This window comes from Trichosurus vulpecula, chromosome 7 (genome assembly GCF_011100635.1).
Source record: "Trichosurus vulpecula isolate mTriVul1 chromosome 7, mTriVul1.pri, whole genome shotgun sequence".
Lineage (NCBI taxonomy): Eukaryota > Metazoa > Chordata > Mammalia > Diprotodontia > Phalangeridae > Trichosurus > Trichosurus vulpecula.
This window is the reverse complement of record NC_050579.1, coordinates 156,670,100-156,814,278: the sequence shown is the minus strand read 5'-3', so window position 1 is coordinate 156,814,278 and position 144,179 is coordinate 156,670,100. Positions and strand designations below refer to the sequence as shown.

The window sequence follows — 144,179 nt, the reverse complement described above, 5'->3', positions numbered from 1 at the left end:
TGAAGCATGTTATTTTTCACTTTCTTTTTTTTCTTATATTTGAGTCTTCTTGTACAAAATTATTAATATGGAAAATTTTTACATAACTGCACATGTATAACCTATATCTGATTGTTTACTGTTTCAGGGAGGGAGTGATGAAATTTGGAACTCAAAACTTTAAATAAAAATGATAAAAAATGTAAAAAAAATATTCTGAAATGGATTCTATTGGCTTCACCAAAATGCCCAGGGCACCGATGACACAGAAAAGGTTCCAAGAAGTCTACTGTAAGAGAAAATTCCATTAGCCCTATTCATCATTTCATAGTATTGCCCCCCCCCCAAAAAATAGGTTTGTTTCTAAAGGAGCAAATGACCTTCTTTCTCTTTGTCCTTTGTGCTGCACAGAAGTCTGAGAACACAGGCCTCAGCTCAGACACCCACCAATCAAACTGGTGTACAAAGAGCAGAGAAATGCTGCCATCTGTTGTTCATCCACTTTTTCTCTTTCATCTCAAACATTAGCACAACTTTGATGTGAATTCCCAGCAAAATGGCCTGGAAAAAAAAAGACACTCGAGGCTGCTGCCTTTCTGAATTATTTTAATCCTTGATACTTTTCAATTCCAATAGGTGGGGGGTTTGACCTATTGTGCTCATTTTCAGACACCCATTGAACAAATGGCTGTTGCCAGATTGCCTCAAAATCATCACTAAGTGAGCCAGTTATTGAGTCTATAAAAATCTTTCTTAAGAAAAGATTTCACCTACCATTAGAAAACAACCAATGTACCAAATGTGCACTTTCTGAGCCAAGAACATCATTAGGAAAAATCCTGATGAAAAGATTCCCTATTACAGAAGTTGTTAGAAACAGAAAAGTCCACCATTTCACCCTTAGCCAAGGGCTGTTACAGTTTAGTGGGTAAAGTGTCAGGCTTGAAGTCAGGAAGACCCATCTTGCTGGGTTCATATCTGGCCTCAGACACTTAATAGCTGTGAGACCCTGGGCAAGTCACTTAACCCTATTTGTCTCAATTTCTTCATCTGTAAAATGAGCTGGAGAAGGAAACAGCAAACCACTTCAGTATCTTTGCCCAGAAAACCTCAAATGGGGTCACAAAAGTTGGACATGACTGGATGACAACAACAACCACCATCATTTTAACAACTATAGTCACTAACACTAAAGGTCGCAGAGCAGGTGGCAATCTGCATCAGTGGAGGGAGTTTCTCCCCTAGGAACTTAGTACACTGATAATTCACTGGAAGAGAGAGGAGAAGAGAGGAAAAAGGGAAGAGGAAGGGAAGAAAGAAAGAGTGAAAGAAAAAAGACAAAGAAAAAGGAAGGATAAAGAAGGAAGGAAGGAAGGAAGGAAGGAAGGAAGGAAGGGAGGAAGGAAGGAAGGAAGGAGAAAAAGAGGGAGGGAAGAAAGAGGGAGGGGGGAAGGAGGGAAGAGAGGAAGGGAGGGAGGGAGGGAGGAAGGGAGAAAGGAAAGGAAAGGAAAGGAAAGGAAAGGAAAGGAAAGGAAAGGAAAGGAAAGGAAAGGAAAGGAAAGGAAAGGAAAGGAAAGGAAAGGAAAGGAAAGGAAAGGAAAGGAAAGGAAAGGAAAGGAAAGGAAAGGAAAGGAAAGGAAAGGAAAGGAAAGGAAAGGAGAGAGGGAGGGAGGGAGGAAGGCAGGGAAGAAGGAAAGGAGAAGAGAGGAAAGGTGCTTAAAGGCTTACGCAGTCAATTTATTCATACTTTCTGAGCCTTGGTTTCCTCATCTTTAAAGTTAGAATAACAATATATTCATTACCTACCTCACAGGAGTCCTGTGAGGTTTAAATGAGATGTAAATTGCTTTGAAAAACCTTAAAGCAATATATTCAGTTATGATGACGAGATAAAGATTACAAAATACTGTTCCCTATGACAACCTTGTGAGAAAGGTAGTCCAAGCACGATGGCTCCATTTCACAACTGAAGCTCAGGGAAATATGACTTGCCCAAAGTCACACAGCTAATAAGCAGAAGGGACAATTCCAACCCAGGCTTTCTGACTCCAAATCCAGTGGGCTTTTTTCGCACTGCATTAGTCAGTCTTTAGTCTTGGCCCTCATCAACCCCTCACTAAAGTACTGCATCTATGCAATTTGAGATTCGGCAGTTTGAAAGAGATATGATGAGGTTGATGATGGCTTGGAGGAGTGCCACAACATGACTCAAATTGGAGAGAATGAGGCTTTTAACAGAAAGGCTTGTGGATCCAACAATTTTGCTCTGGGTAAGTTTGTGAGGTGCTTCATTTTTAGTAATCTCCTCTACCTCATCTTTCATTCTCTTCAATTTTCAAAAAGCCTACAAGATTCCCTTCCCTACATGTTTGACTTTTTATAATGGACTCCTGAAGAACCAAAAACCTTCAAGGAATAAATGTCTAAAGGTAAAATGTCAGGCTTGGTTGGACAAGTAGGAGAGATAGTGTTGCTATTAGAGGTCTTCCCAGAAACTTTCAAAGGCAGTTACTTACCCTACCCACTAAGGGTAGATAGATGGACCAGCCAGACCTAGAGTCAAGAAGACCAAAATTCAAATCCAGCCTCAGACATTTTACAAGCTGTGTGACTCTGAGCAAGTCACTTAACCTTGTTTGCCTTGGTTTCCTCATCTGTAAAATGACCTGGAGAAGGAAACAGAAAACACTTTAGTATATTTATCAAGAAAACCCCAAATGGGGTCACAAAGAGTCAGACACAACGGAACAACAACTACCCACTAAAAAGTTCATACCTGGTTTTGAATAACTTAATTGCTAAAGAAAGGACTGAGGTACCACCAAAAGTGGTCCTCAAGAATATTGTCAATTATAGGGAAAGTGAAAGAATTTAGAGATCATCTAATCCAACCTTCTTATTTGACAGATGCAGAAACTGAGGCTCAGAGAAATGAATTGATTTGCCCAAAGTCACATAGCTAGTATGTGGTAGAGACTAGACATGAAATTCAGTCTTCTGTCTCTAAGTCCAGGGCTCTTTCCATTACAAGGTGAAATGATCGACTCTTCTCCCTCTGCCAAGGAAATAAGAAGGAAGGGGTTTAGATTTAAGTTAGACAAAAGGAAGTCCCTATTCACAGTAAAAATCATTAGGTTAGTGATTCCCAGCCATGTTTTTGTATTCATATAAACACTATCTTTACTTGTTTGGGGAATTTCTTTTTCCTCTCCCTACAAGTGTAGTCATGTGTTTGTATATGTATGTATGTATATATACGTGTGTGTGTGAATATATATGCATGTTTATGTGTGTATGTTGTATGTGTATATATGTAATAGTAATGTCTTCTGGCACCCATTTCCCGAGGACTGGATATGACACATTTCACCCCTCCCCCAGGGTTCTCTGGTATTCTTAAGGAGGTTCGAGGGTATCAAGTCTCTGCCATTGGTTCAATCTCTTAGTAATTGTTTTCCCCTTCAATTCTAGGGTTCCAAGCACCTCAGTTCGATTTAACCTCTTAACCCTGATCTTAGCTTCTACAAAGGAATACTTGCTTCAAAGGGATAGCATACAAACATTCCCTCCTGTACCTGGGGACATAATTCCCCCTCTCACTCCATCCATATCCATCTCTGAGGACAGGAATAATAGCTGATTTGCAGCCTAACTCAGGTAATATATAGCATCATTTCCACCAAGTTCAAGGCCAAAGCCCCCTGGGTTAGTTTCCTGAGACCCTGGCTTCTTAGGGCTTCCTTGCTAGGCTGGCAGCAACATCTGTACTGGAATCCCAGCTTCAAGGTCACCATGACTCAAGCTCCCGGGTCAAGGACTCCACTCCCTACACCTAGACCTAAAAAAGACAAACACAACAACACTAAAACCCCAAGCCTGTTTCTTGGGGCCACAGGGTCTAAAAGACAAGAGGAAGGTATCCTTCTCCAACCACTCCACTTAGTACGTGACGCTCATTTGACAGCAACCTTGGGAAGTAGGTGCTACTATTAACCCCAACTTTACAGATGAGGGAACTGAGGCAACAGACATGACTTGCCCAAGGTCCCACTAATAAATATCTGAGGTCAGATTTGAATTCAGTTCTTCCTGATTCCAGGACCAGTACTCTATCACACTGTGCTGTCTAGCTGCCTTAGGTGGGAAGTAAGAAGAACTAGGGGAACCATTTGTATGATAATATATATACATATATATAGCTATTTATATAATAATGTTATAAAGACAATCAACTGTGAAAGACTTAAGAACTCTGACCAATGCAATGACCATGATGAAATATGCTACCCATCTCCTGAGAAAGCAGTGATGGACTCAGGGTACAAAATAAGAAATATATTTTTGGACATGGCCAACACAGGAATTTGTTTGCTTGCCTATACACTACTGTTACAATGGTTTTGTTTTTATTTTTCTTTCAGTTGGGAAAGGGAGGGGAGATAGGAGGAAGATAGAAAAAGATACTCATTAATTGAAAAAAAATTAATTTGAGAAAGGAAAGAAAATACCCTAGAACAGTCTCTGTCAAACTTTCAAAATCCGGTCTACATATGCACACCTATCGAGATGGCTTCCATGGGTAGAGAGTACTAGCCTTGGAGTCAGAAAGACTGGAGTTCGTCATTCTGCGTCAGACACTATTTGACCCTGGGCAAGTCACATAATGCCTCAGCCTCAGTCTCCTCCCCTGTAACATAGGAATAATAATAACTGGTGTTTATATATGCTTTATAGTTTCTCTCCACCTTCTCTCCACCCACACAGCCACAACTTTGTCCAGGTCCTCATCACCTCTTGCCTGGACTTCTGCAATAGCCTTCCAACTTGTCTCCTTGTCTCACCTCTCCCCACTCCAATCCATCTTCCATTCAACTGCCTAGGTGATTTTTCTAAATAATAGGTGATAGGTCTGATCATATACAAAGTTCCCTCCTTCCCCTGCCCAATCATAAGCTCCAGTGCTCCCTATTACCTCCAGGATCAAATATAAAGCCTGAATTCAGAATTTAAAGGTCTTCATAACCTGGTCCCTTCCCACCTTTCCAGTCTCCTTACACTTTACTCTCCTCCACACATTCTATGTTCCAGAAACACTGGTCTATTTATTCATAATATTTCACCTCCCATTTTTGTGTCTTTGCACCATCTGTCCTATATTCCTGAAAGTTTTCCCTCCTCATCTCCAACTCTCAATTTTCCTGATTTCCTCCATCCCACCAACTCGAAAAGTCTTTGCTGGTCCTCCATCTACTCTTGCCTTCTCTCAAAGTGCCTCAGATCTATTTGTTCAGTTTTCAGTCCTGACTCTTAATGACCCCATTTGGGTATTGTTGGCAGATACTGGAGTGGTTTGCCATTTCCTTCTCCAGCTCATTTTACAGATGAGAAAACTGAGGCAAACAGGGTTAAGTGACTTGCACAGGGTCACACTGCTAGTAAGTGTCTGAGGCCAGATTTGAACTCAGGAAGATGAGTCTTCCTCATCCCAAGCCCATCACTCTATCCACTGGGCCACCCAGCTGCCCTCTGCATATACCTAGCTATTTACATGTTATCCCTTAAGGGCACAGGGCATGTATTTTGCCTTCCTTTGTATCCTCAGAGATTAGCATAGTGCCTGGTATATACAAAGTACTTGATAGAGACTTGATGTGACTGGGCTGTGATCCAAACCTATACACTGGGATGGGAGAAATAGAAGTGTCATCCTTTCCCTTTTCTCCCTACTAGCACCTCTCATCACATTCTATAATGTATATGTAGGAGCACGCGCGCGTGCGCGCGCACACACACACACACACACACACACACACACACACACACACTCTTATTTTCTCTCTCCAGCCATCCCCTCTCCTCTTGCCACCATGATTACCACCATCTTTTTGCAAAAATTTGTGAAATGATGTATAGCATCCCAGAATGCTGGGCCACCCTAATTCATTGGTTAGGTAATAGTAATAATAAAGTTTTTCTTTTTTTCCCTTGGACCTGAGTTTCATTGCTATTGGAACTCCAAGTGAGGAAACTCCTTCCAGCAATGCAGAACAGTAGCTGTTTACTAACTTAATAGTCTTAAAATAGCTTGCCTGGGGGCACTGAGTTGACCAGGTTCACATACCCACATCATCTGAAGAAGAACTTGAACCCAGATCATCCTAACTCCCAGGCCAACTCTCTCCTACCACATACTATCATTATCATTATGTTATTATAATGATATATTATTTTAATGATAATAAAAACTGACACACAGGCTCTAAAATTTTCACAGAGCTTTATAGTCATTAGCTCATTTGATTTCTCACTCACCATAGCCCCTTGAGGTGGTGATAAATTGTATTCTCCCCATCTAATCTGTGTTCCCATCCATGCTAAAGATTCTGTTCCACCCTTACTTCTCAAAGGAGATCTGCAGGAAGAGGGGTCAGTCACCATCCCACTGGCCTACAACTAGGTTCCTTGTAGTCCCTTACTTTTGCCTGCCATCTCCCCTTCCCCTTTCTTCCTGATAGCAGAGCTAGGTGGGTGAGCTTTTACTTGTATTTCCAAGGAAGAATTAGTGAAGCTGGTGCATTTGTGAAGAACAAATGCCATCTGTTTGCAGAGTACAAATATTTCTTTTTCAGACCTCCTCTCTCTCTCTCTCTCTGTCCCTCTCTCTCTCCCTCCCTCCCCTCTCCCTCCCCCACTTCCTCTCTCTTCCTTCATCACCCACACCTCCCATCCTCATATCCAAATGCTGCAAGCTGAAACATATGCAGAAATGCATTTGATCTTGGACCAATGCCTGGGAGGTTGTTGCTCAGGGAAGAATCTGCCCTTTTTAAGGCATAGCCTGAAAATCCTGCAAATTATTTGATTCTTTAAAATAAAAGAAAAAGAGACAGATGGATATATAGTCAGACAGAGACAGATGGAAAGAAGGATGGAAGGAAAGAAAGAGGAATAAAGGGAGAAAGATGGAAAGAGGGAGAAAGATAAAAAGAAATAAAAAGATGATGAGGGAGAGGAGAGGAAGAAGAAACATGCACATGGAGTTGTGTGTAAAAAAAAGAGGAGAGAAGGAAGAAAGGAAGATAAGGATGAAGAGAGGAAGGAAAAGAAAGAGAAGAGGAAGAAGGGAAAAGGAGAGGGAAGAAGGAAGAGAGAAACAAAAAAAGAAGAGATGAGAAAGGGAACAAAAAAGAAAAGAAAGAGAAAGAAGAGGGAAAGAAAGGGAGAGAGAAGAAAGGAAGAAAGGGGGAGGGATGGAAGGAAGGAGGAAGGGAAGGACAGAAGAAAAAAGGGAGGAAAGGAGAGATGGAAGAAGGGAGAAAAAGAGGGAGGGAAGAAGGGAGGAAAAGAGGGAAGAAGAAGGGAGGAAAAGAGGGAGAAGGGAGGAAAAGAGGGAGGGAAGAAGGAAGGAAAAGAGGGAGGGAAGGGAAGAAAAGAGAGAGAAAGAGGAGGAAGGAAGGAAGGAAGGAAGGAAGGAAGGAAGGAAGGAAGGAAAGAAGGAAGGAGAAAGAGAGAAAGGAAGAAAGAAAGTGAAAGGAAAGAAGGAAAGCAAGCAAGCATCTAAGCTGGAGTTGGGAAGCGCATGCCTCTGTCAGTATGTGGGTCACATACAAAATCCCTCTTCCTTGGCATAAAGCAGCGAATGCAATGAAAGCGCCATCTGCCACGGGCTTCTGGCTGCCTGGCCACGTGGCCCCAGCGCAGAAGGAAAGGAAAGAGGGAGTGTGCCGGAGCCCCCGCCTTTGCTGGAGTTGGGGAATCAAGGCCCCCAGGCAAGCCGGTGTCAGGTCGTATTATCTCCCAGCAGCTTGCCACGTGCGGGGCCCCCCCACGCAGGCCGAGGGGGTCAGGCAGCGCTTATTCTTCTGCCCACTTCCTTGGGAACGGGGGGGGGACGGGGGGCGTAGAGGCAGCGCTATGCTTGGCCTTGGCCAGAGAGTGGCTCAGGAATTGCACTGCACCCCACCCCACCCCCACGCCCCCTGGGAATGAAGCCCGTGGGTTGAGCTTTCAGGAGCGAACAATAGCCGAGCTGCACGTGGGGATGGATTTTTCTGCAGCTTGGCTGGCTCCTGCTTTCTGTGGATCTGTTAGCGAGTGTGCTACCACACCGCAAGACACCCCTTAAACAGCAGAGGGGTTTCACTTACCCTTTGGTTGAATTTTCCAAACTGAGCTAAACAAGGAACATCCAGAAAGAAATCATATGACTCATGGCTGACATTTCAAGCACTGTGTATATTCTCATTTACTCCTCATGCAACCGTCACAGATTTAATTATGTCTCATTAATGGAGGAGGAGATTGAGTCTTAGAGGTTAAATGACTGGTCCATAGCCACACAGCTAGTATGATTACAACACATGTCATAGGCTCAAAGGACCTTTGAGGTCATCTAGTCCAGCCCCTCCTACCCCCACCCCAGGCCCTTGCCCGGTGAGAAATGACTTTCCCAAGGTCACACAGTTAATAGCAGAAATGGTATTTGAATCTAGGTCCCCTGGTTCTAAACCTGATACCCTTTCCCTAACACTTGGCCCCCATTCCTGTCCCCTGGAAAGAGACCTGGCTTCTTTCCATTACACCAAGGCTGCCTCTGTGAGGGAAGTATATAAATTTCAGTGCTGTGTTTTGTTGTCTGAACTTCTATTACCAGAGGTAGAAATAAATGAAGAGGGTGAGCCATACAGTACAGTGAAAACAAGGGTCTGGAGTCAGAGGATGTAAGAGGATCTGGGTTCAAATTCTGCTCAGTAATTAACTACATGTGTGACCTTGGGTGCGTCATGACCTCTCTGGGGCTCAGTGCCTTATCTGTAAAGTGAAGGGATTGGTTCGGATTGTCCCTAAGATCCTTTCCAGTTCTAACTTTATGACCAGGAAGTTTTTACTGAGGGAAGAGAGTGCCTTTTTTCAAGTTGTGGAAGAAAAACTCTGGAATCTATTTGGTTTTAAAACCTAATCTGGAACTGAGAAGGGAAAAAAACAGCAGAAGGCCAGCCACATGCCCAGTGCCAAGGTACTCACTGTATGTGGGTCATATGAAAAATCAATTTGTCCTTGGAATAAAGCAAAATGGAGAGAGCCATCTGACACAGACTTCTGGCTGTCTGGTCTCTCCTCCTCGGAAGGGGTGGGGCTGGAGTTCTCTAGTCTTCTTGACCCCAATTTGGGGTTTTGTTGGCAAAGATATTAGAGTGGTTTTCCATTTCTTTCTCCAGCTCATTTTTACAGATGAGAAAACTGAGGCAAACAGGGTTAAGTGACTTGCCCAGGGTCACACAGCTAGTGTCTGAGGTCAAATTTGAATTCAGGTCTTCCTGACTCCAGGCCTAGCACTCTAGTCACTGCACCTCCTAGCTGCCCTTTCAGAAGGGCTGACATATATGTGTGTGCGTGTGTGTGTATAGATACGCACACACATATATACGTGTATATAATGTGTGTATACATATATGTGTGTGTATATATAGATATAGGTATCACCATAGGCTGGTCCTCAGACTAGAGATACACACACACTCAACCCACTGCTGGGATCATACTAGAAAGCTTTTCTAGAGCTCAGTCTATGCTGGCACAGCCTTCAAGATCCCATATATCATGATATATAAATATAACTTGCACGACATTGTCTCAGCCAGTATCATATCACAGCATTGTTGTTACTAGATAATAATAAATCACACCTGAAAGTGGAGAACCCCCACTGAAGAGGCAGCTAGACAGAGAATAAGCATTTAAGTAGCACCTGCTGTGTTCCAGACATAATATCTCATTAGATCCTCACAAAACCTTGGGAGGTAGGTACGATGATCCCCATTTTATCGTTGAGGAAATTTAGGCACAGAGCTTAGGTAGCCACACAGCTAATAGGTGTCTGAGGCAAGATTTGAACTCTAGTTTTCCTGATTTCAGGTCCAACGCTGCACTACCAGCTGCCTCTATGTGGTGAAGTTAGAGTTCTGAAGTTTAAGACAGGAGGTCCTGAGTTCAGATCCTGCCCAGACTCTAGTTGTGTGACCATAGGCGAGTCACTTAACCTCTGTATGCCTCAGTTTCTCATCTTTAAAACAGGGATAATAATAGCATCTACTGCACAAGCTTGTTTTAAAGATCAAGTAATAAGTAAAAGTACTTTGCAAACTTTAAAGCTATATATAAATGCCAGCTGTTATTATTGTCATGTTTGGTCCTATGGCCAAGTCTGGCCAGTCAGCTTAAATCAGACGGGCCGCTATGTCTCCTCCATATCACCCACTCCACCCGGGTCACCAGATTCCAAAACCAGCACCCTTTCTACTGCACTACGTGTCCTACAGAGTAAACCTCAGTCACAGATCTGACCCTTCACTATTGAATGCAATCGCCAATTACTGGAGAAGTCTGTCCAGCGGTGGTCATCACCATCAAAGCACGTTATTCACCAATAATAGCCACCAAAGTTTCCATAATACTTGCAAATTTACAAAATGCTTTACATACACTTTCTTTTGAGTCTCACAATCATTTCATGAGGCCACTAAATATATTATCATACCTATTTTGCTAAAGAAGAAACTGAGGCCCAGAAAAGTTAAGTGACCTGTCCACATTCACCCAGCTACTGTCAGTAATAGGATTTGAACTCAGGCTTTCTGCATTCTTAATTCAGCACCCTATTATTAAACATGACGCTTGTTTAAATATCATAAAATCAGACAATCTCACAGTTGGAAAGGACCCCAGAGGTCATCTAGTTCAACCTGTTTCTGTGTAGGAATCTCACCTAGAGCATCCCCAACAAAGGGCATTCCAGTCTTTACGTGTATACCTTTAGTGAAGGGAAAGCCAATACCTCCCAAGATAGCCCATTGCCATTTTGAATTCATTAGGGAGATTTGTCATCTATAAAACAGTGATGATGATAGCACCTAATGCAAAGGGATTGTTGTGAGGGTCAAATGAGATAGAATGGGGAAAGAGCTTTGCAAATCTTCAAGCACTATAAAAATGCTAGATGATTATCCTTGGTGTTTCTTCGTTCCCCATTCCTCTGCCCCTAGATGTTATTTCAGTCCTTGAGCTTCCTCTTACGTAAATCAAAGCATGCTATAATAAAGGCCTCTCTCATTGTGTATTACTGGTCAGTCAGATTCTTTTGGGAACCCCTCTCTAGATCCCATAACTCCTGTCAAAGATTTAGACATTGCTTCTCTGCACCTGCATCCCATTGAGTGTGCCCATCACCCTTTCCCCAAGATGTTTCAAAGGTCATTAACAGCTCTTGTTTCTATGGTTGCAATTCACTTGGGTTGCACGAGCTACTTGAGGGCAGCCTAACACCACTCTACCGTATCTTTGCTTATCAGGGGTATCATTCCCCCATGGAAGATCATTCTTCTTCGAAGAGAAGGCAGAAACAAAATGAGTTGGAGAGTTCTTTCTCTAGGTCATCTGTTTACCATCATTGCCATAATTCCAGACAGCTGTGCAAGCCCCTCTGATACCCCTGAGCTTTTGTAAACATATTCAGCTTGTTTCTCCTTTTGACTTCTGTGGGAGAAGAAGAACAAGAGAGAAAGGCTTGAAGTGACTAAAGATTAAAATGGTGGTTGGAGGACTTTGGATCTGTGAAAAGAATCAGAAGTTGGACTAAGGGAGAATTTTGGAGGAAACTGAGAAAAAGCTGAAGGAGGAACGAAGGGCTTAATCAGAAGGAGGAGCCCGGGGGGACCAGACCTGAAGGTGAAGGAAGAAGTAAAGGAGAAGTAAAAGGAAGAAAGGTAGGTGGCCAAAAAAAAGTAAAATAAGAAGTTAGAGAAAGAGAAAAGCATGGTGTGGCACCCAAGTTATTGTGAAATTAAAATAAAGGAAGCTGGGGGTAGTTGTTCAGTATTGATGAAAGACAGCAAAGGTCTTAATGTGGTGCCTTTGAGGGCCAGTGTAGACAAGCACAAGACATTCAAAAGGAGCCTGAGAATCTTAGTTAATGTTGAGAGCAGTTCATGTTGGCAGCATCTTGAACTGTGTGAGCCATATTCGGATTTCTAGCTTCCAAGAGACAACTTATCTCCCTCCTAAAAGAGAGATGAGGGGCCTCAAGGGTCACCTCACTAAATTCTAAATTATCAGGGACACTGAAGTGCTTCTGAGAAGAAGAAAAAAAGCAGAAACTGGGTTTCAAAGAAAAAGAAAGTTTTGTATTTTTTAAGGGGATTGAAAGTATGTGGGGGTCAAGGGTGGAGAATTTGACCTTTATCAGTAGGTCAGTAGAAGAATGTTCACAGAGAAGAAAGGGAAGGAAAAAAGCAATTGTAGACTTGAACGTGGGGAAAAAAAAATGCTGTCACAAAGAGGAGAGGGCCAAGTGCTCTGAGGAGGAAGTTGCTGCTTGTCCTTGAATGATAGAAGGACAGGTGAGAGATCTTTCAGGAACAGTCAGAGGGAGAGAAGATCAGTGGTAGTTGGTGACTTTCTACTCAAAGGTAGGCTCTTTGACCTGATTACAATAGATGGATCCGTTGTCTCCTTGGGGCACATACTTATGATATAACCTAAAATTTCCCAAGACTTTTCAAAATGGATAACTACTACCCACATCTAGTGATTCACACATACACCAACAACACAGCCAGAATAGCATTAGAATGCATTGCCAAAGAGATATGGATTTATATCTTAGAGAGTAGCTTCAATGAGGGGAGAAGAATAACATTTGAGTCACCTAAAAATTCATAACAGACAAAATCTAAGGAAGGAGCCATTAGTAAAAGGCATGGGCTCAGACATGAGCTCAGACCTGGGGTTGAGAAGACTTGAGTTTGAATCCTGCCTCGGATACTAACTAGCTTTGTAATCCTGGGCAAGTCACCTAATATCTCCCAATCTGTTTCCTCACCTACAAAATAGGGCTATAAATAGCACTTAACAGGATTGTGAGGAGGATGAAATGAGATATTATGTATGAAGTGCTTGGCAAACCTTAAAGCATGTAAATGTTAGCTATTATGTCTATATGCACATGTAGGAAGCAAGATGCCTACTGCAAGGAGGCCACATCAGCCTCATAGGTGTCACTGACATTGGGTGGGATGTAACCTACGAGTGGGACATGATTCTAGCTGGTTAAGCATTATTCAAAAGAAACAGGATAGGTTAAAGGCCAAGATGGGAAGAGAAAACATTGTCTTCCCACTTAATTGATGTTAAAACTCAGCCTTAGGGAGCCTCCTGCAGCCCTCTTCCCTTGAAACTAAGAATTTGTAACACTAGGGGAAAAAAAGTCCCATATCTCCTGTGTATCCTAACACCGGCTATGGTGGACTTTTCTGCTGGAAAGACTCTCTCTGAGGGATCAGGGATTTGAATTCTAGGACTCAAAGGTCCTTCATTCTTGTGCAGGAATCTGCAAACTGTGCTGCTTGCTTTGGGGTGCTGGTGGTTTTTACATTTTAAAAATACATAAATAAGATTTTATTGCATTTAAAAAGGTGGGGGAAATATTCTTGGTTTGGGGCAGGATTTGGTTTGTGGGCTGTGTTTCCACGGTCGCTTGTTAGAATATACCTCTCAGAACAAGACTCATGGAAGCAGGTAGATTGGGATTCAAACAGCAAAACAAGTGTGTTTAAAAGCTTTGTCTGAGCTTAACCTGGTCCTAACTACAAAACATTCAGGGCAGCAGAGAATAGTAATTCTCTCCAACTAAATGAGTTATTTCAGAGGAATATAAGAAGTTTAGGGTAGGCAGCTAGCAAATTGAAGTTCTGGTTGTAAAACCCAGAACCACAAAGAGTCACATATTAAGAGCATTTATTTCCACTGAATCTCCTCTGAAGAAGCGATGATGAAACATGTGACAGGAAAAAAAATAAATTTACTTAAAATAGAATGGAAGATAACAGGGTTAAATCAAGTAGCAAGCCCTCCCACTACCCATTTTCCAAAACTACCACCTCCTGAGTCTTTGGGGGAGGGAAAAAAACCCTAACCACCTATGAGCCTCTCAGGCTCTCCTTATCCTCTCCATTTGTTAGCACATCTCTGTGGGATATGGAATGGGAAACGGATGATAGGAGCTTGACCAGTGGCTGAAAGCTTGTCCTCAATGTCTGGAGTACAGTGTTTCTTGGCATTGGAACACAGATCCTAACAACTCCTCACATCTCTTCTACCAAGACGGGCAACATCAGCAAAACCTAGATATTACTGTGGAGTAGTAGTTCTCGAGCTTTTGGAGATCTCTTAAAAATCATTGATGACCCCAATGAGTTTTTGTTTATGTGGGTTATATGATCAATATTTACTATATTAGAAATGTAAATGTCTTAGTATTATTATGAAAATAGTTTTAACCTCACAACCCCCGCACCCCCACCCCGCCGAAAGACACCGTACTTTGAGAACCTCTGCTAAGAAGAAATGCCTCTAGCTTCTAATGAAGTAGTTGTAGCATCTTTTTTCTTCTCTCCTCACTTTTCTTCCCTCCCTCCCCAAACAGGTGCTTTAAAAAATAGTCTGCTTTTTAAAAAAGTTTTCCAACAGATTTACCCTTTATTAATTCTCATGTTATTACTATACAACCATTCACAATGGTTCAGGAAACATACTGAAAGAGCCAAGGGGCCCAGGGCATTAGCTACATCATCAAAGGATAGCATCTGAGGCATAACATGAACAGCAAAATTCATGCAAACCTGGGGTGAAGTGAGAGAAAGGTTGACTGACCTCCCTCCTCTCCTCTGTCCTCCTTCCTCCAGGCTCCAATAAGGCTCAAATCTGACTTGCTCTTTGAGCAAAGTCTATTATCCCCCAGCTACGCTCCTTAAATCAGGAATCGGGGTGAGGAGAAGGGCCCAAGCTTGAGAATAAATAGAAAATAGTCTGCTTTTTGTCCACTAGCCTCCTTCTGATTTACCCCAGAACTATTTTTTTTCATTCTGGCTGTGTTTGTCACCCAGTGACCATTCACTAGAACTTCTTGGGCTTCTGGGGGATAGAGTTCCCAAAGACAAATCTCCCTGACATTTTAATACTGCTCCAGGACATTAGTTGGGAAGTTTCTTGCTGATAATCTGTATGGACTCTGAGGGCAGAAACCATGTGCACTGTTTCATCTCTTTATAGGACCTTTTAACAACTGAAAGGGATTTCTTTTTTCTTCTGGTATTTCCCCCTCTCTTCCCCACCCCCAAAAAAAACCTTTCTACGGCCAGCTAGGCAGCACAGTGGATAGAGTGTCAAGCCTGAAGACCTGAGTTCAAATCCAGCCTCAGACACTTACTGACTGTGTGACCTTGGCAAGCCACTTAATCCTATTTGACTCAGTTTCCTCATCTGTAACATGAGCTGGAGAAGAAAATGGCAAACCACCCCAGTATCTTTGCCAAAAAAAACTCCTAATAAGGTTACAAAGAGTCGGACACAACTGAACAAATAACAACCTCTCCCCCACCCTCCAAAAGAAAACCTGAAAGAAAAAAAAATCTAGATTTCTCATTGCTGGAGTTGTAGCCTAGAGTTGAATTCTAACTCTGCTGTTTGCTTACTGTGTGACCTTAAGTCACTTCACCTCCCTGTGCTTCAGTTTCCTTCCCTACAGAATGAGGCAGTTGGACAAGAAAACTTCTCTGAGATCTATGAGCCTCTTATTTTTGAAATTCCCTGTTTGCAAACGCACCATTTATAAACCTATAGAAAAAATTTTATTGAAAGAAATAGGAAAAAAAATCCTTAATGCCAAAGATTTTACAATGATGTCCCCAGAGTCACTTCCAGCCCCTAATAGGAAGAAGGTTGTCATTGTTTGTCCTTCATTCTGGAAGAGGACCATGACATTAGGAAGGTGATGTCCTGGAGAATTTCTCCTGTGTGAGTCTCCTCCTGGCTGACTGTTCTTGACTTGTGGCTCCATGTGCAGTTCCCAACTACGGTCAGCTGAGGGCTCTAGATACTCTCTAAGCTTTGCAACACGAGCATCTTTGGCTAGGTCTTTTGGCATCCTCCACGAGCAAATCCAGGGAGGGGAGGATGAACAGGGAAGATTAATTTAAATGTTCTCTGAGTTTTTTATTATTATTGGCACAGTATCTGCTGACAAGGCATGGGGAAGCGAGGAGTTTTAAGTGCTCTCCATGTCTGTCGGGAATTATGGTTCTTGTGGACCGTGTAACAGCTCTATTGCTCCTGCTAGTTATAGAGACTTGCCCCAGACTAGGGGGTCTCCTGCCATGTTCCGGTACCCAAGCGTACACTCTATATCCTTAAACATCCATGTCATAAACTCTACGTTCATGTTCACAATCACAGTACTGAAAGCTGGAAGGAAAGTTGGAGATTATCTAGTCTAGGGGTCCTTAACCTTACCCCTTTGATAGTCTAAAGAAGGAGGAAAAGTGGGAAGGGAACAAACATTTATTAAGTGCCTACTATGTGCCAGGCAATAGTGCTTTAAAAATATTATTTAATGAGGTGAAACCTATAAACACTTACCCAGAGTAATGGTTTTAACTCATCAAAATAAAATACATGAGATTACAAAGAAAACAAACTACGTTTAAATAAAGGTGTCATTTATGTCCCATCCAAGTCCATGGATGCCCTGAAATCAATCCACAGACCCTTATTTTACATTTAAGGAGGAGGCCTAGAGAGAGGAGTTATTTGTAATGTGTAACTACACAGTTAATAGTAGGTAGCTAGATGGCACAGTGGATAAAATGCTGGGACTAAAGTCAGGAACACCCATCTTCCTGAGTTCACTTGTTCAGCCTTTTCTCAAATCTTAGCCTTTAGTCATTGAAGGGGCATGGCTTCCTGAGTTCAGATCTGGTCTCAAATACTTACTAGGTGTGTGACCCTGGGCAAGTCACTTAACGTTGTTTGCCTCAGTTCCTCATCTGCAAAATGAGCTGGAAGAAGGAAATGGCAAATCACTCCAGCATCTTTTCCAAGAAAACCCCAAACAGGGTCACGATGAGTCAACAACAACAAAAGTTAGTAGCAGAGCTAAATCCAGTGTTTATTATACCGCATCAGATCCCATCATGACATGCCCTTGAGATCTTTCTCCTTCTGACCCGCCAGATGAGGTACCCCCAACTACTGTACATTTTCCTCTCTTTCAGCAAATGGGTACCCATGCAGGCTCAAGTCTGAAATGTTAAAAGACCTGGAGGAATGCCTCCAGCACATTGGATAAATCCTTTATTTATAGAAAGACACTGGAAAAGAATCCCACAGGATGAGAAGGTCTGGATAAGTGGTGATCTCTTCTGCTGGTTGGAGCATTCACATGATGAGGTTACTGAAGTGCTTGGATTATTCCAATCACCAAGGTTTTCTGCTGCCTCAGCTAGTGAAAACCTTTGTTGCCATGTGTGCCCTCAGGCTGCAAATATTCTGTCCATTTGGGGTAAGGAAAGAGAGGAGAAAATACTAGCATCAGATATTTTTCTCTTTTTGCACATACTGGCTGCTGTATATACAAGGTGAGCTCAGTAAATAGGTCTGAGTTAAATAAAGGAACAGAGATATAATCACCTGTAAAATATACATAGCAACAGCATTAATAATAATAATAACTCATTTATGTTGCACCTGTTGTTTGTTGTTCAGTCATGTCCGATCCTTCTTGACCCCATTTGGGATTTTCTTGGCAAAGATAGTGGAGCGGTTTGCCATTTTCTTCTCTAGCTCATGTTACAGATGAGGAAACTGAGGCAAACAGGGTTAAGTGACTTGCCCAGGGTCACACAGCTAGTGTCTAAAACTGGATTTGAACTCACAAAGATGAGTCTCCCTGAGTGAAGGCCCAACTCTCTATCTGCTGTGCCACCTAGCTGCCCCAATATTACCCTGTGTTGGACCTCCAGTGGCCCTGTCTCTCATTTGGGGTCCCAAGAAAAGCTGTCCAGATTCAAGGTACTTTGTGAATACACACACCTACTCAAAACTCTTAGTCAGTGAACCCCAATTTATTTGCTTTTACTAGACAGCCAGAGGATGCATTTAGTTCAAAGTAAAGGAATTTAATGAAATATCATCATAGGAGAAATATCATAGCAATTGAACATTTCTCTCATAAACCTGCGCCATACTCTTCCTCCGTCAGTGTGAAGAATGAAAACTGGAGAATGTATTTGGACAAAGCACACATGGAAGAAAATTGCAAATGGTGGAAATTCATATAGCTAGGATGCGTGTTTAAAGGGCTGTACAATAGGGAATGTGTGGAGAAGCAACTTACCTGCATTTCTACAGATCTGTAATTTTGTATGGAGATAATACATTCCTCCTGGTATCTGATGGTATCTAATCTCTGCCAGGTGGTGCTTTGCTGGAAGAATGCTCGTTGATAAACATGGCTAGACTGGTTGTCTAGTTACAGAGTTTTCTTTGTTTCCAGCATTAGCACACTTCTTCAGCTGAAGTACAATTTCTTCCCTAGAAGAAGAAAAATTATCCTCACCAACACTCTTTTAACTTAGAGCTTACAGACTTAAGTTTTAGCTCTCTTGGGGAGGCAGGCCTTTCCTACATACCTGATGTGTTAGGTAGTGTTACTGAGCTGTTGTTTTCAAATCTTTGTTGTGAGGGAAGGTTTTCTAGGTAGAGAAGGGAGGGACATATTGCAAAATGGATAAGGTATAAAAGCATAAGGCATCAATTAAAACTTTTTTTTAAAAATTATATAAAGATTGCAACAACTGAAATTGTAAATAATAGGTTCAAAAAAAAACTCCAAAATGGAGCATTTGATTCATCACCATTTAAAAAAAATAAGATAAAGAACAGGTGATTAAAAAGAAAGGAACTTGGGGGACTTTCCTAGAAACATAGAAACAAACATTTCTCTGAGAAGGAAGATAATAGTTCTAAATTTATAATCCTATGATAAATATCACCAATTAAAATGCTTTGATCACTCACAAAACCAATACTCACCTGTGGAACAAGCATTAGCCTACCTTTCTTGATTAAATTATTAACTGCAGTGTACTCCTCAAGTCTCCCAGCTATTCTGTGAGATGCGGCACTTCCTTCATTCATCTCTCCTGTCAGAAGCTCCAATGGCTTATAAATCCAGGCTGACTCACTTCCTTCTACATTTCCTTAAAGTCTCAGTTCCGATGGGGGTTTCATGTGGTCTGTGAGTGAGTCTATCTCTTCTGGTGCCGTGCCACATTTATGGCTTTGTGGAGAAGGAAGAATTTCCATACTTCAGGTGGTAAAGAAATGAAAATAAAAATAAACTGAAACTCTTGTGCATAGAGAGCCCCATTATGTCTATTAACCAGTGAGAACCAGCTGTCTTAAAATCAACATCGTTAATAAATGTCTAAAAATACTCGTTTTCTTATCATAAGTACAGGTATTCAGATCAGGTACCTCAGAGACAGCCACAGTGACTGCATTTATAAATTCCAAGCCAAGTGGGGTCCCAGAGGGCTAGCACAGGAACACTAAAGCTATCATTCTTTGCTTCATAATCCGAAGGTATCTAATACTTTAAGCTTCATATTGTATAGATTCTTTCCTTATGAATGAAAAAAGTTGTCATATCAAATTATTTTAAAAATCCATTGTGCCCAGTTTTATAATCAAATATTTCCATATTGCACTAGGCAGATTTGGAAGCAAGGTGTAAATATATTTACTGAGGTGTAGGTGAAAGAATGCTGGACCCAGAGGGGGAGGCTCTGGTTGTGCTTCCTAGAACCGTGTGACCTTTGACAAGTCACTCCTCCTCTCTGGGTCTCAGGTTCCTTATCTATGAAATGAGGGAGTTGTATTAGATAAAATCTCACATATCTCTAAATCTATGGTCCTATGAACTGAATGTGTATGTATGTATGTATCTGGCATGTAAGCAATTTTTTCTTTGCTTTTTTTCCTCATGAATCCTCCTCTTGACCTCCTCTTTTGCCATGGTTTTCCTTTCTAATACTCCGGTATTTGATCACTATGTAAGATATGCAAGTAACTCAATGGTTAACCTTTCTGCCAGATTCTATTCTGGGCACCGCTCATCCTGAATGAATAGAAAGCATTGCTTTTAGCCACCATTTTCCCTCATTCCCCTCTATTGCCATGCAGTAGAGGATGAGACAAGCTGGTTCCTCGAAAAAAAAAAAAAAAGAGCCTGGATATCACCCTTATCTTTGCCTTAATCAGCCACACTTGACCATAGAGTAGAAGAGGCCATATAGTACCTCATGGGGAATGAGTAACAAAAAAAAAACTGCATTTTGTAAGTGATTCCAATATAATAATGAGTTTTCACACAGGACAGATGAGACATGTTAATGCTAATCTCTTCAGCTTTAGAAGGCACAAGGTCTATTCAGATATATAGACTTGCTGAAAAGCAAGCCTTTGGGAAAGAAATGCCACTGAGAATTTAGGTAAAATCTGAATAAACACTGAATGAATAGGTTTTTATAACTGACTCTTTAGTGCTTCTTTGTTATTTCAATGGATCTGTGATCGTATCAACAGAGATACTCCCTCCAACAGTGAGAAATGACATCCATGCTTCTTCATCCTGTGTAGCTCTTGTCTGGGTCTCCTATAAATTGCTCTACATGATCCACCCAACATTATGAGGGCTTTCTTCTAGTTCTCTTGATATCATGAGTGTGTGTTGTCAGTAGAGTCCATAGGCTATCCGTGTGTTTTCTCTATCATGGGTTCACATCCTTTTCTGTTCTTGCATCTTTAACATCATTCACATTGAGCCATTCTTCACTGGTTATAGTTTGCAACCTGCTTATTCCCACTATGTCCTCTCCTTCCCTCAGCAACTGCTTTTTGGTGGTCTGCAACCTTACCTTTCTGAGCACCATGATATTCCGTTATTTGCAACTATGTGATATCATTGAAAGAAATGATGAGGCTTGAAAAGAATGTCAATGAAACATTTTTTAAAAAAATAACCAGAAGGGAGCAGAAGGATGTTCAGAAGGGGACACAGACAATCAGGGCAGTGCTAGTACTGCCATGTAAAATTTGATGTATGCTTTAAAAAATCTGTATATGGTAGATTCATGGCTTCATATATAATCCTCTTTGTCTATGGAAATGTTCATATTTGATGACTGTCAAGTTACTCATTTAAAACTCTTACTTAGAATAAAAACAAAAAATTAAAAGTTGGACTTTAATTCTTTGTTCTCATATTGTTCATTTTGGTAAATAGTTCAAAAGGTAGAAGAGAGCCATAGTACTGTGCTATATAATTCCTTCCTTCGGGAAGAAGTTTGGGTTGATTTAAAGCACTATGCAATTTCCCAAATGTCTGTTCTTGTCCCCATACTTAATTCTTGACTCAGTTCATGCTCTAGGCACAGTTTCTGTCCAAGAGATACCAGCTCTAGGGGTTGTCCATCCAACTATATACCATAGTCATTCCTCATCCATTTGGTTTTTCCTGTGTGGATAGTCGGATCACAAAATTCCTTTGAAAGTTTATAGATCTCATTTGAGATGTTCTGCAGTATTCCAGGGCTTCATGCAATCAGCAATATGTCATCCACGAGCAGGAGCATCTGGAAGAATACCATGTGTAAGAAATCCTTCTTTCACCTGAACTCTGTGCTGGACACAGGGACCATGTCTTAAATATTTCTGCGTCTCTCACACCACATCCTTTGTGTATTCATTCACTCAAGCAGTATTTAATAAATAATAATATATAGTAAAAATAATGATAGCTAATAATAATAGCTAATGTTTATACAGAATTTTCACTTGGACAAAGTTCTTTATGTATATTATTTGCTTTAATCTTCTCAACATCCTTATGAAGTAAGTACTATCAATATCCCCATTTTACAGTTGAGGAAACTAAAGCTGAGATAATTTAATTGACTTACACAGGTTGTAAGTGCCTGAGGCAAGATTTCAAACTCAGGTCTTCCTGATGCCAAGTTCAGTGCTCTATTCCCAGTACCACCTAGCAAAGTTATGAAGTGTCTACCATGTGCCAGGTACTAAATACAAGGGTAAAATGTGACCCTTCTCTCCTTGTAGAGCTTACAGTCTGGCAGAGGACGTAAAACTCATCTTTATTTAATGATAATTTTATATTTACACATGATATTATATATATCATATATTTATAGATAAGAAGTACAAAGAGTGTTACATCAGAGAGGGAAAGTTATTGACAGTTAAGAAAGGTTTTTCAGAGGAGATAGCATTTGAGTTGTGCCCTAAGGGATAGGTAGGAATTGAAGAAATGAAGTAAAAAGAAAGGATTTTCCAGGTACGGGAAATAGCTTAAGGAAAGCCACAGAGCCAGGAAAGGAAGAAAGGAAACAGAATTTGTTAATCACCTTCTATATGCCAGGCATTGCCCCTTTATAAATATTATTTTCATTTGATTATCACCCTGTAAGGTAGGTGCCATTATAATTCCCATTTTACAGTTCAGGAAACTGAGGCAAACATAGATCAAAGGACTTGCCCAGGGTCACACAGCTAGTAAGCATTTGAAGCCGGATTTGAACTCAGGTCTTCCTGACTCCAGGCCCAGTGTTGTATCTGGATGAAACCAGAGGATGAGTTTTGGATGATAGAGAGTTGTCTTGCTTAACTAAAGCATAGAGTGAGTTTAAGTCAGTAACATAAGATAAGGCTACATTGGTAAAGTGGTGTCTTGTTGGGGAGCATCTTGAATATTAGGTGAAGGTGTTCAGAATGATTTGGTATGTAGTAAGGAGCCACTGAAGATTTTTGAGGGAAGGAGTGGCAAGGCCAGATTGATGCATGGAGAGATTACTGTGGCAGTTGTAAGAAGGAAGGTTTGGAAGGGTGAAGAGTGGAGATGGGAAAAGCTTATGACAAAGTCATTAAAGTAGAGTGAAGAGACGGCATCGAGCATCGCATGCTAGGGTGAGAACTGAAAGGACGAAATTCAAATACAAGAGATCCAGAGGTCTAATCAACAGAACTTGGCAACTGATTGGCCTCGAAACCTGAGAGAGAGAGCAGAGAATGACAAGGTTCTGAATATAGGAGACTGAGTAAATGCTGGTGGTGCTGACAGAAACAGAGTCAAAAGTAGGAACTGATAGAAGGTATTTAGTAAATGGTTATTAAAAGAAACAAATTTAAATCTTGATCAGCATCATTCAAGGAAGGAATTATAGCCTAGTGCTATTGTAGGACATCTAGGTGGTGCAGTGGGTAGACTACTGGGCCTAGTCAGGAAGACTCATCTTTGTGAGTTCAAATCTGCCCTCAGACATGTGCTAGCTATGTGGTCATAGGCATGTCACTTAATCCTATTCATTCGCCTCAGTTTCCTCATCTGTAAAATGAGCTGGAGAAGGAAATGGCAGACCACTCCAGTATTTTTGCCAAGAAAACCCAAATGGGGTCAAAAAGAGTTGGGCATGAGTGAAATGACTGAACAAAAACTATATTGTTCCTTTCTACCTTCTGAGCTGCTCACCAAATGAACAACTTGAGAACAAAGAATTAAAGTCGTAAGTAACCTAGAGACAGTTAGTAATTGCTATTGATAAAAACAAATCCCATTTGATCGAGAAGCACTTTAGGTAATGAAAATGGAGCATATTTGAAAAAACTCAAGAGAATGCAGATTCCACAGAAACACAAATCATTTCCTGCTGTGGATTCAGAGGGCTGAGTACTGATAGGTTAGTAGCCTAATAAATCTCCTTGTTGAGTTAAGGTAGCATCAAAGATAGGACCAAAATGTAACATATGCTAAGAGAATATATTAGATGAATTTACATGCATAGCGTATTTGATTTCTCTAAATCAAATCGAGTGAATGAATGAAGTATTTTACTGTAAACCAGCCAAGAATACCTCCTTCACAACCTAGCCTCCAAGGGAGAGTCAATAAATAAGAGGAAATTTCATTTCTCCAAGAAGCTGTTTATCTAGGATACATGCATTACCACAAACCCTCATTACCATGTCTAGATAAATAATGCTTGTAATTTCTGTGATTTAAGGTTGGCAATGTTTTCGCTCATGTTTCAGAAATAAAGGATTTTAAAGACATGTTTAAATTTACCTTACTTACCGGCTTGCCCTTGTAAATTTTCTCCTTCCTAATTCTTTCATGCACACTACATTGGAAAAAGGTCTGGAATTAGACTCGAGGGACGTGGGTTTGAATTCTTCTAAGGAAAACAAGCTATGTGACCTTGGGAAAATCCATTAATATTTCAGAGCTTCCATTTGCTTCATCTGTAAAATGGAGGTGCTAGTACCTGCCTCACAGAGTTGTTGTGGGGTTGAAATGAGAAAATGCATACAAAATGTTTGCAAAACTTAAAAGTCCTAGATGAGGGGTCTTTTACCTTTTTCAGTGTCAGACTCTTTTGGCAGTTCCGGTGAGGCCTAAGGAACCCTTTTCAAAGTATATTTTTTTAAAATTCATAATTGGAAGGAATACTCATTTTGGGTAGAGAGAGATTAATGAAAATAACAAAAGAAAATAAGGGGATTTTTTCCCATCTAAGTTCACAGACCTCTCCCCCACCCCACCAAAATCTATCTACTTATCCCCATGAACCCCAGGTTAAGGAACCTTGCCCTATAAAAATGTTAATAATAGCAACAACAATTATTATTATCATAGTGTAATTATTACTTTTCAGCCAATTAGATCTCAGGGTGTGCACTTTATAAGGATCTTAAAGGGCCTCATTTAGTTTCCTTCTTAATAAAAGTTTATATGTCTTAAGTACTTCAGGGAAAGAAATTGCAAAATAACTTATCTTCCCATCTCTTGAACTGCCTGGCACGTGTAGGGCCTTGCCTAAAGGAAGTGCTGCTCAGGAAATACTTGCTGAAGCAAAATTAATTGAATTGAGCTCAATCCAATTCAGCAAGCAGCTACTTTATTAAGCAGCCGCTACTATGTGCCAGGCACTGCCAGACTAGGTTGTGAGGATTCAAAGACAAGACACAGTGTCCCAGTCCTCAAGGAGCACTCATTCGGAGGAAGGACACAGTAGCAAGTGCATGAGATAAATACAAGTCATGTGCAATAGAAAGTCAAAGGAATTTGGGAGGGTGGAAGACTCTAGCAATTAAAAAGATCAGGAAAAGGCCCCTTGTAGGAGGTGGTACCTGAACTGAACCTTAAAGAGAGCTGGAGATTGGAAAGAGGAGAAGTGAGGAGAAACTGAAGTCCAGGCATTAGGATTCCATGAAAAGAATCCGTTCCTCTCTCCCTGTTCCAAGCAGGAGGGAGAGTTTGTGTCTGGGGAGCAATAAGTAAGCCAGTTTACTTGGACTCCAGAATTCATGAAGGGAAGCTGGGAAATCAGGCTAGAGAGAGAAGCTAGAGTCATATTGGCAAGGATTTGAAAGGCCAAAGAGAAGTTTGCCTTTGTTTCCCCACCTAGGAGCAATAGGAAGCCGATGAAGCTTCTGGAATTGGTGGTGACGTGGTCAGAAGTTTGCTTTAAGAATATTGATTTGACAGCTAGATGGTAGATGGATCGGAAAAGGGAAAGACTGGAGACAGGGAGACTATGGCGAGGGAAGGGGGGGGCAATTATAACAGTTAAAGCCAGAAGTAACCAGGGCCTGAACTAGTGTGGTAGCCTTGGGGATGGAGAGAATCCAGAATAAGTAGTTATACAGATAAAAAGTATGGATGTGGTAAAGAGTTATTCAGGGATACAGCAACACAGCAACATAGTCAGGTAAGCATCGGGATGATACTGCAGAAGGTTCAGTTGTCTCTTCTGTGGGTTTAGATCCTCTAGTTCATTAATTCTGTTAGTACTAAATTAACTAAATAAAATGGGTGGCACAGCAACAACCCTGACACCTCTTTCCCCCCCTTTAATTGGCTTTAGACATATTGTGATAAAAGAGGCGCTTTTTAATGCTCCTCTGCCTCAAACTGGTTGCTGAGGTACCTAAAATCCCTACTTTAAAGCTTTATTCTTCAGGCTTTTCAAATCTTGAAACACCCAGATGCAAATATCCTTCAAAGGAATAATAACAAAATATTTTAGTGGGGATTTGGTGATCTGATTACTTCCCAAATTGATGGCAAGGAAAGCAAGCCCCTTACGGATTGTGGTGGGGATAGGTTATTTATTAGCATAGAGTACGGGGCAGGCTGAGGAGGGGCACAGTGAGAGTCCCTGGGCAGCATAAAATCCCTGCACACTTGCAGGTTGAGGGATGGAAGGCCAGTGGGGATTGGGAGGGGGAGGTTGCCTTGAAGTCAGTCAGAGATGGTAAAAGGGGAAAGAGGAGAGGACCAGAAACTAATTTCCCCCTCATGATAATCTTGCCTCGGCTCTCTTCCTCCTATTCAATTCTGGGCCCAGTTCATTATCCATTTGCTATGTCTGTCTAAGATATGTAGAAGATACTAATGGGCTAATTCAGTGGGCCGCCCATCTAACTGCGTGTCAGTGTCTGGACAATAGATAATCTTCATCTATTTAATTTTTTTTCCTCCTGTGTGTACTATCAATCACAAGCAGGAGCACTGAGAAGGCTTTGTCATCCCCTGAATAGCCTTTATATTGAAATTTCCCGACTTGAATCAAAATATTTAAAATACTAAGTCACCATATTTTACCTTGAATCTGGTAAAGAAATAACGCTGGGTAGGAAACGGGCCAGCACCTGCAGATAAAACCCAGACCCAGTCTCAGCTGTTGTTTCTCTATTTTCTAGTAGGACCACCACACCCTAGAGATCTCTCTCCCCCTCTCCCCTCTCCCCCTCCCCCTTCTTCTCTCTCCCTCTCTCCCCCTCTCCCCCTCTCCATCTCCCCCTCCATCTCCCCCTCCCCCTTCTTCTCTCTCCCTCTCTTTCCCTCTCTCTCTCTGCCTCGGAATTATTGCCATGGGTCCTTGCCTGGACTCTGCTGCTCTCAGACCTGATAAGAGCTAATCCATATAACGCAGTGAAAGGCAGCATGTGGGTAGAAAGCTAGCCTCAAAGCCAAAAAGATGGGTTCAAATCCTACCTCTGACCCCTGTGGATTGTATGGCCTTGACTAGGTCATTTAACTTCTGTGCTCTAGGCAACTCTCCCAGACTAAGACTGGTAGAGAAGGTGTTGTCCTAATGGGTAGAGGGAGTTTCCCCATTTGGGAGTTCCATATACTAAGGTTCAACCCTTATCGTTTAAGGTTTGCAAAGTTATATACATATATAATATATATGAGTGTGTGCATATATATAAAATATATATGAGTGTGTGTATATATATACATACATACACATACACATACACACACACACACACGTGTATATCTGTGTATATTCCGTACAAGAAGGAAGAAGGGAGTAAGCATCTATAAAATGCCTCCTGTATACTAGGCACTGTGCTAAGCACAGTAAAGTATCATTTTGTTTGATGCTCATAACAGCCCTAAGAGGTAGGTGCCATTATTATCCCCGTTTTGGAGATGGGGAAAGTAAGAGTCAGAGAGGGTAAGTAATTTACCCAAGGTCTCATAGCTGGTAAGTGTCTGAGGAAGGACTTGAACTCAGGTCTTTCTGACTGAAGGCTCAGCTCTATATCCGCTAGGCCAAGCCACCTCTCACTGTATCTATCACATCAAGCTGTCACGTCATAGCCAGGAGATATGGGGAAATCTGGATGCCTTAGAAGGTAGACCAGAACAGGTAGCATCTGTACAGAGAAGCTGCCCTTGCAAGAATTGTGGAGGCATAGACCAGGGCAGCTAGGTGGCAAATGCCAGGCTTGGAGTCAGGAAGACTCATCTTCCTGAGTTCAAATCTGGCCTCAGATACTTCCTAGCTGTGTGACCCTGGGCAAGTCATCCAACCCTGTTTGCCTCAGTTTCCTCATCTGTAAAATAAGCTAGAGAAGAAAATGATAAACCACTCCAGTATCTCTGCCAAGAAAACCCTAATGGAGTCATGAGAAGATGGACAGAACTGAAAAGGACTAAACAACAAAACACTAAAGTCAGTAAAGAGAACCTCAGATGAGACTGGATTTGGGAGCCCGGGTTTGGAGGGCTTTCCCTCCCGCTCTGCCTCCCATTATTTCTTTACACATCCCTCTCTGCTCCTGCTTGGAGTTACCCCTCAATCAATAATCACTCTGAGTAATATTTCTTCCATAGTCATTTTTCTAGCTGTTTAGTCACAAACCTATTTCCAAGTGCTGATTCTGGAGAAAATTGCTTTTTACAAAGAGGAGAAAAGCGCTCATTTGAGACTCACTTTATTCAAGTTACCTAAAAAGTAGTCTATTTTCCAGAGGTTGTTGCCTCAAGATGGCTCAGATTATAGAATCATAAAATTTTAGCACTAGAAGGAGGCCTTAAAAATCAGCTAGTCCCAGAGCCGCAACATCAAGTCTGATGCCTGAGGCAAGTTTTACAAATCATGCTTGGGGAGAGGAACAGAAAACGGGCCCTCAAATTAAATCTTAAGACAAATTCCATTGGAGGAGTTGGGACAAAGCCTGGAACACAGTTGCCCTGGAGCAGGAGGAGCTCGTGATGACTTGGAGAGGGGGAGGGGAAGGAGGCCATCTGGTGGCTTCTGATTTTATTTTAATTAATTATTGTTGCTGGCTAGTTGCTAAGCTCTGTTTCTCTACTGCTAAAACAGGGTAAGTTCTGTTAGCATCCCCTAAATTGCAGAATTTGATCCAGTCCTACAACGCTGGTTATAGTTCTGTTAGTTTGAGACAAGGAAGCTGATATTCCATTTCCCACCTTTTTGTTGAATTTGGTTAGAGCTCACAACCCTTTCCAGTTTTCCTGCACATGTTGTAAAATGCTAGCATTCACTTTCTGGCTTGTTTTCCCCAGGAAATGACTGAGTTTCATATTATCTGGAATTAATGTGACATTTTCTTTCTCTTACAATGTCCAGTACCATGAAGAGCACTGTTGGAAACCTGGATAAAAATCACTTACCGGCCTCACCCCAACCAATTGTGAAATGAATATGAGGCTTTGAGGTGGCAATAGGTGATCTGACTATGGTTTCTACACATTACCATTTTCCTCTGATTAGGTTTCAGCACTGGGCAATGTCCTCTGGCAAGAACTATTTGTTTCTCATTCAGGCTGTTAATGCAGGGTTGCATATAAGGTAGGGTGATCAGGGTTTTTAATGGAATTGAATTCTAAAAAGGAATCGAATTCCAGAATAGAATTTTTGGTGGAATTGGATTCTACAGGATGTGAATAGCAGCTTTAGTAACATAGAAATAACTAAGCTTGGGCAGCTAGGTGGCACAGTGGATAGGGTGCTAGGCCTAGAGCCAGACAGATTCATCTTCTGGAGTTCAAATTCGGCCTCAGACACTTACAAGCTGTGTGACCCTGGGCAAGTCACTTCACCTGGTTTGCCTCAGTTTTTTCATCTGTAAAATGAGCTGGAGAAGGAAATGGCAAACCACTGCAGTATCTTTGCCAAGAAAATCCCAGATGAGGTCACAAGAGTCAGGACTGAAAATGACTGGCTTTGTGCTTAGCACTGAGAATACAAAAAAAGGGAAAAGTTCCTGTCTTCATGGAACTTACAGTGTAAGGAGGGGAGACTGTATGAAAATGACTAGGTATAGAATGAATTGGAGATGATCAGCAGATGGAAGGCACTAACATTAACCAGTAGGCATCAGCTTGATCTTACAACTTCTAGATTCTGAGGCTGACTCTATTTTAACCCTTTACTTCTCCTATAAGAAAGGTTGGTGAGACGAATTACTTTCCATTTAAGAAGGGATCATTCACTCTGACCTGGTGGGAGAGGAGGGGAAGGTTGGAAGGATTTGAATGGTTGCAGGAGGTAAATTAAGAATAGAAGGATGTCACAGTCAGGGAGACAGTATTCAAATAACTAGATACACATAAGCTATATACAGAGTTAATTGGGAGTCACCTCAGAGAAAAGTACTCACATTGAGGTGGGCTGGGAAAGACCTCTTGCAGATGGTGGGATTTTAGCTGAGACTTGAAGCAAGCCTGAGAAGCCAGGAGTCAAAGATAAGGAGGAAGAAAATTCCCGATGTGGAGGATGACCAGTTAAAATGTACACAGTAGGGAGAGGGAAGGTCTTATGTGAAGAATAGCAAGGAAGACAGTATTATATATGTGGTGAGGAGAAAGGTATAAGAAGACTGAGAAAGAATAAGAGGCCAAGATGTGAAGGTTTTTAAACATCAAACAGAGGATTGCATATTTAGATCCAGAGGCAATAGGGAGCCACTGGGGTTTGAGGAGAGGCGGTGGCATGGTTAGATCTGCTCCTTAGGAAGATTAATTTGACAGCTGAGTGGAGCCTGGACTGACATGGGCAGAGACTTCAGCCAGAGATCAACTAGCAAGCTAGATGGTTCCTTCTTGAGGTGATGAGGGCCTGGAACAGGGTGATGTGGGAGTATCATAGAAAGAAGGGGAGATAGATGAGAAATGTTACTAAGGTAGAATTGAAAGAACTTGACTGCATGTTTGATATGGGGTGGGTGGGGGAGAACTCATCACCAAGGATGAATGACCACCTTTTCATGTGAGACAGGGGTGAAGCAGAAGATAGTGATGAAGGGAATCTGAGTGATGTGGGATGGGGAGGAAGGATGGAATAGGGAGTTCTTAGTGAAGGCCTCAATTTTTTCAATGAAATATTGATTCAATTATTCAAATTATTCAATGAAATCTTCTGAGAGGGTTGAGGTTCAGGAAGGATGGAAGATGGAAGAGGGATGAAAAGGTTTGGAAAAGCCATCGTGATGAGTTGGAGAGTGAAACAATTAGGAAGGTATAAAATAAGATGATGGAAATGATCCAAGGTCAGGGCTTGGTACAGGCATGATTAGTAATAGGATAAGCATTCAAGGGACCAAAGTGAAAAATACAGTGTAGAGTTAAATAGGGAAGGGAGGGGAATGTCAGTTCAGGGGTTAGGATGTGGGAAAGAACTGAAAGTGAAGGAATTGGAAATCAAAATGTGAATGAAGAACAGGGTTAGAGGTTGTAAAGCAGAAGGGAAAATGGAATGATAAATTATGCTCATATAAAGGAATTTCAGAGTTCCTAAACATGCAAGTGGAAAACTGGTGAGTGACAGCAAGATCAAGGGTATGACTCTCTACTGAGGATGAGTAGAGGAGTATGGTTACGGAAAATGGGTAAATTGAGGAACTGGGAAGTTAGGGTGTTTGAGAGAATATCAATATGTCTAGTGTAGTCTCCTAGTATCAGTTGGGGAGGGGAGACAGAGCATGAACATCCAGGCACCGAATTCATTGAGTACTTGTGGTATTAAGACCAGAAAACAAATGTAACAGTTCCTGCCTTGAAGGAGTTTACATTTTATTGGGAGAGACAACATGCATCCATATAAGTAAATGCAAAATATATACAAAATACATATGAGGAAATTTGGGCAGGGGTGGTTGAGGCATTATATCAGGTAGGCATGTTAGAAAAGGCCTCAGTTAGGAGGTGGCATTTAAGCTGAGCTTTGAAAGAAGTTTGTGATTCAAAGAGGGAGGCAGAGAGAGATGGGATGTCTGGGATGGGGAATAGCAAGGAAGTCAAATTGGCTGAAGCATAGAATTCATGAAGGAGGGTAATGCCTAATCTATGTTGGAAGGGTAAATTGAAGCCAGGTGGTGGAGGGCTTTAAAGATTAAATTGAAGAATTTGTATTTTATTCTAAAGGCAAGAGGGAGCCATGGAAGCTTTTTGGGCAAGGGGGATGGCACGATCAGACCTATACTTTAGGAATATCAATTAGGCAGGTGTGTGGAGAATATATTGAGGAAGGGAAAGACTTGAGACAGTGAAAGTAACTATACTTTAGCAATAGACCAGGTGAGAGATGATGAGGGAGGGGAGCTTGGGCAGCTAGGGTGGTAGACATGAGGGCAGAAGTGGGCAAAGAGGCCTATTTCCAAACGCTAATCCGTTTTGAATCTGGAAAGAGAAATAGTATAGTATACAGAAATGTCATCGTGCAGTCGTGTCAACTCTTCATGACCCCCTTTGGGATTTTCTTGCAGAGATACTGGAGTGGTTTGCCTTTTCCTTCTCCAGCTCATTTTACAGATGAGGAAACTAAGGCAAACAGGGTTCAGTGACTTGCCCAAGATCACACAGCTAGTAAGTGTCTGAGGCTGACTGCAGGCCTGGTGCTCTAACCAATGAGCCACCTAGCTACCCCTCATTAATAATAAACACCATCATAATCTTACCAGCTCACATCTGTCATCCCATCCCTCCTAACTCTCCTCTCTCGGACTGAAAATCCAACTCACCAATGCCAAGACCACTGTGACAAATGCTGGCAACAGACGATACCTTGTTTGCAGACCAATGTAAGATCCAGGGGATTTTGGCAACAATTATGGAATTTTCTCAACCCTGATTAATTTCTTACCTAATCAGTGAAGCAGGAGAAAGTGGCTCCCTTTAATTATACACAAGGATCTCTTGTGTTTTTGGTCCCCTTCTGATTGTACTCAGTGGAAAATATTTCTCAAATCTCAGCTTGCAGAAGATTGATTTTATTGGGCGCCATTAGAGATTGTCAGATCCATCAAAAATAAGACCGCGTAGTCAGGCTGTCCTGCTCATAAAGAGAGATTCTGGCATCCTGCCCATGTCAGCCCAACTCCTAGTATAAAAGCTTTTAAGTAAAGGGCATGCACGGGTGTTCTCCCAGCAGGGTAGAGTACAAGCTCAGATTTAGTCAGACCATTCAACAATTAATGAATTACAAATTAATGAGCAATTAATTTAAACTTTGAAAATGTTACCTATTTTCCTTTCCTTTCCTATTACCATGTTACCTATTTTTCCCTATTTCCTTTCCTTTTTTACTTCTGATTTTTTTTAATTTCATTGAAGATTTTATTTTTTTTACAGTGATATAAATTCCCAGTGATACTTTCCTCCTAAACAGAATCAGGACCTTGCCTCTCAACAAAGAACAGTTAAGCAAAACAAAGCAACACATTGGCCGAATCTATCAACATATATGCCTCATTCTTTGGCTACGATCCATCACCTTTCTATTGAGGGGGAGGAGGCATATTTCACTATGAGTCCTTTAAAGTCAAGATTGTACACGACGTTATTAGAGTTCTGATGTCTTTCCACATTTATTTCTTTACGCCATTATTGTGACTCGAATTGTTTTCTTGGTTCTGTTTATTTCACTCTTCATTAGTGAATATGTTTGCCCAAGTTTCTCTGAATTCTTCCTATTTCTCATATTACAGCATTCTATTACATTTAAAGACTCCTCTCTCCCTTTTTTTGGCTAGTCTCCAACTAATCAGCATCCACTTTTCCTCTAGCTCTTTGCTACTACAGAAAGTGCTGCTATGAATATTTTTATATACAATGTGTTCCGAATGTCTTAGTGTAGTCTTCAGCTTTAGTAGTTTTAATAGCTTAAGACTGCACTGAAGCATTTGGGGCGTTCTGTATATGGGACCTTTCCTACCATGTATAACATCCGTGAGGTATATTCTGAGTAGTAATATTAGTAGGTCAGAGGGTGCATACAGTTTAGTGACTCTTCTGTAAGAGTCCAAATTGTTTTCTAGAATAAGCAGCCATGCATTTATATATCTGTTTTCCCCACACTTCCTCCAACATTTACCCCTTGACTTTTTGTCTTACATGACAATATGATGGGTTTTTTTTCAGTTTTCTTTATTTAATTTTCAGAATTTCAAATTTATATTTACTGGGGGGGATTATATTTATTTTCTAGGGTTTTTTTTTGTTTATTTCATGCTCAATTCATTCACCTCTTCTTTATGCTGGTTAAAGTGTTTTCAGAGATACATATTTTCCTCTAAGGACTGCTTTGGCTATATGCTACAAGTTTTATTGCATTATTTCATAATTTTTATAATGTAATTTTTGGTTTCTATGAATTGTCCCCTGACTTGGTTACCTTTTAGGATGATATTATTTAGTCCCAATTTAAACCTGAATCCTTTCTTTAAATTTCTCCCATTTATTATATTTTTTGTGGTTTGTAAAGGATGTTTAATATTTTGGGGTTTCTGCATTTATTTATATGTTCGTTGTGCCCTAGTACATTTTTGTAAAGGTGCCATACAACACTGAAAAATACACATGCTTATTGTCATTCAGTGATTGTGGAAAGTCTATCCTAAATAATTTTTCTAAAATTGTGTTTATATTCTTAGCTTCTTGTTTACTTTCCCCTTTAATTTGGCTAGTTCTGTAAGGTGTACATTTAAGTCCACCATCATTTTTGTTTTACTGTCAAATCCTCCAAGTACTTTAATTAATGTTCCTTTAAGCACTTATATGCGTGAAGTGGCAAAACCTCTATATTTGGTGTTGAAATTCTTTCATTATTTATGGTATCTTTAAGCATAATATAGTTTGTCTACTTATTTAACCACATCTATTTTTACCGTTGCCTTGGTTGAGATCATGATTGCAACCCCCTTTTTCGTTGTTGTTTTATTCAGCTGAGGCCTAATCAGTTTTACTCTGGCCTCTCATTTTAGCTCTGTATGAATCTATGTTTTAAGAGTGTAAAGACACAGAAATGAAAGGTGGAGTATTGAGCTTGAATATCGCCAAATAAGCCAGTACTGGACCATGGAGTTCAAGGTAGAAAGGAATATAAAACTAGGTTGGCATCAGGTTGTGAAGAGTTTTGAATGATAAATGTAATTTATATTCTTTTGTTGTTCAGTCATGTCCAACTCTTCATGACCCCACCCATTTGGGGTTTTCTTGGCAAAGCTCCAGCTCATTTTATATGATGAGGAACTGAGGCAAACAGGGTTAAGTGACTTGCCTAGGGTCACACACCTAGTAACCGACTAAGGGCAGGTTTGAACTTGGATCTTCCTGACTTCAGCCCCAATGTTCTTTCTTCTATACCACCTAGCTGCCCAGTTTATAATCTATCCTAGAGGAAACAGAGAGTCACTGGTTAGATCTGTGCTTTGGGGAAATCACTTTGACAACCACTTCTGTGGTTGAAATTTATTTTGCTTCTTATTCCTTCCCCCAACACTATCCCAGGATGGTGAGGCCTTGAATCTATGCCATGAATCAATTGAAGGAACTTGAGAGTGAGAGCTGTGTAACATAGTGGAAATATTACCAGCTTGAAAGTCAGAGATCCTAGGTTCAATTCTGCTCCTGTCACTTCATATCTATACAACCTTGGAAAGATAACTTCAGTTTTCTCAGATGTAAAAAGAGAAAACTGGACTGGATGGCATCTAAGATTCCTTCCAGTTCTAAATCTTTGGTTCCACATTTAATCTGGAAAAGAGAAGACTTGTGATAGTTTTTGCCCCTCCCCCCCAAGTATTTGAAGAGCTTTCATATGGAAAAGGGATTTACCATATTCTGTTTGCTCTTAGAGAGAAGGACAAGGAGCAGTGGGTGGGAGCTGCAAAGAGGCAAATTTAGACTGATTTCAGGGGGGAAAAAAACCCTCTCTGACATTTAGATATCCAAAGGTGGAATGGGCTGCCTGGGGGTTTCTTCTGATTGGAGATCTTGTGAGCCGAGGCTGGATCACTACTTGGTCAGATATGTTGTAGAGGGGATCCTTGTTCAAGAATAGGTTAGACTAGAATTGTAGCATATATTGTATGTGTATATGTGTTTTACATACACATATATAATTTATTATACATACATATGTACACACATATAAAATCCCCATATGTATATATGTACATCTCACTATTCCTTTTAAATATATAATAAAGTTATCATGTAACTTTTTTCCCTTTTTTCTCCCCCCCTCCCCAATGGCTACCATTAGGCAAAAATGTAATATATACACATTAGTATATATGATACATGCTAATATATACATATAATATATACATATATATGCTAATATATACATATTAGTGCCTAATGGTAGCCATTTCAGGGTAGGGGAAGAAAAAGAGGGAAAAAATGAAATGTACATGATAACTTTTTTACATATCTAAAAGGAATAATAAGTTATATATAATAGATTTGCAGTTCCATGGGCAATTATATTTTTTTTATTCTACTGTGTTATGGAAATGCTTGTTTTATTTCATAAATTAAAAATAAAATAGAATTAAAAAAAAGAATAGGTTAAACTAGCTAATCCTTTCCAACTTTGAAATTCTGTGATTTTGCGATTCTGTCAAGGTGAATACAGGGCAGGAGAGTTAGGCAGGAACAGGAAGAGAATGGGAGTGGTGGGGACAGCTTGAATTAGTGAGGGATTGGAGCAGCTAGGTGACACAGTTGGAGAGAGTGCTGGGCCTGGAGCCAGGAAGACTCTTATCTTCTAAGACCCTTCCCAGAGTCCATCCAGGCGGTCCTGGGCTGGAGACCTGCTTCACTCTGCTATTTCATGGGTCCCGCAGCTCCAGAATTTGTTCAGAGCCATTTTTTACAGGTGTTTGGAGGGATTTGGGGGAGAGCTTAAGCGAGTCCCTGCCTTCCATCTGCCATCTTGGCTCCACCCCCAAGACTTTCACCTTCTTGAGTTCTAATCTGGCCTCAGATACTTCCTGGCTGTGTAACTCTGGGCAAGTCACTAGCTTGCTTCAGTTTCCTCTTCTGTAAAATAAGCTGGAGAAGGAAATGGCAAACCACTCCAGTATCTTTGCCAAGAAAACCCCGTTTGGGCTCATGAAGAGTTGGACACTACTGAAAAATGACTGAACAAGAATAGAAAAGGAGAAAATCATAATTGAATTCTGACTCTACAACTTCACAGCCCTTAATGTGATCCCCCAGGTTTGGCCCATCCATGGGGATGGACCTATATCCATCAGAATGGTGGCGTATAAAAAAGAAACCCCAAAGGGCTCCGACATGAGTGTCCCAGACTACTGGCCTCTGGGAGGCTGAGTAGCTTTCATTTCTGGAGTCACCTACTAACAAGGAAGTCCCGTCCAGCTCCAGGTTAGTTTCAGGCTTTCGTGATTTCTTCTGTACTGCTCAGGTTCTCCAGAAGCTGCAGTCAAGGACAGATGTCAGAATCCTTCTGCTGGGGAATGTATGGACAAGCACATTGTGTTTAAGCAGTATGGGCAAGACTAATATGAGAGACCTGGAGCTCTTTGCTGTTGTAATACAATGGAATCACGTATTAACTCACAGCCCAAAGAAGGGATTCTTGGCCTGGTATTGAGTGAATCAGGCAGTCTCTGATAGCCCTTCTGAGATGTCTAGCATTCAGTCAAAGCTATTTAATCACCTTTTTCCTATATAAATGAAGACAGTGTAATTATACGCATACATTTATCTTTGTACATGCATGTATATAGGTGTGTCCACACACACTCTCTCTCTCTCTCTCTCTCTCCCCCCCCCTCCCCCTCTCTTAAGGCAATCAGTAAATGAGAAGATCTCCCCCACCCCCATTTGAATAGGCTTCAAGTAAGGCTCCAGGTGGGGCCCATGAAGGGAGGTCTGATTATATCTTCGTTCCCAAGTAGGCCCAAAACCCCTAGCTACTGGGTGCTGGGCAGTTGTGGGCGTGAGGCCTCCAGGGTCCTAAGGGTGTTGCTAAGACCAGAGCCAGTAGTAGGCACCTGGGTTCTGGTTGGTCTAACGACTGTATAAAAAGGCAGAACACATCTTGGAGATTGAGATGTGGTAGAGGCAGGAGAAGCAGAAGCAGTGGCAGCAGCAGCGGCAGTGGAGGAAGAAGAAGCTGAAGCAGCAGACACTACTGAGAGCAGGACTGACCGGCATGCAGACCAGAGAGTGCTGAGCAAGGGCTTGAGGCCAGGGGGTAATCATCTTACAGGAGGGCCCTAGCACTGGGGGGAAGCACAAGTATGATTTGGTTTCATGTCATCATATTTTTCTGTAACCTCCTGGTTACTATTGTGAGGCAGACTTATTGGGCCTGGAAGCTTTTGGCCAGGATATCAAATTGGGGGCATTGGTCTGTGGGTCTGCTACTTTGGAGCTTGAATAAATGCTTTAATTCTTCTGCCTTCTACTTAGAGAATTCCTTATATCCTGTGATTCTGAACCATTCAGGCATATTTATGATTTTCTTTGAAATCATGAATTCTGCCTTCATGTTATGCACACACATATATGTATGTATATATATTGATGAGGCAGAAAAGAGTGCTTGAGGCAGATGGAACAAACAAGATGCAGGATGGGAGGTATGAGATAAGTTGCAGGATGTGACCAGCCAGAAAACTGATCAAAGACTATGTATGCATTGAAGCCCCTCACTGTGGACTTATCTGTGTGCTTTCACAAAACAATACCAGTTCCAGAACAACTCCCCCCCTCTCCTTTCCTATTCTCTTTGATGATAAAGGCACCTCTGTACTACCTGATATCCCAGGCACTTTGTAGTCATGCTTACTCCTCCCATTCTCTTATCCCCTTTCCCCCATTCTATAAAATTGTATTTAAACCATACCTTTAATCTGGCTGACTACTTTTGCCTCCTACGTAAAGCAGGGCCTATGCTCTGTGTCTCCCATGTGGAAGCAGGCCTGCTTGGGCATATCACCCCAATAAATGCCTTTCTGGAGACTGTCCAAATTAATTCTTTCAGGATACTGGGACCCACATGTCTATTCCTCATCATTTCAGGTGGCACCCCAACATTCTTGGGGTGTACTATGAACTCATCATTTCTGGTAAACTGAACTCATCATACATATACATATATACATATACACATTTTATACCCACACATGTATTTGAGAATAGGACTAGATGTATGATTCCATTGATATAGGGAACCCTAAGATGAGCCTACAATCAAATAAGGAGTATGTGTGAGAATCAGCACTTGAATCCTGGGCTTTCTGATTCCAAGTCCAGGCCTATATCCACTAACCCAGGGGTGGGAATCTGCAGCCTTGAGGCCATTCGAATTCAGTCTTGTGTGAATTCACTTGGATTCAGTTAAAGGGCCCCACTTGGGGACCTAGAGGGTCTCATGTGGCCTTAAGGCCGCAGGTTCCCCACCCTTGCACTAACCCATGCTCCTCTAAATTCTAATTTTCCCTATTATTAGCAGCCATGAATAACAATTACTGAATAAGCCCAAGATTGAAAAGGCCACTGTGAAAGGAAAAAAAAACAATCATTGTTTCCAGGTCCATTCAAGATTTGGGATGATGTTGACAACCGAGAGAACAACTGCTGCTACCTGCTGGACCTGGGATGAGTCTCAGTTTCCTCGTCTACATGGAAAATGAAGGGATTGGACTACAAGATTTTTGAGATCCCTTCCAGTTCTACAGTCTTTTATTCAGAAAGGTTCTAACTGTAATAGACTGGATTTCTTAGGAACTTGTTCCCTTGGGTAGAATTGGATTAGGACTCACCCATTCATTTCATAGAAGTTGCTTTGACTATCTCTTGGTTACAGATTGGTAACCAATGCAAGAGAAAATCAGAGCTTTGCCCATGCATGAGCAATTTAGAGACCATAGTAATTCAACACGTGCCCTCCTTTAGCAGAGTATAAGGAGTGAGGAGAATCCAAGTTCAAGTATAGGCCAAAGATCAGAGAATGCAGGTTCAGAATCCAGGCAGCTAATGAGACTATATGGTCTATAGACTGTTCCTTCCCTCTCTCTCCTCCCATTTTGTAAAAAAATCTATAACCCAACCTATCCTGTTTCTTCCCCAGGGTTTCAAATTCCATTTGTCTTTTCCCAAAAGACCAATCTGTTTCCCTTCCTCTCTCCCTCTGTAAGATACAATATTTTCACCCAGCAAGAGTGAGTAATCTGTTTCCATTCTTCCCAAATGCTGTAAAAGAGAAAATTTAACTGAGGCCTCTCTGGTAGAGCAGAAAATATATTCTTTGGGTTGGTCTAGATGACCTCAAGATTCTTCCAGCTCTGAAATTCTATGCCTCTAAGTCATTATAGTAACTATTTCTACCTCCCACTCAACTGAATTTGTTTCAATGACTCCTTAATGCCAGGTTCAACTTCCATCGCCTTTTGTGCCCTTTCCTGCAAGGGAAAGAGGAATAGTGAAGTGGGCGCTCCCAAACAATCATCAGACCATGTGCCTACTACCTCAAGATGTACTTGCCTCCAGCCCTGATCTCCAGCCTCCATTGGGAAGAAGATTGGTGCCTTCTACTCAATGATGAACATTCTCACATCCAGTCATACCCTTCACATCCTGCTATTCTGAACCCCTGTAGGTCATCATCCAAACTCCATTCTTTACCCCTCCCCTCCCATTTCCTTATTCCCATCCCCCCCAAACCTCCCACCCTAAAGTTTCAACCAAAAACTACCCGCTCCTTCCACTGTGCCCTTTGGAATACCTATTCCATGGGCAACAAATTGTCCTTTACCCTAAAGCTTTTTATCTCCCATTCCTTCCATCTATTAGGTATTACTGAAAACTTCACCATAGTACAACCTCCCTGACTGTCCTTTCCCATTCTGGATGCACCTTCACTCATTCCCCTCAACTCACTGGTTGAGGTAGAATAATTGGAATACTCTTTCTTCCCATACCACTCCCAGGTTCTTCTCCTCCTCCATCACTCAGTAACCTCTTCTCCTCTGAGGTTCATGCTATTCATATCTACAACCCAATCGAAATCCTAGTAGATTTTGTCTACAGACTGTGCTTCATTTCCTTCCTCAATGAATTCAGTACATGACTCAGAAATTTTCTTTCCTCCCTATTGCCTTCATATTAGGGGACTTTAACATACTAATGCCTCAAACACTTTAACCACTCAGTTCCTCAAACCACTTACTTCCCATGACCTATCTCCACCCTACCTCAGCCACACACAAAGATGGTTGTACCCTTGATCTTGCCATCTCCCACAAATATGTCCCCTCTGTGTTCAAGAATTCTGAAATCCCCTTATCTGGCTTTTACCCTCTCCCTCTGCCTTCCCTTATAAAACCCTACTCTTGGTCTACACCATAATCTCTAATCCCTTTACTTGAATCCCAATTCTCTCCCAGGCCATCTACCCTGCACTAGCCATTCTCTCCTCTCTTCCTCATCTTCACCCCTTGGTGAACTAGTTCAGCTCTACACTGTCTTCCTCTCTTGAATCACTACACCCCTTATCATGTCACCAATTATATGATCACAGTCCCAAGCCTCACTCTTGTGTCACTCCAACCACTGCCATTTTTGCTCCTACACACATGCTGCTGAACAAAGGTAGAGAAAATTTTGCAACCATTCTCATGGGATTCACTGCAAATTTATAGTGCACAACCTCAACTGGACCCTTACTGCTGCTAGGCTGCCTTATCAACTCATCCCACTCTCCATGGCAGCTCTTCCAAACCTTTTCATTCCTCCTCAAATCTTCCATGGCTCCCCCTCCCCTTCCTCTCTCAGCTAAGAACCTTGCCTCATATTTTACAGAAAAAAATTGAGGTCATTTGCTATGTACTCTCTCTTTTCCCCTTTTGCTTATCTCCTATTACTTATAATCCTTTTGCCACTATCTCCTCTTTCACCCCCAACTCACATGTTGAGGTGGCCATATTCCTTACCAAGGCTAACTCATTGACCTGCTCAAGTGATCCTATTCTATTGCATCTCTTCCAACAGATTGCCTTTATTGTTATCCCTGCTCTATCACTATTTTAAATCTCTCCCCATCTATTGGCTCATTTTCTACAGCCTACAAATGTGTCCAAGTCTACCCTGTACAGAAAAAAATAACTCATCTTGATCCTTCCAACCTCACTACCTATTGTCCTATATATTTTCTGCCATTTATACCTAAACTCCTTGAAAAGGCCATCTACAACAGGTGCTGCTATGTTCTCTCTTATTCTCTCCTTAACTCCTTACAATCCAGTTTCCAAACTTATCATTCTGCTGAAACGGCTTTCTCCAAAGTTATCAGTGTTCTCTAGCTGCCAAATCCAATGGCCTTTTTTGATGCTCATTTTCCTCAACATCTTTGCACTCTTTGACACCAGTGATCACCCTCTCAACTACTCATTCTCATTCATTCTACATATCCAATAAGTTGCCAAAGATTTCTGTCTTTCCAAAATCATTCCTATATGTCCCCTTTCTTTCCTCTCACGCTCTTCTTAATCTCTTACAATCTAACTTCTGACTTTATCATTCCACCAAAATGGTTCTCTCCAAAGTTACCAATGATCTCTTAAATTCAATGACCTTTTCTCAATCCTTATTCTTCTTGATCTCTCAGGAGTTTTTGACACTGTTCATCACCCTTTTCTCTTTGATAACTCTCTTCTCTCTAGGTTTTCAGGACACCACCCTTCTCCAGTTCTCCATTTAGACCACTCCAGGGCATATGGGGTGCTCAGGGAGGACTGGCACCTCTGGTGTAAGGACTTGCTGAGCCCATATCAAGGATGTTCATCCAGCACTGATGTTCACCTGTCACCAACTCTCACCTATGGCTCCAAGAAGCTGTAGCATGCACAGCAGCCACACCCTGGTAAAACTGTCTCAGAGGATGGACTAAACCAGGTTGAGGGGTAAACGACAGGTCTCAAACCCATCGGTGAGTTAGGGAAATGACTACACACCAAACATGTGAAGACTATCCCCCAGCAGAATGGGGGTGGGGATGAGAACAATTTGTTCCAATAGCCATGAAGGTGACTGAAGTGGATGCCATGGAGTATTAGAGCTTGGCCAGACATGGAAAACACCAAGATCATCCACTGCATCCTGGGCTATTGCCTTGTCTTGACTTTTGTCCTGCCACTTGACTGGAAGGACTCTGAAAGAGAGAGTGGGGCTGATAACTTTGCACAATCCTGCCTCATTTAAATCCAATTCACCAGCAAGTCAAGACATAACTCACCACAACGTGATGCCATTGGTCCTCTTTGAAAAATGAAAAGTGAACAACAAACCCCTCCTACTCATTCTCCTTTACTGGATCTTCATTCAGATCATGTCCTTTATCTGTAGATGTCCTTCAGGGTTCTGTCCTGGGCCCTCTCCTCTTTTCCCTCTATACTCCCTCACTTGGAGTTCTTATTAGCTACTATGGATTTAATTTCCATTTCTTTGCTCATGATTCTCAAGTCTATCTGTTCCAACCTCTCTGCTGACCTCCAAACTCACATCTCCAACTGTCTTTTAGACAGCTTGAACAGTAGACATTTTAAACTAAACATGTCAAAAATGGAATTCATTATCTTTCCCCTAAACCCTCTACCACCTTCCCTATTACTGCAGAGGACAACACCATCTCCCCAATCCTTCAGGCTAGGAACCTATGAGTCATACTCAACTTCTCACTATATCTCACCTCATATAGCCAACCTGCTGCCCAAGCCTGTAGATTTCCTCTTTGAAACAGCTCTCAAATATGCCCCTATCTCTTCTGACACAGTGGTACCACCACTCCTGCACCAACAGGCCCTCATCACCTCACATCTGGATCATTGCAATAGCTACTGGTGGGTCTGCCAACCTCAAGTCTCTCCTCACTTCAATCCTTCCTCAGTCCCTAAAGTGATTTTCCTAAAGCACAGGTCTAACCAAGTCACCCTCCTGCTCATTAAACTCCAGAAGTTCCTTATTGCCTCCAGGATCAATACAAAATCCTCTGTTTGGAATGTAAATCCTTCATAACCTAGCCCCCTTCTACCTTTCCAGTTTTCTTACACCTTACTCCTTGCCTCATAATCTTTGATCCAGTGATGCTGGCCTCCTGGCTGTTCCCTAAACAAGATTGTCCAGGCATTTTCTTGTTCTTCATCTTCATCTATTGGCTCCCCTGGCTTCCTTTAGCCACAAAGGGCATCTCGGCTGAGATGGGAGAGGGGGAGAAGAATCATGAGAGTTTGGAGGAAAGATGAAAATGTTTGGAAGAGCAGCTGTGGACAATGTGATAGTGAGTTAACAAGGCAGCCTAGCATCAATGAGAGTCCAGCTGAGATGGAGCAACATAAATTTATAGTGAATCTAATCAGAGTGGTTTCATGATTTTCTGTACTTTTACTAAAATCCCCTCTTTCACAGCAAGGCTTTTGCAGTCCCTCTTAATTCTAGTGCATTTTTCTCTTCATTATTTCCTATTTATCCAGTACATCGCTCACTTAACATTTTGTTTGTTTGTTGTTTTCCCCATTAGACTGCTAACTTCTTGAGAATTCTTTTGCCTTTTTTTTGTATCTCTAGATCTTCTGTCTGAATGCCTGGTAAATAGGCACTCAATAAATGTTTGGTTGATTGGTCTAAATTATTAAGTAGCAGGGAAATTTTGTAGTATACAACTAACCCACTTTTCATACAGTAAAATTTTAATGCAAAAAATCCTCAACCCACTAGATGTTAAATTTTAGTGCTGATAACATAATTTGTGGTCCCGTACCCATGGGCGAACTTATTAAAACCACACCAGCAATAACAATAAATCCAACCTTGATAGTAAATTCAAAAACATTCAGGCCCATCAAAGTTATTGAAATGAGAACTTACCTTTTCATCTAAATAGAAATAAGCTTTAACCTAAACCTAGTTCAACAGCTTCATTTTATATATAAAGAAATTGAGGCCTAGAAAGGGAAAGACCTTTGTCCAAGGTTACATACTTAGTAAGCTAAAGAACCAGAATTTGACTCTGGATCTTCTTATTTCAATTCTATCGGTCTTTTCATTACATCTTTGACTCATCATCAATGAAATATTAAATTATGTTGAATGGCCTCTGTTTAAAAAGGTGGAGGAATTTGTAGAACACCAGATAAAGAATTCCATCCAAAAAATTGAATTTATTGGAAAAGTTATTCAGTCTCTTAAAGGTTAACCCTAAATTGTCTAGAACCCCTTAGCTATGCAGATAGATTCATTCCCTGAGGGTTATGGGTACCAGAAGTTTCTTTAACTATTAGGTGAAATACCACCGGGGAATTCTGATTTGTGGTGAGGCTTCAGGCTGATTACTGTAACTCAGTCATCTGGGAGTCAGTTAATAGCTCTGTTATATTTTATGCCTGACTTAATTGGTGAAAGGCAGCTAGGTGGCTCCATAGTGCACAGAGTGCAGGGCCTGGAGTCAGGAAGCTTCATCTTCTTGAGTTCAAATTTGGCCTCAGACCCTTATTAGCTGTGTGACCCCTAGGCAAGTCACTTAACCCCGTTTGCCTCAGTTTCCTCATCTGTAAAATGAACTGGAGAAGGAAATGGCAAACCACTCCCATATCATTGCCGAGAAAATCCCAGGTGGGGTCGTGGACAGTCAAGTTAACAGCAACAAACCTATGCGCCTGGCATGATGCTAGGCATTTTATAAATATTGTCTCATTTGGATGAGGGGGATGTTAATGAGGGGGGCAACCAAGTGGTGCAGAGGATAGAGTGCTGGGCCATCCTCTTCCTGAGTTCAAATCTGGCCTTGGACCCTTACTAGCCAAAATAAACCAATACAAGAAAAAGAGGAAACTATGGACCTACATCAGTGCCCAGGGATGTCTACAACACCCTTTGTCAAAACTAATAGTATTAATAATATTGCTGCTTAGGCAGTTAGATGTCACAGTGGATAGGACATTGAGCCTAATGTCAGGAAGATCTGAGTTCAAATGTTACCTCAGGCTCTTACTAGCTATGTGACCCTGGGCAACTCACTTAACTTCTGTTTGCCTCAGTTTCCTCAACTGTAAAATGGGGAATAGTAGCAACAGCTACCTTCCAGGGTTGTCGTGAGGATCAAATGAGATCATGTAAAAGCATTTAGGCACCTTTCCCTTCCTGTCCCCCTACTTCAACAGGCTAGGGATGGGCAAGATGATTTCTGGTGAACCCAGATGACCCTTTGTGAGGTCATGACATTTTTGAAAATGTATTAGAAATCACTGGAAAAAAGAAAACCCAACGAGTAGACAAGGAAGAAATCTGTATGGAAAACAAAGATGATATTCAAGAACACTGCAGCTAAACAAATTGGATAAAGAAGAGAGAGGAGAAACTAAAAATACCCTGAGAGGAACATTCACAGATGACTTAAATACATGCTCAGTTGTCCTAAGAAATCTTTTAGCAGGAAAGTCAGAGCAGCTGGCCCTACAATAATGAGAAAGAAAAAAGGTATTGATAGTCTTTTAAAAATGTAGCTGAAATGTTCATTAAAGGCTAGTATTCATTCTCTCCTCAAAGCCTGCTCGGCTGCCTTGGAATGCAGCAAAGATTACGAACACAGACAGATGCATCCTATTGGCCAGTCTTGGGAAACAGAAACAAATCTTTTCTTAGGATGGAAGTGAAGAAAGTGTACTTGTACTTGGGGTTATAATGGGCCTCTATTTCCACTAAGCTGTATACATATGATGTTTATTAATTATAGCTATAATATGTCACATCTTGATTTGATAGTTTTATGAAGATGATTTCTACTAATTAATTATAGATGTGCATTGCTGCTTGGGAGTTCAGTATTTGGCCTACCTGTTACGTCAATGTAGTAGGCAGGTAGGTGGTGTGTCACTGGACACGGAGTCAGGGACACCTGGGTTCGAATCCTGCCTCAGATGCTTACTAGTTGTGTAACCCTGGTCACAGTCTCACTTTCTCCATTTTTAAAACAGAGATAATAGTAGCACCTACCGTGCAAGGTCGATCCGAATATGAGAAGTAATGTTTGTAAGGAGTTTTGCAAACCGTAAAGTGCTATGTAAATGCCAGTTATTATTATCGTTACTGGAGAAGGAAACTGTAAACCATTTCAGTATCTTTGCCAAGAAAACCCCGTGGACAGAGGTCCATGGGGTCATGAAGAGTCAAACACGACTGAAAAGGCTGAACAAAAACAGTTATTATCATTAAAATTATTTTTAATCTTTTTGGTATATGGCTACTTATTGTTCAGTCTTTTTTGTTGTGTTGGACTCTTTGTGACCCCATTTGGGGTTTTCTTGACAAAGATACTGGAATAGATTAACATTTCCTTCTACAGCTCATTTTTACAGATGAGGAAACTGAGGCAAACAGGGTTAAGTGACTTGCCCAGAGTCACATGGCTACTAAGTGTCTGAAGCCAGATTTGAACAAGGGAAGTTAAGTCTTCCCGACTCTAGCCCTGACACTCTATCCGCTGCACTACCTAGCTGCCCCATATGACTTCTATTTCCAAATTTATGAATTTAAAATACTTTCTTAAGGTGATAGAGCTATCATTCATGCTTAAAGAATATTAAACACTTTTTCAAGGCCTATGAATAATTTTCCCATACATTTTCTTCAACAAGAGGTATTTTGAAAATAACTGGAGGGAAGATGACTTCAGCAGAGTGAAAAGAGGAGAAACAATTGCCACAACGTGTACCTGGAAAATTCCAGGTGGCTTTTGAAAGTAATTCGTGGAAATTCTCATTAAATGCAGATGCTTTAGATGGTTTTTGTTCTCAGCCTCAAGAAAAATCCTTTAGAAATATTAAAACTCTTCCTTTTGTCCATGATAATTGTGTCTATATCTCCCTTCCTTCTTAAAATATGTAAGGAAGACAATTCAAAATTCCAAAGGTGGAAAAGTAGATCATCAGATGAACAAAAAGCCAATATGATTGATTTAATCATAGAAATGAGTATGAATAATTTACTAAAACAGACACAAGACATCATACGAAGTGCTGATCACCTCATTGGAAATCCAAAACCCTGAGAGTAGAGAGGCAGAATGTTTGGTGGGGACCCTTATTCAAATAAAGGTGAAAGGAAGAAAAAGTAAATGATAAGATAAACGGGGTCTATTAGGCTAGGAGGGGAGCTGGAAGAACTCAAAAGATGAATTCCTGATATGAATCTCTAAGCTAGTTTGGAGGCAGGATATAGTTGTGAGAGTGTACTTTCAGCCAGCTTCTAGAGGACTTTCTCTGATACAAGCAGAACAGTAGTTTGCTGAAGGCACAGAATGTTCTATGCAATCCATATACCACAGTTTATCCATTTTCCCAATCCATGGTCATACACTTCATTTCATTGAATATTTTGGTACTAAAGAGTTTTCTGCAATAAATACATGTGAGCTTTCTTTCTGTTTTATTAATTCCCCACATATATACTTAATAGTGAGAGCACTGGGTCACAGGAAAAGAGCAGTTGAGTTGCTTTTGGTTTCTTTACACAATTCTAAGTTGTTTTCCAAAATGGTCAGATGAATTTATAGGTCCACTGATAACGTTTCAGTGCATTTGTCTTTGGGCATCTTGGTGATACAGGGGATAGAGGGTCATCTTCCTGAGACTCATCTTCCTGAGTTCAAATCTGGCCCCAGACACTTACCAGCTATGGTGACCCTGGGCAAGTCACTTAACCCTCTGCCTCAGTTTCTTCATCTGTAAAATGAGCTGGAGAAGGAAATGACAAACCACTCCAGTATCTTCGCCAAATGTCAATATAAAATTTAAATCCCCCCAAATGGGGTCACAGAGACTCAGATGTGACTGAAAATGATTCAATAACAAAAGCCTCTATCTTCCCTAAAATCTAACACTGACCTTTTAAAAAAATCATCTTTGCCAATTTCCAAGTTTAATGTGAAACCTGTTATTTCCATTTTTATTTCTCATCTTAGTGATTTGAAACATCATTTCCTATGGTTGTTTCTGTTAAAAAGTGTTTATATCCTTTGACTATTGATTGAAAAATTCCCTTTGTATCCCCCCCCATACTGTATTTGTATTTTACCATGTGTTTTTGCTAATTTGGGGAAATTTTCTTTGATTTCCTGAAAAATATAATCCAGATTCTTTTTTTCCCCCTAAGTTCTCAGGCAGGTTGTAATTCAGAGGTTGCCGGGTTGAGATTTATTCTTCTGGTCTATCCCTTGGGTATTTCCCAAAGCTTGAATAATTCAATGAATTTTTTGAGTCTGTGTTTCTAGCTGCTTTGCCTTGTATGTAATTCAGTTTTCAATTGTAACAAGCTTACTGTTGATTACTTCCATGGATCCATTGAAGCTTTCTATTGTTTTCTTCACATCAGTCTTATGTCTTTATCATTTCCACTTTTTTTTCCATGTATCTTCCTTCTTGTTTAATTTCCTCAGGTGATTTTTTTGGTGGTTGTTCGTTTTTGCAAGCCCTTTTGGTTTTTGGCCTTCTGATTTTTCTTAACATTGCCAATTCTGCTTTATTTCTTTAAACGTGCTATTTATCTACCTGAAATGTCTCTGAGATAATTAGTGTGATTTCTTTGACCGTATCCACTGCTATGGATGGTGCTTCTGAATCAATTGTTCTAGGATATTTAAAATGTATGTTGACATTCTTTTGCCAGTCTTTATCGTTTTCTTTTTAAGCTGTTTTTCCTTTCTTTGGTAGGTTTTTTTTTTTCATTGTTAGCGGGTACGTGAGAAGCCTGGATTTCTTTGATCCTCTCATTCAGCCACTTAAGATGACTTTCCTACAAACTCATTACATACACAGAAAAGAAACTCAGAAAGACTCATAAGACAAGGGCAACTGGAATATTAAGTCAAAGTTAAAGCTCTGTGTTCTTTCCTTTTTCTGATATATACACACATATACATACATTCGAATAATTGTACTTGAGTAGAAATTAAAACAACATTTATTTTTCAAGTTGAGGATGAGAACAGAAAAAAGCTCATTGGATTTAGCAAATAAGAATTTGTTACTGATCTTGAAGAGGGCTCTGTAGAGTGACAATAATACTAGTGCGATGAATGAAGTTTTCTGAGGTATATAGTTTCTGGGTAATCAATTTATTAATTACGGCTATCAAATAATAAATTAAGTCATTGGCCTTCTCTCATAAACCAGCGATGCCCCTGGAGAACAGTGAATGTTTAAAAAGCCTTTGGAAAAGGGATGTGGAAGAGGGTGGAAATCAACATTGATTACTTAACAGTCCATGAAGGGGTACACATATTAATGAGGAGGTGGGGGAAAAGTCTTCAGCTCCTCCTGCTGAGAACGTGACTGATGATCATGAGGCTCGGTCACCTCCAGCAATCTGGACAAAAAGAATTCATCTCTACCCAGGCTACTCAGGCTGGTTTTCCCCTTCATAAGCTGGGTCAGCCTAAATTCTAATGGAAGGGTCCCAAGGACAGGGGCTTACTTCCTAAGGGCAAGACCTCACCTAGACTGGATTCTGTTTATAAGGTCTTCTAGTTGGATGAGGTCCCATCCAAGATGGAGGATTTGAACAATCTTGTCTATCAGCAATATTCTTCAGAGGCTGGCTGAATAACTTACAGGGGTTGGTTTCTTGATGAGGAAATAGGAAGGGAAAACCTTAATCTTAATTTAATAATTGCTTATTAGTATAAAGCAATCATTTCTCTCAACAGTTGATAAGTATATAGTGATTTAAAGTCTAGGTTCAAGCCTGTCTCTGACTCATAGCCAACATACAAGGGACAGTGTGGTATTGTGGGTAGAGTGGAGTGGTGGACTTGAGGTCAGGAAGACCGGGTTTGAATCCTGTCTCAGACCCTTATTAGCTGTGTGACCTAGCGCGAGTCTCAATCTTTTGTCCTGTTTTCCAAGGACCTCTGAAGTCCTTTCCCAGAGCTACTATCTTAAGAGACCTTGAGTGAACCACCCAATCTGTCACGCTTCAGGCAAATAAAACTTTAGGATGAGGAATACTTACTGATGAGTAGGGGGAGAGGGAACTTTACGCCAGGAGTTCTCTTACCCCAATAGTCCTCATCCCTTTGGTCCTGGAAACCTTTTATATTCTTAAAAAATTATTGAAGACTTCCCTCCCTTGAAGAATTTTATGTAGATTTTAGCTATCAATATTTAGCTATCATATTAGAAATTAAAATATCGGTATTATTTTGAAAATTGCTTTGCCCTCTCAGACCTTCTGAAAGAGTCTCAGGGATCTCTGGACCACACTTTGAGACCCATTGCATTACACTAGTAATATGATGGGTGCAGAAAAAAATAAGGGGATGGTGGTAGATTACCTTCTCCTGATGCCCCTGGAGATTTGCTAGGAAGTCATATGTCAACTCAATAGCAGCATAGCTCACACCATATCTATGTTTATTAAAAGTACCATCATAGGGGATAGAATCAAAATGTTTCTGAAGGCTAGAGGTCACAATGAATAATGGTTGGGTGAAGAGAAAGTAAAGGCAACATACATAGCTTGTCATTTTGTCAGGGAAGAAAATGCTATTTATTAGGCACCATTTCCTCCCCACAGAAATCTAATGTAGTTGTTTTTGTTGTTGTTCAGTTGTGTCTGATTCTCTGTGTCCCCATCTGGGGTTTTACTGGAGTGGTTTGCCATTTCCTTCTCCAGCTCACTGAGGCAAACAGGATTAAGTGACTTGCCCAAACTCACACACAGGTAGTAAGTGTCTGAGGCCCAGAAAGATAGTCTTCCTCATGCTATGCCTAGCACTCTATCCACTGTGCCACCTAGCTGCCCTCATAGTAATTACTTAAGCCATTTTGGCTCTTTGGTAAATTGGTTGTCGAATGCTTTGAGAGTTCTTTTAAATGTTTAAGTTGAAGTGAATGTTGAGGCTGAAGGTCTGTCCTTATTTAAAATTGGGTTCTACATCTGCCTAACTTCAATCTCTATAGTAACTTTTGGCAAGTCTGTCAAGTAATTAGGATAAATATTATTGTTTTGCTGATTTACAGACTCACCTTTGTTCTTTCCGACTTTCCAAATGTTTCCTTTCCTATTCAACTCTGTTCCAGTACCATATTACTGTATTTCTAATTGCCTGCTAGATAGCTCCACCTGGATATCCCATAGGCACCTTAAACTCTCCACCAAAATAGGACTCATTATCTTTCCCCATAAAATTACTCACTTCCCAAACTCCTTATTTTTGCTAAGTGTACCATCATCCTTCCAGTCACGTAGGTACACATACTTGGAATATCTCCAACTCCACAGTCTCCCTCACCCCCATATCCAATCAGTTGCTAATTTAACCTTCACCTCTATCTCTTGTATATATAGCTCGTTTACTTGCTCCATAACAGTCCTACTTCAGCCTACTTCATCACCTCTTGCCTCTACTATTGGAATAGCCTTCAAATAAGTCTCCCTGTACTCATCTTTGTTTTCCCATCTATCCTCCATGTAGCTTTGTTGTTTGCTTGTTTTCAGTTGTGTCCAATTCTTCATGACCCTATTTGGGGCTTTCTTGGCAAAGATACTGGTGTTATTTGCCATCTTCTTCTCCAGCTCATTTTTACAGATGAGGAAACTGAGGCAAACAGGGTTAAGTGACTTGTCCAGGGTTACACAGCTAGGAAGTCTCTAAGGCTGGATTTGAACTCAGGAAGATATGTCTTCCCAATGCCAGGCTCAGCACTCTATCCACTGTGCCACTTAGATGCCCCCTCCAAATAGCTACTGAACTGATATTCCTAATGCAGGAGGGTGACCACATCACTGCCTGGTTCAAGAAGCTTCAATGGCTTCCTATGGTGTTTAAGATAAAATACAAAATCCTATACTTGGAATTTCAAGTCTTTTCACAATATGGCTCCAATCTACCTTCCTAAGCATGATTATTCTTAGTCTGTCTGGCACATAGTAAATATCCTTTGGATTGAATTAAGCAGCCCCATCTCTTCTGGTTATTTGATTGTAAGTTGAAGTTAAAAAAAAAAACAGCCTTTGCCTTTCATGTACATATATATTGTTAAATTCACTAGTGGAATGACAAATTGAGGCCTATTTTCTGGAAAACAACCAAGACAAATTTTGATAATATGCATTTCGGTAAGTTGGAAAGGACTTCAAAAGGTCATGTGGTCCAGTCCCCTAAAGTATCCAGTCTATTCCAGCATCAGTTCTAGGACATTATTTTATGTGTGTAATCTAAATATCTCTTGCTGCTTTTTAAGGCCATTTCCTCTTTTCTATCCTAAACATCATCAGTTGGTTTTAATAATGGTAATTGTAGTTTATTGTAATAATTATTGTAATAATCTATATTATTGTATATATATATATGCAGATCATATATGCATATATATCAATATATGTGTACCCATATATAGGAATAATTTATATTATTGTAGTAATCTATACTTTAAAACTCGTATCAAGTTAATTCTCAAATCTTCTGCTCTCCATATTAAGGACTTTCGGTGTAAATTACTGTCCTGTATTTGCCTTCTTTAACTATTAAATTTTCTTTTTTTCCCCTGAAATAAGAAGACTCAAACCAGGCTCCTATAATAGCCCAATTGGTGCCAGGTTGTAACGAAGTTGTAGTTAAGCTGAATTAAGAGGTGTACCAAATTTGAGAGTTGATTTTACGTTTTGTTCTACAATCTCAGGGAGTTGTGAAACCTCTCAATTGTGACTTTAGGAAAAACACCATCTAGGGCAACCTATGTAATAGTGCAAACAATACCTTCATAATTAAGGAGACACTGTATGTCTTAAGATTTAGAAAGATATAAATCCTGTTTTTTAAAATTCAAATGAATCTGTGACCTCATCAGTTTAGGAGGTTTTAATAACGCCATTTAGAGGATGACTATGAAAAAGCCACAACAACTAAAAACATTTAAAATGAACCATTTATTAAATCGGACTATTATTCTTAACAGTTACATAAGTTACACAATTATGTTTCAGTCAGAATATTTCACAGGGAAAAATCCAACTCTTGTAGGCAGGCAAATAGTACCACACACAATATGTATTTTAAGGGATGGAGTGCCAGGGGAAGGGAAACTGCTAAACACTCAAATATAAGGCCATAATTATTTAAAAATTAAAAAAAAGATAAAAAAGCTCAAGCATTCTTTTTTTTTTTCTTGAATTGTATTCAGTACTACATACTATTGTCCTTTTAGTGTACTCACATAATCAAGGTAGTGATCTCTTACCAGGTTTAATGCATTTCTTGACATTATTTAAAATGGAATAAGGCTCATTAATACATACAGCTGCCCTTGGAATTTCAATCTCAGTTACCTTCATTAACTTAAAATTCACAAAGTGCACAATTAAGAAATGTAAAAAAACAAAACAAAAACAAACTGAATTTGCTACTCTAGTAACAGCTGCCCATGCTTAATACTTAGTGGTCTATATGAACAAAGTAATGTTCTTTCCAGGGGAAAAAAAAAAGCAAGTAAGGAAAGCCACCATAAAACACTTAACTTGAAAGATGTGCTAGTTTTCTTGTAAACTGAAAAATAGGACCAAAAAAAAAAAAAAAGGATGAAGGGGGAAAAAAAATATAAACACTAGTAATGACCAATCATTTTCAAAGAACAAGCACCACAATGGACATTTGCATTCAGTTTGGTTGTGTATCAATGGATGTTTCTTTACTCCAGCCAATCCACTTCATCAAACTCTGAATCATCTTCAGAATCGCTATATTCCACAGCAATCCGGCGGGACAAGATGGTGGCCACATCGTTTTCAATGCGTTCGTGTTTAGCCTCTTGTTCGCGCTGTTCCTCTACTTTTCGTAGCTGAATACCTGGTGTGCAATAAGTCAAAGTCATTGCAGGTTTTAAACCAAAGCGCCAAATGTGAACTTTTCTTGAACCCATTCACTGGACGTGAAAAATGCTAGCAGGAAAACGAATGGCCAGATGCTCAGAAAGAAGAATGTAAGGGGACAATTTTTAGAGATGTTAGCTGTTTTGCGAACATGCCATGTGCTAGATTGGTACAGTACTTTGCCAAATGGCACCTTTGGTGGTCTCAAAGAATTTAGACATTTGGAATTTCTGTAAAAAGCTCATGAACCCCAAAGATCTAGCCTAATGGGTATGAGTATATATAGATATTGTGTGTACATACACAATACATACACAAATGTGCATATGTGAGTATGTGTGTACTCACATGTATGTGAGTATGCACATGTGTCGATGTATACACATGTCTGTATATGTATATATGTGTGTGTGTGCATAATATGCACACACATATATAATCTCCCTGATGACTAAGCCTATATTCCACATCAGAGAAGTCAAACATGGGAGCCATGGGATGCCTGAGTAAGGCCCAAAACAGATTAAAAGATATTTAATAAAAAATATAATAAAACATAGATCACATTTCACTGTAAAGCTAAGTCAATCTTTTGCAGCCTGCAGCGATCCTTATGTGTGGTTTAGTGGCCCATTTCTTTTTGAATCTGATACTATCACTCACTTGAAGCTTAGGCTGCTCCCACAGAGGATCATCCATCCACTACTTTTTCCTCTAAGCTATCCAGCTTGGGAAGTCCTTTTTAGTGATATGGAACTAATAGGCTGGCCACCCCAGTCCAGGCCATTTCCATCCTTGGACCCACCCAGGGGCAGGACAAAGAGGAACATACCTAGTTTACAAGTACAAATGTATTAAGGGTTTTTCTATGTCTGGTACAGGAAGACACAATTCCAATAAAATCATGGGGGAAAAATGAATTTTTAAAAATCATCATGCCAGATTAATCGTATGTCCTTTTTTTTGACAGCATCAATAAACTGGTAGATTAGAGGGAATAAAGGAACTCCAGCTTACCTAGCTTTTAGCAAAGCAGCTGATAAAGGCCCTCATGCTATTTTCATAGGAAAAAAAAACTCAGAGATAGGAGAAAGGCCATAGTAAAAACAGCTGCATTCAGAACTAGTTACATGGCCATACCTAAAAAGATTTATGTCAGCTTGTAAAGGAGGTTTTCTTTAGAATACTCCAGGGATCTAGCTACCTGTGCTGCTTAACATTTTTATTTAATATCTTGGATAAAAGCAGAGATGACATGTTTATCAAATCTGCAGATGATACAAAGCTGAGAGAGACAGATAACACGCCTGAAGACAGAGTTAATTTTCAAAGAACTTGACAGGCTAGAATACTGGGTCACACAAAATAGCATTAGAAGAAGCGAAGTGGTGCAGTGAATTAAGTCCTGGGACTGGAATCAAGAAGGCCTGAGTTCAAACACTGTCTGAGACACTTGTGACCCTAGGCAAGTGACTTAACCTCTGTCTGCTTCAGTTTCCTCAAATGTGTAATAAGGGTAATAAAAGCCCCACCTTGCAGGTTGGTATAAGGGTTGACTGAGATACTATTTGTAAAGCACTTAGCACAGCATCTTCCATATAGTAAATCTATACCATACTACTAGTGTATAGTGTGTGTGTGTGTGTGTATATATATACACACTGTACTACATATAGGAAGTGCTATATAAATGCTAGCCACTGTTATCAATATTATTATTAAGATGAAATTTTACAGAGACAAACATCATCTTAAACTTGGGTTCAAACATCAATTTCACAAGATGCTAAGGGTTTTGATAGTTCACTTGGAAAATACCTGGAGCTTTGGTGGACTGCAAAAGCTCGATATGGCAGCCAAGAAAGCTAACGTGACATTGGGCTACACACTAAAAGAAGCAGAGAAACCTCATGTGGCGTGCCTCCCCTTAGAGGTGTGCACAATATGGGGTGCCACATTTCAGGAAGGAGGCTGATAACCTGGTGAGTATCCAACCAGGATGGTGAAGGGCCTTTAGAATACGCTATTTGAGGACTGGTGGAAGAATTGGAGATGTTTGGCCTGGAAAAAGGAAGCTTGGTGGGGGGATGGATGGTATCTGTTCAAATAAATGAATGGTTGTGAGGGGGAAGAGAGATTAGACGAATTTCATTTGGCTGTGGAAGAATGAACCAGAAACAGTGGGAGGAGGCTAGAGAGAGGTGGATTTAGGCTTGATGTCAGGAAATACTTCCTTAACAATTAGAGGTATCTCTAAGTGGGATGGTTTGTCTGGTGGGGTGGTGGAGTTCAGTGGCTCCTCCCACCCCGTCCCCTTAGAGACCTTCAAAGTTTGGATGACCCACTTGTCAGGAATGTTGTAGAGCATATTTTTGTGCATTGGGCTAGAAGGCCCCTTAAGTCACTTTGAAATCTTAAATGCTGTGATTTTCTGATGCTCAACTAATAGACCTTTTGAAAACTGAGTAGGAATACCTACCACAATGTAGCACATAGTAGGTACTTAATAAATGCTTCCTGATTGGGTGCTTGCTTGAACAGACTATAAAGCAGCAATTGTTAAGGAACACTTATCTGCCAATCAATAAAAAATTATTAGGCACCTACTATGTGTCAGGCACCGTGCTAAGTGCTAGGGATACAAAAAGAGGCAAAAGACAGCCCCAGCTCTCAAGGAGCTCACCTCACAATCCAATTGAGGAGACAACAAGCAAACAATATGTACCAACAAGAAACACACAGGAAAAATAGGAAATAATTTAAACAGGGGAGGCAGTAGAATTAAGAGGGGTTGGGAAATGCTTCCTGTAGATAGAAGATGGTATTATAGGTGAGCCTTGAAGAAAGCCAATAGGCAGAGATGAGAAGAGGGAGAGCAATTCGGGCGTGGGGGACAGCCAGAGCAAATGCCTGGAACTGAGCTGTACTGTGCAAAGAATCGCAAGGAGGCCAGTGTCACTGGATGAGCATAAAGTACAAGAAGCCTGGAAGAGTAGGGGGTGGGGCTAGGTTAGGAAAGGCTATGAATGCCAAACAGAGGATTTTATATTTGATCCTGGAAGTGACAGGGAGCCAGTAGAGTATGCTGAGTAGGGGGATGTCATTGTCAGACCTGCATTTTAGGAAAATCACTCTGGCAGCTCAATGGCAGGTGGATGGGGGAGACTTAAGGCAGGCAGACACAGAATATTTACAATCCTTTACAAACATAGGCATGCTGCTATCTAAAAGTCTGAGTTTCCAATAACAACATTACATCTCACCTCCCTCCCCTTTCTTTTTTTAAATGAGCAATGGTATGTTACCTTTCCGTATTGCTTCCAGAAGTACGCTCCTGGCATCGCTTATTACTGGCAGGGTTGATGGATGGCGCTTTGGCTCCGGAGCAGGAATAACTTGTGATGGAGGAGATGGAGGCATTAATGGAACATGAGGCCCAGGGGCAGTAGAGGGGGGTGGGTGCACTCCAGAAAGAGGATGAGAAAGAGCTGCCACAGTGACAGGGGACGATGGCCGAATGCCGCCGGGAGGTGGCAGGGGAGGTGGTGGCGGAGGTGGAGGCAGCCCTTGCGCTTCCCCTGGTGGGAGTGGATGAACGGGCACAGTTTCACACACTGGGGCAGCTCTAGTGACTGGAGGGGAGGGCTGCACTAGAGGCGGCGCTATCGGAGGAGGAGCTGGGTGAAGGACTCCAGGTGCGATCTGTAGAGGAGCTGGCGGGGGCGGCACTGCTGGAGCTTGAAGAGCAGCAGCTGGAGGTGGAGGTGGGGGAGGTCCTGGAGGGGGAGGGGTTGAAGTCATTGAAGCTCTTAATGAAGTGGTTGACAAGGCAGATGGAAGAGGAGGTGGAGGAGGTGGGGGTGTGGGGCTCACAAACACTGCTGTTCTGCCTGCGGCTGGTGACTGGGGCCGGCTTTCTACCAAGCCTGGAGCAGAGCTGAAACAACAATGATATGCCCCAATCAGTTAATAAAAACGGAAGATCTAAAACACTTTCAAATGCACTAGCTAACCGGTATCATTTGCCAGCAGTGATAATATTTACAGGTTCCTCTAAAAACTGTAAGATTTTTTGTTGGTAAGTAGCAAGACAGGAAAAGGATAGAAAAGCATATCAGTAAGAATATTAATAATGATAACAATGACAAGCACAAATCATATAAATATTATTCATCCTTGATAATTATAATTTCACATTAGACCAGTTTCATTTAACTCTCATGCAGGGTCCAGTTAGGAAATAAATTCTTCTTACATTTATATACTAAATTTTAGTAACAAAATGGATTAAGCCTGCACTGTGACAAAGTCAAATTTATGCTATGACTATATTTGTAGAAATCCTGGTGGCCAAGATAGGATTCTATTCAATCATGAGTATTTGGTGCCAATACGTATATTCTTAATTAAATCAATGACACTTATTATACACAGAGTTTGGTTGTGACAGATTTATAAGAACCACATATCTTCCGAAGAATAGAACCTACAGTGAATAGAACATTCACTTTTACTCTAATTTGCAATGCAGGTCATCTTCCCTTAGAAAATTTATAATTTGTTAGACTCAGTAACTGACAGACTAATTTAAGATTCAAAAAACACTTGAGAAAGACTATGAACAGCATCTGATTTTCTGCTCCCAATCCCGAAAATCCTTTTTCCAACACTTCATTGACATCCGTCACCATGTCTCAACTATTTTGCTTGATTTGCATTTCTTGGTCCTTTAAAATCAAACCCTTTACAAGATTCCGCTTTCCCCTCCCTTAGACAGCATGCTATTATTCATATGCACTCAGCAAAATCCTTCGTAAGAAATGTAATTTTTTTCATCAGGGTAAGGTTTTTTATTGGAATACTTTACTGGAGAAAAAAATGCAGCAGCTCTTCTCAAGGGAAATATTTACCCGTGTACTTAATTCTGTTACCTGATGCAAGTAGGTGCAGGTTTTCCATCTCCTGCTGCATGCATTGGAGGAGGTGGAGGTGGCTCATGTGGTCTCACTAAGACCCTTTCCTCAGCTCTGTTTAGAAGTTCACTCATCTGACTAAAGGGTAATGCAGAAAGTGAGTAAGAGGCATCCATATGATCCACATATGCCTGAGGTCTAAAGAACAGAAAATATTTAGTATGTTAGTGTCATCTTATTTTTTGGTAACAACATTGGGAAATGAGTTATTCTATCTAAGTGACGACTTTCAAAAAACTCTTTTGTTGGAAATCTTTCCAAAATATAGGGATCTCAAAAGTCTTAAAGCTCTAATGGCTTAATACTGCAGGAAAACTGGAGATTCCTGGACTTTGGAGCCATAACAGTAGGTGGTTTCCTGCAAAGTGCTTGTATGAACAGTCTTAGATCTCCTTAATCCTAAAAATTCTCTAAGGTCTTGATCCTTCTACCCCATTCTCTCCTCCCCCTTCACTGATAAATAGCTTGAAAAAGTTGCCTACATTTGCTGCCTCCACTGCTTAACAACTCACTCTTTCCTCAACCCCTTTAATCTAGTTTTTGCCACTAACGCTGTACTAAAATCACTCTCTCAAAGGTCTCTAATGATCCCCAAATGAGCTTCTAAACAATCTTCCACTTTGACTTCTCTGCACCTTCTGACACTGTTGATCGCTCCCTCCTACTATACTCTTTCCTGCTTTTGATTCAGACATCCCCACCAACCTGACTCTCTTCCTGCCTCTTCTATAACATGCTTTACCTCTTTCTCTAGCTTCTCCTCTTCCCTACTCCTTAAGGTGAGCGTTTCCTGGAGTTCTGTTCTTGAGCCTCTTTTTTTTCTCTCTCTACATTTTTCCCCCTGGTAATCTTACTTCCTATGAAGATGGCTACCTAACATGTATTTCCAAGTCTTAGTACTTGTCTGGGCTTTAGACTCAAACCTCTGGCTGCTGATAGGACAATTCCATCTAAGAGTCCCAGAACATCTCAAATGCAACATGTCCTAAACTAGGCTTGTCAATTTTCTCCCTACCTTTTGCCTCCACCATTTCTATCTATGGTGTCACTATTCACTCAATATCTTATGCTTGAAACCTGGGCATACAGTCATATCACTTTGAAACTGCTCTGGGCCTCAGTTTCCTCATATGTAAAAGGGGAATAATAATACTAGTTCCACATCAGAATTCCTCACAACTGGCCTATAGGATGCATCTGTCTGTGTTTACAATCTTTGCTGCTTTCTAAGATGGCCAAGAGGACTTTGAGGAAAGAATAAATAAATGCCTTTAATGATATTCCCTATCTCATTCCATCTCTTTTGGAAGCTTGCCCCCTCTGTTATTCCTTTTCTTTTACTTATCTTTGATTTCTCCTTATTCATTTCCTCCTTTCCCATGACCTACAAACATAATCAGGAGATTGGATCACAGGGAAAAAAATAGAGCTGGAAGGGACTTCAGAGAGTATCTAGTCTACCTCCTTCATTTTAAAGATGAAGAAACTGAGTCCTAGGGAGATAAAGTGATTTATCCAAAGTCACACAGAAGTGTCAAAGGTAGGGTTTTCAACCAGTTCCCCTGACCCCAGAAGCAGTGTTCTTTCCCCTATGTCACCCTGCCTCCTTTCTCCATTCTTAAATAACCCTTACCTGACTCTGCTATTTCCTCAAGCTATCATTTAGTATCTCTTTTTCCTTTTGTAGTCACATTCTTAGGTGGAGCCATCTACATTTGTCACCTTCACTTTTTCACATCCTATTTTTTTCTTATTCCCTTGAAATCTGTCTTCCTACTCCGATGGAAGCTACTTTCTCCAAGGATACCAATATCTCCTAAATGTTAAATCTAGTGACCTTTTTTCAGTTTTCATTTCATTAAACCAGGAACCTGGATCTGTGACCATTAAAAAATATATAGATTTTCATAACTGTACAGCAACAAATATAGCCTATTTTGTGTATTTAAAAACATTCTGAAAAGGGGTCCATAGGCTTTGTTAGACTGTGAAGGGGATACATGATATAAAGAGATTAAGGACCTCTGCACTAAAACTTTCTAGAATATTTGCACAGTCAACCACCTCTTCTTTCTGCATGCATACTTTCTTCAACCTTGCCTTCCATGACAGGATTCTCTCCTGTTTCTTCCCTTACCTCTTTGACCATATCTCCTTTGCTTGTTCCTATTGTTGTACTGGCCCCTTTTCTCTATACTCTCTTTCCCTTGGGTTCACTTAACACCTCTACGCAAATGACTATCCAATTTACATATTCAGCCTTGAATCAATCAATACTCATATATTAAGTGCTTACTATATACTTGCTTGGCACTTTGCTAAGCACTCAGGATACAAAACAAAATACACGAGGAAAAACAGTTTCTGTCCCCAAGGAAACTGCAGGGGAGATGACATGTTTATAAAGTAAGGAAACCTTAGAAGCGAAGGTACTAACAACAGTTTTCCTACGGAAGGTGGCAAATGAACTAAGTCTTGTAGGAAGCCGGAGATTCTGAGAGGCAGGCATGAGGAGGGGAAACATTCTAGGCACAAGTGGTACACAAACATATAAATAAGGAGATGGAACAGTGTGTGTGTGAGGAAGAGCAAGGAGACCAATATGGCTGGATCGTGGAGCATACGGAGGAGAGTAATTTGTAAAAAGATTAAAAAGGGGGTAGACTGTGAAAAGTTTAAATACCAAACAAAGGAATTAATATTTAATGCTAGAGGACTAACAGTGATACAGTGGAATTTGCTGAGGGAGGGGAGGTTGACAGAGTCAGCCATGCTCTTTAGGAAGGGTACTTTGACAGCTGTGCAGATGATGGTGGAGTTGTTGTTTGTCCTTCATTCTCCAAGAGGACCATGATATCAGGAAGGTGATGCCATGAATTAGCAAGTGAATTGGATTTCAGTGAGGGAGGGCTGTGCAAAGTGACCAGCCTCACTTTCTTCTCCGGAGCCATCTTTGAGTGGTAAGATATAGATCAGGAAGACTGACCCCCAAAGATGATGGATTGAAATGAGGAGAGACTTGAGGCAGGGGTACTAAGTATGAAGGCACTGCAATAGTCCAGGTGTTGAGGACAAGGTGTTGAACTGGGGTGGTCACTGTGTAAGTGGAGAGAAGGCAATATACGAGGGATGTGGCGGCAGAGCCAAGATGGCGGCTGGAAAGCAGGGCCCAGCGTGAACTCCCTGCCGAGTCCCTCCAAAAACCTATAAAAAATGGCTCTGAATCAATTCTAGAACGGCAGAACCCACAAAACAGCAGAGGGAATCAGGGCTCCAGGACAGCCTGGATGGTCGGTCTCTGGGTGAGGTCTATCCCACATGGAGCTGGGAGCTGGGAATGGAGTGGAGCAGAGCAGAGCCCAGCCTGAGCAGCGTGGACCAATCAGACCAGGAGCCAGGCGGAACGGGCCCTAGCGCCCTGAGTCAGTGAGCTGCGGCAGTTACCAGACTTCTCAACCCACAAACACCAAAGACAGTGGAGAAGGTTAGTGGGAAAAGCTGCGGGAGTGGAAGGAGTTCACGGTTCAGCTTCCAGCCCCGGGGGCAGCAGAGGTGGGGCAGCTACAGCTGCTGCTACTTCTGGCCCCAGGCCCACCTGGTGGGAGGAATTAAGTGGCAGATCAGAGCAGGAGTGCACAGCCTGCTGAAGATCTAAGCCCAGTCTGGGTTGGGGGTTCTTGGGGAAGGAGTAGTGCTGGTGTGACAGAGTTGGCACCTCCCCCCCAAACGTGGAACATAGAACTCTTTAGTCTACAAGCAGTCATACCCCACTGAAAAACTCAAGGGTCAAGTTAGTTGGTTGGGAATATGGCTAGGCAGTGAAAACACACCCAGATTCAGTCTCAGACTTTGCATTCTTTCTTTGGTGACAAAGAAGACCAAAACATACAGCCTAAAGAAGTCAACAAAGTGCAAGAGCCTACACCAAAAGCCTCCAAGAAAAACACGAACTGGTCCCAGGCAATGGAAGAGCTCAAAAAGGATTTGGAAAAGCAAGGTAGAGAAGTAGAGGAAAAATTGGGAAGAGAAATGAGAAGGATGCGAGAAAACCATGAAAAACAAGTCAATGACTTGCTAAAGGAGACCCAAAACAATACTGAAAAATACACTGAAGAAAACAACACCTTAAAAAATAGACTAACTCAAATGGCAAAAGAGCTCCAAAAAGCCAATGAGGAGAAGAATGCCTTTAAAGACAGAATTAGCCAAATGGAAAAAGAGGTCCAAAAGACCACTGAAGAAAATACTACTTTAAAAATTAGACTGGAGCAAGTGGAAGCTAGTGACTTTATGAGAAATCAGGATATTATCAAACAGAACCAAAGGAATGAAAAAATGGAAGACAATGTGAAATATCTCATTGGAAAAACCACTGACCTGGAAAATAGATCCAGGAGAGATAATTTAAAAATTATTGGACTACCTGAAAGCCATGATCAAAAAAAGAGCCTAGATATCATCTTTCAAGAAATTATCAAGGAGAACTGCCCTGATATTCTAGAGCCACAGGGCAAAATAGAAATTGAAAGAATCCATCAATCGCCTCCTCAAATAGATCCCAAAAAGAAATCTCCTAGGAATATTGTCACCAAATTCCAGAGCTCCCAGATCAAGGAGAAAATACTTCAAGCAGCCAGAAAGAAACAATTTGAATATTGTGGAAACCCAATCAGAATAACCCAAGATCTGGCAGCTTCTACATTAAGAGATCGAAGGGCTTGCAATATGATATTCCAGAAGTCAATGGAGCTAGGATTAAAACCTAGAATCACCTACCCAGCAAAACTGAGTATCATGCTCCAAGGCAAAATATGGATTTTCAATAAAATAGAAGACTTTCAAGCTTTCTCAGTGAAAAGACCAGAACTGAATAGAAAGTTTGACTTTCAAACACAAAAATCAAGAGAAGCATGAAAAGGTAATCAAGAAACAGAAATTGCAAGGGACTTACTAAAGTTGAACTGTTTTGTTTACATTCCTACATGGAAACATGATGAGTATGATTCATGAGACCTCAGTATTAGGGTAGCTGAAGGGAATATGCATATATATATATATATATATATATATATATGTTTATGTATATATATATGTATGTGTATGTATGTATATATCTATGTGTGTGTATATATATATATATAGATATAGATATATATAAATGAAAGAGAGAGAGAGAGCAGACACAGGGTGAGTTGAAGATGAAGGGAAGATATCTAAAAGAAATAAAATCAAATTAAGGGATGAGAGAGGAACATACTGAGAGAGGAAGATAGGGAGAGATAGAATGGGGTGGATTATCTCTCATAAAGGTGGCAAGAGGAAGCAGTTCTGTGGGGGGAGGGGAGAGGGCAGGTGAGGGGGGAATGAGTGAACCTTGCTCTCATCAGATTTGGTCTGAGGAGGGAATACCATACATACCCAACTGGGTATCTTACCCCACAGGAAAGAAGAGGGAGGAAGATTAAAAAAAAGGTGGGGATGATGGAGGGGAGGGCTGATGGGGGTGGAGGTAATCCAAAACAAACACTTTGGAAAGGGGACAGGGTCAGGGGAGAAAATTCAATAAAGGGGGATGGGTTGGGAAGGAGCAAAATATAGTTAGTCTTTTACAACATGAGTATTGTGGAAGGGTTATACATAATGATACACATGTGGCCTATGTTGAATTGCTTGACTTCTTAGGGAGGGTGGGTGGGAAGGGAAGAGGGGAGAGAATTTGGAACTCAAAGTTTTAAAAACAGATGGTCAAAAACAAAAAAAAAAGTTTTTGCATGCAACTATAAAATAAGATACAGAGACAATGTGGCATAGAAATTTATCTTGCCCTACAAGAAAGGAAGGGAAAAGGGGATGGGAAGGGGGTGGGATAATAGAGGGGAGGGATGACTGGGGAACAAGGCAATCAGAATATATACCATCTTGGAGTGGGGGGGAGGGTAGAAATGGGGAGAAAGTTTGTAATTCAAACTCTTGTGAAAATCAATGCTGAAAACTAAATATGTTAAATAAATAAATTTAAAAATTAAAAAAAAATTCTCTTGATCACTTGGGGACAAAGTTAATAGCCTAGCAGGTGAAGCAGGCTAGTGAATCCTGGGTGGCCAGCAGATGCTCCTGCAGGCAAATCCTCTTACCTCCCAGCCTCCCTTACAGCATCACTTCTCACGGAAATGGTACCATATACATAGAATATAATATTCAGGACTGCCAAGTGAACTAGTATATGTTTAACTGCCATGACCAGGATTACCAAACCAAAGCAAGCAAGATTCTCACTGATAGGCTAGATCAGGGATTCTTAACCCAAGGTCTATGAGTATTGCTTTTTTAAAACATCTTAAGACTTATATTTCAATATGATATTTCTTTAGTAATCCTTTATATTTTATTTTACGCATTTACTCTGAGAAGGAGTCCATAGTCTGTACTAGACTGCCAAAGAAGGCAGGGAATGAGAGAGTGAAGAGGTGCAACTGTGTCCCTCTCTCCAGAGCTCTTGAACCAGTTAGCACTAGATATCCATACACATCCAGTTGTGTGCTGGAGCAGGCTCTTACTGGCTCTTTTTAAATTCAGAGTGAGCATTTACACCTTAGCAATCAGCGAAGGCTGATCAGGGTTTCATTGTTTTGTTGATTGTCTAGACTTAAGAAAATGATGGAGAAAATTTTAATAAATGCAGATTAACTTAAAAAATATACGAGGGATGTTTGGTGGAAGTTTAGAAAAGACAAAATTTGACAACTGCATGGATACAATGGCTTAGTGAGAATGAGGTGTTGAGGATGACACCAAGAATCTGAACATGGTGACTAGAGAGATGGTGGTACACTGAATAGGAATAAGGAATTTTGGAAAATCGGTAAGTTTTAGGGGGAAGGATGTGTTGATTTTGGACAGGTTGAGTTTGAGATGCCTATGGGACATCCATTTAGTAATGTCCAATAGAGGGGCAGCTAGGTGTCTCAGTGGATAGATCACTGGCCCTGGAGTCAGGAGGATCCAAGTTCAAATCCAGCCTTAAGATACTTACTAGCTATGTGGCCCTGGGTAAGTCACTTTACCCCAACTGACTCAAAAACAAACAACAACAACAACAAAAAAAAAAAAAAAAAAACCCTCAAATATCCAGTAGGCTTATTGGTGATGTAGGACTGGAATTCCAAAGACAGACTAAGTTTCATATATAAATGTATTATCAGCATATAAATGAATTATTATCATAGAGAAGAATCTGTGTATTAGTGTGTGTTTGTATGTATGTAAAACCTAAGTTTGTACATCTCTAACTCCAATTCCACATTACTAACTGCCTACTAGTTATTTCTGTCAGGATATCCCACCCACATAACACAACAGCTCTAAAATGGAATTCATTATTATCTCCATCTCTCCTCCAAACTTCCTTCGTTCTATGGAATGTTCTTTCATCTTTCCAGCCACTCGGGTTCCCTACCTGGGAGTCATCACTGTCTCTTTCCCTCCCTTCACTGTCCATTATTGTCATTTAATGAATTTCAGTACTTTTAATGTCAATTCCCATCAGTCCCTTTCCTTAATGAATGCACAGAAACAGAATCTTCCATTTATTAAAGTTATCTTAAAATGCTTACTTAATTTATGGAGACATAAATTCTATGTATAGTATTGAATTTTTTAAAATGATTTTTCTCGGGGAAAAAAGTCTGATTTTCATCTTTTGCACTTATCGTTCACAAAGGGTCTCAGTCACAGTGCCATATCCCTCATAGCCATTTTATTTTCCAACACAGGCCCTTGAGAGCTGGGGGAGAAGGACTGAAACACACATGGATGTTCCATAACTCAGAAGGCAGGGTTGGTAGTTTGGGGAAAACTCTAGTTATGCATTTATTTTAACATAAGGGGAAAGGTTTGTGGGAAGAGAAAAGGCATCAGAATTTGCCAGTTTCTGAACCTCTTTCAAAGACCACCAAATCAGTAGTATTTAAGAAACAATGCTACCCCCACCATGAAGCTCCTGGGGACTCTCTCTACTGGTAATGTCAGTATGACAGTGCTGGAGACAAAGGCAAAAAAAAAACCCCAAACTCCATGATCTTTAGGAGTTCATGTCTCCATAATTCCCACCAGGATTTTTCTAAAGAACCATAATTCTAAGAGACAACTTCCCCTCTCCTCCTCCTCTTGGATTCTTTCAAATCTCAACTAAAATCCCATATTCTATAGGATGTCTTTCATGATCCAAAATGCTAGTGTTTTTCTTGCAACAATTATTTCCAGCTGAATTCCAGATGAATCTTCCTGACTCTAGTCCTAGCACTCTATCCACTGTGCCACTGAGCTGCCCCTTGTTGGCTACCCTGCATTAAACTGTGAGCTCCTTGAGAATGGGGAATGTCTTTTGCCTCTGTATCTAAACTTTATTCAGCACACTTCAAAGCACATAGTAGGTGCTTATTAAATGTTTATTGAATGACCTTTATAGTTACTACGTTTATAGTCATGCTTTTGCAAGAAGACTTCTTATTATAAAACAACACCTAGAAAGAAAAAGGAACCTTGGTTCAAATTGAGAGGCTGGGCCATTAGCAACTTCACTTGGCTTATGTAAGGGATTCACATCGTCTTCTGCAAGCTCTGGACCTTGCGCCAATTTCTGCCATTCTCTCCTCCGGTCATGAGGTGCCCTTGGCACTTTTTCTGGTTCAAGGGGCCGATCTAGATTTTTCTGCTGCAACAGATGTATGGAAACAAAGCCAAAAAGCAATTGAAATTTATAAGAGTTCATAATGAATCAAAATAAAATGCTCAAAATAACATGGAAAATTATAACGTCCCAGGACTCTCCTAGACGTTACAACTAATTTACTGAGCTAATTCTTGACTGCTTCATTTGTTACCCCTGGATTCCTTGCATATTTAATCTAGCATCTGACTGTATCCCTCACGCAAACACAACTAGCCTTTGTTTTCGATCCTGATAAGTGAAAACTATTTCCCCCATCAGCTCACCATAGTGCCTAGAATTTCTACTCTTAGTACTGTCCCTTAATTAGATATATATATATAGTAGCTAGATTGTGTAATCTGTTAAGGAGGACAAGTTAGCTATGTAAACACACTGGGAAGGATTAGTTTATGTGAGGAATCCATTGCTATCCAGTGCCACACAGCATAGCAAGGCCTTTGGAAAACTGAATACAGAACATGTAAGTTTTCAAAACATAGCTGTTCTCACAGACTTTTTGGTCTCGGGATTCCTTTACACTCTAAAAAAATTACTGAGGAGCCTTCAAAGAGCTTTTGTTTCTATGATTATATCTATTATATCTATTTACCACATTAGGAATTAAAATATCTTAGTAATAGGATGAGAACTGTTTTGACCCTGCAGCTCCCCGAAAGATCTTGGGTACCCCACAAAGATCCCCAGGCTATACTTTGAGAACCTATAAGGTAGGGAAAGGAACATAGGGCACTCTCTGGCTCCAGTGGGAAAAAGTAGTTAGAGGGACATCCTGAATGTATTGGGAGCCTAGAATGGCTTAAAAGGTAAGGAGAGAGGCAACAAAAACAATTTTCTAACTATATAATTTTATCTCATGCTGGCCTTGATTCCTCCTGCCTTCTGTATTTTCTATATTCATGGAAAAAAGAATTAGGGAGAAAACACATAGCCAGAAGCCTTAATTAATGATGGTTTTCATTCAACTTTCTTTTGTTTGTACATTAGTCATTTGCCTTTTAAAAAATCCAACTTTTATCAGAAAAAGGCAAATGTCAATAAAAAAAGTTATTTCAGAGATTTAGTAAAAGTAAAACTAAAAAAAAAACAAAAACAAAACTCTCTGCCCTTACTCCACACCTGCCTGGCCTTCTTAAAGAGCCCAAGAACTTCTGAGTTCTGGTCTAGGTCATTCAGATCAACCTCCCTCACCATCTACAGCTGTACAAAGGGTGAGACACTGAAAGATTGTCAATCACCAAAGAGGGATTCCATTTTGCCCCTGTGTATTAAGGTCCAACCATTTATATATTTAAGTATGATTCTCAGTATGGGTTGAAACAAAAAGGACTACTTAGATAATCTAGAAAATTAAATAAAGAGAACACCTCATTAACTCCAAATCTTAATGTAGCTGGTAATCCCTGTTATTCTATGATTTACCAAAGTTTCCTTGTTCACTTTTGCATTCTTTTTAGTCTTCCTAACCTACACTTCACAGTCAAAAGTACAGTCTAGAAGTACCCTACTCTTTCAGCAGAATTTAGAATTACATAGTGGAGGTGACAATTTTGAAAAATGTTACAGAAAATTTGTGATATTTGTTATATGCTAAGTTCACGTTACTGGTATGTTGTTGTTCCATATTAAGGACGGGAACCCCTGGTTATATATTTGCCAATATGTTTGTCCACTTATCAAAAAAAAAGTTTGAAAAGATTCATTTACATTCTCTAATATCCCCTATATGGTTGAAAAGATGATCATTTTTGGTTACATCATTAACTGAAAATGTAAAAGGGAATGGAATTTCATATGAGTAAAAAAAAAATTCTCACGGTAAGGTAAAAAGAACTGATTTTTAAAAATCTGTTGGAAATAAAATACCTTCTGCTTTCTTTTTTCCTTTCTCTTGTCTTCGGTGTCCTGTAACATTTTTTCTTTCCATAGATCAAAGAAATATGAAGGATTGGTATAAAACTTCAAACCCTCTTTACCATCATCCCTGAAGTAAAATAATTCAGATAAAGCACATTTTAGAACCCAAAGAGTATGAGCATAATGTAACACGAAGAAGCATGGAAAAAGGAAATTACTGAACAATTATACTAAAAGCAATCAATTCATGAAGATAAAACACAGAGAATACATCAAATAAACCAAAACACGAAATAAGGGAAATAGTTGCTTCCATACAAGGTGATACTAAATCAGATACTTTGAACACTCAGAACTCAGGAGGGGGGTGTGGAAAAAGGAAAAGTATTTATTTTAAAATCAACTGAAATGGTCTGCTATAAATATTTGATTTAAAATATGGACAATCAAGACATTTACCACACTGAATTTTCTTATTAATGGGCGCACTGGGATTTACAAATGGTGAAAAGATGATCTCTCCCTCTCTCCTTTAGAGGTAGAAAACCTACAAACTATTTTAAATAATAAAACTTTTTTTTTTAAAGGATAATACCTTGTTTTATTTTTTAGTGACCACTGGATACATAATAATCCTGGTCTACTACAGTGGCTGGGTGTTAAGGAAGGAAGGGTGAAAGGAAGAGAGAGACCTTCCTAAAATAAACATTGAGGGCACTCTATAGAGAAAGTCTCTATCAAAAAAAAAAAAAAGTTTCACCTAGCATTAATTGTCCATGTGGGTTAAGTTTGATTAAGGTTAGTAAACATTCTCCTTCATAATGCCACCTACCTGTAAGGAGTGAGTATGTTGAGAGGTGGAGGCTGCTCACAAACATTGTAAGTTTCTTGTAATGGAATTGGCAAGGTCTTTCGGTCAAACAGCTGCTGATCTTGAGTTGTGGAACTTCGGAAAGCTTTTCTCATTGTGATATCTTGTAATGACACTGGAATAGAAGAGACAAAGTTGGAGGATGATGGAACATTTTATTTTGTTTTACATCAATAACTAAATATACTTTAAACACACATTTGCCTCATGGGCAGCATGGCTCAGTAAGCTTTGTGTATTGGTTTAAAGTTTAATTTTTGTCAAAAATCATCTTTATAGCTTATAGTTTCCCAGTTGATAGGGAAACTAATATTCTTTTTTTGTTCTTTCTCATTACAATGATCTCTTACTCTTTTTATTTTCATCTACCCTTTGTTCCTCCCTTCTTTGTCCAATCTTGTTCTGTTTTTAGTCATTGGTGGCCCTCTAAATATAGTTTTTTGTTCAATTCCCCTTAACAACCAACGCAATTAGTTGAATTTTATTATTATTCTATTAAACCCTATAAAAGTATCCCTTTAATAGTTAGATGTGTATAACATAATTTTAAATTAATTAAATATAAAAAGGTCACTTTTATGAAAATATCTGAAGCTTACTAAAAGTCCACAGTAGGAATGGTAATCGCTATCGTTAAGAAATTTGATAGCATAAGAAAAAAGTATGTGTATACAAACACACACATGACTGTAACAAGCTCTTTGAAAGCAGAGACCATGTTTCCTTCTTCCTATCACTCACAGTATCTCATATTTCTACACAGTAAGTGCTTAATACATATCTGTTGAATAAATGGAATAACTCCACTTGATTGAATACTACAAAATGTATGAGTAAGAAGGAAAACAAACAAGCAGACAAATTCTAACAAAAAAATCCATCCTGAGACTAACAAGTGATAACCAAAAATTATAGGTCATTTTCCTTAGAGGAAAAACTAGATGTAGTAAATATAGGGGTGGTGAAAAGATATAACCTTAATTGTTTTATGTTAAAGTGCCTCTATTAAAAAAATCACAGTACTGTTCATCATAGTTAATCTGAATGTTTCTTTTAAAATTACTACATGTATTAAATATTTAAGCAATTTTTATTCATTAAATTCCAATGAAAATAAATGGTTACCTTTTTTTGTAATACAATGTAATGAAACTTTGCAAATCAGCATGGTCCATAAAATTTATGCATTCCATTATGCTGACCCTTTAGTTCTGTACTTGTAAATGTTTTTAAACATGGTGATTTAATTCAACAAATATTTATTAAGCACCCACAAGGTGGTCTGATTCCTCTTCCCAAACACCAATCCCTTTCAGTGGTTTGAATATATTCACATGACAAATGAAATAAATAAACAATGCAAAAAGGATACATTTTAGGGTGTTAATTTTAACTTTTTGTTACTGTAAACTTGATAAATAAATCAATCCTTATTAAGTGCCCACAAGGTGGTCTGATTCCTCTTTCCAAACACTGGTCCCTTCCACAGTTTTGATTATATTCACATGATAAATGAAATAAACATTGAGAGAAATTAAGATTTCTATGCACAAAAAAAAATGAAAGAGAGCTTGCATGTGAAATTGTGAATCTCTATTACATACACCTATTAATATACATGTATGCACACATGTATTTCTATTTTCTATACATTAATCCAAAGCTATCTTGCTTATCTGAGGCTTCCTCTGAACTTGCCCAGTGGTGATATCACTGGGTTAAAGACAATGCATGTTAAATGGCCGAGTGTATTTGCTCAAATTAATTGGTAGGATGGCTGAACCAATTCACAGCTCCATCAACAATTCCTTCCAAACCATGCTACCTATATGATTTTACCTTCCTCATCCCTCTCTCACTAGATCATGGATGCTGCTCCTGGTGATCTGATAGTGAGGCTTTGCTTTAGTTTGGTTAGAATCAGGCCTATATAGCCATTTCCAAACCATACCATAACTCCAGTACTCCCTCCCTTCATGTGCTGCTTTCCCCATTAAAATATAAGCTCCTTAAAGGCAGAGTTTATCTTTCTTGCCATATTTGCATCCCCAATGCTGGCCCTAAGGGATTAATAAATGTTTATTAATTGGTTAATTTGTGCACCTGTCCTCCCACATCTAGTCTAACGATTGCCATTTTCTTCCTTTAGTGTTCTTTGTCACTCTGATGCCTTCTGACCATATCATTCCACTGAAACTGCTCTCTCCAAAATGACCAATAATCTCTTAATTGCCAAATCCAATGGCCTTTTCTCAATCTTCATTGTTTTCAACCTTTCTGCTCTAGCATTTCTAATGCTATTGCTATTAGTTGCCTACATCTCTTGGATATCAGACCCTTATCAGGGCTATCTGCTTCAAAATCAGCTTTTAGATTCTTCCTCTTTTTCACAATGCCACATATTTTCTAAGGAAGCTCTATGTAATTCTGCCACATGTTAATGACTTGCTACATTTGACAGCAGACCTGCATTATGTATCATTGTAGGAGAAAGGAATAAATGTGGGATAATTATTTCTAACAAAAGCACTATTAAAAATTCTATACACACACACATATATATGTATATATATATATATATGAAATTGACATACTTGCATTTACAGTTTCAAATGTAAGAAACTTAGACCAACTGCCAGAATTGGAAAGCCTGATACTCATTTATCATTATTATATACAAGTATGTATCAAGAGTAACTTTGCCTTATACTATGTACATTTACTGTTAGAATACTTAAGATATTTTAAAAATACATTTTAGATAAGGGTTACATAATATGTGAAACTATGGCTATGTATTATTTTTTATAGTTAGCAATAACTTTACTACATACTCAATGAAGCTCAAGGCTCAAAATGCTTGAATCTTTCCTCCTCTCCTTCATCCTCTCATATTTAGTTACCAAATTTCATCATTTCTATCTCCAAAAGCTCTCTTGGATCAATCTTTTCCATCCGAAATGACACCACCTTAATGATACCCTTAACCTTATGTCTAGATTACTTCAAAAGCCTCCTAATAAGTCTCCCCAACTCTGGTCTCTCTCTTAAGAGGTCTTGCCTGGATATCATTATCAGATGGATCCTCCTTTAATCTGATCATGAACCTACACAAAATCTGTCAATGGCTTTCCAAGTTCAAATTTATACTGGCTGTTAAAGCCCTCCCTAACTGGGCCTTGGGGCATCAAGGTGGCTCAGTGGATAGAGTGTCAGGCCTGAAGTCAGGAAGACCTGAATTCAAATGTGACCTCAGACTTTACTAGTGTGATCCTGATCACAGAAACTACTGAATAACAAAAATCTGGCCCTACTCTATCTTTCTACTCCTTCCTCCCTTACACAAGCTCTTCCACTACAGCTAATTCATTCTCCTATTATGCACCAACGCATTTTGTGATATTCTTCATGTGCCTGAAGTGGCCTCCCCAATCCTTTCCATATATTCAAATCCTATATGGTCTTTGTTGTTGTCGTTTAGTTGTTTTTAGTCGTGTCTGACTCTTCATGACACCATCTGGGGTTTTTTGGGAAAAGATTCGAGTATTTTGCCATTGCTTTTTCCAGTTTATTTTACAGAGAAGGAAACTGAGGCAAACAGGGTGAAGTGACTTGCCCAGGGTCACACAGCTAGTAAGTGTCTAAGGCCAGATTTGAACTCAGGAAGATGAGTCTTCCTGACTCCAGGCCTAGTGTTCTATTCACTGCATCATCTAGTTGCTCTAGAAATGAGAAAAGTTTGTTGTTTAGTCATTTCAATCATGTTCAACTCTTTGTGACCCCATCTGGTAGCTGTCATGTGATCTTTGCTCCTCCTTAAAGCCTTTCCTAGCAACTCCTTATCCTCTCTATTCCCTCAACTCTTAAACACTCACTACTCATATTGACAATTACATTATACCTCAAATTTTTATTTATCTATTTCTTACATATATGAGCTATGTTTTTAAAAAGTTCATAAGACCTTTGACAGAAGTGACTAGTTCAATGAATGTAAATCTCTTTGCAACCTTAATGAGCCACATACCTGTGAACTATCATTAAACTTCAATACTCACCAATATCTAACCATGGTAAACACTGAGTATGTACTTGATATCTGAATTGGATTCTTGAAATAACCTATGTAATTTTAGCCTGTAAGTGATGGGGTGCTTATGCTTAGAACCTAATTCTAACATCACATTTCCCTTTAGCCTCTGCTTGGGTTCCCGTGCCTGAACTCCAGTTCTAAAATCACACCTCTCCCTAGCTTCAAAGCATTGGTCCTAGCAGTCTCTCTCTTGCTAAAGGGCAGCATGCCCCAAAGTTATCTCTGCTTCTTCCTCAGTAAGCAGCTATGCCCAATTATAGATTGATTCCCAGGTGTTGATAATTGACTATATGCTGAGTCTAACATATATCCTAGACACAGTCAAACGTATACTCCCTTACATTAATCTTGACTAACAAGACACTTGATGGAACTGAGCCAGTATCTCCAGCTAGCTCTGACTTCTTGCTGACTTAGTGACGTTTCACAGCAAAATGACACCTCCACTTAGACCTCCCCACCCCGTGGGCTATTTCCCAGTGAACTCTGGGTAAGATGCCTGCCTAGTAGATACAAAAAGTGCATGTTCCTTTAAGAACTGACCACCCCTTAACCACTCCCCAATCCCAACCCAAAACACCTAATTGATAGGGCTTCACCCCTAAATCTTGTACTTAAACTTTCCCTGTAGCCCTGTATGGTTGCAGGTTCCCTAAGAATTCTTGCCTGCTGTAAAGCGTCATAAATCTTTGCCTCCTTGACTTAAAGAATGCTTGGGTCCATGAATTCATTCCAGGCAACCTGGGAACTTTGGTTTGGGATTCCTACATCCCTGGGTTTCTTTTCTCCCTCAACATAAGTACATCATGTAATTAAAAATCATGTGTAATTACAAGTTTGATTTGATTAGCCTTTATTCATTTGTTTGGGATGACACTAGAAGCTTCCTGAGAGCAGGAATTGGTTTTAACCTTTGTCTGTTTTAACCTTTGTCTAAATAGTAGAATAAAGAGACCACTGGACTGAGTCAGATGACCTGGGTTTGGATCTCAGCTCTGACATTACTAGCTGTCTGAATTTGGGCAAATCACTTAAGTTTTCTCGGCCTATTTCTTTAACTGAAAAATGGGGATAAATGATACATTCACTATCTCCACCCAGCTGTAATGAAGACAATGTTTTGTAAAATGTATAAATACAACACACAATATTATTTTAGCTATTATTTAAACATCTCACTTAGAATTAAGAGGTTTAGAGATGGAAAAAATGGTATTTTGAATTGGTGTTAGTTTTTTAGATTTAGTCAATTCTGTAAAATTTCCCCATAAAGTCACCACACACAAGTTCTACTCTGATGCTTCATTGTGATGATCATGTGATCTTGAACACAATGGTAGCAGAACAAAAACTCTGGCAGGTTCAACCCACTGGGCCAGACCTCATAGACGGGCCTTGTGTTTGTTGTCCAAGGACCAGCTTACCTAAGTTCAGAGATGACCAAGTTGTCTGAAATGGGAATTTACCAGCAACTTTAAAGCTCCAATATGAGATATAACAGTCTCCTTCTCTCCTCACTGAGTTCAGTGCCTGTTTTTCTTTCCTTCCTAAATCCTGCACTCATACTACAGAGACTCAACATACATATTGATACACCATCAAACAGCCAAATCTCCTGGTTACTCAGCTTACTCGTGTATCATGGACCTATTCAACCACTCAGGGATGGGCATGCCCTTTGATCTTGCAATCACCAAAAAGGGTTCCACTTCCATGTTTAAGAACCGTGAAATTCCCTTATTTGACCACAAGCTTTTGTCATTCCACCTCTCCCTCTGCCTTGAAACCTCATTCTCACTGTTATTTCTGAACCCTTGACCCCTCAGCTCTTTCCTAGGCCATTAACCGTATATGGACTATAGTCACATCCCTTCCTCATCTTTACCTTTTAGCAAACCAATGAAATTCTACACTGTCCTTTTTTCTGAAGTCTGATACCCCATTGTTTCAACAATCCAGCTAGCAGCTTCTGTAGGGGTGTAAGATCCACCCACAGCCAGCACCCAGAAAGCTGCCAACAGCACAGGTTCTTTTGATCTGCTTTACTAAGGAAAGCAAGGTGAAGGGGTTGACAAGCTTACTTTAATTCAGCATACAAATATCATTCACTTAGTTCAGAGGAAAAAGCCAGCACCCTGAACTTCAGAGCAAAATACAACCAAATCACAAACATCAACAGACAGACCTTGTCTGATTCAAATCCCAGTACATAGTTACCAGAGTCCAACAAAGTCTCATCATCCGGGTTTACAAGCTGGAGGACTCCTTAGCTACAGCTGCCCAGAGTCTCCTCATCAACACCATCTCGAGAGCCCTTAAACAAATTACAAACAGACAGACCCAATACAATTCATAGTTACCAACATCTAGGTTCAGCCCGGGAGCTAAGAACAAAGGGGCCAGCCCAGTCACACGAGCCACCACTGCTGTGGGTAAGAGAGCTCCAAAAAACAGACAGCCAACCCCTGGTTTTTATATCTTTTTCAGCATCAGGGATGTCACACATGCAACTCAACCACGTGACCTAGAATCATCACAAAGAGGCGGACTTAAACCCACATGGTCTAAAAGCCTCTGCTCTCCCAGACATGTAAACTAGGCCCTCCCTGGAGTTAGCCCCACCTTGGGCCCCACCTTAGTTGCCAATCCACACCCACTAAGGTTTTACACCTAATGAGTTTGGGCCTGGGGCTTAGCACCTAGTAAGGCTACTCAAAGCAAACAAAAGCCAAAGCCAAACTCTTCAAGGGCACTAAGTGCTAAGGAGCCCATTTTGCTTACCAACACACCCATCATTCTTTGCCCTGCTAAGCACCAACCTTGGCTTACTCTCACCATCCAATGCCTTAGCTCCTATGTTGCTGAGTGAAACTGGAGAAACTCATGAAATTGTATATCATGGGTCAGCACATAAAAACAACTTGATGGTATATAGTATCAACTGGCTCCTCCCTGCAGCTCAGCATCCTTTTTTGCCACCCTAATCAATTTACTATCCCATTCGCTACCTGGGCTTTTCCAAAACTTTTCATGCCTCTTCAAACCTCCCCTATGTACCTCGCTCAACCTTCAAGTAAAAACCCGTCTCACATTTTACTAAAAAAAATTTTAAGTCATTTGCCGAGAGGGTCCTCTTATCTTTTCCTTGTCTCATGTCAATTAGGTACTTTCTACCATTACCTCTTCCTTTCATCCCTGTCTCACAGGAAGAGGTGGCCCTTCTCCCCCCCACCCCAACTCATTTCCCTCTAGATGCACAAGTAATCCCATTCCAACCCATCTTCCCCAGCAGATTGCTCCCTCTAATCTTCAATTTCTCCCATCTACCGATCACTTCCCTACTGCATACAAACATGCCCATATCTCCCTATCTTCAAAAAAATCCCCACTTGTCTCTCTATCCTCACTAGGTATCACCCCATATGTCTCCTGCTTTTTGTGGTTTCTCCATGAGGAATCCAAAACAATTGGTGCCTCTATTTCCTTTCTTATCACTCTCTTCTTAAGACTCCCAACTCCATCAACTGAAACTGTTCTCTCCAAAATTATCAATGATTTCTTCATTGCCTTTTCTCCATCCTCATTCTTCTTGAACTCTGTGAAGCCGCTGATGTTATTGATCACAGTTCTCCCTGATATTCTCTTCGAGGTTTGACTCTGCTCTCTCCTGGTTCTCTTCCTTCCCGTCTGACCAATCTCCTTTGCTTCATACAAGTCATGGTTGTTAACCAGGTGTGTCCTCCAAAGTGCTAAGCTCTTACTTTTTCCTTAAGACTAATTCACTTTGTGATCTAATCAGCTCCATGGATTCAAATATCACCTCTACTTACCCAGCCCTAACTTGCCCTAACCTCCAGTCTCACATTTACAAATGCCTAATGGACATTTCAAACTAGATGTCCTGTAGGCATCTTAAACTCAATTATGTCCAAAATTAACTCATTATCTTTTTCCCACAAGTCCTCCCCTCTTCCTAACTTTCCTGTTACTGTCAAAAGCACTGTGATCCCGTCGGTCAGGCTCACAACCTAGGCATCATTCTCAACTCCTCACCCTCTCTCGTCTCCTCCACCCCCATCCAATTTGTTACCAAGCCCTGTGGATTCTATCTTCATAATATCTATTGTATATGCTCTTTCCTCTGACACTGCCACCACCCTGGCACAGAGCCTCATCACTTCATGCTTGGAATATTATAATAGCTTTCTGGTTGGCTTTCCATCTGTCAAGACTCTTCCCACTCCAGTCTCTCCCTTCCCTCAATGGTCAAATTGATCTTCCCTAGAGTCTAGGTCTGAATGTGTCATTCCACCCCACCCCCCAACCCCCCATTCAATAAACTCATTGTCTCTCTCTACTGCCTCCAGGAACAAATAGAAAATGCTTTATTCAGCATTCAAAGCCCTCCATAATCTGGCCTCTTCCTACCTTTCTAGTCTTTTTATACTTTACTCCCCGCCCCACCATTAATTCCCCATGTCAGTGATATCGGCTTCCTTCACTGTTCCTCACACAAGACAATCCCTCTCCCAACTCTGGGCATTTGCATTGAATGTCGATACCTGGAATTCTCTTCCCTCATCATCACACTGTTCTGACTTCCTTCAAGTCACCGCTAAAATCTCACCTCGTACTAGGGGCAGCTAGACGGGACAACGGATAGTGCGCTGGTCCTGGAGTCAGGGAGACCTGAGTGACAGTTCAGCCTCAGATACTTTTCCGCTGTGTGATCCTGGACAGGTTACTGAACCTCCATCTGTTTCAGCTTTCTGACCTCTAAAATGCGTACAATAACAGCACCTTCCTTCCAGGGTTAATGAGATAACATTTGTGAAGCGCTTTGTAAACCTTAAAGCACAACCTATGTTTCCTAGCAGTAGCTGTCAAAGATGCCATTCCTGATTCCCCCTTGATTCCAGGGCTAGGGAGCGAGTTGGCACAATGCTGCCTCAGACACTAGCTGGCGACCCTTGTTTTCTCACTTCTAAAACTGGGATAAAATGCAGGGTTGTTGTGAACAGTGAGATAACATATGGAAAGTGCTTTGTAAAATCTTAAAGAACTATATAAATGCTAACTATCGTGAGCTGTCGTAGCTCCTTCCCCCCCGCTGACATCCAGTTTATCTTGTACGTAGTTGTTTGTATGTTGTTTGCCTCCTTATTTCCTTGAAAGAGACTTTTTTTCTTTCTTTGTATCAGCGCTTAGCCCAGTGCTTGGCACACAGCAGGTACTTAATAAATGCCTGACTTCAGTTGTTTCAGTCATGTCTGACTCTTCATGATCCCATTTGGGGTTTTCTTGGCAAAGATTCTGGAGCGTTTTGCATTTGTTCTCTGGCTCATTTTACAGATGAGGAAACAGACAAACGGGGTCAAGTGACTTGCCCAGGGTCACACAACTCGTAAGTGTCTGAGGACAGATTTGAATTCACAAAGATGAGTCTTCCTGACTCCAGGCCTAGAACTCTATCCATTGTGTCACCTACCACCTGCCCTAACTACTAAGACTACTAAGTTATAAAGGAGTTGCGATTCATATTAGTATAAAGAACTGAAATTAAATTTCCTCGCTGTGTTTAAGTATTAGTGGGAAAAGTCAGTTTTATCACTAGAGTCACTTAAAAAGGAGAGATTCAAATTTATCTTCCTTTTTTTCCCTCTGGTCTTATAAAATTAATTTTTTTGACTTTACGTTCCTTGACATTAGCCATATGTTAACTTCATGGTGCATCTAATGCTCAGTTTGACTTTTGTGGACGTCTGATTTTCATTTAAACTTTGAAGTTCACAACATCATCTTATTCCTAGATAGGCTCATGGATTTAAAGTTTCCAATAGAGATTCATGTTGGTGAAAATCAAATGACTAAACATATTTTCATTTTGGTATCACTGTCTCTCTTTTGAAAAAAAAAATAAATTTTACTGACTCTTGGATTTTATATCCATCATTTCTAGATATAACATAATGACAGCCCATGTCCCCAAACACATCTCCCTTATAAAAAGAAAAACAATTCTGACCCTCTAACTGATCTTTTAGTTACTCAGAGTTCAGTTTCCCTTTAGTGATGCTCATTTACATTGTTATCATCATTATGTTTTTGCTTATTTTGCTTATGTGCACAGAGAGGAAGAAATGGATATGAAAGATGTTATCAAGGAGAAAGAATCAACAGGGCATTCTGAATTCTAGCTTGAGGGAGGTTTAAAGCTGTAAGTGTCTTCTAGAATATTTTAATAACATAGCTGAGTCAATTTTCCAAGGAAAGAAAATTACACAGCCTACCGTGTATAGCTTATGAAAACCCTTTCATATTTTTGCCGGTTTAAAGCCCTATATAGCAAGGTATTGACCTCCAGTTGAGGGGAAGAGAAAAGTCTCTTTTAGAATTAAAGATTTTATTTTATATTGGGAAAAGATGGTCTCACATTCTGAGCTAGGATCAGAATTATGTACCTATCAAATTGCTTCTAATATATATCAGTAAACACATTTTGATGATTCATGTTAGTGATAGAAACTAGCTAGGAGCCAATTTAATAACATCTTTATTTGAGGTTTTTGCTTCTTGTCACTTACATCTTGGGTCAAACTGTCAAAGGAAGTTGGTCCATTCCCTATTCATCTGCTTTCTGGCTTCAAGAAATCTTCTGATATTTTTCCTCTTAAAGTGTGGCTCTTCTGAAGTTTCATATTTGAACCAAAGAAAATTACTCACCAGAAATTATTTTTTTTTTCCTCTGAAGACAGTGACTATTATAGAGCCACATTCAACAACTCTCAAGAGAAGGAAAGTGAAAATTATGTTCTTAGCTCTTATATTTCTTTTGGCACAGAAAGAAGCTGGCATTTGGGAGACAATAGCATTCAAAGGACTCCATCAAGGCTTGAAGGCATGTGATATGCTTTCACACTAAAGGTTCTAAAATTATTTTAGCTTGTAACATAGCTTCTGAATCTCATGCCGCTGGCTTAATATCAAAATGTGAAAAATTTCAGCCTCAAGCCCTGACAATCTGGAGCCTTCAAGAGCAGCACTAAATCCATTTAAAGAGGAGACTTCTTACCAGTTTTTAAAAAAAACTCTATTTGACTTGCTCATATAAAGCACGAAAATTCTAAATTAAGGCATTTATAAAAATAATTTACACCCATCTAGAGATATCTAAAACAGTTTCACAGAATTTTCACCACTAAGATTAAAGTATGTAAATGAATTGGAAGAAGGGGAGGAAGAGAGAAAGCTTACTGGAAAAATTTCCCCCTGATGTTACAAGTTTACTGATAACTCATGAACTGTGTAGTGTACATGAGGAAAAGCAAATTTTTAAAAAAAATTCTTGTCATACCCTATTCTATCTTGTGGGCCTCAGTCCTCATTTCCTGTTTCTTTCAATCATCCATGTAGATACCAGGGCTTCTACTCAGCACAAAACTCTTGCTGTTTGTCCTACTGATGTGCATGGAGGTCTGACCCATTCCTTATCCCCCAGTCCCAATTTCTAACCCTTTTCCTGTCTAAAAACAATAATCAAATCAGTATTACCATTGCTCCTGGAAAGGAAATGACAGTCTATTCCCTTATAACTCTACTCACAATCTTTACAACTACTCAGACCAAACCCCACTTCTCCGGCCACCATTCCCCTGTATCTCCAGCAGCTATCACAGGGTCTAGAGCATGGCAGGTGTTTAAAAAATGCTTGTGGATTAATTGTTGTGGGTTCATTGATGAATAAACCACATATATCAAGAATCCTTGGAAGGAAAACCTCCATAGCAAAATTATATATTTAATCAACATATATTACCATGAGTGAACTTACATTCTTCTTCCTTGGGATCAAGTTGGGTAACACTGACAGACAAACGGTCTACCCGCTCTTGTAAAGAATTGACTCTGAAGGAAAAACTGTGTGCTTCGTTAAATAGTTCTCCAAATATATCTTCAGCATACTTACCTACAAAACACAAAATATAAATAAGGCAAAAAATGAGCTAGAGATTTTAACATGAGTATTTGATAATAACTGAACATTAAAAAGAATACCAAATTTGACATATATTTGAAGTATCATAAGCTGTAAATTCCAAACATTTTCCTGTTTTCCAATATCACTTTCTGGCTATCTCTACACCATGCTGTCTCCACTCAAACAACTATCTCTGCCCCCTCCCCAACAGAAAATTGGATTGGAATCACCTTGGGCTTTGATAGGTTAGCTTCATTCAGCCCTATTCCAGACTTACACCTGATCTAGGCCTCCAAAGCACTTCTTGGCTGTCCCTGTGCCGTTGCTCTGTATATTCACCCCTCTTGCTTTCCACTTCCCTTTATGTTGTCTCCCCCCCCACCCCCACAGTAAAAAGCAAACTCTTCATGGGCAGGGGATATTTTAATTGCTTGTATTTGTATTAGCACTATACCTGGCACAAAGTAGGCACTTAATAAATGCTCTGAAGAATTTAATAAAAGTCTCTGAATTCCTTGAGAGTTGGGACTATCTTTTGCCTTTTTTTTTTTTTGTATCCCAAACACTTAGCCCAGTGCCTGGCACATAGTCAATAAACATTCATTAAGGGCCTACTAACAACACATTACTATAAGGACCAAATTGAAGGTCCTAAAAAATTCAAGACAATACATGTATACCAGTACAGTTACTCTCAGAGATCTCCCTACGAAACATGCTTAGGCTTTTATGTTCCATTTTCCATGTTTCCATTTTCAATGGACTAGATTAATTCTGCAATTGTTAAATTTACTTGTCTAGCTAATTTAGGTTAAAATTTAGTTTTCTTACAAAATCCCAAATATCCTAGTTGAAAAGGAGAAATCAAATCTAATGCTAAAAATCTCATTAGTCAATTAGCCTGGGGATTTATAATTGAAAATAATCATTACATTTGTAGTATCAAGAATTAAAACATTTTCATGTAATATGAGATAAATCAAAATACCAAATAGTTGCCAGATTATCTAAAATTATGTTTTTAAAGAGATATTTTAGGCCTGAAAGTGTTATAGATTAAATTCCATGAAACTAATTGCATATTTCGATCTACAATAATACATTACATTGCCTTTTCTACAGGAAATCAGGATCATCACAATGAAAGACTCCTGAGTTATAATAGGGTTGCTTGCCCTACATATATGGACCCAAAGTGCCAGACCTTTTGAGTTCCTGTATTTGGATTTTTATATTTCTTGGGTCTTCTCTCTTTGCTGTTAGCTGTCTTTTCTTACTACTAATTTTATCTGATTGTAGATGTCCAATAAAAATAAAGAGGTGGTGAAACCCTCTCCTACAAATAAAATATATTAACTTTATTTAGTGAATGGACTTCATGATTTCTATTTTGGCTTACTTTCTAATTCTCAGATAAATTCTGGGTAAGTAAGGTTGCTGGATAGTTGGGACCTTGATAGGTAAATTTTACTTTGCTACAACATAGTTTCCAGGTGTCTTGGGCTCTTTCGGGGTAGGATCCTCTAATTGCACAAACTAACCTCCTAGAACATGACTCAACTCTTTTTTTCCACCTAAGAATTTAATTGTATTTGTAGAGATTGGCTCCAACATTATACTTTGCCAAAAGGTGCTATAACACTATATGTTTTAGAATGAATATTTCTTAAGTTTAAAATGACAAATTATATAAAATTTATCAGCACTTCACCCTAGATTATAAATGCTAAACTGTACTAAACTGAGGCAGCTCTATCTACTGGGGTAGTGGAGAGAGTGCTGGGCCTGGAGTCAGGAAGACCCAAGTTCACATACAGCCTCAGGCACTTGCTGTGTGTTCCTGGGCAAGTCACTTAACTTTTATTTGCCTCAGTTTTCTCAACTCTAAAATGGGGATAATAACAGCACCTACTCACAGGGTTGTTGTGAGGATCAAATCATATTTGTAAAGTACTGCTAAGGCATAGTGCCTGGCACATGGTAGGCACCATTTAAACACTTATTCCCTTCCTTTCCCTTATATTAAGTGAATTTTAGATGGGGGATACCTGTATTCTACCTGAAATATTTTGCTACTGTTCAAAGAAAAGTGTTATTGTATGCTACCTTACATCCAGATAGTGTTTCTAATTTTCAATTCAATTTCTGCACACAGCATCTTATTTGATCATCACATAATTCCTGACCTAGCCATGTATTTTTAATGGATTAAAATTATGTATGCAATGTTATATTAATTGCAACAGATGTTTAAGCTTGCCAACTACCCTTAAAAGTTACAACCTTACCATAGTGATAATCATGAGAATCATTACTCCTTGGGAAAGCTAATAGACCAAATTGATACTTTAGTGAACAGGTCTGGGATTTCAGCAATGTGGGTACACCCTCTGGTAGGATAGTTGGCAGTTTATCTATGCATTCTCATCCTATGCAATTCTTGTTCACATCCTTGTATAAATCCATCATGGAGAGGACATGCTACCTGCTTGAGGCCTTTCCAGAAGTGTCCTAAAACATGGCTATACTAGGGCAGCATATAGGCTAACCTTCTGTTAGCTCAAAAAAGATAAAGTTTGTAAAGTGCTTAGCACAGTACCTGGCATATAGTAGGTGCTTAATAAATGTTTGTTTCCTTGTTCCCCCCTCCCCACTATAGCTAAATGACTGGCTCACCTCCTTTACCTGTCACCATGCCACTCCTTGCAAATAATTTGCCATTGCTAATATGCTACAGCATATTTACACCTACCATATATGTCTCTCTTCCTATCACGTTTCTGTCCTCCTTTTGGATTCATTGGAAACTGTTGTATTCCATGAATTACCATCTTTGCAGGAAGAATACTGGTGTTAAAATGACTAAAAATATGGATCACCTTTATTAACAGACCATCTATATTATAGTCTGGACAACAGGCATTTTTTAATTCGCTCTATTGATGTTCCAGGTATTTTATTTTTGTCTTACAGGCTGGTCAACAATTCTTCTTACAAATACATGTATAATTTTTTTTAATCAAGAGACAAGCATCTGGACTCTTACCTATGTATTTTCTTAAGGTGACAGCAGCTGTGATATTAATACCTACACATGAAACATATTTCCCTTTAGGCACAACCAACTTGAAACGGATTTTAGTAGATAAGCTCTTCACATTTAAATATATTTCCATTGTTGATACCACAGCTTTCATTATATGACATTCAACTGAATCCACATTGATCAAGTTCAAGGCATAGAGCCTGGACTTAATACACAGAGAGAAAGACATGATGCAGACCCTTTTCTTAAGGAACCACTTATGGCATAATGAAAGGTAGAAAAGGATTGGCCAGGTGAAAAAGATGAAGAAGGTAGAGATCATTTTCGATTGGTGAATATTCAGGGAAGATGTCACAGAGGTGGAATCAGAGTTGGATCTTGAAGGAAGGAGGAGATGGAGGCGGATGGAGGTGGTGGTGAGAGCCCATTCTAGGCATGAGGATCAGCTTGAGTAAAGAGAATGGAGTGGTGGAAAGATCACAACTGAGTAGTCCAGGCTGGCTAGACTGGACAGTATGTACAAGACAGAAAGAGTAACATAAAACTAGGAAGATGTTCTTACAATAATCCAAATGAGAAAAGATGAGTGTTAGGACAAGGCCGGTGGCAGTCGAAGTCGGGTGGGGCCAGATGCGAGAGATATTCACAGTCCCAAACCAGAGGATTTGGTAACTGATTGGATGTGGATACAGAGGCAGAAAGTCAAAGATGACTCTCAGGTAGGAGTCACAATTTACTGGTAGGATGATGGTCATAGCAGGTCCTATATAAATGCTTATTTCCTTTCCTTCTATTTCCCTATCAACAGAAATAGAAATTAATAAATCAACAATCATTCACATGTTAAGTATATACTTTTTTTTTTTTTTTAGTCAGCCTTTCTGGAGGATGAGCTGTGAGAACTGATCCATGGCCATCTGGAGAATAACTAAGCCAAGAACACTGTGTCTTATCTTTACAATAAAAGGCAGACTTCTCATTCCAAGATGAATCCTCCTTCTTTTCAAAAGGCTGCTTTGAGTATTACTTTAAAAATAATTCCAGTTGGTTAAATTTGTGTGTTGAAAGTTGTCTCATAAAAGAACATTATCTAGGTCTTATAACATTTTCATGTGATGGAGAATTAGATACATTTGCATTTCCTTTCAGTATTTTGTTCTGACAGACAAATAAAAGTCAACAGACATTTTGGACTCAATATTTCTCCTCACCTAATCTGTTCCTACTGCATTTTTTTTTCCTGTTAAAGATGGCTTTATTGCCTTTTTGTGTGTGCTGAGAATCGTCACTATGATCCTTTAAAGCTTTCTTTCGGGCCCAGAGTACTAAGAAAGTGTGCCAACTCCCCCTTCTTTTTAACCCTAAACTTACCTAGTTGTGAGGCCCAGGCTTTCAATACTGTTCACCCACTCACACTATGCTAGATTTTATTTGTGGTTCTGCTGCTGCAGCTTTCTCTCCACCCACTCTCATTCCACTCACTCTTAGGTTGCTTACAATTTGGATAGTTCTTTCTCTGCAGCCTCCCAGTTAGGTTAGCTTTGGGGAACACATCATGACCACTGGAACTAATGAATGCAGGGGTGGAGGAATCAGGGTCACCCCTGCTATCCCTGGTTAATCATAATCATAATCCCTAACTCCTTTTGTTTATGAAATTCTACGATTCTATTTAAAGGCAGCTAGGTGGCAAAATGGATAGAGTGCCAGGAAGGTACTAGGATAGAAGTCAGGAAGACTCATCTCCCTGAGTTCAAATCTGGCCTCAGACACTTCCTAGCTGTATGACCCTGGGCAAGTCACTTAACCCTGTTTGCCTCAGTTTTCTCATCTGTAAAATGAGCTGGAGAAGGAAATGGCAAAGCACTCTAGTACCTTTGCCAAGAAAACTCCAAACCGGGTCACAGAGTAGGACATGACTGAACAGCAACAGCATTTATACAAGTGTCATAAGGTTTGCAAAGCACTTTACAAACTATCTCATTTTATCGTCACAACAGTCCTGGGAGGTAGGTACATGTCATCATTATCCCTATCTGGTAGGTAAAGGAAACTGAGCCAGAAAGAGGTTAAGTGAGTTGCTTAGGGTCACACAATTAATAAGCATCTGAGGCATAATTTGAACTCAGGTCATCTTGATTCCAGGTTCAGAGTTGTATTCACTGTAATAATTAGTTATCTTATTGCTAGTTATACCTACTCTGAAACCCTGGAGCAAAATCTGGGAGGAGGGGGGCTACTGAGTAATCCTGCCCCCGGTCCTCTAGATAATTATAAAGTATGCAATCATAGGTTAAAAAAAAAAGATCTGGATTTAAGACTAGCCTCTAACACATGGTTTGTGTGACCCTGGACAAGGCACTTAGTCTCTCAATGCCCCCAGACAATTTTTTAAGAATAAATTACAAAACAGTTGCTGATCCACCTTGGTAGGGTTTTTTTTTCCTCTGTTCTCCAGAAAACCCTCATCCTTTAAATTTATAAAGCTTCAGAGAAGCTAGATGATGTGAGGCAAGACCCAGGTTCATATTCTGTTTCTGACACTGGCTGTGTGAACCAAAGCAATTTATCTCTGTGAAATCTTGGGCTTCCTCATCTGTAAATTGCAAATAAAAATGCCTCTCTCTACTTCACTGGGTTGTTAGGAAGCTCAAATGAGAATTCATGTGAAACAGGTTGCAAACCTTAAAGCCTCATATAAATGTCAGCTACTGCCATTATCCATATGGCAAAGGAAGAAACACGAAAGCTAGGGAATCAGCTCATTCACCTAACTGCTGTGGTAGGATAGTTTTTTTTTTAAAATACAAATATATACATGTTATAATAACTTGTGGTTACAGAGCATTTTAAGGTTTGCAAAGCTCATTTCTAAACATCCTTTAATCCTGATTCCTCCTAAGAAAACAGGAATATTTTTCAAACTGAAAAACATCACGGTCTCTATACCTATAACAACCACCAGCACTACATAAATACTTGTTGAACAAATGAAAGACAATAATAAAGACAAAATTTTTATCTTTTTTTATAGCTCATTTTTCAATCATGCATTAAGGTTTACAAAGCACTTAACTCACAATAATTCTGAGAGGCAGGTAGAACAAGCATTATTATTTCTAATTTACAGATGAGAACACTAAGATTAAGGTAGGGTTCAGTGATTTCCTCAAGGTTATACATAGTTAGGAAGTGGAAGGGCTAAAATTCGAGCCTAAATCAATAATTCTTGCAATTATTGTCTCTAAACACTGAGTCATAATAAGAGCTCACATGTATAAAGGGCTAAAATGGGTGGGGAACCTGTGCCCTTGAGGCCTCCTGTGGCCCCCCTAGGTCCCCAAGTGCTGCCCTTTGACCAAATCCAAACTTCACAGAACAAATCCCCTTAATAAAAGGATTTTTTATGGTCAGATTTCAACATAATGTACAGTATTTAGTATACAGACTTTCTTGAAATGAAAAGTTATTGCTATATATTCTGAATCCTCTCCTGTGTTCTGCTGTGCACATTTTTTTATTTTTTTATTTTATATTTAAGTTTAATATTCATTAATTTTATTTATTTATTAATATTTATAATGTTTCTTTTTCTTTTCTTATTATGTATTTAGGCCTTAGTATCTCTCTAAAAGAAAAAAAAAGGATTTACTCTGTAAAACTTGGACTCAGTCAAAAGGCCGCACCTGTGGCCTTGAGGCTGCAGGTTCCCCACCCCTGAGCTAAAACAAACCTAGGCAGGTAGGTGTCTCAGTGGATAGAGTGCAGGGCCTGGAATCAGGAAGATTTGAATTCAGCTCTGGCCTCAGACACTTACTGTGTGGCTTTGCAGGCAGACAACTGTGTACAAAATAAATTGAAGACACTAAGATTAAGGAGGACTGGGAAATGCTTCTTGTAGAAGGTGGGAATCGAGCTTTGCCTTGAGGGAAGTTGGGGAGGCAAGGAGACGAGATATGAAGAGGAAGAGAATTCCAGGCATGGGGGAACTTTTGGGGGAAAAGAGGACTTGGTCAGTCTTGCACTTGAAGATGAATTTGATGAATGAGTAAAGTATGGACTAGAGAAGATAAAGACTTGAGGCAGGGATACCAACCAGTGGGCTATTGCAATAGTCCAGGCATGAGACAATAAGGGCCTGAACCAGGATGATGGCGTCAGAGGAGAGAAGGGGGAATATACAAGAGATGTTATGAACACAGAATTGATAGAACTTGGCCACTGATTGGATACCCGGTAGATAAGAGGGAGTGAGGAGTCCAGGGTCATACCTAGTTTGCTTTAAAAATGTTACCTCATTGGGCCCTCACTATAGCTCTGTGAGGGAGGTAGGATTATTACCTGCCTCCTTATAGATGAGGAAACTGAGGTCAGAACAGGTCAATCGACTTGCTAGTAGGTACCTGAAGTGAGATGTGCAGACATGCTCCTGAGATGTGATAAAAACAAAGGAAAAGATGATTGTCTGATAGGAAACAGTATAAAGCAGGACTGGTCATAATGTATAAATACAGGGTCAAAATTTCAAAAGGAAGAAAGTGAGGCCAGAGCAGGGGAATCAGAGTTTACAGTGAAAATAAAGATTAGATTTGGGAGGTCTGAGGTACAAGAAGGAAAAGAATACCAAGAGAATACCAAAAGAATGTCATCAGAGAAATTACAGGATTCTTGATTGTGGTGGCAGAACATCTGCAGGTGGTGGTGAGATTGAGCGTAGGACAATTCCTATGTGTGGCTGAGGAAGAATGAAGTTGGGAGTTCAGGAGATCAGGTATTTTAGGTGACATCACGCTGAAGTATATTATAGGTTAAAGTTCCCTAGAAGGGCAAGTGATGGCTGGCAGAAGAATATGAACCAGATGTTGAATTCCTTGAAAAATGAGAAATAATGAACTGGGGACTGGTAAATAAATGCCAGCAAGGTCTACGTAAGGTCATACATATGGACTGAATGAATCTCAAAGGAAGAGAGTTTGATGGCAGCAGCGAGGGTGACTGAGCAACAAGAAGTATGCCCTACTTCTCCTGTGTTGTTGTATCAGGAGGCATGGAAGAGACAGTGGCCACAGATAGTGTCTTTTAGGTGCAACCGGGTTTCTGTGATTGTAATAAGACAGAGGATGTGAAAAGATGTCTAATACAAAGCAGAGTCTGCTAAAACTAGAATGGTAGCATCCGAGGACAGGCAGAGGTGGATGGAGACATGGAATGTGTAGGCTCTCTGAGGTAAATGGGGGTGATACAACAAATTATGTTAGAATACATATAGTCATGTGAAAGGCTTATTCACGTCCACTTCTTTATTTTAAGTCTTGATATGTTTAGCTCGATTAACTGTAGCCTCCTACAGAGCAAAATTATTATTTTAGATGATGGTACACAATACGAGAAAGGAAAACTAACTGAGGTAAGGCCAAAGTACCAACTCTAGCAAAAAAAAGTGATCTTTAACATCTATATAAAATGGATGGAAGGGGGAGGCAGAGCGTGAGCTTCAAAGTGCCCAAGCTGGAAACTTTTACCAAAATTTTTTATTATATCTAAGAGAAGGAACTCACTATATTAAGCATATTATTGGACCCTGGGACTCCCAAGATTTCCATTTTTCTGATGTTTTATTTCTATCAGTAGCCCGTAATAATGAAATGATGCAATTGAAAAATGTAGTATGATGTAGGTAAAAAATTAAAATGCAAGAACATTACAGAAATAAAAATCAATAAAATTCCAATTTCATCACAAAGTCACCAGATGGGGCTATAAGCTGCCAAGCATTTCCAAAAAAGAAACAGGTAAGAAAGGATTTTGATTCTGAGCTTCTCCTGGGGAAAAGTAGGTCAGGAAGCCCTTCATTTCTAATTTGAACTCTACTTGTGAACAAGAGGTTTAAATAGGTAAGCATATCAATTATTTATCTGTTTATATTAACTGCTTAAAAACCCCAACAACATAACAGAAATGGTTCTCAGATAATTAGTGCCCCTCAAATCTTAATTACAATGATCACATTCTATTTGTGCTGATAGAAAAGCATTTATTCTATTCCTATTTCTAACTGTATTCAGTTGCTCCAATTTTAAGTTAATACTTTATTAAGGAAAAATGTTATTACTAGGAAGCAACAGCTAATTCCAAGTATTCTGTGGTATAGAGTTTCTTCAGTTAATACAAAACTTTACAAAATTAGTCCCTAAGATGACTGCTTCTTTCATTTAACAGAAAATAAATTTTTTGACCCAATAGCTGCCTTTTAGTTTGCCAACAATAATGGAAGTTCTCTAAAGAAATACTAGATTTTTTAAAAAGCTTTTTGTTTTTTCAAGAAAAGACTTTAGACAACTGATGAGAAATAAACCTTATGATTTAAGAAAAAACAAAACTATCCTTTTATTTGGTTCTTAGTATTTTTTCAATTACTCAATCAACAAGTACTTATCATCAAATGCTTGTTCCTTGTGAAGCACTGGGGCTAAACACTGAGAGTACAGACAAAAGTAAACCTTCCCTGCCCTCAAAGAACTTATGTGGTGGGGAGGAAAGAGGGGGAACAGAGACAAAAATGAACCAATATGGGCATATACAAAGCAGATACAAGTCAGCTGTCAACAATTGCTTAGTAAGCCCTTACCATGAGCCAGGCACAATGTTAACAGTAGGTATAAAGTAGCCTTGGGGCAGGGGAGAGAATGCACTATCATGTAGGATTAGGAAAGGGCTTGAGAAGAAAGGCATACTCAGCTGAATCTTGAAGGAGTCTTCAGATTCCAGGAATCAGAGGTGAGGAGGAAGAACATTCCAAGTATGAAGAACAAACAATATAAGGGCATGAAGACAAGAGATGAATGTCAAGTGTGAGGGGCCACACGAAGGTCAGTACAGCTGGACCATAGAGAACATGAAGGGAAATAATATGTAATAAAGCTAGAAGGGTAGGATGGAGCTAGGGTATGGAGTCATTTTCTAAGTCAAACAGTTCACATTTGATCCAAGAAGTGAAAAAGAGTCACTGGAGTTTATTTTATTGTGGAGGGGGTGGGAGACATATGGCCAGACCTGTACTTTGGGAAAATCACTATCGTGGTTGAGCAGACTGCACAGGTGCCAAACTCTTGGTCCTAGAACAGCCCAAACCAGATTAAAATGTAATTGGGAAATGGTTAATAAAATTAAAATGCAATATATCGTAGACATTATTTTGTGGTTTTCTAAGCATTTCTATTTGAGCTTGACACCACTAAAGTAGAGAATAGATGGGAGCAGATAGGGACCTGAGAGGGGGGACAATTAAGAGGTTATTATAATAGTCTAGGATTCTAGGTGAGAGCCAATGGAGCCTGAACTAGGTTTGGCAACTATGAAGATGAAGAGATGTTTGTGAGCGATGTCATGGAGATAGAAACAATAAGCCCTGGCAACTGATTGGCTATACCAGGTGAATGCGATTGAGGAATGGAGGATATCAACAAAGTTGTGAACCTTGGGAAATTCAAACTGGCTTGTCAGGCTGTGTGGTACGGTTAGAGAGGCAGACAATGAGTTCTGTTTTGGACATGCTGAGTTTGAGATGCTCCAGGGACATTTTATGAGGTGTAATCATAATGTGTTTTTTTTTAAAACAGCAAGTCTTAAATCTATTTGGGTATTGGTTACTTAATATAAGCCAGTATTTCTCATCTTGTGGTAGTTCATAGAGGAGTTCTGGGAATACTGGAGAGATACAGAGCTCCCAACATACTAGCTTAACCACCCCACCTCTTATAGACACATATATGAGAGTAATTAAATTTATTTCCCATCAACTTGTTGGGTTTTGCTCTAAAGTACCTAGATAAATACATAACATACAAAAGAAACAATATATTGTGCCTATACATATTTATTTGATCTTAGAATTGGTCTATCTGAAAACTCTTTAGGACTCACAAGGGTTAAAAGAAAAATTTGAAGAGTAGGAGGCTAAGTAGCAGTTTTTCTGACTCATTTGACAACCCACTGAAGTTCTTCTGGTTTAGAACATGTAATACTTTGGGAGAATCTCAAAAGAACTTGTTAATTTTATTCAGTTTTATTTAACTATGCCAAACTATTTCAATGTTTGTTTTGTTCCCCTTCTCCTCTCCTTAAAAAAAAAAAACTCATACAGAATTGTCTTCCAAAAAAGCGCTCAACTATGTTTTATCTTGAAATTAAGTGCATTGACAATCAAAGATACTTACTCAGACTACTTAGTTGTCTAATTATATTTGCCAAGGATATATTGGTTACGCATTCCAGTTCATTCTTAATGCCTCTGGGCAGTGCTGTATGGCACAGGTGCCTGGGGTCAATATTTCTCTTCACTAATGGCATCCCGAGATGAATCTGAAAAACGCCAACTCACCTGGGAGGAATGAAATACAGTTGAAGAAGATGATTCACATATCAAAACTCAAATTTTCAATCACATCTGAGTAATGCTGTCTTTCATATGCAAATGAAAAATAACAATCTTTGCTTGGAAGAAATGCATGAATTTGGATGTTCATCTAACCAAAAAAAACTCAGATGAGATCTTCTACCTTGGAGTCAAGTCGTTTAAAATGAATTCAACTTTTATTAAACAAGATAGTGCACCAGGCTGCATTGTGGATACAAAAGTAAAAATGAAGGTCTCTTCCTTCAAGGAATTTGGAGTCCATGCAAGTTTGTGTGTGTGTACCCCATCCCCTCACACACAGAAATTTGAGGAGGGAGAAAGGATTGAAATCTGAGAAAACCTGGGAAGATAAAGGATTCTGAATGGCAAAACTGAGGAGAGACTGTATTCCAGGAGTGAGGATAACTTGTGTGAAGGCGAAGAGATGGAGATGGAATTCTGGATTAAGGACCAACGAATGGATTACCTTGACCAGAATACAGAATGTGTGAAAGGAACTAACATGCAATAAATCTAGAAGGGTAGGCTGGAGCCACATAGTGAAAATCTATAAATGCAAAGCTAAGGAATCTATTTGATTCTAGAGGCAAAAGGGAGCCCCTCAAGATTTTTTAAGCAAGGTAGACACACAGTCAGACCTGTGCCTTACTTAGGAAGATTATTTTGCATCAGTTCATATATGTCTTTCCATGTGTCATTGAAATAATCTATTTCCTTTTTTTAACAGAATATTAGTATTTTATTCTATTCACAGACCACAATTGGTTCAGTCATTCTCTCACTGATGGGCATTGCCTAACTTTCCTGTTGTCTGGGTTGGGTTTTTTTTTTTTTTTTGCTACCACAAAAAAGCTGATAAATTTTTGTACATATGGGACCTTTTTCTCTTTCTTTGGTGTACAGGACTAGCACTGACTGATGATGAAGTGTGCTATTCACTTCCTGACACAGAGGTGATGGACTCAAGGTGCAGAGAGACATCTAGTTTTTTGCATATGGTCAATGAGGGAATTTATTTTGCTTGACTATGCACATAGGTTACAAGGAATTTGGTTTTCTTTTTTTCCCCCTCAATAGGGTAAGGGTGAGAAGGAGAGGAAATAGATTTTTTTTTTAGTGGAAAGAAATTTTTAAAGGAATATTATTTTGGCAGTTGTCTAGAAAATGGATTAGAGAGAGAATGAAGCAGCATAATTCTCAATGATTACTAAAAAGTTTCAATACAAAACCTCTTATTACTTTCAACATTATATGAATTACTATTGTTAATTAACCCTGTGACCTTGAGCAAGTCACTTAGCCAAGTCCCTTCCATCTAGAAAGTCCTAAGACTTTAAGAGTGCATAGCAATTCATAATCGTTTCATTCTAGTCACTATCAGTGATGCCTTTCTAAGCTAGCTCATTTTCACTTATAGTACACAAAAGGAATGATCTCAGAAGTTGGTGTGACCTTGGGCAAGTCACTTAGCCCCAACTGCCCTGCCTTCCCCCCTGCAAAAAAAAATAAATTTAAAAAAATTTAAAAAAAAGAAGTTGGTGTGAGATTCTTCCTAAAGAAAATGCTTCACAATCATCTAACAGAGAAATTCAAGCAGCTATGCCAGAGGTATAAAATTCAAATTTCTACATGAAATGTACTAACATACCAGTAGTATAAAGAACAACCATTGTAAGAGTGTTATGCACTTTTTAAAATCACCTAAAAATTAACCTAATATTTCTTTCATGGAGCAAAGAAATGCTCAAATTCCTCCCTAATTTGCTGCATATTTCCCAACAAAGGTTCACTAAAGAATACTTTGTGAATTACAAAATTTTTAGTGGCACTAATTAAATGTCAAATTAGATGTTCTGAAGACAAGGTCAACATAGGGTTGAATTCTTTAATGCATTAATAGAAATTTCTGAGCCACTGTCAAAATTTAATAGAAATTGTTATTTTTTAATTTAAACCAAGCCTCCCTAATCCTCTTCCAAAGTAATTACAAATTTGTAATACTGGAGTAAAATGACCTTGTTTCTCTTGGATTCTAACACATGTTCTAGGATAGATTTTTCTGCTATGGGTCTTGGACTCTCCTTCAAATGTCAGGGGTTTGAACCTGAGTCTCAAAGACCTCATGTTTTTGTAAAGCATGCCCAGGACAGGAATGAGGAAGACAAAAATCTTGAGTCTGAGAGTTGAGACTGAGGGAAATGGACACAGAATTGGAGGCTAACTATTAAGAGAGAAGAGCCTGGAGTGTGTAAATGATTGGCTGGCGAGTTGGCTTTGTTCCTGGAAAAATTCTAAAATATATCATGAAAGGGATCACCTGGGAACATTTAGAAAAGAAAAGCAGGGATTGCTGGTTTCAAGAACTATCTTCTTTTATGACAAAGTCAATAGACTGGTTGGACGGGGAAATGTAGTTTCAGCAAAGGGTATGTTAATGTTCTTCATGTTCTCTTTATGGGCAAGAAAAAGAGAGAATACAGTTAGGTGGATTTACATAACTGATGGAAGGATGGGACCTACAGAGTGGACATCATCGTTGCATTAAGGCTTATTTGAAGAGAGATTTCTAATGGAGCAGTGGGCCTCATAAATCTGTCCTTAGACCTAAAAACATTTTTGTCAGTATCTTAGGTAAAGTGATACATGGAAGAAACCTATGAATGGAGACTAACATGTTAGATAATGGAGCTGGGACAAAAAAAGATTTTGCCAGTCTGGAATAATGGTTTGAATCAAATAGATGAAATTTAATAGGCAAAAATATAGTTATCTTTGAAAACATCATGGGAAAATAATGCTGTTAATAAGATGAGTTTTGGTTTTGGGTAGGGTTCCTTTTTTGGGGGAGGGGTCAAGGTAAGGTTTGGCAACTACTAACAGAGTTGCATAATTTCCTAAATATAGGATATTAAAATATCCTTAATTACCATTAGTATAAAATCATTTTAATTATCAATAAGACTACCTTTACTATTTAACATTCAGTACATACTGTAAAATATTAAATTATGCTTCACATTTGTTAAGGCAAGAGTTTTCACCTTGGGGTTCATGAACTTATTTTTAAAATATCTTAGTAGTATTTTAATACAGTTTCCTTTGCAATCCTACAGATTTTATTTTAGGCATTTAAAAACATCAGATTTCCATTTGAGTCTTTGACATACAAAACATAAAAAGAAAACCAACTCGTGCTAAGGGATCTTCTGTTGATCCGTGAAATAACAAGTTTGTAAACATGGAAAAATCAAGGGTCAGACAAACATCACAACTGAGTGGTTATGTGATGCTGAAGAAATCAAAACATATAACTCCAAGTCTTATTTTCAGATTTGAAGGGCCAGCCTGTAAAATTATAACAAAAAGACCCTTAAAATAAACAGCTGGCAGGAAAATGCAAATAAATGCTTTAAAAAATTCATAAAAATCAAATGAGGACTAAGACCACTCCTCTAGACTGCAGAAGAAACAAAGTTATAACCACAAATACTTTATTACTATATTTAACATCAAAAAGTAACTCTCTTAAACTTACTCTTTGATGAGCTAATTTGCCATTTACTGTCATTTTCAAAGAACATTCTGGAATTAACGTTACAATATTATCAAATTGTAATAATTTAATGCAATTTTATAATTTGTCCTAGCACTGTAGAATCAAAAGTTAAATTGTGGGGAAAAATATGTTCCTTCTAATTAAAACAGATGAGTATTTCTTGATTCAGGTGTGTTTTTAAAAATCACTTTGGGTTTTATGTAGAAACTAATGCTTACGGTTTTTTATTATAAGTTTCTTAGTCCCCAAGAAGTGAGACTGCTTAATTATGCACAATTTATTGAACAATTAAATGTGAACTTTCAGCCTCAGAATGTTTGAAGAAAATTATTTTCTTCAGTGAGAACTTAATAGTTTCCATCCATAGTCTGTACACAACTCTACAGAATGGTACATGAACTCTATATGGATGACAAACTTCTTTGCAGTCCTGACTACCAATCTAGAACTAATTTAAATCTGAGAACACAAATACATGAAATAAATACATCTTTAAAGAATGAATATTTTGATGTTTTAGTTTTTCTTGAAGAAAATATACTTGTTTCACAGATTTTTTAAAAATTGGTTTAATTCTAAATATGGATATTACAGCGTGCTTGACAAGACACTGAAATGTCAACTTTACAATCTATTACTAAAAAGGCACATAGAACGATCTGTTCTCAGTGTGTGGTAAAAATGAAATGAGGAAAAGACATTTGAACTTACCTGCCACCAAGCAACAGAATGTCTGACGACACACACCAGGTGTATGTATCAATCTCCTCTCTGCCACAAGCATCAAACTTCAAGTGTGCATTAACTTTGGGAATTCTATGTACAGAGACAGAAAACAGCCAACCTAGTCAGTCCCTAAGTTGTAACAGTATGAACCATCCCGAACATCTACAGCCACTCAACTGCTTTGAAGTGATCTGGCCCTTTCACAAAGAGATCAGAATTCAACACAGGCACTCACCTTCACCATAGAGCTACCTTTACAAAGAAGACACAGAAGCTACAACCTCTCCCATCTCCCCGGGTGACTAGAACCTCTCTTTCTTCCTCAGAAACTTGAAAGAAACACCCTGCAGGCAAACTGATTAAGAAATAATTACATATGCCTTTGGTTCCAAGACACGATGACTAAATATTAAATTTTGAGAAGCCAGAAATGAGAGGAGCACATTGCTATATGACTACAGCAGAAAGAAAAAATATGGTAGAGGCAACAAACCACATGGTAGGTTTGCAGTGGATCACACTGGTGTGAATGTTAGAGAAGGACATGGATGCTAATAAAAAAGTCATGACAAAAGCTATCAATAGAACTGAGATTCAGTACAGTCAAGTCAATGACCAGATACCTAATAAAGAGGAGTATCTAATTATGTAGTTCCATATTTATCTAAAAGTGAAGGATAATTATTTCAAAGTAATACAACTGCTGTTTCAAACTTGGACAAGCATTATAGTCATAAAATCCTTCTAATTTTTTATGGTATAGAAACACATATACTTGCAAAAAAAGTTTACAAATATCATAAATACAGATTAACCCAATGGAGAAAATACCATTTTAAAAATGAATTTAAGTTGTGATGCATTTTAATATCAGCCATTATACAAAGTCAGTGTCTAATATAAAAGAATTAAAACTTACCAAAAATACTTTTGTCAGCTAATTATCACTGCTAACAAAAACAAATTTTAAATGTGAAAATCTATTAAATGGACTGTTCTACATATGTGGTACATAGACAGCTAGGTGGTGCGGTGGATAGAGCACTGGGCCTGGAGTCAGGAAAAAACTGAGGTCAAATATGGCCTTAGACACTTACTAGTTATATGACCCTGGGCAAGTCACTTAGCCCTGTTTCCTCATCTGGAGAAGGAAATGGCAAACCATTCCAGTATCTTTGCCAAGAAAACCCCAAACGGGGTCATGAAGATTTGGACACAACTGAAATGACTGAATGACAAAAACATGTGAAGACAGTGCCATTGACAGTAAATATTGTTGGGTCTTCTGATTGTTTCTCCCATAGATAACTTTTCCTAAACATGCTATCTGAAGTGAAAACAATACATCATACATAATCTGACTGGGCAGAACTCTAGCAAGCCTACCACTTCCCTAGTCCTGGACTCCATGCCTCTTAATGCAGCGAAAGAAGACACTATCGTTCTTGGATGCCATCATATCACTTACTTATATTGAGCTTACAGTCCCCCAGATCTTTTTTTTTTTTTTTAAACAAACCACTTCTATCTAGCCATGCTCATCTTCGTTATGCTGACTGTAAAATCAAATGACTGGAGATGAGATGAAATGCTCCAACATCCAAAGATTCTATGATTAAATGGCTTACCCAGAAATTAAACCCATGATTTTGGGCACTTCTGTATTCTATCCTAACCAACTAAAACTAAAATGCCTATCTGGGTATACAGAGAAATTGATCTGAAGTGCTCAACAAAGTTCTCTTAGAAAAAGACTAAATTCTTTAGGTCGCTCACAGAAGACTCTGACTAGGCAAAAAATAGCACTGTGGTCTTAAGAAAGAAAACCCCAGGAAGGAAAGTAGTGATTCATTTCCCAATGCTATTTTAATAGCAAATGATGAAACTATTATCAAGTCTGACTTTACTAGTTAAGCGATAAGTGTAGTGATTCAAAGGAGCTCTAGGAAGGTCACTCTGCCCCAAATCTTCCTCCCACATTTTGTCCCATGCCATTGTAAGAATCCAGGAAGCATTTTAGCTCATAAGAATTCCCCTATTAAGCTTGCAAAAATCCTGGAGAGGCCAAGTGACTTGGAGAGTTAAGAGAGACACCTTGAGTGGAGGGAGGAACCATATTAGCAAAGTGAAACTTCATTTACTTCACAATTTTACAATCTAGAACTAGTTCTGATGAGAATTATTTGAAGCATAATCATGCCTAAGTGACTTTATTCATGCCACAACCCATACATCCTCTTTGTGACCTTAAGACTCTGTCCTGGGTCTTCTCCTCTTTGTTCTCTGTCATCTCTCTGTCAGTGACTTAATCAACTTCCATTATTTTAATTATCTTCTTTGCAAAGGACTAACACATCTATATATCCAATACGAATCTCTCTCTTGAGCTCTCGTCCCATATTACTAATAAACTATTGGTGAGTTTGAATCGTATGTCTCCTAGGCAAACTCAACATGTCCAAAACAGAATACACACACACAGAGGCAACTAGGTGTCATAGTGGTTAGACCATTGGACCTGAAGTCAGGAAGACCCAAGTTCAAATCTGGCCTTAAATCTAGACACATACTAGCTATGTGACCATGGACAAGATACTGAACATCCGTTTCAGTTTCCTCATCTGTAAAATGCGGCTGATGATAATAGCACCTACCTCCCAGGCTTGATGTAAGGATAAAATGAAATAATATTTATAAGAAGTTTTGCAAACCTTAAAGTGTGAAAAAATATTAGCTATTATGATCATTATTGTAATTACTGTTATCATTATTATTCCCCATCATTCTCCCTCCCCCAGACACTGCTTCTAAACTTTCAAATTTCTGTTGAGGATACCACCATCCTTCCAGGCACTCAAGTTCAAAACCTCAAGGGTCATCCTTGGCTGCTCACTCTTAGGAAATCTCTCTCCCCATCCTACTTCAGGCTCTCTCTTTCATCACGTCTCCCGCCCTGGACTACCCCAAGACCCTCCCAGTTAGTCTCCCTCCCTACCTTCAGGCCTTCCCTTCTCCAATTCATCTTCCACACAGCTGCAAAAGGGACTTAACTAAAGCGTGGATCTGACTTTGTCACATTCTTGCTCAATTAAAACTCCAGGATCTATTTCCTCCAGGATAAAATGCAAAGTCTTTTGTATGGCATTTAAGCTTTTTCACAATCTGGCCTTGTCTTATCTTTCTAGCTAACTGAGATCTGGCAAAGACCTTGGCTTAAAAAGGCTAAGCCCTCCCACTGCATCAGGCCATCTCTAGTCATCCTGATCTATATCTTGCCATTGGACCCAGATGGCTCCAGAGGAGAGACTGAGGCTGGTGACTTTGCAGAGCCCTCCCTCAAATCTAATTCACTTGCATGCCATGATATCTCCTTCCTGATGTCATGGTCCTCTTTGAGAACAAAGGACAAACAACAACCACTACCACCTTTGGTATTGTTCCTCACACTCAGCACTCCACTGCCCATATCCACATCCTTGTATAGGCTTTCCCCAAGTGGGGAATGTGTTTCTTCCTCACCTCCACCTTTTGGGATCCCCTACTTTCCTTCTAAGCTCAGCTCCAGCACAGGCACACACATGTTCATGTTCTCTCTCTCAAACACCCTGAGTCAGACACTGTTTAGTTTTTGTCTTTGTATCATTAACACCTAGCTCTGTAGCAAAGGGCTTTAATAAATGCTTATGGACTAATTTTTAGAATATTGTACTCAGTACTGGGGATACAAAGACAGAAAAAAAAACAATTCTTGACTTTCAAAGGTTGTGTTCTATTGGTTGTTTACAAAGTACTTTATACCTATCAATCCTCACAACTGGCTGTGAAGTAGATACCAGAGGAATTATTAGCTTCATTCTGAAGGCAAGGAAGTTGAAGTTCAGACAGTATGATTTGCCCACAGCCACACAGCTAGTGGTGCAGTGGATAGAGGGCCGGGCCTGGAGTCAGGAACACTCTTCCTGAGTTCCAATCTGGCCTCAGACACTTACTAACTTTGTGACCCTGGGCAACTCAGAAACCCTGTTTGCCTCAGTTTCTTCATCTGTAAAATGAACTGGAGAAGGAAATGGTAAATTGCTCTAGTATCTTTGCCAAGAAAACTTCAGTAACTACAACAACCCAACTAGTTGGTAAGAGTTGAAGGTACATTACAAACCCTGGTGCCTCCTGACTCCAAGTCCAACATTCCCCACCTTACAATGATGCCTCTACAGTTATGTCCCTATAGTTTTCTGGGCCTACAAGCAAAGCCTTTAATCTAATCAGAGGAATGAAAGGGACCATTAAATGTCATTGTGCATTTTTCTAGCTGTAGACAGGATGATACCCAAACCAGCCTCTCTTATTCTATTTTCACTTCTGTCGCCCATTCTCCACTTTATATTTTCTCCCCTTAGCCACAGAGAAGAGACTTAACCTTAGTTTCACTTAACTGCCCCTTCTTCCATTCACTCTCTACAATGTAATCTGAAACGGGATGGTTTTTACATGTGGATTTCAAGCTAGGATACAAAACAGGCCACTGCCATTCACCTTCCACTGCTTCTGCAATAATAATAATATTAACATCTCTTTTATATAGCATTTTACAAAGTACTTTCTTCACCATAAGACTGTGAAATAAGTAATACAAATGTCACCTTCATTTTACAGAGAAAACCCAGGATCCCTCTTCGACCCCAGTAGTAATTGTATATCAGAGAGCTAATACATGTTGGAGATGGGGTTCAAACTGAGGTCTCCAGGCCCCAAGTCCAGTGCTATATGACACTGTAGAGAAGATTGCACTAACCTTTTTCCTCTTATAAGGGAAACGGAGGAGAATAGGATGTGTCTGCATAAAGAACTAAGAAGTCCCTCTCTATTCATAGACAGGGAAAAAGGAATGGGTGGCCACTGTGACAATACTGTGGTGGGCAAATTTTACTTTATCCCTGCTGGTTAATTTATCATCAAAAACCCTCTGAATGGGGTGCAGTAAATTCTCATATTTATTATTTACATACATTTATTAACAAGATAGATGGTTCTTAATGATGCTATTTATGTCTGCTCTCCAGAGTTAGCAGAGCAAAGTGGTACTTTCTATTAATACATTTCACTAAGAATTGAGATGTGCAGCAAAAAAAAAAAAAAAAAAAAAAAAAAGGGTATTCAGTGTTAATTTATGAGGAGCAAGAGAAAACATTTTTGCTTGAAATAATTACACCTGTAATTCTTGGCTCCTCTTGAAAATAGAATCATTTTGTTATTGTTCAGTAGTTTCAGTTGTGTCCGACTTTTTGTGACCCCATTTGGAGTTTTCTTGATAAAGATACTAGAGTGGTTTGCCATGTCCTTCTACAGCTCATTTTAGAGATGAAGACACTGAGGCAAACAGGGTTAAGTGACTTGCCCTGGGTCCCACACCTAGTAAGTACCTGAGGCTGGATTTGAACTCAGGAAGGTGAGTTTTCCTGACTCCTGGCCCAGCACTCTATCCACCATACCATCTAGCTACCCTTGAATAGAGAATCATAGAATTTTGTAAACAAAAGGTGTCTTGCATGTTGTCCAGGTCCAATTTGCTGGTTTTACTGAGGAAACTTAGACCCAGCAAGGCTAAGTGACTTGCCAATCACCGATGGCACAGCTAGGCCTGGAACTCAGTCCAGCATTATTTTTACTTGGATTTATGTAATGTTCAGTATATCTTTCTCTCCAAACCTTCCTCTCTTTCCTAAATTTCATATCACTGTTGAGCCCACCACTACACTCCCATTCACCCAGGCTCACAACCTTGCTGTCATCCTCATCTCACGTTTTCAATCCACTGTTGAGTCTCCCCATCTCTCAAGTTCCCCTTCTCTGCACTCCCTCAGCTGGCACCCTCAGGCAGGCCCTCATCATCTCATGCCTCATCTACTGCAATATCCTTCTAATTAGTCTCCTTGCCTTAATTCTCTTCCCACCACAATCCATCCTCCACTCAGCAGATCTGACCACACCACTTATCTGATCAATAAACTCCAAAGGCTCCTCATTACCTGCAAGATCAAATGTCAAATGCTTTGTTTGATTTTTTTTTTAAAGCCCTTCATAACCTGGCCTCTTCCTTCCTTTCCAGTTCTTTTGTATTTTCCTCCCCTCCATGTAACCTACGATCCCTAATACTGCTCCTCACACATGACCCTCCAATCTTTCAGCTCTGTTTTTTCACTGGCTGTATCCCATGTCCAGAATGCCTTCTGCTCCCTACTTCTACCTCCTGGCCTCTTTCAAGACACAGCTTAAATCTCAGGTCCTCCCTCCCCTCCCCTCTTGCTAATGACTTTTCTCTGAGATTACCTGCTGTATATACCTATTGTATATATCTTGACTGTTTGGTGTTCTGTTTGGCATTCAAAGCCCTTCAGAACACAGCCCTACCCCCACCCGTTATATTTCCAATTTTCTTACATCTTACTCTGCACCATGTACTCTTTGATCCAGCTGACTAGCCTCCTGGCTGTTCCACTAACAAGACACTTCCATCTCTCATCTCTGGGCGTTTTCTCTAGTTATTCCCCCATGCCTGGAAAGTTCTCCCTCCAAGTGCTAACTGAAATACTGCCTTCTACAGAAAGGCTTTCCCAATCCCTCTTAATTATAGTGCCTTCCCTCTGTTAATTACTTCCAATATATATTATATATAATTATTTCCAATATATAGTTTGTTTGCTTGTTGTCTCTCATTACACTGTGAGCTCTTTAGGACAGGGACTCTTTTGCCACTTTTTGTAGCCCCAGGGCTTGGCACAGTGCCTGGAAAATAGTAGTGACTGATTGCATGTACATATATTTGCATGTTATCTTGCCCATTGAAACTGAGTTCCTTAAGGTCAAGAGACTATGTTTTTACCTTTTTTTTTTTGATCCCCTGAATGTGGTACAATACCTGGCACATAGTAAACACTTAAATGCTTATTGATTGACTGATTTGAACTTATTTTTAAAAACAGTTTGCCATTCAGAGAAATTTTGATAAATAGAAGGAAAATAATTAAATGATTCCCCCTATCAACCCAAACAGATGAACAAACATACTGGAAAAGTAGCATTAAAGTACATCAGTTTCCTTCTTGAGCACAGGCCCACCTACAGACTCCCATCTGTACGTGGTTTATTCCAAGAGTAGAAATAAACCATGCATATTTCTCCTACACAAGGAGTATGCCATTAGGATGGCTGAGTTCCTGAAACAGCTAAGCCATATACAGGACAAGACCCAGTTCATTTGCTGATGCTATGTGCCTTTACTATGGGTTCTCCATGACCCAGGATTTGGGGCAGGTGTTCATATAGCCCAAAATAAGCAATGAAATGATTGAAATTGTCTTGCTCCTGCCTCACTAGACGAACACTGAAAACGCATTTGACTAGGAGCTGTCAGATGCCATATAGCCATATATAACTGATAAGTGTGGGGAAAAAATCATTTGTAACACCCCCACAGGCAAAGCTCCAAGGGCCAGGGGTGGGGAACCTGCAGCCTCGAGGCCACATGCTATTCAAACAAAACAAAAGGTACCGTGGCTTATGCCATTTATTAAATGCTACTTTGGGTAGCAATGTCTCTGACAATAATATCCTCTCCATTAAAATACATATTATTGCATAAATGCAAGTCAAACTATAGTTTTAAACTAAAAATAAACACTGATTTCAACCTTGCACATAGATTCAAAATTGTGTAGACCAAAAACATTTTCAAATGCTTGGGAAACTTGCATTCTAATAGCCTTTCTGCTCTTCAGTTGTATCTATATTTCCTCTTAAAGTTACAGAGGATCAAAACATTTTGTCCCTATGCTAAGACAATGTAAATAAAAAGAAACATTAGGATTAAAAAGATTCAATGTTAAATGCAGAAGTGGGGAGGCAGGGTGAGACAGCAGTTTGTTGGAAAGAAATCTTGAGGTTCTGATGAACTGTAAAATTCAAAATGAGTGGGCCAACAAAGCTAACTGTCACCTAATGCCCGGACTATTGCAATATCTTTCTACTAGATTTCTCCGGCTCAAATCTCTATGCTCTCCAACAATGATCTTGGACTTCATTAAGAAAAGCATAGTATCCTGGAATGAGCAGGTGATGGTTCGGCTATATTCTTCTCTGGTCAGACCACATTTGGAATACTGTGCAGAATTCTGGATACCATATTTCAGGAAAGCTATTGATAAGGTGGAGCATATCCGGGTAACGGCAACCATTATAGTGACAGCCTCTACTATATACAAGCACCACTGATTAAAAGAACTGGGTGTATTTAGCCTGGAGAAGAAAAAACTTAGGGGGGAGAGAGACTTGATGGCCTTTTTCAAGCATCAAATGTTTGTCATGTAGAAGAGAAAAAGGGATTGGTTTGCTTGGCCCCAAAGGGCCGAATTACTAGTAATGCATAGAAGTTGAAAAGAGATTTACTAAGCTAAGCTTAAAGTAAAACAAAACAAAACAAAACAAAACAAAACAAAACAAAACTTCACAACATTTAGAAATATCAAAGAATTGAATATCAAGGGAGGTTACCAGATAAGGAGTCCCAGTGAAAAAGGGAATCCTTAGAGATGGTGAGGTCCTCCAGATGTTGTTTGCTGATTACATCAAGCCGTAGAACACTACAGAGAACCAGCACCACTCAAGAATTTGGCCTGACAATAGACATTGGGAAATATGAATGTATGAAGAACGTCACTTGTGCAGGTTATACTATATGATTGGATTTCTGAGTCAGCCCATCAGAGTGAAAGATTGTGCATGTGTGTGTATGTTTGTTGGCCAAACAGTGCAGAACAATAAGCTGGACCTATAACTGGTGGAAGAGAACAGAACAGAGTGCCGTTAAGAAATTGCCCGATGCTTTCAACTATTCCAAGACGCTCCCTGAACCAAAACACCATCTTTTTAATAACAGTATTTTTCTGGTGATGTTGTTTAGTTTTAATAGCTTAAAACTGCACTAAGATTTTTGGGACACTCTGTATAGCCAGGTTATATATAGCCAGGACTTATGGAATGTCACAACCTCCAAAGAATAAAAATTGTAGGTTATCCAAAGGATAATGGAAATATTTACAATACGTGTAGTAAATAGGTGTGACATGATAACAATGTATAATTCTTAAGCAAAAAGTGGCCTAAAATATATATATACACATACATGTGTGTACATAGACATGTCCCCATGTTTACACATACATACAGACATATACACCCACATACACACGTATAAGGCTGGTCTTCACCTTCTACCTCTGTTTTCAGTGTAAAACCTCTTGATCAAATCTAATTTCCAGACAAATATATTTTTTACCAGCCATTGTTATAGATACACTTCATCCTTGGCCAATGACATCTTATTCCTATATGTTAACCAATGGTTTAGAAATCCAAATTTTCTAAACCACTTGAGTACTTTTCAAACCAGTATCTCGAAGTCCAAAGATGCCCTAAAATCTTCCGTTATTTGTCCAAATCCCTAGTAGTGGGAACTACTAGTTCCTACTAGTAGTATCATTTGTCACTATATGAATCAACAGAATTTGTTAGTGGAAGTCAGGTTTGATAATCATATTTCATCTTTATTTCAACTTTTCCTCTTCCCCAAACGAGTTCTCCCTCCTATTTTCCATTCTGTATATGGTACTAGTGCTTTCTCAGTCAGCCAAATTCAAAACCTATGCATCATAATACATAATACATTTCTTATGCCCAATCATTCAGTGCCATTGAATATTCATATAATACAGATATACACATGCACACGTTGTTCAGTTGTTTTTTCACTTCTGTACAACTCTTCATGACCTCATTTAGGGTTTTCCTGGCAGAGATACTGGAATGGTTTGCCATTTCCTTCTTCAGATCATTTTACAGATGAGGAAACTGAGGCAAACAGGGTTAAGGGACTTGCCCAGGGTCCCACAGCTAGTAAGCATCTGAACTTGGGAAGATGAGTGTTCTTGACTCCAGGCCTGGCACTCTATCCACCACGTGACCTAACTGTGCCTGTACGTATGTATATGTGTGCGTATGTTTGCATCTCCCTTCCAATACCAGTTGTCAAATGCAAGTTCTTATTTCCATTACCATGTTACTGGTTGCAACAGTCTCTTAGCTGATTATCTTCACTCTAGTTTTCCCCTTACTCCAATATTTTCTGCAGACTGATGCCACATTGCTATTTAAATAAATTGCAGTACAGTGGGAAAAGCTTTGGATGGACAGTTAATGGGATTCGGGTTCTATTCCTAGGCCTGCAACTAACCTAATGTATGACCCTAGGAAGAAAAATAAATCAAACAATGTATCTAAGCTGCTCTGCTTTTTTATATACAAAAGGCCAATGCTATCATTTGATGATTTATTTCTAAGGAACCTAACCTTTTAACTCTAATATTCTATTGCCAATGTACATAGTTCCCTGAAGAAATGTGCCCAATGTGTTATGACAGTCAGAAAGGCCAGCAAAATTGCAGGTAATGTGAGGAACAGTGCTGAAAAACAAACAGAAAGAATCATCCTAACCTTGAACTAAATCATGGCTCTCCTCCTAAAATACCATATATGGTTATGATGGTAGAAAACCTCCAAGTTTCCTAAGTTCTTATCACTTTAATGTATGGTTTAAATTTTTTTTCTAACTCAATTACTCGACACTTACAACATAGAAGCTGTTATTTTTCTGCCATTCACATTTATTATCCAGAAAAGCTTTCACTATACACTTTCTCCTTTACCTCATTTATAAAAATGCTCAATTAAACTCTTCCTTGCTATGGCGATCTTATTGCTGACAACTTTCCATCCAGAAAGGTGCCTGCCTACTCTTAAAACTGGAGAGTTCCTATGCTCAAGCAGCTTACATTCTGTAGGAGAGACAACACGTAGCCGCAGAAGTCTATATAAACTAATGCAACGTCATTTTTGGTGGCACACGCTACTAACAGCTACGGGTATCAAGAAAGCCCTCATGTGGTGAATGGATCTGAGCTTTGAAGGCAACTAGGGTTTTTAAGAGGCAGAGGTGAGGAAAGAGTACTTTCTTGGCATAGGAGACAGTCTCTACAAAGGAAGAGGGATAGGAGAGGAAATTATGTGTGAGAACAAGAAAAATGACCAATTTGGGTGAACTACAGAATGGCTATTGGTCAGTCCTGTCAGTCATGTCTGACTCTTCATGACTCCCCTATGAGGTTTTCTTGGCAAAGATACTAGAGTGGTTTGCCATTGCTTTCTCCAGCTCATTTTACAGATGAAGAAACTGAGGTAAATATGATTAAGTGACTTGCCCAGGGTCACACAGCTAGTAAGTGTCTGAAGGTGAATTTGAACTCAGGTATTCCTGACCCCAGTCCCAGCATTCTATCCACTGTGCCAACTAGTAATATTTAATAAGGTGAAAAAGGTAAGTAGGAGTCAAGATATGAAGGAATTTCAACGCTAAACAGAAGTCTGTATTTAATCACAAAAATAATAGGGAGCCACTGGAGTTTATGAATTAGGGGAATGACATGGTCAGATAGATCTGTGATTTAGGAACATTATGTAGGCAGCTATATGGAAGATGTGCTGGAGAGGCAAAGACTTAAGGAAGTAAGACCAAATGCAAGGCTATTGCAATATTACAGGAGTGAGGTAATGAGAGCTTGCACCAGGGTGGGCATCTAGGTGCTTAAAAAATGCTTGTAGATTAACTGTTGTGGGTTCATTGATGAATAAACCACATATATCAAGAATCCTTGGAAGGAAAACCTCCATAGCAAAAGTATATATTTAATCAACATATAATACCATGAGTGAACTTACATTCTTCTTCCTTGGGATCAAGTTGGGTAACACATGACAGAGAACCTCAAAAGACTCAGCAAAAGAAAGGACTACTATTGACTTCTGTTGATTCATGTGGGCACAAACAACACTTCTAGAAAGGCCCTAAAACCCATTGCCAATGGTTATGCGGTCTTGGGCAAGAAAATAAGACCATAAGGGCAGAAGTTGTATTTTCCTCACTTGTGTTTCCCACTGCAAGGGAAGCAGAAGAAAACAATTAATTTGGGAAATAAACAGTTGACTGAGAAGGTAGTATCTGAGAATAAGATGTGGATTTCTGGATTATTGCTTAGAAGAAAAGGAGAACAAGCGTTTGAGTGCCTACTATGTGCCAGGCATTGTACTAAGTGCTTTATAAATATTATAGGGTTGACAGATTCCTGACCAGTGATGAAGTACACCTAACACAGGCTGGTAAGAATGGAGTTGCTCAAGGTAGGTGGTGCCAAGATGGCGGCTGGAAAGCAGGGACTAGCGTGAGCTCCCCACCAAGTCCCTCCAAAAACCTATAAAAAATGGCTCTGAACCAATTCTAGAACTGCAGAACCCACAAAACAGCAGAGGGAAGCAGGGCTCCAGCCCAGGACAGCCTGGATGGTCTCTGGGTGAAGTCTATCCTGCACGGAGCTGGGAGCAGAGCGGAGCAGAGCCCAGCGTGAGCAGCGCAGACCAACCAGACCAGGAGCCGGGCGGAGTGTGCCCTAGTGCCCTGAATCAGTGAGCTGCAGCAGTTACCAGACTTCTCAACCCACAAACACCAAAGACAACAGAGAAGGTTAGTGGGAAAAACTGCGGGGAGTGGAAGGAGTTCGAGGTTTGATTACGGCCCCGGGGGCAGTGGAGGTGGGGCAGCTACAGAAGCACAGCTGCAGTTGCTTCTGGCCCCAGGCCCACCTGGTGGGAAGAATTAAGTGGTGGATCAGAGCAGGAGTGCAGAGCCTGCTGAAGATCTAAGCCCAGTCCGGGTTGGGGGTTCTTGGGGAAGGAGGAGTGCTGGTGTGGCAGAGCTGGCACATCCCCCCAAGCGTGGAACATAGAACTCTTTAGTCTACAAGCAGTCATACCCTGATGAAAAACTCAAAGGTCAAGTTGGTTGGCTGGGAATATGGCCAGGCAGCGAAAACGCACCCAGATTCAGTGGCAGACTTTGGATTCTTTCTTTGGTAACAAAGAAGACCAAAACATACAGACAGAAGAAGTTAACAAAGTCAAAAAGCCTACAACAGAAGCCTCCAAGAAAAACATGAACTGGTCCCAGGCCATGGAAGAGCTCAAAAAGGATTTGGAAAAGCAAGTTAGAGAAGTAAAGGAAAAATTGGGAAGAGAAATGAGAAGGATGCGAGAAAACCATGAAAAACAAGTCAATGACTTGCTAAAGGAGACCCAAAACAATACTGAAAAATATACTGAAGAAAACAACACCTTAAAAATAGACTAACTCAAATGGCAAAAGAGCTCCAAAAAGTCAATGAGGAGAAGAATGCCTTGAAAGGCAGAATTAGCCAAATGGAAAAGGAGGTCCAAAAGACCACTGAAGAAAATACTACCTTAAAAATGAGACTGGAGCAAGTGGAAGCTAGTGACTTTATGAGAAATCAGGATATTATAAAACAGAACCAAAGGAATAAAAAATGGAAGACCATGTGAAATATCTCATTGGAAAAACCACTGGCCTGGAAAATAGATCCAGGAGAGATAATTTAAAAATTATTGGACTACCTGAAAGCCATGATCAAAAAAAGAGCCTAGATATCATCTTTCAAGAAATTATCAAGGAGAACTGCCCTGATATTCTAGAGCCACAGGGCAAAATAGAAATTGAAAGAATCCATTGATCACCTCCTCAAATAGATCCCAAAAAGAAATCTCCTAGGAATATTGTTGCCAAATTCCAGAGCTCCCAGATCAAGGAGAAAATACTGCAAGCAGCCAGAAAGAAACAATTTGAGTATTGTGGAAACCCAATCAAAATAACCCCAGATCTCGCAGCTTCTACATTAAGAGATCAAAGGGCTTGGAATACAATATTCTGGAGGTCAATGGAGCTAAGATTAAAACCAAGAATCAATTACCCAGCAAAACTGAGTATCATGCTCCAAGGCAAAATACGGACTTTCAATGAAATAGAGGACTTTCAAGCTTTCTCAGTGAAAAGACCAGAGCTGAATAGAAAATTTGACTTTCAAACACAAGAATCAAGAGAAGCATGAAAAGGTAATCAAGAAACAGAAATTGCAAGGGACTTACTAAAGTTGAACTGTTTTGTTTACATTCCTACATGGAAAGATGATGTGTATGATTCATGAGACCTCAGTATTAGGGTAGCTGAAGGGAATATGCATATATATATATATGCATATATATATATATAAGTGAATGTGTATGTATGTATATATGTATGTGTGTGTATATATATATATATATATATATATATATATATATATATATATACAGAGAGAGAGAGAGAGAGAGAGAGAGAGAGAGAGAGAGAGAGAGAGAGAGAGTGGGCACAGAGTGAGTTGAAGATGAAGCACAGATATCTAAAAGAAATAAAAGCAAATTAAGGGATGAGAGAGGAATATATTGAGAGAGGGAGATAGGAAGAGATAGAATGGGGTAAATTATCTCGCATAAAAGTGGCAAGATCAAGCAGTTCTGTAGGAAGAGAAGAGAAGTCAGGTGAGGGGGGAATGAGTGAATCTTGCCCTCATCAGATTTGACCTGAGGAAAGAATACCATACATACTCAATTGGGTATCTTACCCCACAGGAAAGAAGGAAGAAGATTAAAAAAAAGGGGGGATGATAGAAGGAAGGGCAGATGGGGGTGAAGGTAATCAAAAACAAACACTTTCAAAAAGGGACAGGGTCAAGGGAGAAAATTCAATAAGGGGGGATAGGTTAGGAAGGAGCAAAATATAGTTAGTCTTTCACAACATGAGTATTGTGGAGGGGTTATACATAATGATACACATGCGGCCTATGTTGAATTGCTTGACTTCTTAGGGAGGGTGGGTGGGAAGGGAAGAGGGGAGAGAATTTGGAACTCAAAGTTTTAAAAACAGATGTTCAAAAACAACAAAAAAGAAGTTTTTGCATGCAACTAAAAAATAAGATACACAGGCAATGGGTTGTAGAAATTTATCTTGCCCTACAAGAAAGGAAGGGAAAAGGGGATGGGAGGGGAGTGGGGTGACAGAAGGGAGAGCTGACTGGGGAACAGGGCAACCAGAATATATGACATCTTGGAATGGGGGGGAGGGTAGAAATGGGGAGAAAATTTGTAATTCAAACTCTTGTGAAAATCAATGCTGAAAACGAAATATATTAAATTTAAAAAAATGTGCATTAAAAAAAGAAAAAAAAAAGAATGGAGTTGCTCAAGACTGAAATTTTGAAGACACAATGGGCAACAAAAGTGACATTCGTCTGAAAGGTCAATGTGGATGCACAAAAATGTGCAGAAGATGGAAGTAAGGCCAAGTAACAGAAGAACTAAAGCTCTGAATGAATTGAAGATGGTGAGGAATGCTAAGGACACCAAACAGGTTGTGGTTTTTGCTTTTTGGTTTGTGTATGTTTTTGTGTGTGTGTGTGTGCGCTCGCTAACAATATTGGGAGAAAAAGGAAGATCAGAGAAGGAATAGGACCTTTGCTTAGGGTGGACAGCAAGTTGATAACTGATAACAGAGAGACGGAGAGCTACTCCATTTGTATTTTCCTTCTGTTTTTTATTTTCTACAAAGGGGAAAGACCTTTACATTGGAAATGACAGAAAATAATTAACTTAAGATGAGCAAGGAAATGGCAAGAGAGGCTCTAGCCGCCTTTGATGAGTTTAAGTCTCCTGGTCCAGATGACTGAAACAACTGGCAGATATAATGGCTGAGCTATTTTCCATGATATCTGAAGGACCATGGAAAATGCAACAAGTACCACAAGACTGCAGAAGGGCAAATATCCTGATTTTTAAAAAGAGAAAGAAAAAAGAACAAGAGTAGAGTCTTCAAACTATAGGCCAGCAAGCTTGATTTTGATTCCTATGAAAATTTTAGAATGGATCACTAAAAAGATGACTGGTGAACATGTCAAAAAGAGCCAACACGGCTTTATCAGGAACAGGTCATGCCATATTAACCTCATTTTAATTTTTGACAAAATTACTTAATCAGTAGCTCAAGAGGATTCCAGGGCTATAGTTCACCTTGATTCTATTTTTTAAAAATAGTTTATTATTTTTATTTTTTCAATTGACAAACATTTAAAGAAACCCAGGAGTAAGGGGTGGTATTTACAAAGATGCTAATTTAGGCTTGATGTCAGATAAAACGTCCTAACAACGAGAACTGTTCAAAAGCAGAATGGTTTGCCTAGAAAAGTGACAGGTTTTCCTTCCTTGGAGGTCTTCAGGGAGAGTTTGGATGACCACTTGTTGGGCATGTTATACCGGGAATTCCTTTTCTGTATGGGTTGGACTAGATGGCTACAGAGGATGCTTCTAACTTTCAACTACTGTGATTATGGGGGCCATTTTTAGTTGTCTTGATCTATATCTTGCCATTGGACCCAGAATGGCTCTGGAAGAGAGAGTGGAGCTGGTGACTTTGCACAGCCTGGCCTCACCTAAATCCAATTCGCTTGCAAGTCATGACACTGCCTACTCTATGTCATGGTCCTCTTTGAGAATGAAGGACAAACAACAATCAACTATGACCATGTGGTCTTCTGAGTATATAACATTCCCTTGCCCTTTTTACCTATTCTGTTGTTTTTTTCTTGATAAGTTACGTTTGTCCAGAGTCATATTCTAGTCATGGGCTTCCTCTCACCAAGTCTCAGTGACATTTTTCTTCTTGTATTACAACCTCTACCTCCTCTTACTTTTTGACTATTCTTTGTTCATTTGTGCATAGATAATTGAAAGCCCTGGGTTTTACGAGTCAATCTCGTCTTGTAATTTGTGTTATTTTTACCTGAGTTTTATGATCTCCTATACTTTTCATTAAATGGGAGAGTGATATGAAATATCATTTTAATTATCCCTCTCTTTATAATTTTTATCTACATCAGTGGTGTCAAACTCAAACAGAAACAGGTGTAGGGTCCATACTGATTTAGAAAATGACATTTTAATATTATCTATGTTCTACTGCACTTTTATTTATTTTGTTAAATATTTCCAATTTTAATTTAGTTCAGGCTACACTCAGGAATGTTGCAGGCTACAATGTAATCTATCTACTATGTGTCTTTTTAAAAATATGAACCTCACTATAAACAATGTAGAATATAATTCTAATCTAAAAATCTACCACTGACTTACTGATTGCTGTATATTATACTTGGAACATGCCTTCATCTGACACACCAGCTTTTCACTCTGTAAAATATAAATGCTATTTGCTATTTACCTCCTAGTATAAGAATTATAGTACTGAAAGACAGCCAAGATAAATTTGAGGGGACAAGATATAAGCTATCATAGGCAAATGTTCATAAGAAGTTTAAAGTTGGTAATTCACAGCATGCAAAACTTGGGCACAAAAGTATTTTCATGTCAATGGAATTAAAGAACAAAACAGAAACATCTACTCATCCAAACAACGAACGGAGGACATATTTTTAGAAGTATTACAGCCAAGCAAAAGCAAACTGCCTGGCAACATTTACAGGTTGACTCCCATTTAACTAAATCCTCCCCCTACTGATCCAAATTTCCCCCAAAGCCCAACTCCAATTTCACTTCTTGCACAAACCCTTTGTTAACTTCTCCAATCCTCATTCCCCTCCCTTTCCTACTGAGCTTCTGCTCTACTAAAATCTGTACCACATAATTTAGTACTTCTTATGGAATATGGTGCAGTGGGTAGAGTTCGGGGCCTAAAGTCAGGAAGACCTGAGTTCAAATATGGTCTCCAACACTCACTAGCTGTGTGACCCTGGGCAAGTCACTTAATCTTGTTTGCCTCAATTTCCTCATTTGTAAAATGAGCTGGAGAAGGAAATGGTGAACCATTCCAGTATCTTTGCCAAAAAAATTCCCAAGAGATGGACATGACTGAAACAACTGAACAACAACATGGAAAATTACAAATCATCATATAAATGTAAAAAAAAAATTTCGTCAGTTTTCTCTTTCCTCAACTAAACTGCACACTACGTGAAAACTAGGAACATACTTTTGATTATTTCTCTATCCTCTCTAGCAGGGGCCAGCAATCTATGGCTCACGGGCCACATCTGGCCTGCCATCTGCTTTGGTACAGCCAGCGTACTAAGAATGTTTTTTCATTAAAATGTACTCCTCATCTGTAAAATGAGCAGAAGAAAATGGCAAACCACTCCAGTATCTTTGCCAAGAAAACCCCAGATGGGGTCAGGAAGAGTTGGACATGACTGAAAAACGACTCAACAACAACAAAATATCAATGTGCCATTCTTAGCTCATGAGCTTGTCCCATAGTTTGCGAAACCCTGCCCTGGCATTTCACTCAACAATATGCATAGGGCAGGTGTGACAATCCATAAATATTTAACTATCTGACTGCCCTCTCTACAGCACGCACTGGGGACAGTTCTGAGAGAAGACGGAGCAGAGTAGATGGCTTAGTCTTAGAATCAGGATGACTGGGATTCAAGTGCTCATTGTGACACACTAGTGGTGTGAACATGGGCAAGTGACTTAAGCTGCTGGGGCACCAGGCAACTCTCTAAGACTGCAAATTACAGACTGCAAATCTTCAACAGTGGATAAAGCTTGAATACCAGAACTTTCCCATGCTGATGAAGTCACAAGTCTAAAGACCTAAATGGACTATGGAATGCTGCTGGTGTTTGCCATGAAGCCTGTGGTACTTTCAGGTAGGGAGGGTAGCTGATGAAAGGTATACTTTGAAATGTCTCATTTTGAGAATATTCCAATCTTATAATAACCCCTTCCCATCCCCACCCCCTTTTAAAACAAGTCAACGACTGATGAGAATATAATGACCCTATAACCAATATCAAATAAACACCAAACACCTAATCCTGTAAAACTACATGGATTCAATGACTGATTTTGATAGACTTAGCCCTTCTCAGCAATGCAAGGACCTAAAACAATTCCAAAGGACTCATGACGGAAAATGCCATCCACATCCAGAGAAAGAACTATGGAGTCAGAAACCAGAGCGAAGCAGACTATTTTCTTTTTTTTTTCCTTTCTCATGGTTTCTCCTATTCCTTATAATTCTTCTATGCAACACGGCTACTGTGAAAAAGTGTTTAATAGGAATGTATGTGTAGAGCCTTTATCAGAGTGCAATGCGATCTTGGGAAGCGAGTGGGGAGGAAGGGAGAGAAAATTTAAAATTTATGGAAGTGAATATTAAAAACTATAAATAAATCAATAATTTGAAGAGGGGAAAAAACTATATGGCTTCCCATTATAATTACAACCTATTGCTTTGTTAATTTTAAATAAAAAGGAAGGATATCAAGTGAACATGAATATGTAGAGAATCCACATGAACTCTTTATATGAGAGATAAGTGGGAAAGGGAAGGGGGAAAAGAATAAGCATTTATATAGTGTCTACTATGTGCCAGGCACTATGCTAAGTGCTTTTATAACTATTATCTCATTTGATTCTCACAACCCTTTGAGGTAGGTACTATTATTTTAGGAAATTAAGGCACAAAGGTCAAGTGACTTGCCCAGGGTCACAAAGCTAGTAAGTGTCTGAGGCTAGATTTGAAATTAGTTCTTCTTGACTCCAGGGCCAGAGCTCTATCCACTGCATCACCAATTGCCTCTGACTACACACTAAAATTACAATCTTACTTATCAATACAGGATATAGTAATAATACAGTATAATAATATATTTGGGGAAGGTGCCCAAATCTGCAATTTCACAAGTTTGGGGTCCTCTCAGTGTGGAAACTCCCTCCTCCAAAACAGACTGGCAACTCATTTTTAGCTTGGTGTTTTAGAGAGTTACCGAGGACGCTGAGAGTTTAAGTGACTTGCCCCATGTTACAAAGTAAAATCATAGTATAGTATGTGCCAGAGTACAGCCTGAACCCATCTTCTGACTCCAAGGCCAGGATTCTATTTACTACTGCCTCTCTAATAATACATTAATGATTCCCATTATGAAATGTAAAAACATGTATTTGTCAAAATAGTAACATCATAATAACACCTTTCAATAGCTCTGCAATTCAACTGATTAATGCAAACTGCAACCATTACATGTTTTAGCAAATACTTTGTGAGTTCTTGTTGCCAAAGAAATTCATTACCTGATCAGCAGCCTTCTGTTACTGAATATCTCTGGGCCTTAGCAAGGCTGGTCCTTGGATGACAGACATATAGAGTCCAGTGTTGGTCTGTAACTGTAATAATGACAAGAACAATAATTTAAATTTCTGGAGTATACAGAGCGCTTTCTTCACAACAACCCTCTAAGACACAGAGTGGATTTTTTTTCTTATTTTACAAGTTAAGGAAATTAATACATAAAAGTAATATGACTTGTCCATTATCATACACCTAGAAAGCGCTAAGAACTGTAATCTCAGTCTGCCTCTTCTGATGACATGTCCAGTCCTTTTCCCACTATACCATGCCAGCTCCCAAAACTCTCCAGGTTTGAGAGCTGGCATCAGTTCCAAGAATGCAGAATAACCTCTATGCCATGAGGTGGTATTAGAAGAGAGCTTCAATCTGACAGCCTTATGTTTCCGGTTTCATCTTGAATATTTCCAGGTGGATATGTCACTGACACCTCAAATCCAGCGTGTCAAACTGAGCACGTTATCTTCCCTTCTAAACTAGTTCCTTCCTCTACACTTTGACTATTTCTGTTCACTGGCATGGCTATCATCCCAGCATCCTCAGCTTCTAATTTTGGAATCAGCATTGATATCTCCCAGTCTTTATCTTCTCAACAACCCAGTGAGGTAGGCATTATCTCCATTTGACAGATGAGTAAACTGAAATCCTATTGTTCCTACTTCTGCAATCTCTCTTATATCTGGCCCATCCTTTTCACTCCCATGGCAACCATCCCAGTTTAGGCCCTAACAGATTATTCAAATAGCTTCCTTGCTTCTCTTTTTGCCTGCATTCCATCTCTAATACATCTTTTACATCCCAACCTGAATATTCTCCCCCTCTATCCCTCCTTCCATTCTTATCTTGTCCTCTTCTTCCTCCTTACCTTTGCTCATGTTGTCACCTATGCCTGCAACATGCTCTGCCTAACCTGACCCCAACAACCATCTGTCATAAGACTCCCTTCAAAGCCCAACTCAAATATCTCCTCCATGAAGCCATTCCTAACTCCCACGATGAAAGTAATATCTCTCTTATACAGATTTTGATAGAATGCTGCCTGGATCTTTCCTTTGCTTTTTACCAACTCAAGATTATCTCCATTCTACTCACATGCTGCTGAAAAGAGCTAGAGGAAATCATGCAACTAAGTGTTCCGGATCCACTACAACTTTATGCTGTCTAATCCTAACTATGCCTTCACCACAGCAAGAAAATCCTTTTACTCTTCCCTAATTCTCTATCCCACACCCCACAGAGGATCTTTTCCCTTCAAGCTTGTCATACCATTCTTTCTTTTTAAAAATTTTTTTCCATCTTGTTTTAAAAATTTTTAATTAAGTTTTTTATTTTTATTTTACAACACTCAGTTCCTAATGATTGTGAGTTCCAGATTTTCTTCCCCCCCCCCGCCCCACCCCGAGACGGCATGGAATCCGATACATCTTTTACATATAACTTCGCATTAAACTTATTTACACAATAGTCAAGTTGTAAATAAAAATTATGACCAATGGAATGAATCATGAGAAATAAGAAATAAAACCAAAACAAAAATAACAAAAGAGGAGAAAAAAACAAAAGAAGAAAAAGAAAAGGAGAGCAAATAGTTTGCCTTAATCTGCATTCAGACTCCATAGTTTTCTCTGGATGTAGATAGCTCTCTCCATCATGAGTCCTTTGGAGCTGTCTTTGAGCCTTGTATTGCTGAGAAGAGCCAAGTCTATTAGGGTTAGTCATCACAGAATTAATATATCTGTGGTTGTGTTTAATATTCTCCTGGTTCTGCTCTGCTTGCTCAGCATTATATCATGTAGGTTTTTCCAGGTTATTGTGAAGTCTGTATCTTCCCCATTTCTTATAGAACAGTGGTATTCCATTACTTTCATATACCACAACTTGTTCAGCCATTCCCCAATTGATGGGCATCCCCTTGATTTCCAATTCTTTGCTACCACAAAAAATGCTGCTCTAAATATTTTTGTACATACAGGTTCTCATACCATTCTTGACCTTCCAACCTCTAAGCTAAGGTCCTCACTACATACTTTACCAGGAAAATAGAGACCATTTGGATGAGCTCCCTCTTCTTCCTACCATGACTCTCAAAACCTCTTGACATTCATCTCATTCTTTCCGCCTTTACTTCATTCTCTAATGAAAAGATGACACTTCTCTTCACCAAAGCTCTACATGTACTATTGATTATAGCTCATTCCAACTTCTCCAGAAGATCACCTTCCAAATTATTCCCCTCTAATCTTCAATTTTCTATTTATTGGATCATTCCCTTGATGCAAAAATCAAAAACATACCCATATCTCCCATCATGGAAAAAAACAGAATGTACCACCCCTTCAAGATTATCATCCTATATGTCTCTTCCCTTTAAGTTAAACTCTTGGAAAAAAAAATCTACACTGGCTGATTTCACTTCCTTTTTCCACACTAATCCTCTGATCCAATGCAATCTGGCTTCCAAACTCATGCTATAATGATGGTGATGATTGTGACAATAATAACTAGTATCTACATAGTGCTTTGAGGTTTCTAGTACTTTAAAACATTACCTCATTTCATCTTCACAACAACCCTGGGAGGCAATGCTATTTTATCCCTATGTTACAGATGAAGAAACTGAGGCTGAGGGAGGCTAATGACTTGCCTGGGGTCACACAGCTAGTAAGTGTCTGAGTCAGGATTTGAACTTAGGTCTTCCTGACTCCAGGACCAGAGTTCCATTCACTGTGCAATTTAACTGCCTCTGAACTTAACTGAAATTACTCCCTGCAAACTTACCAGTGATAACTGCCAAATCTGATGAGCCTTTTCTCAGTCCCCATCTTTCTTGACCTCTTGGGAGCCTTTGACACTGTTTATCATCCTTTCTTCTTGGGTACTGTCTTCCCTCCTACCTGTTCCACTGTTCTTACTCTTTCTCCATTGCCGGCTCATCATCTATGTCATGTCTATTAACTGTGGATGTGCCCCAAGGCTATGCCCTGAGCTGCCTTCTTCTCTCTCCCTAAACTCTCTCACTAGTAACCTAATCAGTTCCTATGGATTTAATTATCTCTATGTAGATGATTCCCAAGTCTATAGATCTAAATATACACTCTCTTCAGAACACCATCTGAAAACACTTACAACTACTTTTTGGATATTTCAAATTACATGTCCCTTAGGTATCTTACACTCAATAGATAAAAAATGCATCATCTTTTGGGCAAAACCCAGCCTTTTTCCAAGTTTCCCTACCTTAGTCAAGGGCACCACCATTTTCTCAGGCCCCATGTCATCTTTGACTTCTCACTAATCCCTCACCTTACCTATCCAATCAGTTGCCAAATATTATTTTTTCTACCTCCCCAATATCTTTCATGACCTCTTCATTCTGTTGTAACAATCCAGCTAGCAGCTGCTGTGTGGGTGTAAAACCAACAACAACCAGCTCACAGAATGCTGCAAGCCCAGGTTCTTTTGATCTGCTTTACTAAGGAAAGCAACGTTAAGGGGTTAACAATCTTACTTTAATCCAGCATACAAATATCATTCACTTAGTTCAGGGGAAAAAGCCAGCACCCTGAACTTCAGAGCAAATACAAACAAATTACAAACATACATTTATAAACAGACCAAATACAATCCATAGTTACCAATATCTGAGTTCAGCCAGGAGCTCAACAACTGGCTCAGAGTCACACATCACTACTGCTGCAGCTCAGAGCTCCGAAAAAAGAAAGTCAGCCTCTGGTTTTATATATCTTGTTCAGGGTCAAAGGCGAGTCACACATGCGACTCACCCACATGACCTAAAATCGTCATGAAAATCCGACAAACCCACGTGGTCTAAAAGCCTCTGATGTCACAAACATGTCACTCAAACCCATGTAAACTAGGCTTTCCCTTGAGGCAAGGAGGCCATCAAAGACTCCTAGTTTAATCAAGGAAACAAAGGCCAAACTCTTCAAGGGCACTTGGTTGAATAAGTGCTAAGAGCTCATCTTGATTCCCAATACACCCTCCCTCATGGCTACCATCCTAGTTTGGATGCCCATTACCCCTCTCGCTTTGACTACTGCAACAACTTCATAAATGTTCTCCCTACCTCAGTCTTCCCTCAACAATCAATTGTGCACAGCACTTCCAAAATGGGTTTTCTGAAGTTCAGTTCTGACCATATCACTCCTCTACTCTATAAACTCTAAGGACTCATCACTGTCTTTTGGATAATATATGCCACTACTTGCCACTACACCACTGTAGGCATCAATCTACATTTTCAACCCTGTTATATATAATTTAGCTTTCTGTATTCTATGGACCAGTCTATAAGAGCCTTCTTTTTGTTCTTTATTCATGATACTCTATTTCCTATCTCTGGCTGTTACCTGTATTTGATACATCATTCATCACTTCCACCTCCTCCTCTTCAAATGAATCCCTCGTTTCCTTCAAAAGTCTGTTTAAGTGCTACCTTCTACATAAAGCCTTCCCTGAGCTCTCCAAATTTGTGCTGTATTTATTTTTTGTGCACATTTCATCTCCTCAAATAGAATATAAACTTCATGAAGGCACAGACTGTTAAATTTTTGTTTTTGCAACTCCAATACTTAAAAGTGTCTGGCACATAGTAACTGCGCAACAAGTCCGTGATCATAGGTATCTCATTTCCCCTTGTATCATAATTATTTGTATATATGTCCTCGCCCCCAGCTCCCTTTAAATTAAGAACCCCTATTGTAGTTATCTTTCTATCACTAGTACCCAGCACATAATAGATGCTGAAGAAATGGTTCATTATTTGGGTAGATTTGTGTTCTTATCAATGTGGGTGCTCCTTTCAATGGAGCAGAAGAGCAGAATGCAGTACATCCATGCCTTTTCGTCATGTGCAGCTCATCCTGTCCATATCTTCCCATAAATCCCTCATAAGGGGTTTAACCACCATGCTGGGAGTCTTCCTCTACGTCTCTCTTTTTTTCCTTCAACAAAGATTTATTGACACTTCTTATGTTAGTGCTAAGTGTGAACAGAGTTATGGTAATCCTTACTGAAGAACAGTGAGAGGCAGGGATGGTGGAGAAGAAGGATATTACCAGTATATGAAGAGCCCTGAAAGCCAGGCAAAGGCTTACAGATTCAATTCTGCAGTCAATAGATGGCCATTAGGTAGATAATGGTTTCCTGAAAAGATATGTGACATGATGAAAGTGGTGCTTGAGAGTGAATGAATCAATGCGTGGGGAAAGCATTAATGATGCAAAACAGATAGAAATGGTGACGGGAAATTTTTTGATGCTATAGTTACAAACATGGTAGAAACTCTACAGTATTGTGCAATGGTAACAGTTCATGTATGTATAGTCCTTCAAGATTTACAGAGAACTTTTCCCACAACAACCCTCAAGGGTAGAGAGTTTAAATATTATTATTCCCAGTTCTTCTTGATATCTTGACATTACTTAGCTACTAATTATTAATTAAGCTATTAGTGGAATACTCCATCAGCTCCTTCACTCTCACTATATGACTAGTCCATCTTCTTTTGTGGACTAGTAGCATCCTTTTACATTGTTTCCTCTACACAATTCCTCATTGTCAGCATCTGTAGCATAAAGCTTTATTTATCTGACATCATTAGGGCAGCATGGCTAGACGTGGAATCAGGTGATCTGAGTTCAAATCCCACTTCAGATAGTTACTAGCTTAACCTTTCCTCACCTATAAAATGGAGCTATTAATAATTATACCCTACCCACCTCACAAGGTTGTTGTCAGTGTCAAGTAAAGTCATATACAAAGTGCTTTGTAAAACACTGAATACACCAATAAAATGGTGAGTTCATAGGTGTGGGCATTCTTTGCAATGATGTAAAGCAGGGCTGTCCAACCTTAGGTTTTTATTGAAACAACAGACAATATATTTTCATTTGCCATTTTAGTGACAACTCTGCACTAGCTCGGCTTCCTTTACTAAAGCATTTATGTAAATTTCTATGCTTGTAGGTGGGCCGCATAAATCGCACTGTGGGCGACGTGCGGTCCGCAGGCTGCATTTTGGACAGCCCTGATGTAAAGTACAATCCATCTATAGGTGTCTATACTTTACATCTCTTGCCTATGTCATCCCAAAAGTTTACCTCAGCAGGGTTTACCCAATGTGCTGAGAACCTTCCTTGAATATTCTTCACATTGTGCACGTTACAGTAGAGCTGCTTATCAATTATGCCTTACACTTCCCATGTCCCCAGAATGCATTTCTTTCACTACTTTTCCTACATAATTTTCTGTTTGTAACCAGTTCTAAATGTAAAAAAAAAATGAAATCTTAAACCATTATATAAACTTAAGTTATTACTATTCTTATGGTTCCCCTTTCTAACAAAGGCTAATTTAGAGTTTCCTTAATCTTTAAAGACTAGTCAGCATTTATACTGCAGTTTGCTACTTTATTACCCTGGCTACCTACTTAGGTTTAAAATATCCATTTAATTGTGATGTAAAAAGTGAACTTTCACAATAAACATATATATATATATGTGAGTATATATGTATATACTCACACACACAAATATAAACACACTCACATGCACACATGTAAACACCCCATGCTATGCACTGGCAGAAAGGCCAATGAGAAATGAAAGGAAATATGATACTACTAGAAAAGGAAAGTGGTCCTAGATTTTGAATGAGGGCCCTCAGTGGCAGCCTGAGGAATTAGAACTTGATTCTACAGGAGAATAGGAGCAGTGGTGATGTAAGCAGAGATGTACAAAAGGAATATTATTATCTGCAAGAAGCATGAATGGTGGATAGGAGAACAGAGATACTAGAGGCCCAGATAATATTCAGGAGGATATTGAAGTGGTCCTAATGGGTCTCAGTAGGGTAGCAGCAATTGGAATAAGAAGGCGGTGACATAAGTGAGAAATATTGTGGAGGTGAATCAATAGGACTTGGCAACTAATTATAATGAAGTTAAAAAATATTTTTAAATGAATTTCTCTTTCCTTCTCATACCTTGAGGTGTATTTTTTTCCCATTGTATTTATCAGAATTCCTAAATCTTTTAAAGTTGTCTTTACAGCACTGTTGTCATTCTATAAATTGTTCTCCTAGTTCTATTAATTTTACTTCTATTCATTTACTCTGCCTTGTTTTTAGTTGATTAGCTTTTAATAAACAAAATTATTTATTAAGCATTTATTTTGTTCAATAGTCTTTAGAGGCTAGTGAGCTAGAGTGTTTATTTCCAGCCTAAACATAACTAAGCTACTGTGCTATTCTAGTAGGGATAGTCTTTCTCCTCTCTAAGTCACCTACATCCTCTACCATCAGCTGGATTTGCTTTTCAATGTCCATTATACTGTTGATTTTTTACTTTTATTGTAAGGAAAAGGGGTTTTTTTTTGTCTCCTCTGTTTTCTTGTCTCTTCTGTCTCTTATCTTAGCACAGCACCTGATACATAGTAGGCATTTAATAAATGCACATTAATTGACTGATATCCCACCTCCTTTTTTCTCTCTTCTCTCCTCCTTCCCTGCTGTTGCACTTTTGGCTTCTGATGCCAGCCTTGACAAGTATAAGAAGCCAGTAATAAAAACAACAATTTTTTGAGTACCTCATATTTGCTTAGAGCTGTGTTGGAAGTGATGGAGTTGGCCAGTCTAACGGCAAGCAATCCTATAGATTTCAAACCTACCTCTTGTAGGTATTCACAACACAATAAAATAATCAAGGTTCAAAATTCCATGCCCGGGGCAGCTAGGTGGTGCAGTGAGTACAGCACTGGCCCTGGAGTCAGGACGACCTGAGTTCAAATCCGATCTCAGACACTTGACACATGTACTAGCCATGTGACCTTGGGCAAGTCACTTAACCCCAATTGCCCTGTCCCCCCTCCCCAAATTTCATGCCCAAGACATCCACAAAGCATAATTAAGTTCAACATTATACATTAATAAGGTTTGGAAGGTAGCTATTTTTTTAAATTATTTACTTATTTTTAACATTCATTTTTTTAAACACTTTGACTTCTGAATTCTCTCCCTCCTTCCTACCCCTCTCCCACCCACTGAGAAGACGAGAAATGTGATATCAACTATACAATGAGCCCTGTCTCTTCATTATGTGGCCAAAGTATTTAAGCTTCAGCTTCAGCATTTGACCTTCTGGTAAATAGTCTGAATTGATTTCTTTAAGTATTGACTGACTGAGTCTCCTTGCTGTCCAAGGGACTCTTGGCAGTATTCTCTAGCACCACAATTTGAAAGCATTGATTCTGTGGTGCTCAGCTTTCCTTACAGTCCAACTCTCACATTCATATATTGGTACTGGAAAAACCACAGCTCTCGACTATATGGACATTTGTCAACAAGGTAATGTTTTTGCTTTTTAGTATGCTATTCAGATTTGCCATAGTTTTTCTTCTAAAGAGCAAGCTTCTTTTTAGTTTCATGGCTATAGTCACCATCTGTAGTTATCTTTGAGCCTAAGAATATAAAGTTTGATACTGTTTCCATTTCTTCTCCCTCTATTTGCCAGGAAGTGATGGGACAAGTTGTGAAGATCTTTTTTTTTTTTGATGTTACACTCTCTTCTTTCACAAGAGGCTTCCTAATTCTTTTTTACTTTCTGCCACCAGAGTGGTATCATCAGTGTATCTGAGATTGTTGACATTTTTCCCAGCAATCTTAATTCTGGCTTTTGATTTGCCCAGTCCAACATCTCACATAATGTACTCTACGTATAAGTTAAATAAAGTGACAATATACAGCCTTGTTGTACTCCTTTTGCAATCTTAAATCAATCAGTTATTCCATGTTCTCTTCTAGCTGTTGCTTCTTGGCCCACATAGAGGTTCCTCAAGAGACAAGAAAAATGATCTAGTAGTCCTATTTCTTTGAGAATTTGCTCCATTTTGTTGTGATCCACACAATCAAAGGCTTTAATGTAGTCACTGAAGCAGTAGTAGATTTTCTGGAACTCCCTTGCTTTCTTCATAATCTAGCAAACGTTGGCAATTTGGTCTCTAGTTCCTCTACCAGTTTGAAAACCAGCCAGCTCTTCTGGTAATTCTTGGTTCACATATTGCTAAAGCCTAGCTTGCAGAATCTTAAGCACAACCTTGCTAGTTTGTGAAATAAGCACAACTGTTTGGTAATTTAAACATTCTTTGGCATTGCCCATCTTCAGGATTGAGATGTAAACTCATCTTTTCCAATCTAGTGGCCATGTTTAGTCTACTCCTATATAATATGCCCATCTGCCATGATCATTTTAGCTACCCTTCTCTCCATCTATTCTAGCTCCATTATCTTCTTACTACAACACTCCTAGAAGCACACAGAGTTACATGATAGTTTTATCATCCTCTATTATTTCTAATGCATTTCTAGGATTGAGAGGACTGTATTTAGAAAAATGTAGTACTTTCAATGATTCCATGCTGAAAAAGCCCATCCTTTTCACAACAGCTTTCCCCAGACATTGGTATTTGCCAACAATGTGATTCAAAAGAATCAAAATTACAAATAAAAGAAGAATTATAAACCATTAATAACCAATTAATAACTATTAATCATAATTGCTCTCAGGAGCAAAGAATATTCAAAATCTCTAATAATAAGATAAATGCAAATCAAACTCTGAAGTTTTACCTCATATTCAACAAATTGGCAAAAATGGCAAAGGACAGGAATAGTCAATGCTGGAGAGAGTGTGGGAAGATAAGACTAGCCCCCATATACACTAAAAATCCATAGCAGAATGTGTGTGTGTGTGTGTGTGTGTGTGGTAACACAGAACTAAAACCAAAGTAGAAGCCCATCCTTTGGGGAACAGCTAAACAAACTATGGTACACAAATGTAATAGAATATTACTGTGTTGTAAGAAGTGGCTATGATGAAGATGGAGAATCACAGAGACTTACAAGAATTGAGGCAGAGTGGCGTAGAATCAAGAAAATAATATACACAATGACTACAACACTGTAAATGGGGAAAAAAAACCATCACAAAAGAAATGAAACACTGCTGAATGTCAAAGAAAAGGTATGGTCCCAAAGAAGAGATATGAGAAATCATTTCCTTCTCCCACTCCTCTGAATGGATGAGAGGTGCGCAAGTGCAAAATATTGCAAATATTTTCAGATTTTTTCCTCAATATATTGATTAGCTTTGCTAATATTTTTCTCTTATTTCTTTCCTTCAAAATATTCTTTGTTATATGGTATGGCTCTCTGGGAGGAGGAACAATATTGGAGGAAATCTTAAAAACATTTTAAAGATAGCAACAAAATTTATTTTAAAAAAATAAAAGTAAATTCAGAATCATCTACACTAGAAATTATAATTGCTTGTACTAAAAAGATACTTTTCAACTTTATGTGTAAACCAAATTATATACATTATGTTGCAAAACCAAGAAATTCCCTATAGATGATTTTTAAAAACCCAAATATATTCCTACCCTCTTCCCATACAACGAAATGCAATGGGAAACAGTTTTTTGTGTGACTTGGATATTTCCAGATATTTTCGATTGTCTACTCAGAGCCCATCATATTCAAAGGCAGTCTCATTTTTCCTTAACATTGTTTTCCACCTGCCCACACTGAAGCTCATCTGTCATTTTTTTTTCTGCCCACTGAAAAACTGAAAGATCTCTTGGTAGTTTATTCCCCATCATCCATCTATTTCTTTTTCAGAAGAATTTAGCATTTTAAGAAAATCTGGAAATTTTACTGAGTACTCCTCCTCTTGAGATTACTAACTAAATGCTTCCTAAGGCCAGAGATAGCAACTAAACTAAATTTTCCACTACTAGTCATTAGCACTTGAATTAAATCTTTATTTTACAAGAAAATCCCAACCTGAGCCTCAGTTTCCTCATCTCTAAAAATGGTGGTGATGATGGTGATGATAACAGCACTTCACAGGGTTTTGTGAGAACCATATGAGAACTAGTCCCACCAAGTATAAAGTGAATATTTACGAGGGGAAAAGCCTTGTGCCATGTTAACCCTCAGATTTAAGTAAGCCAAGTACTTGTTTCTATTACTAGATCATACTCCTGATATTTTGCACCACAAGCAAATGAGTCAGATTACTAAGATACATCTATATTGATTCTGGAAGCATTTCAGCTGAAAATATTTATTGACATCTGTTACAAAACAGGCATGGATGCAGCAAATCACATAATTTGTGAACTTAAAACTCATGATATTCGTATAACAATGTTTGGGGTCATTGCCATGATGATGTAACTTCTGTTACTAGTATTTTTTAACACCATTCAAGGGGTTTTGTTAAAAGAAAATTAATTAGGCAGAGTTAACTCTATTCAGGACGCAGTAAAAATTTCATCTGTGTTCATTCAATTTCTGTCAGTCCAGCTATGGTCAGAACCTCTTGGGGACTAATTAATGCACTCAGGGATTTTAGGTGACTTGCTCAAGTCATACAAATCGTAACAAAGTTGATTTGAAGGTATGTTTGGTACTGTTTGTCCCAGGCCTTAAATTGCCTCCTTAACTCTATGACCATGGCATGTCAATTAAATTCTCAGGTAGATGACTGAAAGTAAGGCAGTGCTTTCAGAGTTCTCAGAAAACTATAAACAAAATGAAACAACTACATTTCCATGAGTTCTGAAGGAACAAGGGAGGGAGAGGAGAAAAGAAGCATTTATTAAGCACCTGTTATGTGCCTGGCATTGTATTAAGTGCTTTACAAATATTATCTCATTTGATGCTCATAACAACCCTGGGAGGTAGAGACTATTATGATCCTTATTTCCACATTAGACAAGACTGAAGCAAATAGCGCTTCATTGACTTACCCAGGGTCACACAGCTAATTGTAACAATAATAATTGCTAACATTTATACAACGTGCCAGGCACCATGCTAAGGGCTTTACAGTTGTCTCATTTGATCCTCACAATAATCATGAGGGGTAGATGATGCTATTATCTCCATTTTACAATCAAGAAAACTGAGGCAAACAGAAGTTAAGTGATTTGTCCAGGGTCACACAGCTACAAAGTGTCTCAGGCTGATTTAAACTCGGGTCTTCTAGCCTCCAGGCCCAGCTCTCTAACCACTGCATCATCTAGTTGCAACATGAAACTTCCTCATACAACTGAAGGTTGAAGTCTTTCAACTGAATGGCTACACAAAGCTGAATAGAAAAGGCTCTAGACATAATCATATTCTACCTTGATTAGAAGTGTAAGAAATTAAATGAAATCTATTTATTTTGAATATTCTGGGGAACAGACTTCCCTTCCCCCATAAATAAAACAGATTTATAGCCCTAGGAAGTGCAACTGACAAAAACAAAAGAAAAGCCTACACTGAAAAGCAAAATCTCAGAGCTCTGCCATAAATTCTGCAGATACATCATTAGAGAGAGAGAGTTTTAGACATCAGTCATTCAGTCCTCATGGTTCTGGAATCAGTACCAACATTATGTATACTTGAGATAATACATGGATGTGGAGTCACTGAATCTTATACAGACTGAGAAACTGCAGAGTGAATATTTTTTAATCTTATCTATAACCATATAATCATGTACGATTTTTCAGTATACTGAAATGAATAAAAAGATACCAGAAGACCTCTTCTTTTCATTTGAGAGTATGTACTAAATCACAAAACAAAACTAATGTTTGCCAAGTAACAGTTTTGCTTACAGTAAAGCCCAAAGAGTAATTTGTGAGAAAAGAATGATGTATTTTTTCTTTTCATTTTCATAATTTTGTGCCCTGTGTAATGTGTTATCTATTTTTATTGTAAAGCAAAGAAAAGTAGTTGGTAATATCATACTGCTTGAACACAATTTACATATGTGGAAATGAAGGGAAAAGTAGAAAACTCCTTTTTCCCCCCCTCCTACTTTTTTTTAAAGGTAATTTTTCCATTCTTGTTTAGTAGTCCTGCTAATATAGGTCAGCACCCATATTTGTCTTTGATTGTTTCCTAGAGCACTGAGGAATTAAGTGATTTACATAGCAGGAATGTTAAGGTAAGTTCTCTATCTAGGAGGTCAGGAGTTTAACATTGAAATCACAGGTCCAGTCCCTATCTCCAGTACAGTAGTACTGAAATGTAATTTGATTGGTACTAATTGTTACTTGGAATCATTTTGTTCTTGTGCAAGTTGCCTTTTTTTGTGACCAGTGTACCTAAATCCAAATTATACACATACCTGATAAAGTTATAATTTATCTTAATTTCTTCTTGTATTATGTTAGTTCCTTGATATGTTATTTTGTATCACATTAGCTACTGAGGTAGTATGGTGGTAGAGTGCTGGGCCTAGAGGCAGGAAGACTTGAGTTCAGATATGGCCTCACACTTACTAGCTATGTGACCTTGGGCAAGTAACTTAATCTGCCTTCCTCAGTTTCCTCAACTGTAAAACAATAATAATAATAATAGTGGTACCTACCTTCCAAGGTGGTTGTGAGCACAGTGCCTAGTGCACATAGGTAGTAAACACTTAATAAATGTTTATTCTTTTCCTCTTCCCTCCCCAGAATAGAAATTTTATGTTAAACATCAGTACAATTAGACTTAATAACTACTTAAATTAATTTTAGTGCATAAAGGGTCATACTAACACTTTGATAGTTTCTAAGGCCCTGTTAGGATTTTTTTGTTCATTTCCAATCACTTTTTTACTTTTTTGTATTATCTTTACGTAATGAATGGCAAAGTTGATTTGAAGGTATGTTTTGTACTGTTTGTCCCAGGCCTTAACTCGCCTCCTTAAATCTATGACCGTGTCAGGTTACCTAAATTCTCAGTTCTCCAGGCAACTCTCTAATAGTATTTATTGTAGATGAATTGCTGATCTGCTTTAGCGTGTTGGTACTGATTATTTTTTTACTGATTTTTTTAAATTGACATTGTTTTAAATGTATGCTGATTAGGAAAGAAAGCTATATAAAGGCCCAGGTTTCTTGTTGAGGTTCGGTCTTTACACAGAGTTCAAGGATATTAATAGGAGCTAGTTTTTTAAAAAGTCTGGACTATGACTTTATAATAAGATTTTCAACCTCTGTAATTTGCCATTTCTTCGCTGCTATCAAGGATTTCATGCCATAAATGTTAACTACGATCTTCCCCTTACCCCCCCCCCCAAAAAAAAACCATCCAAATACAAGGATTGGTGAATGAAAAATAACCAGCTTACTTCAAGTAAGGAAAAAATATGCAACACAATATGAAAGAAGCCTTCAAGCATACTGAGGACTTTAAAATAGGGTCTGAGCTGGGGAATAGTTAACTAGCTGTGGAAAATTATGAGACTTTTTATTTCTAGACATTTCCTGTATTCGCTTTGCAATAGTATTCACAAATTTGCCAGGAAGTGTTCATTTGTTAATGTATAGAAGAGCCCTGCCAAACCTGTAACTAGTCCTATAGTCTCCCTTTCTGTGATTTTTAAAGATGTAACTTAGCCATACTTTTCTGACTTTTTGGCAATTTTTAAATCTTTTCCTCTTTAGGAGAGAGAATTTGATCAGTCTCTGCTTTGGACAGTTTTTTTTTTCTTCCCTTTAGGTGTCAGACAGAACTGAGAGTTTGAATTAAACTCTGAGATGGACTACAAAGTACAAATAGGTTCAAAGAATCTATAGATGGGTATATTATGGTAAAGGCCTAAATTTAAGTGACATAATGGAGGGAAATCATGTTTTTCCATAGTATATTCCTTGGTAGCACTTTCAAAATACTGGTTGGATTATGACTGTGACTTTTTTTTATCATTTTATGTTTGATCTAGTAAAACATTGCTAATTAAAAATAATTGGGGGAGGGAGAGAAGTTTAGTCAAGTAGAATACATAATATAAATAAAGTCATCATATTCTACTTATCAAACAAAATACTTTAGATCAGTAATTTGAGGTCAGTTAAATTCAACAGACATTAAGCACCAGGCCCCCTTTAAGAGAACTTATGGGTGGATGTGAATGAGAATCATATCAGATAAGCAAGACTAGTTGGGGTGATGCACCATTGAGCAAATGCCCACTTCAATAAGATTATAGCTTTATTGGCATATTGGGCTATGTGCAGGGCATTATATAGACACCAGACAAAAATTGACTCCCTTGCCCCCAGTGAGGAGGATTAATGTGTTACTCTACTTTTATTTTGGGGAACGTAGTTTGTGATACAACACCATTTGTAGGCACCTTCCCCTAAAAACCCTAGAACTTTAGCTGTTTCATCAGATGACTGGAAACCTGACATTTCACACATCACCTAGGAGTGACTTGGCACAGTTGGGCGTACTAAGTTCAAAACAGTCAAAGAATATTTCCACTTACGTGAGTCATCACTGATCTTCTTTCTCCTCCTGCAGAAGTCAGCAGACAATTGTGTCCCCCTCCCCCCACCCCACCATTTCAGTGACTACCTGGTTGTATCCTTTGTCCCCATGTTCTTGGACCCTAGTTGTTTTATTTTAGGCCTTGAGATTTCCCTTAAGTGAATTAAGATGAGCCATAATGAAAGATTTCTTCCTCTGTGTTGTTTTTTTTTTTAAATAGTCTTCTTTTTTGTAAAGCTGCTTCCAAGTCTCATGAGGGGATGGAGACAACCTGATTACTGATCAAGTGAGAGGTCATAGAATCATCATAAGATCACGGGGCCATAGTTTGGGGCGCCATCAAATCTAACCGCTTTATTATACAGTTAAGGAAACTCACACCCAGAGAGAGGTTAAATGGTTGGCCCAAAGCTACATAGGTAATAGGTTCACTAAGCACTGGGGGTACAGATAGAAAAGCTAGAGCAGGGGTACTTTTTTGGATCATGGATCCCTTTGATGGTCTCATAAGATAGCCAATATAATAAAAATGACAATTCTACTTAAATTAATTTACTTATTCAGTGCCATACCAATGAAACTATGAAAAAATTATTTTATAGATCTAGAAAAAATAATAACAGAATTCATCTGGGAGAACAAAATGTCAGGAATATTGAGGGAATTAATGGGGGGTGGAATGTGAAGGAAAGTAGCCTAGGCAAATCATATGACGATAGCTTTATGTTGAGACTAAAGCTTTCTCTTTGTAATTTCACCTTATAATTCTAATTGTCTCTTTGGAAACAAAGAGCAAATATTCTCTTTTCTGCAGGACAACCTTGGTATATTTGAAAATTTTTTTTGTGATGAAAGTATTTTTAAAAGTTGTTTATGTGCAAGCAGTAATAAACAACAACAATAGGGGTCTATCTTTTCTCCAAGTTAAGCATCTAGATAAGAGGTACTTAACCCTGGGCCCATGAATTTTAAAAATATTTTGATGACTGTATTTTATTATATTAGTTTCATTTAGTTTTCACCAGGTTGCTAAAAGGAGCTATGATGGGGGTGGGGGTGGGGGTGGGTGGCAGGGAAGGGAAGGTTAACCCTCATCAGGTGATATTTGTTGGTGTTGCTACTCAGTTTCCATATCTTGGTAGAAAACAGGACTGTAACCTTAAGCAGAGGGCTACAAGATGAATGAAGATTGGAGTCATTCCATATTATCACCTCCATTTTAATTAGTCCTTTTCTAGTGCTATATATGGATCTTCCATGGTCAAATTCACAAATGTTTGCAAGCATCATGACTTTCATCCTTTGTTACTTCTAGCCACAGAATACATTGTATTATTTATGAACCTTTCTAGTGTTTAGGGGATATATGCTACTCTGTGTGTGGGGGGGTAGTATATAAAATAAATGGGACTTTAGTAATTTAATTATCTTTTGAAGTACTATTTAATGTATTTTTATAAATTCCTCCTTGCTTGAAAACCTCTAGATCCTTCGAAGAACAGACATTTCTCAAAATCAAATAGCATATAGAGGTGAATAGTTACAATGTAAGAAAGGGTGAGAAGGTGGAGTTTAAGGTTGTGAAATAGATATTCAGTCATTTATCACCTTAGAACAATTAATTACAAATATGTCAAAATAAAGAACAATGGTGATGGGGAAGAAATCATTCTAGGGAATTCTTCTTACAGCAGGCATTCTTAACTGGGGATCCATGAACTTACAGAGATATAGAAATATAAGTATAGGTAGATATAGCTGTATATAATTTTTATACAGCTAGATATATAAAGTTTTACATAACATATAATTTTATATACGAAATGCCGTGTTATATATATATATATATGCATATGTATAGTATGTGTATAGCACATGTGTGTGTGTATATATATATGTGTGTATATATATATACATATATATATATATATATATATCACTGTATTTCAATAAAATTGGTTTCCTTTGTAATCCTATGCATTTCATGTTCTGCATTAAAAACATTATTCTTTGAAGGGATCCAAAAAGCTTTGCTAGACTACCAAATTGGTCCATGACACAAAAAGATTAAGAACACTTACCTTACAGAAAAACCAAAATCTGAAGCATCCAAAAAAAATGAGTGATGCATAAATTTTGTAGGGCAAAAGGAAGTGAGAAAACCCCAGAAGAACAAACAAAAACAAAAGACGTGGTAACAAAAATGTGTTTACTTCAAGGACATTCAAAAGTGGTAAGCTTAATAAGAGGAATGAGAGAAGACTTAGCATCTATACAAATGTGCATAAAACCAATGAAAGAGGAACAGAAAAGATAAACATGAAATTTAATAGCTTGGAAAATCTTAAAACTGGTAGATTCTCTGAGAATAGAATGGCCTTGATTGGAGACAACAGTGCAGAGGTGACAAAACAAAAATGTAAAACAAAATAAAACTATAAACCTCAGCATGCCAATAGGCTGCTTTGATCTGAAATTTCTACAAATAATGGAACCGGAGATTAGGGCACTGTGGGAAAACCTTTTGATCGATCTCACAGGAAAAGCATAAACAAAAAGTCAAAATGCTACATTTCAGGCAACAAGACAAGAAAGTTTCTTGGAAGTATCAAAAATAGAAAGCAAAATGAAGATGTAGTCAACAGAGTTCACAGAACATCATCAGAGAGGAAACCTTAATTTGTCACCCAGAAATGTAGCTGTCAAGACATGAAAGCAAAGAATGATTAAACATTTGGTATATAACATGCCGTTAGATGTAAAAAAAAAATGTTATTATCTTTTTGAATTTTCACTTTGTTAGAAAAACTCTGAAAATCTGACTAGGAATGAGAGAAAAATGTACTTAAAAGGGGAAGGGGCATTAATAAAAGCTAGTATGAATAATTATACTATTATTTCTTATTCATATTACTTGCATTTGGATAGTGGGGGCAAAGAAGAAAACTAGGAAGTAGCAGAGGAAAGTCTGAATAGTGTTTAAACCATGCTTCTGTGTGTTTTATTAGGAAGAGTTATATACTGTAAAGAGTGCTGGGTCTGGAGCTGGGAAGACCTAAGATTTTTATTTCTGCTTCAGATATTTACTCATTTTAAGACTGTGGAAAGTCACTTAACAGCCACAGTTTCTTCATCTGTTTAATATGGATAATAAATCTATTAACACAGTTGTTGTGAGGATCAAAACAAACTTTAAAGTGCAATGAAAGTGCCAGTTGTTAACAGAATTTATAAATTTAAACAAAAGATCTTACATATGAATATGTCAACTAGCCAGTAATATAATGCATATAGCCTTGCTTTTTAAAGTCACTGTGCACAGAATGCTTAATTGGTAGGTGTAGTCAGGTGACTCAAGTTCTTCCTCACTTTTGATTTTAGTTGAGTTTTATGCCATTTCTTTCCCCCGGGCTTTCATAGGGTAGGTTGCAATGTTTATTTTTAAGATTATTTCTGTTCTAGTTTTTATTACCTGTACTCAGTTCCTTTGTGTAAGGCCTCTCATTTAAAAAAAAAAAAGGTAGAGTATTTGTTTATATCATGAATTTCAGTAACTATTCATGTGACCACTGCTTATGTGCTGATACATTGATTAGCATGAGTACAGGAAGAAGATAAAATAAGCAATTATATGAAGTGTTTTTATAATGTGTTGCCATGATTTCTTTATTATAGAGGTAATTATCACCATCTTGGTTTAGTGCCTAAAACAATTAAAATAATTTTTACCTTATTTTTCAATTAAACATTTTTTTAAAGTGACATGACATGGACTTAATGTTTTAATTACATTTTGAAATTGCGGTAGAGTTAGAATTTGTGTGTTAAGGAATGGATTAGTTATTAGAAAAAGATAAAGGCCTATCTCATTTCTCTGTATTTATTTAATGTTAAGATTCACACTCTTCTTTATGATATCTAGAAAGGATATCTGTCCTTGAAAAGCAGGTCCCCATCTCATCTTCTGTGTCAGGTACTGTGCTGGATGCCGGGGGATACAATGATCAAAAATGGTGTTTCTCCTCAGGAAACATGTTCTAACAGGGTTTGTGTATATGGAAGGAAAGGGAGGAGGAGGAGGCGTGAAATCTGTGCACAAAGAAGCGATTGGAAGTAAGATGTGATGTAGACAAAGCCTGCTAAAAACATGAGTAAAAGATCTGCTTCAGTGAGATAGGTTGAGATGTGGAGAGGAAAGTCAGAGACTGCTTGATGTAAAATAAGTAGTACCTAAACTGGATTTAATGGGAGAGGAGAATTTGGGGAAGTGTAGATCTGGGGTGCATTCTGTCTAGAGGGGTGGCCAGGAGGGAGGTGGGAGAGTGAAGGGCCAGATTGCAGAGTAGTGCTGATCCAGAAATGAAAGTAAAAGCTTTAGTGGTGGAAAAAGTTACAAAGAAATCATCCCTTCACCTTCTGGAGCAATTTGTCCTTTTGGCAGTGAAAAACAACCTACTAAATTAATTCATTGTCATGGTTTAACCATCAAGAATTCTGTTTAAGCCAAGTTAATTGTGAATAGATTCATTATTCCTAAAAGTTAAGAATACTAGATTATTTCCGTGGATTGTTTTTCATTATAGATAAAATTGAGAATTTATGAAGAATTTGTTAACTTGACTGGTGATTCATGGTATCTAAGAAGCAAAAAGGTCTTTGCCAAGAAAAAAATACTGCAAGAGATTACCTTTTGCATATCTTGACTGAGAGCAAGTCAAGGACAAATCTTTAGATTTCAAATCTGTCTCTTTTTATAATACCATGCTGCTGTAGCCAAGTTATTGACCAGTCCTTTCTTATACGTGATGATTTTAAGTCCCTTCATTTCCTAGTTGCCCTCATTAGGACCTGCATGAGCTTGTGATATCCTTCCCTAAATTGTGATGCCTGAAACTGAACTCAGTACTCCAGTAGTGGTCTGACCATGGCAGAGTACAGGGGGACTATCCCCACCTCTATTGTGTTTTTATTAATATAGTCTTCAATGGAATTAGCATTTTTGGGAGGGGTTTCACATTTTTGCTTCTTATTGTACTTACAATCTGCTAAACCACACAGGTATTGTTCATGTGAACTGCTGTCTAGCCAACTCTTCCCCAATCCTGTACTTACAGAATTGATTTTGCAATCCCAAATGCTTATTAAAAAAACTTGAACTAAATTTTAACTTCATTAAATTTTAATATATGGGCATGCCTATATGCCATCCTACTTCTTGAATAGGACAGTTTGTTTAGTGAATGGCAGAACATATTTACTTCTTCTACTGTACAGTAGCTTTCCATTTCATAATCATACCTTATGTCTTTTCATTCCTTAGCTATATGAGCATGTCCTTGAAGGATTTTCCTTCCTTCATTCAGCAAACATTTACTAAGGCCCTGCCATGTGGAAGGAAGACACTATGCCAGGCTTTTGGGATTGAAAAATAAAACATAACATAATCCCTGTCCTTAAGATGTTTGAAAGCTAATATGGTAGGGGTGGTGTAGAAGGAGATAAAATATATAAGAGCAAGGAAGACATATCAAGCCAACTTTTATATGAGGTGGAGAGAGGTCTGTGATCCATAGGGATCACGGAAAGCTTCATAGAATAAATTAGAGTTGAGCTAAGCCTTGAAGGAAGAAAAGGATTTCACAAGTGGACAGTCATAAAATTTGTATTCCCTTTTGGTCTTTGCTTCTTATTTGTTCTTTGAATACTTTTATTTTTGTCAAAGTCACTATATATGCATAGGTTGAAGAGAAAGATCTTTACTTCCACCCTATTAAATTACAGTAGATTGAGACTGAAATAACTCATTTATGTGCATGATCCTAGGAGGGGTGAAAAAACCACCTTTCCCCTCCAGGTTCTACAGTGTCTGAATTAATAGAATCTTTGAAATGCTTCCGTTTTGCTGGACTTGAGACCAGCATATTGAACTGAAATGGAATTACTGCAATACCAAAAAAAAATTTAATTCAAGAGAAAAATAAAATCTTTGTGTAAAATCAGAATTCTAACATACACATTCTCCCTGTCCCCAAATCCTTTGAAATATAATATTAAAGGACTCCACAATCTGGCTTCAGCTATGTCATCTCATACTACCCCCCTTCAAAAACTCAATGATTACATTAAACTCCATGAATTTGCTACCTTTTGTTGCTCTCACCTTTGCTCCAATTATCTCCCTGTCCCATCCTGCCTGTGTCACTCGAAATTCCACCTCCCCTCAAAGACATGTCTTATTTATGGTTTTATTCCTTGGCAAAATAACTTGTAGATGATGAGGAGGAGGAAGAGGATGAAGAAGAAGATGAAGATGATGATGAGAGCTAGCATTTATATAAAGCTTTAAAGTTTGCAAAGGGTTTACATGTATTATTTCTTATTTTTCTCACCTTAAGTCCTGTTATTCCCAGTTTACAGTTGCTGAAGCAGACAGATTGTGACTTACCCAAAGTCACACAACTATTAAGTATTTAGAGCTGGATATGAACCCAGGTCTTTCTGACTCCAGGTCCAGTGCTCTATCCACTGTACCACTTCACTAAATTATAGATATTTTAAAATGAAATTCCCTAGTAATGTGGATTTTTTTATATTAGTCTAGGCCACTATTTGTATTGGGCCACTATTCAGTTCAAGTTGCTGCCATTAATCTGCTCCTCTAAAGCAGTGGTCTGTAGACTTTTTTTTAATAGCAACAAAAATTGTGTATGTGTGTGTGTGTGTGTATCCATTTATATACATATACAAATATATAAATTATATGTGTGTACTGTTATAATAATATGCATATTATAAAACTTACACAAAGATTGACTTTTTAAAAGAATGAGCTAATATTGAAATTTTATCTGATCCTAGAGTTGATAGGGTGCTACCGGGGATGGTTGTTGTTTGTTCTTCATTATGGAAGAGGACCATTTATTGTGTAGGGGAATGACATGATTGACTGAACTTAATTAGCAAAGCTATTGCAGTAGTTTGGGCAAGAGGTGATGAGATTCCAAATTAGGATGGTGGCTATGTCAGTGGAGAAAAGAGAACAGATTGAGAGGTGTGGAGGTAGAACTGACAAGATTTGGGAACCGAATGGATATGTGGTTGTGGAGTGAGAGAAAGTGAGAAGCTGTGGATAATGCAGGGGTTATGACAGCCTAGGTCAGGACTGTCCAACCTTAGGTTTTTATTGAAGTAATAGACAACATATTTTGATTTGCCATTTTAGCAAGAACTCTGCGGTAGCTCAGCTTCATTTAATAAAGCATTTATGTACATTTCTATGCTCGGAGGCAGGCCGCATAAATCACACTGTGGGCCACATTTTGGATGGCCCTGGCCTAGGTCACTTGAAGTATGTTCTGGTCAGGATGAGGAAATTTAGAAGATGGGTAGGTCTGGAAAAGGAAAAATAATGAAATGATATTCGTTATCATGCCTATTCATCCACTGTGTACTGCAACCAGAGTGAAAAGGAGGAGACTTATTTATCAGTCATTGCCCCCAGTGCTGAGCTCTCCTTTCCCCAGGGCACCTTCCAGCAGCCATAAAGTGATCTCGGGTGCAGGAAGTGGGATGGAATTTCACCAATAGCTTCTTTGCAGCTGTGGTGAAGAGCAGTAAATTCAGGTTATAGGCCCTAAGTGCTTGTGAGAGGTGAGTAGCTGGCCCTGAAGGGGGAGGATGGGAGCAGGAATAAGGAAATGAAGAAGAGAATAAACATTTGAATAGCACCTAATATGTGCCAGGCTTTATGGAGGGAAAGGAGTAGAATGGGGGAAGAGTATAGTTACAATTGTGTTGGAAGCTGTAGGATTGGCCATCTCTCCCTCCCTCCCTTTCTCTCTACACACACAGATTGCCAATAGAACGTTTTAGGAAATGTTAAAATTATAAAATAAAGCTTGGTTTTGCAACATAATGTATATCGTTATTGTTATGGTGATGCTACTACATTTGGCCACCATGCTCATGAAGTAGCTCAACAGACAAGGATCTTTGCACACAAATGTTTTTAAAGGCTTTCTTCTTCAACAGAATCTGTTTGATCTGTTCCAGCAAAGCCTCATTAATATGAGTTGTCTTGTTGGCTACAAGATGAAGACAATCTTTTGTAGCTAACCTTATAATGGCATCCATTAAAGCATTATTCTACTTGCATTTATAAATTAGTGCATTATATGTGACCAATATAAGTACCTTTTAGGACTACAAAGAAAGGACAAGTGAACCTGTGGATTAGAAAGTGCTGATTGTCATTTGAGGTCACTTACTACTTCTTTGGACATGGAAAAAATCATTTAACTTCCCTGGGCCTCTGATTCCTCATTTCTAAAATGAGATGGTTAGACTCAATGGCCTCTGAATCTGGGATCCTATGATCTAAGCGAAATTGTCACCCTTTGATGAATCTGGAAAGATATCTTAGAGGAGGTGGGATTCAGGAATTATTTGACGATATGGGGAATTTGTTAAACTCCTGGATGTTCCAGAGTATGTCTTATTGACTTTAATACCTAACCCAGTCTTGTACACAGTAGGTACAAAATTGCTGGTTAAATCAAAATAGGCAGGAGAAAGAAGGAAGGTGTTTTCATTCACATGGAAAAGATTTGTAGATGGTAGTGGGACAACCAATATAAGAGATCTTTGAGCAGCCCTCTCAAATTAGTAGAGAGAACAGACAAGGTAGTTTGAGATAGATATGTTGAAGATTAGGACCTGATCCATAAAGTGATAGGGGAAATTTTTCTTAGTCCTTAAAATGGAAGGCTAAGAAGGTGACTTTAGAGGCATCATACTATAAATCTTGTAAAGGGGCAGTGATCTTGGAGAGAAGGGCAAAGACAGGGTTATCATTTTCAAGGTGAGACATGGTGTTAGGGCTTGCACAAAGACTTTGGTAATAGTTATATTAACTACATAGTCTGATGACTATGGGGTTAGAAAGTACTTCCTGGCAAAAATCTTATGGAAATGAATGTTGAAAAATAAAAATAAATAAATTTAATTTTTTAAAAAAAGGAAGTACTTTCTGGGTTGTAGAGAAACATTAGGACAGTCTCATGAGTCAAATCAAATTGTCTTTCTCTTAGATACCATACCTAAATTAGGTTTGCAAAATAGTACCTAAGTTTTACCTAATTAGAATTTTTTATTTTCACTAGGCTGCTTTCTCCCTGGGCTCTCCCACATTGATAATATGTAAATATGTAGCAGGGATAGTACTTCAGGGATAGTAAAATAAAGTCGCTTATTTTTCCAAAAAGTTTTTGCTAACTATTTGCCAAAGGATAAACAGCTATCTTTATAGTTTGCTTGAAGAGGTTTGTTGTTGCTGTTTCTTAATCTACTTTACCATGCCTATTCATCCACCGTGTACTCCAACCAGAGTGAAAAGGAGGAGATAGGACTCTTATTTATCAGTCATTGCCCTCAGTGCTGAGCTCTCCTTTCCCCAGGGCACCTTCCAGCAGCCATAAAGTGATCTCGGGTGCAGGAAGTGGGATGGAATTTCACCAATAGCTTCTTTGCTATTACAGCTAGTAAGTGTCTGAGGCAATATTTAAATCCAGGTCTTTCTGATTTCAAGTCAGCTGTTCACTATAGTATGTTTAGGAAGTTTTCTATTTTAGGGCTACTGAAAATTTCTTTGGTCTTTCTGAAAAGGAACAATTTTTTTTCTTTGTACAAAAGATAATAAAATCTAAAATAATTTAAAACATGTCATTTTGTTTCTCAGAAAACCCTTTCCTACAAGCAATTAATATCCTATTTTTAATATTTTCCTTTCCAAATATTTCCATCTCAAAAATGTTTCTAGATGGTGTGAATTTTTATGATGAACTATTTTACCCAAAAGTTTTCAATCAGTGAACCCTTTTAATCTAATTACATAGGTTTAGACATTGTGTGGGAGCATTTTAAAAAATGTACAAGGGAAGCAAAACAGTGACCTAGATTGCTGAGAAGAGACCAGTAACAAGCAATAACTTTTCTGTTAGAAAAATGTCTTCAGAAATCAAGAAG

The 144,179-nt window shown here is 39.1% G+C and overlaps 1 protein-coding gene across 2 annotated transcripts; it reads right to left on the bottom strand.

Annotated features, from left to right (window-relative positions):
• Positions 1–53,424: 53,424 nt before the first annotated feature.
• Positions 53,425–118,851, bottom strand: WASF1 (WASP family member 1). 2 transcript variants are annotated; one of them, XM_036765964.1, is made up of 10 exons: positions 118,763–118,851; positions 98,612–98,716; positions 94,145–94,308; positions 82,736–82,870; positions 70,773–70,926; positions 69,950–70,067; positions 67,896–68,068; positions 59,314–59,493; positions 57,688–58,319; positions 53,425–54,359 (listed from the first exon to the last, which is right to left on the bottom strand). In XM_036765964.1, exons 3-10 carry the CDS (start codon positions 94,275–94,277, stop codon positions 54,202–54,204), a joined length of 1,683 nt encoding a protein of 560 aa, XP_036621859.1. In that variant the 5' UTR covers positions 94,278–94,308; positions 98,612–98,716; positions 118,763–118,851; the 3' UTR covers positions 53,425–54,201. The 2 variants fall into 2 exon arrangements, with proteins under 2 accessions (XP_036621859.1, XP_036621860.1); XM_036765965.1 differs by having other exon boundaries at positions 54,098–54,359; positions 67,896–68,065.
• Between the last annotated feature and the right edge of the window lie 25,328 nt (positions 118,852–144,179).

What these genes read in the sequence shown, in the direction of transcription:
- WASF1 (XM_036765964.1), bottom strand. Translation starts at nt 94,277, where the DNA reads ATGCCATTAGTGAAGAGAAATATTGACCCCAGGCACCTGTGCCATACA. An exon ending in CCTGCACCTACTTGCATCAG is followed by an intron (nt 58,320 to 59,313) that starts GTAACAGAATTA and finishes TTGTTGTTTCAG; the next exon opens with CTCTGCTCCAGGCTTGGTAG. An exon ending in TCTGGAAGCAATACGGAAAG is followed by an intron (nt 54,360 to 57,687) that starts GTAACATACCAT and finishes ATTGCACACCAG; the next exon opens with GTATTCAGCTACGAAAAGTA.